At 46.5% G+C, this 114370-nt stretch overlaps 1 protein-coding gene across 6 annotated transcripts; it reads right to left on the bottom strand.

The window, feature by feature from the left end:
- Window positions 1–1272: 1272 nt before the first annotated feature.
- Window positions 1273–96321, bottom strand: KDM2A (lysine demethylase 2A). Of its 6 annotated transcripts, none has more exons than XM_074273118.1 (21): window positions 96223–96321; window positions 92905–93030; window positions 41556–41694; window positions 37956–38034; window positions 37679–37725; window positions 34568–34746; window positions 31018–31124; window positions 30110–30203; window positions 28665–28818; window positions 26676–26791; window positions 24191–24317; window positions 18936–19330; window positions 11183–11266; window positions 9557–9823; window positions 9128–9259; window positions 8006–8095; window positions 6336–7048; window positions 4850–5013; window positions 4602–4760; window positions 4062–4277; window positions 1273–3944 (listed from the first exon to the last, which is right to left on the bottom strand). In XM_074273118.1, exons 2-21 carry the CDS (start codon window positions 92944–92946, stop codon window positions 3763–3765), a joined length of 3486 nt encoding a protein of 1161 aa, XP_074129219.1. In that variant the 5' UTR covers window positions 92947–93030; window positions 96223–96321; the 3' UTR covers window positions 1273–3762. The 6 variants fall into 6 exon arrangements, with proteins under 6 accessions (XP_074129219.1, XP_074129220.1, XP_074129217.1 ...); XM_074273119.1 differs by lacking the exon at window positions 96223–96321 and adding an exon at window positions 94155–94355 and having other exon boundaries at window positions 8012–8095; XM_074273116.1 differs by lacking the exon at window positions 96223–96321 and adding an exon at window positions 94155–94354.
- Window positions 96322–114370: the final 18049 nt, after the last annotated feature.

Here is a 114370-nt window from a genome sequence, read left to right as displayed (position 1 = left end):
TGCCCGAGGGGCCTGCAGAGCCGGGAAGGGCGGCCACGGGGTGGGCTGCCTGCGGGCTCAGAGGCCCCGGCCTGCCCCTGGGCCCGGCCGCTCCCCCTCCCGAAGACAATGAGCAGGTTGTTCCTTGCTGCCCGCGCCCCCAGAGGGGCCTCCCCCCAGAAAGCTCCCTGGGGCTGTCGCAGACATGTGATGCTTGCTTGGCGCCCTCGCCCCCCTTTCCTTCTCTCTAGCTTGTGATCCCTCTCCCTCTGGGGACGGGCCGGTGCAGGGAGGGGCGGCCGGCTCTGCGGCTCTGCTGGCAGTTCTTGCTGCAGTGCGCCGAGGGGGGGCTGACGTCAGGCGGGCTTGGCCCCCTCCCTGCGGCTGGCCCGGCCTGGGCGGCACCGGAGCAGATGTTTCCTCCCTGAGGCTGGCGATTCGCTGCCTCTCCCCGCTCCCCCTCCTCCCCCTTTCCTGCTCCCGCCTTCTCCTCTCCCGCTCCCCTCGGAATCAGCCCCTAGGTGGGCCGGCCGGCTCCCCGCACCTGCTTCTCCCACCCCTCCTGGCCGGGCCCAGCAGGTTTGCCAAAGAAAACCGGCCCTTCCCGGGCAGCTCCCCTCCCTCCCCTCCCCCTGCCAGCTCGGGCTTCTGCGTCCCCTCCCCACCGTCCCTGGGGAGCACTCCCTCCCTGCTCCTCTCTAGCTGCCCCTCGGGGAGGGACCCTGGACCAGGAGGAAGAACTAGGAAGCCAAGGGCCGGGCGGCTCGGTGCCAGGCGACCGGGGGTGGCTCCATCCTTCGGCTGGCCTCCGCAGGGAGCAGGAGCCCGTCCAGAAGCCGCCGCCCCGCTCCTGGGGCCGGGGTCCTTCCCGCTCGTGGTCCCGGGCCTGGCCATCGGGCGAGGAAGGGGGAGGCCGGGGGAGCGGGAGCGGGGAGCCCCGGGCGGCTCCCCCTCCTCCCTCACCGGGCGGCCCCAAGCTCTCCGCTCCCTGACACGCAGGCACACACCAGGACAGGCAGAATTTGAAAAACTGTTCTTTTATTCAATCCCCCAAACAAACAAACAAAAGCCCCAATGCCCTCTACCCTCCAAGAAGCCTTACCTAAATAAAAATGTCCCCTTAGAGCTCCTTTCCATCTTAAAATTTATTACACAAATACCCCCCTCCCCCCAGCAGAACGGCCTCGCTGGGGTCCAGCGCCAGGGGCGGGGCCTCGCAGAGCGGCCTGGGCCTCCGTTCTCCGGCCTCCGGAAGCCCCAGGTGGTAATGGAGATGCCAAAGACGTCTCGATATCCCCTTTAATGCTTACATTTAATTTAAATTTTTAGCACAACATCGGAGATTGACTCTAAATCAGCAACAAAAAATAGATATTTACAATATTTCTCCGGGAAACAAAAAGCACAACCAAACCCTTTAAACATAGTGACTTTAGGAGTTTTATTTATGGAGCAGTTATTTTTAATCACCAAGTGATTTTATATTATATATATATATATATAATTTTTCTTCCTTTCCTCTGTGGTTTTCACCCCCGTGCTCAGAAAGGTGGAGGCGGGAGGCAGGAAGCCTCTCCCCGCTGTCCCGGGAGCCGGCGGCCGCGCCTGGGGGGCTCGCGTCTCCGAGCAGACCGCAAGTATTGCATCTGAAGCCACCTTTTCTGCTCCCTCCCCCGGCCCGAGCCGGCACCACCGGCGCTGCGGGAGCGACCCCGTCCCCTCTAAAAGCCACAGTCCCCTCCCTTCTCCTCCGAAATGAAAGCCCAGCCCAGCAGGGGGAATCCATGTCCTTCTGCTGGGGCTCGCGCGCTCCCATTTCTGTGCACGGGAAAAATGCTTCCATTTTTCCAAGCTGAAGATGAAAAATCCCCAACGGGCTTGGAAATTTCTCTTCAGGCTAAAATGTCCCAAAGTCAGAGGCACTGTCCCGGCACGATCCCTGCTGTGAAGGGGTCTCTCCACCTCCCCTTTTTACAAAAAAGGCAAAAAACAAACAAACAGTAAGTCTTCGTTTCAGTATTTTCCACAGGAGCAACCAAAAAAGGCAGGAAGCTTCCAATTATAGGTCATTAGCAATAATAATATTAATAAGAAAAGGTTTTTGCTCAATACCCAGGGTTCTTTACAGAGAAGTTCCCCTACTGAGGCACTCGGGAATCGGGTCCCTGACGTTCCGCCTGCCTGCGCGCGGCCCCGCGGAGCTGGGGGAGGGGGCCGGGCCTGGGGTCAGGGCTGGGGGAGCGCAGCCCCCACCTTCCGCCCCCTCCCTCATTCTACGTGGAGCTCGAGGCGGAGGCCGGCCGGGCCGAGGGGGAAGCCTGGGACCGGGTCGGCGAGGGAACCGAGGGGCCGGTGGGAGAGAAGCGGGGACCAGGTTGTGCTATCAACATCCTTACAGACTGGGGAGCAGAGTGCAAATTTGCGTATAACGTTTAGAAGCTCTCGCCGCAGGCGGCTGCTGGGAGCACCTCCTCTCACGTCCACACTGACCCAAAAAGAAACGCGACCTTTTCTTTCTCTTTAAAGTGCAAAAAGCTCTCTGCTGCTCTAGAGAGGATCTTTGGAGCGGCCTGCTCGATGCAAAAGAATGGGGGGCAGCAGGGAGGGAGCACACACAAGCCCAGCCCTCCCCAAAGCCTACACAAACAGGCACATGCAGCCTCCCCCCCCCCTGCCCGGGCCGGGGGCCGGGCGGAGAGCGGGCGCGGCGGCCGGCCAGGGGGAGAGCCAAAGCGGAGGATTTCTCGAAGCTGAAGAACAAGGACTGAGTCACCAGACTATACACAAAGACAAGACCCTCCGGGCCGTCGGAGGAGCGGGGACCCGGCCTGGGCCTCGTCCGCCCCCCGCCCCCCACCCCCCACCCCCCAGCGGGGGAAGCCACGCGCTCCCTCCAAGCACACACACCCAGGGAAAGCCCTCTTCGGAGAAAGAGAGAAAAAAGAATCTGGGGGGGAGAGGGGACGAGGGGAGGGGGCTTCAGCAGGGGACCTGGTGACTGGAGCTAGGCCGGGGAACCCTCTCCCCGCGCCCCCCACCGCCCCCTCCCTGGGGCCCCGGCTGTCGAGGGGGCGGCCTCGGGCCAAAGGACGGGGAGGCTGTTTGCTGCGCTCCGGGCCTTGGACAGTGTCAAGCTGCAGAGGGCGGGGACAGACATGGAGGAGGTCTCTGGAAATTCAACAGCACCAGTGTGATCGCAGGGTCCGGCCTTCCGGGCCGGAGCCGCCTTCCGCGAGAGCCGGCCACAGCCTGATGGAGGAGACGCCTGGCCGCCGAGGCCAGCGGCGGGGCCCGCCGTCTCCCTGCCCGGGGACGGGGCCGGCCCGGGAGGGGACGGGGAGGCCCTGACGGGGCGGGGGTTGTGCCGATTAAGTCGGCACGGCACCCCCAACTATGAGCTTGGTCTCCAAGTGAGCACCTCAACAGCACCTCCTGTGATTTTTTTCCTATCCCTTTTTCATCAGAGGGAGGGAAGGAACGAGGGGGGGAAGGGAGGAGAGAAGGGAGCAGGCGGGCTGTCCCGTGCCGGTCCCAGGGGGACCGTGCGGCAGGAACACCCTCTCTGCCCCTATCCTGCTGTGCCGGAAGGGGACGGGAGAGTGGAAGAGGGGGGAGGCCGGCCCCGAAGCCCGTGCCGAGTGGGGGAGCGGCTCTCCGCGGTGGGGAGGGGGAGGCCGGCCTCGGCCTCGAAGCCCGTGCAGAATGGGGGGAGCGGCTCTCCGTGGTGGGGAGTGGGAGGGGGGGGGGTTTCTGTTTCCTGTTCAGTCTGGGGCTGAGCGGGCTTTAGCTGATTTTCTGGATCAACTTCTCATCAGACAGGCAGTAGAGGCTGTTGATGGACAGGTCTGAGATGAAGTGCTCGCAGGCCTTCCGCGTGATCTGCTTGCAGCCTCGAAGGTCGATCAGGGTGACGTTGGAGATGCGCCGGAGATACAACAGGGACTGGTCTGTCAGCTTATTGCAACCTGCGGGCACGGGGAGGCTCTGAGGGCGGCCCGGCCCCCCAGGCCCCCTCCCCCACGGGCCCCCGCCCCGCTCCCGCCGCCAGGCCCCGGGCCGAGCGGACGCCGCCGCGGCCGTACCTGCCATGTTGATTTCGGTGAGGGAGTTGCGCGTGGAGGAGCCGACGGCGGTCAGCAGGTTGGACGACTGGTCTGTAAGGTGGCTGCAGTGACTGAGGTCGAGCCGAGACAGAAGCGGCATGTGGCGGATGATGAGGCGGAGGGTGGCGTCGGTGATGTCCAGGCCAGCCAGCCGGAAATCAGTCATGTTTCGGAGCTTGCTGCGATTGTCCTGACCTGTGCAAACACAAGGGGGCTCAACACGCTGGGCCGAGGGCAGCCCCGGAACCGTCCCCGGGCCCTTCCCCCCACGTCCCTAGCGAGACCCTCCACGCCGAGCCTGGTCTGTGTCCGGGCTCTCACGGGGACTCGGGTCCAGGCACCTCTGGCCAAGAGGCCCGTTTAGGAAGGGGATCCGAATCTGGGGCCCCAGAATTGCCTTCCAGAACAGCGTGCCCGCGGCTTCCCCGGGTGAGCTTACATATCTGGGGAGGGCCCAGGCTTCAGGCCGCTGCCCCCCCAGGGCCCCATGGCCAGAAGCCCGAGGAGATCAGTGCCTACCGGGCTTATCTGTCGGCGGGGTCAGCAAGTCTCGAATCTGAGGGTCCTTGATTCCCACGGCCCACCGAAGGTCCAGGGTCCTGAGAAGTGGGCAGCTGGAGGTGCTGAGAGCAGAGACCGCAGACCAGGAGCAGCCCGCCAGCAGGAGATCTTTGAGGCCTGCAAGAGATCGGGGCCATCTCAGACTCGGCTTCCTTGGGCTCAGGGGCCGGCCCAGAGACGATCCCCGACAGATCCTGGAGGCTCACCGGGAAGCCTGTTGACGAGCCAGGTCAGCTGCTTTTTGGAGATGTTGGTCCAACTGAGGTCCAGGCTGACCGGCTGCCTCTTGATGATACCGCTCAGGGCCTGGGGGACGATGGCCTTGCACCTGCTCAAATCAATCTTTGTCCAGAGTCTCTTGTCACAGCACCTGGGAAAGGTGAAGATACCCCCGATGTGCGTTAGGCTCCTGCTCCCCCAAAGACCAGGCCCTGCTGCACCTTGCCCCACCATGAAGAGCCCCCCTGTGTCACAGACTCCGGACCTGGGTTAGGGCTAAGGGCCTTGGAACCCTTTCCACAAACAGGAGCAGCAAGCTCCCTTTTCACCTGGACAGCACAAGGGCTCCGCCTTTCTAGATCACCCCTCATTTTGCTGGAGAATCCTACACGGCGGGAATGGGTGAGCAAAATCAAGTCACCCAGGTCTCAGCAGCTGCCCCCCCCCACTGCCCCCAGTTGTTTCTTGAAAGCTTTCCTCCTCTGGGGGGTGAGGGGTGCATCTGGACATTTTTCCTGGCTCCTTTTGGGGCTCTCACCCCAATCCTCTGAGACGCTCAGCACTCCTTATGCAGGACTGAGGAGGGCACCTGCCCCGAGCCCCCGAGCCCAGGCCAGCGCCCCATCACTGTGTGACCGCCACTGCAGTATGGAGGACTCCCCGCCCAATCTGGGCTTGGGCTGCGCGCTGAGCTGGGCAGGGCAAGTACGGGGGAGGGGGGGGAAGAGGAAGCTCTCCGGGGTTCCCACAGAGGGAGAACAAACCGCTTTCTCTTGTCCCCAAAGGAGCTCGGCAAAGCAGCATCTCGGGCCCGAGAGCATGTTCCTGGGGTTTGGGGGAAAGAAATCCGCACCAGTTTGCAAAGGGAGCGGATTTCACCTTGTGGGCACACGGAGGATTCTTTGAGGCCCATCATTTTGCCTTCAGCCTCATCTAATTATTACGTTAAGATCATTAAAAAAGAAGGACTTCGTTTGGATGACCCTGGTTCACGGACGGGAAGTACAAAGCTAGCACAAAGCCTCCAGAGCTCTGGTCTGGACAGAAAGACGGAAGCCCGGAGCTCACCGCAAGGCAGAGGCTTCCATGAAGGAATTACCGAGTGAGAGATGGAAGGCGTGGGGAAGACGAGGCAGCAGATTAATCGAACCTAAGCTTCTCGGGGAAGCTGGGGACTGGTGTTCTGGGAAGAGCCAAGAAACCAGGAAAATCCGAACACCGGCCAATTGAACATGGCCAAGTCGGTGCTGGGGAAGGAGCTTTCTGGCTCCGAGCAGTTCTACCAGCCCGTTCCCAACACGAGGGGGACCGGACAGAGGAAGCAGAGGGCACAGAGGCGAAAGGGCGGCCGCATCCCCGGACAGCCGAAGGCCCGACGAGCTCTACTGGGGCGGACCAAGAGCCGTGACCGGACCCCGAGAAGGGAGGAGAGGCCAAGGCGGCCGTCCCGGCAGGCCCTGCTCGCATGCTCACCATTTATACCAGGTCTTGCACACCCGCATACATTCACAAAGTTCTCTGCGGCTGAGGTAACGGAAGACAGACATCCAGACCTCCCGCTGCATCCAGCTCTCCTCCCCGTCCTGCGCCCAGCCGCCCCGGCCGTTCAGCCGGGCGGCCCCGCCCTCCTCCGCACTGTCCTCCTCGTCCTCGTCCTCCTCGTCCTCCTCCTCCTCTCCGGCCAGGCCCTCCTCCTCTCCCCGCTGGGGCGTGCGGGCCGGACAGTGCTGCACCAGCACGCGGGGAGAGTGGCGGAGGTTGGTGGAGGAGGCCGTGATGGCCTGCAGCTTGGGCACAATGGATGTCCCGTGCAGCTCTTTGGTGGGCCTCTGCAGCGTGACCGTGAGGTAGGACCCCCGGATTTTGGCCTTCTCCACTTCGGAGAGCTCTTTCTTGCCGCTGGGATTGTTCTCCTTCTCGCGCATCATCGTTCGCTCGGTGGCCTGAAGCCGCAGCAGCTGCCGCCGTTTGAAGCGCTCGTCACGGCTGGCACTGTGGTGGTCGCTTGGACCGGCCCCTGGGGAGGACCGGGTCACCACGCCTCGGGGGGACACCGGGTCATGGATGAGCTGCAGCATGGCAGTGGGAGAGTGAGGGGGTGGCGTGAGAGGCTCGTCACAGCTCCGCAGAGGCCGCAGGACTTTGGCTTGGACCACATCTTCGTCGCTGTCATCCATTTTACGTTTCTGCAAGATGGGCCCAAGGAAAGGCGGTTAGCGCCTGCTCTTTGCAAGCCTGGGTCTCGGAGGCCTTAAAGCGGCCCCGGGAAACGTCCCCCGCCCCCACGGCGTGCATCCCGACCAAGGTGCCTCACGTCCACCTCCCGCGGGCTTCGCGTGCTCCGAGAGGCCGCCGTGAGCCGCACCTACGCCCGGGAGCAAGGCTCGCTCAGGCACGCCGGGACAGATTCCGGGGGCCGAGGCTCTCCGAGCTGGCCCGTCCGGCACAGAAAAAGCCCCGCTCCTGGAGCAACGATCGCAGTCTCCTCCCAGCCCCCGGGCCTCTGTGGTCAGAGGCCGGCGTCCAGCTCAGTCACGTGCTCTTACAAAGGGTCCCAAGGCAAGATTAAATACAGTTGACCGGAACCCATCTGATGTAACAGGAACTGCCAAGTAACTGCCCTAACAGCTACTCCTTGGGCCTGAACTCCAGCGACTCCTGCTCCGGGACTCCTCTACCTTCCCTTCCGTGTTATGGGGACACTGAGACAGGCCCAGCTCTCAGGCGGGACCTTTCTGGGGGGCCCTCCTCAGGCCTGGCTGCCCAAATCTCCCGGGTCACGGCCCAGCGCCCTCTGGGACGGCGGAGCTCTCCACCCAGGCCGATGACAAAAACGGGAGCTCACTTGAGTGGAAACCCGAAGGTAGCCCACGCTGGGCCACCGGCCACCAGCAGGCCTCAGGTTTCACTCCTGGAGGCCGGGCCCCTGCTGGGTCTGACCCTTTCCCCTCTGGATTCTTCAAATAAGCAGCGCCTCCAGTCCCCGCCCCGACCCCGTGCCTTCTAATTCCAGAGCAAGTCCAGGGGCAGACAGGCGCTTGAATGAGGGCGTACAAGGGGGCGACGGCTTAAAAAAGGGGCGTGTGCGCGGAGACCAGGCTCTAGAACGCTCCGGCTGCTGGGCGAGTTCAGGGGCCTCTCACCTGTACCTTCTCCGAGGTATCCTCTTGGTAGCATTTCGGGCACTCCCAGCAATTCGGCAGCTCATCATTGAGCAGCCCCTCTCCGTCCATCTGCAAACACAGGCAGGGGTCAAAGACCATCCTTTCACCCCGTCTCTTTTCCAAGTCCCCTATTCGGCAAAGTCAGTACTCTGATAAGTGCTGCGAGCTGAGCCAAGAACACACGAGACATCGGGGAGGGGGTAGTTAAATGAGACCCTGAGCTTTTTAGAGGAGAGCTGACCACATCCAAGCACGGGCTGGTTCTTAAACCGCGCAAGGAGCCGGGGGTCCCGGTCGGGACGCCGCCAAGAGACGGCCCCCCTCCCAGGCCCGGCCTTTTCCAACGCAACTCTCCTCGCGTGGGTGTGATGGGACCAGGACCCAGAACGCCCACGTCAGTCCTGAGTGACATAATTTAGGAAGGGCATCAGCAAGCAGGACAGCACTGTCAGCTGGCCACTCCAAGGAGGACTTAGTCGGGGACAGTTACCTTGGAAGAGAAGAGAATAGAGGGATCTTATGCATTTGCAAGTTTAGTTTGAGGAAGAGGAGCGATACTTATTTTATTGGCCACAGAAGGCACAACTGGGAGCAATGGCCAGAAGGCAGCTGGCTTCCTAACCATGAAAAATTTCAAAAGGAGAATGGGTTCTCTCGGGAAGTGGAGTCTTCCTTACGGGAAGTCTTCAAGAGATGCGAACTGCCCCCTCGGAGAGATGGCTAGACAGAGAACTCCCGTTTAGGGACTGATGAGCCTAGTTCTTTGAGGGGTCCCACTTAACCCTGAGCTTCTTCTCGGCCCTGGGACTCTCAAGGCCACGGTCCCACTGGCTCCCTAGAATTCTGTTGCGATTTTAAATGGACCTCAACATTTGAGGGGGATTTCAGGGCCCCATACTCCAGGCAGGAACGTTATCTCGAGAGGGGGAACGGCTCCTTGAATCGGACCTCAATCACTGGGTACACAGCTAAAGATGCAGGTGTCTCGGGGGCCGTCACGAGGCCCCTGCTGATGGGGCCGTTCCGGATCTCCCCTGCTCCCCTCCACTTGAAAGTTGCCCCTTCCTCCTTTGTTGCTCCAAGGAGCACGGTGTCTCTCACCTGCAGGCAGCCGGGATGAACGATCTCATTGCAGATACAGCATTCCATGAGCTTCTTCTCAAAGTCTTGGGTTTCCTCATTCTGATCCACTTCTCCGCAGAGAGAACACGTGACCGAATGAGGCAGTCGGGGCTAAAACGGGGGCAAAGTCAGAAGTCAGGGGGACCGCAGGCCATCAGCTTCCTGAGGCCCTGGGCCAGCTCACAGAGAGCAGGGGAGGCCGGGGGAAGTCAAAAGGAGGCGCGAGAAAATCGCTAGACCAGGGAGGGAGCAGCAGCTCGACTTCGGAGGAGTCCAGAGACACCCTTTGTGACCTGCACGGACCCCACTCCCCAGGGTAACAAGGCTCCGTGGCACAGCCCCCGCTCCCTGGCGCACACTTGGCCGGGCCGCCCCACCGCCCTTCGCCCAGAGCACGGGCTCACTCACCGCCAAGCACTGGCGAAGGACACAAGACTGCTTCATGCGCCCGGGCCCCCCGAACTTCTTCATGTCCCTGCAGTAGTGGCACACGCCACACTCCCCCTGGACACAGGCCTTGCATTTCCGACACCGAACCCGCCGCCGCCGGGCTCCTGAGACAATGGGTGAGGCAGCGGGTCTTACTGGGGTCAGCCGAGGAGCAGGCTTCATGGTGTGAGGCTTAGTGATGGGGATGGTGGGGACCCGCACCTTGGGCCGCGTGGGGAACTTAAGCTGCAAAGAGAACACGGGGGGTCAGCGGGCTGCAGGAGCGGGCCTCCGGAGAGACCCGGACGTGCTTCTCAGAGCTTTTCTTCCCACGCCAAACCGCCTCCTCCTCAGCCTTCACAACTCCGACACTCCCCTCATCTGTCTGTTCCAGCTCCGGGCCAGGCCTGCCCGGACCCACGCCTTTGTCCCATGAGCCCCTTGAACTCCGCTCCTCCCTGGCATGGTGGCCGGCGGGATCGGCGAGACGATGCGGGTAAAGTCCACGGGCAAGCGGAGGGCCCTGGGACGCCTCGGTCCTTGCCACGCCCGGGGCGCGTCGCAGCTACGCCCTTGGCAGGACCAGGCACCTTGGGGCCCGGGGGTCGGTGGGGAGGCAGGGAAGGGGTGACGTTACAGAGTGCCAGTGATGGCACTGCCCCCACGGGCCGGTGGCAAGCCCAGTCTGGATACCCGTGCCCGTGTGCACACACCTGTATTTATTCTGTTGATAACTTTTTTTTAAGGGTAGAAACCACATCCTACTTCCTCTAACTCTCTGCTGTTCCTGAAACAGGACTGTGTATACAGCATGGACATAACCCAACAGGGTTGACCAAACTTGAGGTAGGAGGGAAATAGAACAGGCATTTATCTAGCACCTGCTGTATGCCAACACTACTGAGCACTCTTCTTCTGCCAAAAATATTTCAGTTGATCCTCCACCTGGGGAGGGCAGGTGGTACTCTAATCCCCGCTTTATAGCGAAAACTGGGGCAGACAGAATGAAGCCCAATTTGCACTCAGGTCCTTCCTGACCCGGGGCCTAGCACTCTGCCCTCTGCCAGGGGACCCTCTCCGGGAAGTCGCCAGCTTTGAGGCAGCCATCTTTGTATTCAGGTGGGCGTGTCTGAACCGGCCCGCACAGTCAGGTGAGACCGCGCTTTCTATTATTTTTAGCTTTAGGACGAGGAGCCGACGGTCACTGTGACCATTTCATGCCCCGGCTCACGGTCAGATGGGCCCAGAGGTTCAGGAAGCACTGGCGGCCTCTACCCGCCGAAGGGGTCAGTGGCTTATGGGCTTCTCAGCTCAGGAGGGGATGCTGCTTTTTCACTAAAGCAAAACATGAAGGAAAACTCTGAGAGTGACCTCACGACCACCAAACCCCCCACTTCGATGGCAGGATTTCGGCCTGTCATGCGCCTCAGCACGCCTACTCCTACCAGGTCCGACGGGCTTCCCGGGCACACCGGGGTCAGGGTTCCAACATGCCGGCATGGGAGCTTCCTTGGGGAAACACCTCGGGGAAAGGCCAGCGATCCGGGCCCCAGAGCTCCCTGCCGCCCCCCAGCAAATGCCCCGGGATCGGACAGATTCTCTTACCTTGTCCCTTTTGGGCCACTGTACTATGGGAACTCCAGTGAGGGCTAGCTTGGGATCACTATGGGCAAGGTCCTCTAGCAGGATCTGTGAGGAAAAGGAGAGAAAAGCAGAGCAGAGTGAAGCCGGGCCCAGAGGGCGAGGGGGCGCCCGGCTCCCTGGCATCGCTTCGCCCTCTCCGGGCGCTGACTGCAGAACAAGAACAGCAGAGTTCATCACATCTCAGTCTGGGGGGGGGCACGGCGACCCCGGAAGCCCGGCCGATCCCCGCGGCCTCCCAGCCCTCCCTGCCAGAGAAGCCCCAGCAGCCAATCGTGGCCTCCCTTTCGGGGGGGAGGGGGACGGAGGCTGACAATGACGACACGACACACACACACAAGCAGAAGGATTTATTGCCAACAACAGCCCCCAGACCCTTGGGGCGGGGATTGTACACTTTTTAGGGCCGCGAGAATTACTGAGGAAAGCCCGTTCGGGGAGAGCTTGCCCGTGGCTTGGATCCATTGGCTTTGACTATACTGGAACAGAAAGGCTTCAGTAATTATGAGGAGAGCCGTTCTGACCTTGGGGACCCCGGAAAGGCGGTTGGGGCCTCCCCCGACTACCCTTCAAGGGCCGCGGCTCTCAAGGTCAGAAACCAGCAGTGTTGCACAAGAACAAAGGAGCCCAAAGCAGTATTAGGGCACCCGCCCCAGCCCGAGCCCGGGTGAATGACTCAGGAGACAACAGCACCGTAGCCTCTCTCTGGCAGAGCGCCGCGTCCCGCTTCCAGGCGCTGGGAAAAATGCGGCGCCAGCCCCCCAGACGGACGAGGAGCAGGCCCAGAGGCAGCAGCTCCCTTCTTCCCCGGGCCGGGGGTCCCCACCCGGCGGCCGCTCCTGTCACCTGGCTCCAAGCGCCGCCCCCCCCCAGCCCCGGCCCTGGAAGCCCCGGCCGGCCTTCAGATGCTTCTCCCCCTCCCCCAAAGGGCTCCCATTTGCGGACGTGTTTTATTTACTTCATGTTGCTATGGCACCCCGGTCAGGAGCCTCCGTGAGCACCACCCGGTGCAGGGGTGAGGGGGCGGGCTGCGGTGCCACGTGGGCCGGGCCGGGACCAGGCTCTTCCTCTCCCGGGTGAGAAATCCAGCCCCATTCAGCCTGCGGCCTCCCCTCCCCCGCCTCCCCAGAGGCTCTGCCCATTTCCTCCCCGGAGCAGAACTGAGCCGTCCACAAACAGGGACTTTCCACCGAACAGAGCCCAGTGCGCCTGCTCCCTCCAGGGCCGCATGTAGGTTAAGGGGCCGGAGGGGAGCCGAGCAACTGTTCCCCTCCAAGGGAGGGCGTGCAGGGCGAGGCACAGGCAGACTGCCTCCCCGGCTCCGAGCCCCACACAAAGCGGCCAACACCCTCCTCGGGGAGGCCCTGAGCCTTCCCCGGACCAAAAGGGAGGGGGGCCGGCAGTGAATCAGCACGGAGCGGCCGCGGCTCCTCCCGGCCGCTCCCACCGGGCACCGTCCGTCCTCCCCCTGCCCCCGCCCCCAACCCAGGTCCGCTTCCGGCTCCCCCAAACCTGAGAGGCTTCACCGCCTGCCTTGACCTTGGGGCTCCCGTCCCTCCGGAGCCGCAGCGACTCCTGTCCAAGTTTCCCCGCCTTTGTCTGCCTGCTTGTGCTGGGACTTGTCCGGGCTACGCGGCTGCCCTGACAAAGGGCGGCTGTCCCCCGGGCCCCCGGGCCGAGGAAGCCGGGCCAGAAACCCCGGAGCCCCAGAGCCCAGAGCGGCGGCGGCGGCCAGCGGCTCCGGCCCCAGCTTCCTGCGCCCGTGAACAATGCTACTGCGTCACTCACATGCAGCTCCCAGAAATGCTTTGCAACGGAAGATGGCAGGAGAGAGAGTGGGGGAGAGAGAGAGGGAGGGGGGAGAGAGACAGAGAGAGAGGGAGGGGGGAGAGAGACAGAGAGGGGAGGAGGGAGGGGCAGAGGCAGAGAGGGGATGAGGGGGAGTGAGAGAAGGGCAAAGAGAGAAAGAGGAGAGAGGCAGGAGGAAAGGAGGGAGAGAAAGACAGAGGGGAAGGGCAGGGGAGCCGCTGCTGGCAGAGGAGCCACGCCAGGAGGGCCCGGCTCTGCAGCAGAGGAGGAGGGGGCGTGTTCTCCAGCCGCTCTCGGCGCTGCCATTGGCCGGGCTGCGGCCCCAGGAGGGGACTCCTCGGGCCGGCGGCCCCCTCCCGGCAGCGCTGCAATAGGAGAACCCGGAGCCAGCCCCCGAGGGCCCGCTGTGGCAGCCTTTCAAGGCGCCGGAGAAAGGACAAGGCTTTAACCCGTTGCGCGGCCGCTGGTGCAAGCTGCCCACATCTGTCCTTGCCTCCTCCCGCTCGGGCAGGCTCCGGCCTGTATTGTCTGGCCCGCGGCCTGCACCTCCCCCTCCCGCCGAGCAGCTCAATCCACAGCCCGACATCCTCTGCACCGGGCCTGCCGCGGCCCTTCCGGCCTGGGCCCCGGACCCCCACTGGTCCCGAAAGCCCCTCCCCGGCCCCCAGAGGCGCACCTTTGTCCTAGAAAACAATGCCGTCTCCCAGCCGTCCTGGGCTCCCTTCCTGACAGCTCGCTCTCCCCCTTTCCATCCCAGGGACGAAACTCAGTGACTCGGTCACTGGCCGCTGCGGCGGCGCCTCTGTCCCGGGGTGGGATCCAAACTCCCTTCTCCAGCTTGACCCTTTCCTGTCACGACATGACGCACTTCCTACCCTGCCCCTCAGCTGACGGCTCCCCTTTCCCACGGTCCCTTGGGGGAGCTCTGAACTTCTTCCCGGAGCATGAGCTCACTCTCCAGCCCTCAGGACGTCAGAAGGTCCCCTCCCAGCCCTCCCCGCTGCCAAGGCCCAGTCCAGTGCTGCTTCTGCCGTTAGTGCCGCCAGTGGCTCTGGGGCCCGGGCAGTGCATCGGTCCCCAAATAGGAGGAGGGGCCCCCCGTGTGCCAGGCGTCCCACTAAGCTGGTACCTTCTCGAACAACTAAATGTTTGCTTCAGAGGTACTGAATGCCCTTCTAAAGACACCGTCTAAAGGACTGCAATTTCTCGGCCGGCACCAAGGGGACCGGGCGGGGACTGTCACCGACTTCCTCCTGGCTCGCACTGTCTCGGGGTCCTAAGCTCAAGCCCCAAGACTCCCCAGTGGATTTTGTGGGGTCACCACAGAACAGAGCCCAGAGCCGCCCACAGCTCCAGGGGGATCTTGAGGAGATTCAAGTCTACGTCTAAACCGGACCCGGGGCCTCCCGCTCGCAGACCCAGAGCCCGGCCCACGGAGGCGCAGCTTCACAAAGCGGGACAAGCCTCAGCAAGCGCAGGCGCAGCCACTGGCAGAGGCAACTCTTCGGGATGAGTCACTGGCCTGCGTCCACCTGAGGCTGTGTCGCGTTCTGTTTCTTCACAGACTATAAATACACGACGCATGGAGAAGCGCAGACAAATCCGAATAGAGCGAGGGGAAAGGGCGGGTCCCAAGGACTTGGGCTCCACTGCAGCTCTGCGGCAAAGGCTCGCAGGAGGCCTCTGTGGAGAGGCCCCCAGCCCCTCCCCGGGGTCCCTCCCAACTCAGAAGCGGGTGAGTCTCGCTATTGCCGTAAGGAAGCATGACGAAGCGCGCCACATGCCGACTCCCGAGGGGACGCCGACGGCTCCAGCCCAGCGCCCAAGTCGTCCCCCGTGGCTCCCGAGTCTGAGCGAGCCGACGGTCTGGGAGGGGGCGCCTATTTTGGGTGAGCTTCGCTTCCAAGTTACTGCCCGGGACACAATGAGTCTGACTGAACTTGACCTGTCTCCTGGACAAAGAATCACCGACAATTTTCGACCATTCGCTGCCACTTGTATCAGTTCTACTTTACAGGAATGGTAGAACTCTGTTGGTGAACGTGTGTTCAGCCTTGCTTTCACCTGAACTTAGACTGAAATCTAGAAGGCCTCAGAGGCCATCTGATCCCAGCTCCCTTTTATAGACGAGGAAAATTAAGGTCCAGAGGAGGAAAGGCAGAGGGCAGCAGGTCCCACAACCAAAAGGAAGGAAGGAAGGAAGGAAACAAGCACTTATTAAGCACCTACTGTGCGCCAGGCAGTCTCTCCCTTGATCAGGCCAGGCTTGGAGGGAGCAGCCCCCCAGCACTCCCACGTATGACCTTTCAGAGGCTGTGTCTCTCCCTCCCCGGGGCTGCAGTGAAGAATTCCTAACTGTGCACTAAGTCTGTTCCAGCCGGATCCAACCGTCTTCTCGGGCGGCCTTCCATTTGTTGAACACGATTAACATGTTCATGCCCGTGTTAGATTTAAATGCTAGTGGGAACCTGACACCCACTAAGAGCCCAATCCGGAGGCTGGAGCACAACTGTTGGGTCCCAGGGAGACTGGCCCCACAGAGAGGAATCAAAAGGAGTGCCAAGGTCATGAGTGTGGCTAAGGAGCCTCGGAACACTCCCCCCCTTCAGCCTTCTCTTCCTGCCTCAGGCTTCCCTACTTCCTGTCCTGTTTTACTCCACACCATGTTTGGCCTGCTCTGCAGACAGACACCAGCCCTCGGGAGTTCTTCACCCTTCTGCCACCGAGAGTGCCGAGCACGGGGAACTGCCAAGTTCTGGGACGCCCTTCCCGGGCTCCCCTGCATGGCCTACCTGGGTCTTGCCGTGTTTCTTAGAGAAAGGAACTTGTAAGTCACGATGGAGAGCCAAAAGGGGGCTTTGAGATCAAGCGGCCCCACTCCCTCACTTTACAGGTGAGGGAACGGAGCCTCAGAAAGATTCTGTAACCACATTGGTGACCCAACCAAGGGATCTCATTATCTCTAAAATATAACAAAAAATCCAGTAAAACATGTCACGAACCTTCCTGCAGGAGATTATAAAGACTGACTTTCCTTCCCTATTTCAACAGATCCCTTTAGGGGAGATTCTAAGGGAGGACAGTGACTGTATAAAAAAAAGTCATCTTTGAATCCGCCAAATCTCAGAGTTAAAAAAACAAAAAACATCCAAATCTAATGATACCCAGGCCCAAAGGGCTGAGATGGGAACTGAGACACCAGAAGAACAGTCTCCGAGGGTTACTCGGGTAGACACAACGTATCCGTGGTCACATCCTCAAGAGCACAGTGGGAAAGCTGCCTTGTGTTTTTGCCTTCAGAGGAGGCTGACCTGCTCAGATAGAGGACCCCGTACGAGGGGCTAGGGGGCTGGCTGGGGATCCTACAGCAAGTTAATGCTGCTCTCTGGGGCTAAGTCTTCTCCTTTCTATAACCCTTCTGCCTCTCAACTACACGGACCCAACAGCTTCAGATCATACAGATAATCCACCGTAAGAAAAATAAAATACTTTTGTTTTTCTTCTATCCAAATGTACTGATTTCCTCCAGTGGAGGCCTGGCCACGCCACTCCCCTCCTCAATCAATTCTAGTGGCTCCTATGGCAATCCTCTGGCTCTGAAAGCTCTCTGCCCCGGGCCACTCCCACCCCACTGGCCTTCTTCTTCTTCCTTCTGCCCCCACCTTTTAACTGTGTCCTCTTGCCTGGGATGCTGTGTTCCTCCTCTTCACCTCCTGGGCCTTCTCACTGCCAAGGCCTTCTCTCTAAGACTGCCTCCTATTTACCCTGCAGAGATCCTCTATGCACTCGGGTGTTGACCATTATGCCCCTCACTGCAATGGGAGTTCCATCCTTTGGCTCCCCAATACCTGGCCCAGTGTCTGGCACACAGTTAGTGCTTATTAAGTGTTTGCTGACTTGTTCGCGCCCAGAAATGATGAACACAAAGAACAGTGAACTTGATAAAACATGGTTAAATTGGTGAAACCAAGAACTGACCTCAAATGAATCCTCCCAAGCACTTTTTAACCATAATTCAAGCTGTGTGGAACTCTGTAGGCTCTTTTCCCAATGTCAGGATGACATTCTGCGTTCCTAAATGCCAAAATTTACATCTCTTGAGATTTTGTTTTTCTACCAACCCCTGATACCAAGCAGAACTCGCTTATGCAGGTGACATAAGGAAGTTGGGACGGTGGACACCAGGTCCTTTCTGCTCCCCGAGCCCTTCTCTACGTCCTCCCTCCACAAATGGGGACCTGAAGCTCTCCAACACTTCTCACTCTGCTCATCCCCTCAATTTCACCCATATGGTACGCAATGAAATGAAATGACATCCTATGCTTCAATAGAGGGAGACCCAAAGCTGGGAAGTATCTTCCCTGAGACGGAAGATGACAGGAGACCTCTTGGAGGCATGCAGATGGCCAAAAAAATAACTGAAGCAGAAAGCAGACACAGAGAAGTACTAATTAAGAAAATTTAGTGCTCCTCACTTTAGTTCAACATACATGATTTCTTGTAAGTTCTCACACAGTTGCAAAGATTTAGGGGATAGAGACTTATCACACTTATTAGGAACTGTTAAGAAATTCCTAGATTTTTTCCCCCCTTTTGCACAGTTATTCATATCTTTATATTTTCTTCTGAGATTACTTCTAAAGATTTCTTTAGTCTTTGGTGTTCATATAATGAACCTATTTAGGAAAACAAAAAAGTTTCAGATTACTCATATATTCCTAGGGAAGTGGAGGTAAACGAAGAGTCCAGATATAGAATATATCAAATATACCATGTAAGGGATCCCGATACTGTACCATGACAGCTTAGAATTTGCTATGATCTTGTCGGCTGGAAATATCCAACATATACTCAAGTTTTAAGTTTTACTTAAGATTAATCAAATTAGATTTATTCTTAATGGCAACCTAAGAGAAAATGGAGACCGCTGCCACTCTATCTAGGCTGGGAGAAGGTGTCACGGGTCCTCCAGAGAATCTAGAGGCCATTAGTAGGGAAGTGAGCAGACACCACAAAGAGATGAAATAAACCTCTTCCTCAGACTGCTGGGAGATTCCTAGACAAGTTTCTCAGGCTGAAAGAGCTTGAAATACAATCTTAAATTTGAGTCTCCTAAATTCTGGTTTTTAGAAATGGCCTGAGATTCTTTCCTGAGAAGAGTTTGAGATTAATAAAGAGGGGAGAAAACTAGGCCTTTCTGGTCTTCAAGCATAACTTAAGTACTGACTGATCCCAGACTAAATGCCCCTCTAATTAGCCATGTCTTCCCCCCGTGCCCCCAGCCAGACCCTCGGGGAAGATCAGGCTCCTAGAAAGTTCAAATGGAGAGTCCTGACAGTTCCATCAACTTTGCCTACATCTCGCTGGTCACGGGAACCAGGACTGTGACTTAGGTACCTATTATAGTTCTTGGTTTCCTATAAAAATCCTCACAGTTCATTTTTCAGTAATAAACCTATCACACAGTTTCTAGGGACAGGAATAACTCTTTAACTTTAACCTGAAATTGAAACTTTTTCCAAATAGATTCTTTGAAATGAAACTTTCCCTAAAAACTTTCAAATAAAAACTCGCAATCTTTTTAGTGCCCAAGAGAGATGAGGCAGGGATAGGCAAAACCTCTCCTGCATCTCAAGCAAAGTCTGCTTGGTATTTTATATGACATCAGCAAGGTCTAAGAGCAGTTTATGAGCTGGCCAGAGTCAGGAATCCACAGAAAGATGCTACAAGAAAAACATTATCACAGAAAACCGGAGACTCTCAAAACTTGGCAAGACACAGCCACTGTGCCCAAAAGCCACGTCCCCACACGTTCCCCTCCCCCAGCCCAGAAGCCAGGCCCCACCACCGGCCCTTCCTTTGGGAGGGGCTCTGCTCATCCTGCGGTCCTTGCAGATCGGGGCCTCACCTTGACATCAGCAATGAGAGCATCTTCGTCTTCGATCCCCGTTGGGACACATTTCTTGTGTAATGGCAGTGACTCTAGCTTCTCCACAAGGCACCGGAGACCTTCCAACTCAAAATGTGTCAGGTGAACCTGCTTGTCCTTCCGGGGGCTACACTGAGGATCCCACACTTGACCATTGTGGGAGCTCCGGCTGGACTCCGAGGATGAGTCCATTGACAAGGTTCTCTTCAGCCCTGGCAGGGTCCTGCAGGTTTTGCCCAGCCCATCATAATCCACGTTGACTCCATTGGCCATGGGGCTGGTGAGGATAGAGCGTCGGCTGCTCAGGCGCCTCGGCTCCTTCTCGGAAGCCTCCTCATCCACGCTTCCAGACTCCAAACCATTTAATTCCAAATCTGCGGAGGCAGAGAAGAAAACAAAATGAGAATGTGGTAGAGAGCCCTAGCGGACGCCATGTAAAAGTTAACATGGGGGAGACACCGAGGTTATGGTGGCCAAAATGGGTTTGGTCGGTCAGCATGTGTAAAATTTGAAACAAGCGGTTCTTGGACTCCTGGGGGATGGAGACCCCCCACTCCCCACTACTTTCATGTCCCTCAATCACCCCCATGCAGGATCAGGCCTCTATAAGGGTTCCCACTTCCTTTGGTAGGAACTCAAATGTGTTGCCCTCCTAGCTGACACCTCACCCGTGCTTCTCTCCTAAAATTATTCTTCACCCTCTTCAAGATGGCCATTCCCTTCAGCCCCAGGACTTGCTCTACTTCAGTTCTGGCTTCACTTCCCTCCTTCTCCAAACGGTTTACATTGTTCTAGCTCCTCAATCTGTGTCCCAACACAAGCAGCCAGGAATGAGCCTGGAGAAGTTCCATCACGCTGGAGATGTACACTATGAATTCACATTATCCAACTTTGACTGACTCTCCCTGCAGCAAGGCAGGTAGTAAATTCTTCCCCACTTTCTGACCCCCATCAACCTCTCTGCAGCTTTGGCCCCGTTTCCTGGGCCCCGTCCTGGACACACAGGCCTTGCTGGGCCTGCCTTCGGCCTGCCTGCTGCTTCTCAGTCTCCTCTGCTACCTTATGATCTGTCCCCTTACCGTGGGAATCCGTTAAGTTTGTGCCCGGGCCCTTTCCAATTCCCTTTCTTTAATCTTTCTCGATATATGGGAATTGTGCCCTCAGACACAACTCCAGCCACCGTTTCTGAAGAGGATTCCTAGAGTGGGAGTGGGATAGCCAGCCCCAGCCTCTCCCCCAGACCTCGATCCCCCCATCCCCAATTATTTAAGGGACATTTCAAACCGGACGTCTGGGGGAGAGCTTCAACTTGAGCCATCTAAAGCTACACTCACCACCTTTCTCCCTAAACCCCCATTTCCTTCCAAGCCACCTTCCAAGCACCAGTCTCCTTCAACTGTCATCTTGGCATTGTCCTTGCCTCCTGACACTCTTTCCCGTGTGGATCCAAGCAATTGACCAGTGTCCCCATTTCTTGTCTTCACTCCTTGTTCTCCATACATACAACTAACAACCTTTTTTAGTAAAAAAAAAAAAAAAAAAAAAAAAAAGGAAAAAAAACAAACCCAACAAAGTTTATTAAGTACTTCTACGAGCCAGGGGTTGGTCATACCAACACAATAAATGAAACAATTCCTACTCTGCTAAGTGTCTGATTTCAGGTGGAGGTGTTATAGAATCATGCAACATCCTGGAGGGAAGCAATACAACCAGCAGCTTCAAGTGCAGCCCTCAGCACTTCTGCCCAGGAGAGTCCCACCCTCTTCCATTTGACCTCGAACCTGAGACTGAACTCATTTTCCTTAAGCTCACAGCTGATCATGGGACTCTACTATTTAACCAACAACTTTAGTGGTTTCCCATCGCCTCCAACACACCGTTACTCTGCTTACTTTTTTAAAACCTCTCAAACTTGCCCCCGACTTAGTCTTTCTTAGACCTTTTTCGCTCTCCTCCATTGTGCACCACAGACCAGCCTCGGCTGGGATCTCCACGCGGCTGTCCCCGTGCCTACAACGCACCTCCTCACCTCGGCCCTGGAGAGTCCCTCTCTGCCTTTAGGGGACAGCCTGGGCTCACAGGCACACGTTTATTAGCATTCAATTAATTAAAACAGTTGGGAGTTTTACTTTTTGACTTATGCATTTTATTACACACACACAGTTGACTTTATAAGTTAATTAATATATGCCTTAGCCCAAAAGTCTTAGTGCAGCCTTAAGTATCAAAGGTCTAATTTCTCACACACACACACACACACAAAACTGGTTTTAATTTATAAGAAGGGCCAAGGGACATAAATAGGCAGCCTTAAGAAGAAAACTGAGCCACCAAATGCAATTCCAAGCTATCAAGCCTTAAAATCACACTAAGGCTTCTGGGTCACTATGTAAAATATATCCATATAATATATTAAATCGTGTATGCGTACGTACACATGATAAAAAGTGTGTATAATATGGTACATGTGATATGTAAATATGTACATATTTTTAAGGGATAGTTTATTTTTTCCTAATTACATGTAAAAACAATTTTAAAATTTGATTTTAAAAACTTCTGAGTTCCAAATTGCCTCCCTCCCCTCCTCCCCTCCAGGATAAGCAGTGTGACATAGGTTGTGTAACTTTATACTGTGGATATTTTTACATAGATTAGGGGGTAAGCTTGGGAGCAGAGATTGTTTCATTCTTTGTACTCGAATTCCCAGTGCCTCACACATGGCAGCGCTTAATAAATATTTGGTGACTGGCCGAGCTCCTCTAGCAGGGAAAGAACTAAGTCTCTCTGAATTCGCCTATTCGACACCTGTCTCCCCCAGGAAATGCTTCGAAGACCTACTGAGGGGTCCCAGAGCTGCCCTCTGGGGTCAAAGCAAACTTTTCTCCCCTGCTCCACAGGACAGGCCTTTTAAGTGCCTGCAGAGAGCTCCCGTGCTCCTCCGAGTTCTTCTCCTAGATAAATATTGCTAAATCCATCAGCTACTTCTGGCAAGGTGCAGCTTCCAGATCTTAGCTCAGCACGGCTGGCCTTCAGCCTGACCAAGTCTTCAGTAAACTGCCCCCAGGAGAACGCCGTACCATGGGCTCCAAGCCTCCCCTCAGGCAGAAGGCACACTCAGGAAGTCTCCGGCGACCTTGGGGCTGCATGACCTGTACTGAGTCGTACCTGCTCAAGGTCACCACAAATGGGTATGGCTGCCTTGAGGCAGCCGGTGGTGCGGTCCAGTCAGAACACCCGACATTAGTTGATTCTGGCTAAGTCACTTATCCTCCGCTTGCCTCAGTTTCCTTAGTTGTAAAAAAGGGAGAATAAGAGCACCTGGCTCCCAGCACTGTTGTGAGGATCACAAGACATAACAATTGTAAAGCTCTCATCACAACAGCTAACATCTAGTGCTCTGCAAATGTTAGTTATTAATAAATTGGTTATTGTTATTATTACTTAACATCTTTCATCTGAGCCTGAAAATCAATTTCTTGAAACTGCGCATTTACATTAATTCCCATAACCTTTTATCTTGGACCCTTCATGAGAGAGAACTTTCCAGATCTGGAGATAAATTAACTGAAAACTGGGGTTCAGTCAATAGTCATTCAATACCATTGTCAGGTAAGCCTATATTTCAAAGGACTACAAGGAAAAACCTGTGAAAGGCCTTGTTAAAAAGCTGGGAATATTGTGTTTTCCATGTGCATCCCCTTGGATCTCCCAGTCTTATAAACCTGATCAAAAATGAAAAAATTTATCTGGAATGATTTTTTTTTTTGATTAACATATATGGGCCTTCTTTCAAAATGCTCTCAGACTTGACAGCCTAGAATTCTGTCAACAAAGTAAAGTCCTTAATTTTGCTTCTTCCATCTGAAATACAGGGATGTAGTACAGCGCACTTGGTTCAGTAATCCTTTTCTTTTTTTGTTCCTATTTTTCAAAGCTCTTGAGAGTGGCCAAAGTGGCCACCCGTCTCTGGGATGCCAACAGCGCACTGCGGACTATTAGAGCTTTATTCTCTGGCCATCGCCCCCTGTCAGTCACTTCTGTCCTAACTTTCCCAATCAGAAAACTGACTTCTACTTAGGACACTGAGGAAGCATTTCTCAAGGGAATGAAGATGCCCACCACACAGAACGTGGTCTGTTTTCCCTGCACCCTCACACGCCTGGGTCTGCTTCTTTCTGCTTAGAGCTGCCCCAACCACCCCTAACCACTGCAGAGCCTTGCCAGTGGCACTGAGTGACGCTGTTGCCTGAATACCTAGAAGCATTTATTAAGCACCAACCTTAGCCAGGTGTTGGGGATGCAAGTAAAATGAATGAGATAGTCTCTGTTCCAAAGTATGAGGCAGGAATATCCGAGGAGAGCTAACTCTTTTGGGAATCGATTATGGATCTATAGTTTTAAAAGGATGATCCAAAGACTTCAAGAAATAACACAGACTTGGTATATGGTAAGCTCTTGGAAGTGAGAAGGAAATGAAGAATTTTTGTAAGGAACGGATGTTTTGTGAGCGATCATATGTCACAGGAGACAGTGTGGCATAAGTGAGGGTGCCCCCGAGTGCAGGGCTTGCCCTGGCACAGATGGCCCTTGTGACCCTGGACAGGCCACACAAGTTCTCAGCACCCCAAGGAATGAGACTCCAGGCTACTCAGGGACCGGCAATCTGTATTCAGAGGGATTGAAACCATAGGCCTGTTCCCCAAAGGCTTAGGAAAATGCCAAGACAAAATGTCTTAGGGTGGAAATCTCAAAGGAAAAAACAAGTTCTTTGGATATTATAGCGTTGCCTTCTGTCTCCTTTGAGACACTAACTAGCCGAGTAACTTCATTCTTTAGGCAATGAGACTCCACATCCATATAAGAAAAAATTCACAGGGACCACAAGAAGCCCCACCCCCATCTTTCTAATAAGGCTGCGCCCGAGCACCGAGGCCTCCGGGATAGTGAGCCACACCACGATGCCTGGCCAGCTACTCTGGGCAGCCTGGGGGTGCTCCAGAGCCCCTGGCAGCAAGGAGCAGATGGCCTGGGGCTGGGAGACGGGGACTGCTCATCCTCCTGAGCACAGGGCATACTCTGGTACTCATGGGAATCAGACTAGAAATACAACTCCAGGAAGAAGAGTCTTCTGAAGTTTCCTAAAGATTATGACTGGGGGAAAAGGGGGAGAGAAAGGGGAGAATGATTTGGTTTCAGAGACTAGAGAAGAGAGAGTCAAGTCAAGTACTCACCCATGCTGAGGGATTCTTTCTGGAAATCCTTGGTCAGGTGGGAGCGGTTGGTGATGCAGTAGACATATCGTTCTAACACGTACCAACACATCTCATAGTAGAATGGATAACGGAACTTAGTGGGGACCTATATAGGGACAGGGTGATAAGCAGAATAAATTGATACTTCAATTCTAAGGAAACCAGTCCCTCTGAGTAATACAATTAGCCATGATTCCATCCCTTTTCTCCTCTGAAAGAAAATGAGGTTTGAACTTGGTGACCTAATTACCTTCCAGTTAAAATTGTATGCTTCCACAGAAGACCTTTCGAGGGCAGAATGCCTAGAAACTGAATTAAGTGACTTGGTCAATGTTTAACATGTACTGGACTCTTGCCATCTAGAGGAAGGGGTGGGGGAAGCGGGAGAAAAATTGGAACACAAGGTTTTACAAAGGTCCATTGCAAAATAAAAAGCTTCAATAAAGGGGGGAAAAAAGCGACTTGGTCATCCCAGGATGTCGGCCTTATTGAGGAAATAATCACCACAGAAGCCTGGAACTCAGAAAGGCAACCCAGAACTAGTAAGGGAAAATGGCTATTAATTTCTGACTTAGTAAAATGGAGAGTTATAAAAAAGAAAACTATGTATATGAAAAACTTTCTGGATTTGGGTTTTAGGATTAAATCTGTAGACAAAGTGTGATGTGCAATTCAGAAAACTCTCTGAAATCCATACCCTTAACAGAAGAGAAACCTAAGATCGAGTCTGTTCTTTGAGAAGTTGCAGGTAAGCTTCTTGAAGGAAAGGGAGCTGTTGGGATGATGTGAAAGTCCAAAACCTGGTCCACACAGTCGGGGCTGAAGGGAACTGAACTCTGAAGCAGAAAGGGCTAACAGGATGGGGCTATCTCATCATGTTAAGATGTAGATCTCTATCTGTACACAAAGACCAGAAATCTCTGGCTCTGATCATCCATGGCTTTCTCCCAGCCTGCCTAAGAAGAGTGAACAACCCAACTGCTTTCCAGAATGATGAGCAGTGAATGCCACGCTGGGAAGGGAAGCCACGAGCTGGGTCAGGCAGCAGCAGGACCTGGGCCCCTGCTGCCACATGCAATAGAGAATTCAAACACATACTTGAAAAACTATTTTGAACTTAAGACTCCCTAAGAACTTCCAAACCTCTTCCTGGGCTGAATGAAGATTTCAGTAAGTCTAGGTGCAAGCAAGGAGACATGGGGCCTTTCCAGGCAGCTGAGGTGCTCCCTGGACAAAAAGGGAATGGAGTCAGGACAATGCAGCCCTCAGGAGGGTCAGGATGTGCCGTGCTGTGTGCCTGAATGCTCGGAGGCTAAGAAAACCTGTAAAAGCTTCCAGATCTTATCCTTTCATTTTTAGATCACATGTCTTCAGCTCTGCTAAAAGGGACAGGAATGCACAGGAATCAGAGAGGGAGGCAAAGCCAAAGGCCCAGCCAAGGGCAGATTTCCTTTCTGTTTGCTTCTGTTGAGGCTCCTGTAATTTATAGCTAGAAGAATCACTTCTGCATGTGTGAGGAGCCTCCTTTGAAACTTAAAAGTTTTCAAGTATACTTTCCAATTGCCTTTGGTTATAGGTTCACAGTGTTCAAATTAGAGTTAAAAAGGAATTTAGATCATCTGGTCCAATTCCTCATTTTAAAGAAGAGGAAACTGAGGCTTGGAGAAAGGGAATTATGATCTGATTATGAAATAAACTACACGCTTTCTATTGCGAATCACTGTTCTCCACAACTTCACTATCATATTATTTTTATTTTTTAAAATTTCTTTCACCAAGACTTAACTGGATTGTTGCTACTTAACTTAAATAACATTTGTGACTTTAGTCCCACGTTTTCCATGGGACTAAACCAATTCCTACTTCTATTTGAACCCTACAGGGAACAGGATGTTCCTCAACTCCACTGATGCTTCAATAATAAAATGATTTATTTTCCACATTCACGGCAAACTCAAGAACGGCCTATTCAGTTTTAGCAATCTGTTTATTTAGGAATTTGTCTTAATGTCAGCACAAATGTGTCAGAGAAAATGATACAAATTGAGATGCTGGATTAAGAAGTATGGAACTAATAAAGTGATTAAGGAAAACAATAGGCACACAAACTCAAGCTGTCAAATCCTCCTAAGTCAAACTACTAAAACAATAAAGATAATGTTAAAAAAAATTCAAATACTGTTTACTAGCAGTTTATATAAAAATGAAAGATTCAGAGGATAAAGATGCCAAAGGAAATGAAAATGGCCCAAAAGTGACCTGCAAAATTCTCCGCTGTTCACTGCTAGTAAGGAATGAGACCCCCAGGACCTCAGGAAAAAGGCAAGGGACACGTGGGCTAAATGTATAACTCCTTTGCTTTGTCCTAGGTACCAAGATGAATATTGACATGCAGGTTTTGTTTCCAAATAAACTAAAGACCTGACAGTAAAAGGGTCACACATCTTTAGTTACTGCTACTTACCCGCGTCCGATCTTCAATATTGTAGATTTTGAGCTGCATGGGGATGTTAAAACTGTGCAAAAAGTTGCCCCCGAACACTAATGTGTCTGTGGGGGTGTATACTGCATGAATCCAGCCTAAAGAGGTAGGAGAACCAACAATGTCTCAAATTAGAGAAGGATTCTCTTGGAGAAGAAGCCCTAGCCTGCTCCTCCTCATTGAGACCCTCTGCCCTTCTTCCAGGGTGAGCCCTACTACTCTATTTTTACTAGTTCTTGGGAGGAGGAGTAGAAAAGAGACTCACCCTTCTCCCCCCCACCCCCCACCCCCCACCAGCCTGGTCCTCTCAGGAGGACTAAGGCTAATGACATGGCTCCCACACGTGGCCCAAACTCAGCCAACCCCTCTTCCCGCTCAGTAAACCTTCAATAACTCTCTGTAAGATTTTGCCCATCCTTATCCTCTCCCTCCCTCCAAAATGTCTGTCACACAACTTTCTGAACAAAAAGAATGGGTCAAGTCACTCATTTGCTCAAACAGCTTCACAGGCTCCCTCAAGCTTATCCCGAGTCCAGTGCAGACACCACTGCCTCTCACAGCCTCATCTCATCTCCCAACCCACAAAATCCAAAAACCTCCCTAAATCTCTTCAGGCAGTTTCTAATTCCCCACTCCATCTTCCCCTGAACGCCACTGTTTGTTCTTTAAAGCCCAACTAAACTAGTGCCTTCTCTAGAATGTCTTCTGAGTCCCCTGGTTTGTAGTAGGGTCCCGCTTCAAACCTCAGGGAGCTATTTGCTTTGTAATTCTCTAACACCTTTATCAAGTAATATTGTGAGTGAATAATGGGAAAATATTAAGTGCTTGCTACGTGTGAAGCACTGTGCTTTATACTCCTCTTTGCATTCTTGAAAGCCCTCAAACCTTGGCTCCTAAAATTACAGAGTAAAAGTGACGAACATTTCTGTACCTTTTGGCCCAACAGTGGACTCCTTACTGGCACTCTACCCTAAGGAGATTACTAGCAGGAAAGATAGACACAGCTGTGCAAAAATATTCCTAATAGCAAAAAGACTGGAAGCAAAGTGGATAGAACGGAGACTAGTAAACGTATCTAATGCAATATAACTGTGTTGTAAGAAATGATGATGGGCATGGTCTTGGAGAAGCTTGGGAAGACTTGTCTGATTCAATTTAGAGTAAAATGGTACAAGGAGGAGCACAATTTATACAATAACAACATCAAGACAGGCAACTCTGAAAAACTTCAGAATTACGATCGACACAATGACCAAGCCCAACCTCGGAGGATTTGTGACGAAGCAGGAGCCTGCCTCCTAACAGAGAGCTGACGGACTCGGGCTGTAGACGGAGACTTAGACTTTGGGAGCACAGCTGAGGAATGAGTTTTGCTAGATGATGAACATTTATAACAAGGGCTGTTTTGCTTTGCTTTGCTTTTTCAATGGCGGGGGTGGGTGGGCAGAGGGAGAGAAAGTGGTTTTTAAGATTAAAAAAAGAAAATGAGAACTACTTAAAAATGAATTATGATATACTAATGAAATCGAATTAATTATTGCACTACAGGAAAAACAGAATGGGAAGAATTAAAAGAAGTGTGGGGAGATTTAAAAGAAGGGATGCAGGATCAAGAAGGCAAAAGCAACTTAACATCAGATACACTGACTACTGTCAAGTAGGTAGACGAGAACAGCAGGAAGAATTCACTCTGTACACATCATAAACAAAGTCAAGAAGGCTCAGGAAAACAGGGAGGATGCATCTTTAGGGATGGAGTCAATGACAGCTACATGGCAGAGGGTATGGGCACATGTTGAATGCAGCGTTTCAATGGAAGTCAATCCATTTTCAAGTACCTCAAGTGCCTCAGGAGCTAGCAGACACTCACACTCAGTAACTACTGCTTCAGTCATCTCACTACTCACTCCATGAGCTCTATATTCTTCGGGCTCAAGGGAAGATGGTGGCGGCTCTCTCGGCCTTGCTTACCTGAAGGGATAACAAAGGTGTACCCCTGCTTGAGCTCAATGCGCTGGCATTCTGACACGCGGTCGCCCAGGAAGATATCTCCCTGTTTTCCCGACAGCAGCCAGTTCTCGTACAGTTCCAGATTTTGGGCCGTCGGTGGTATGAGCCAGAAGACCTGGGGGTTAAAGACTTTAGTCTGTGAACAGTTATTGAGAGGACCCTCGATATGCTAACTCTCTATAGGAGATGATGGCCGCCTGGGCCCAAGACCCCGGATTTTAAAACATGTAGCTTTTCACACTGTCTACACGGCAGCCTCCAGTTCATTTCTAAGGAGGACAGAGTGAAGTTCATAAACCTTTAGTCGCCTGCTTGGATGCGAGACCTTCAAGGCAAATGCTCTCATTTCACAGATGAGCAAATGGAGGCCCGGGAGGTGAAGGGGTATGGCCAACGCTCCCTCTAGAGACCCCACGATTCCTCCTGTTACTCGACTTCCCTTAGCAGCAGCGTGCTGTGTCATAGGAAGGTGCTCCGGTGTGGGGCACTGGACACCGGAGCAGCAGATCGGGTCAAATTTTAGAGGCTAAATCCACGGCATTTATCTATTGCTTTTAGTTCACAATGTAACACAAGTGTCTTTGGGCAGGGACTCTTTTATCTATCTGCTTCAGCTGCTTAAAACACTCTTTTTCTGGTGAACTTACACTTTTAAGAGAGCTGGGGCACAGGGCAGCTAGGTGCTGCAGGGAATAGAACACCCCCTGGAGTCAGTCAGGAGGCTCTGAGCTTAACTCAGCCTCAGACAGTCGCCAACTGTGTGACCCTGTCAAAATCATTTAACCCTGACTGCCAGAAAGAGAGCGAGCGAGCAAGAGACACACAGAGACAGAGACAGAACATACATGAGCAAGAGTGTGAGCGAGCTGAGGCACCGAGAGGTTAAGGGACGTGCTCAGAATGTGCAGAGGCAGGACCTGAATCCAGGCTTCCTTGAGGTGAGTTTGGCCCCTTACCGACTCTGCCACCCGGACTCTCAACATGCACAAAAGGAGTATTTCATGTTTGCTCAATTGTGTGCCTTCTGCTTCCTCATGTCTCCACCCAGAATGGTTGGGAAACTTCCTCGCAGATGTTGCTGAGGAATCTCACTGCACAAGAAAAACTTTCTCTCTCATTTGCAGTCTTTGGCCCTCTGCCTGCCCGGGCTCGGGGTGGAGAACAACCCAGCAAAGCTGGGGCTCCAGAGCCTCTCCGATGTGGGTGTCCCTATGTGTGCTGCCGCCTCAGGGGATTCCACCGTTCACCAGACTAGCCAAACACCACACAACAGCCCTCTCCCTGCCAAAGAAGCTCTGTGGGGTGTTCTTTTCTGGAATGGCTCAAGCATCCGCCACCCAGACTAAATGGTGTAATCCTTAACTTTCAATCACATCACAAAGGTCCCTCCACACACAGCACCATACCTTTCCCCCCTGGTGTATGTGGTACCACACAGAGGTGCCACCGAAGTCCACGTGAAAGTCTGTGTAGCAGCCCCGGACACTCATGAGACAGTACCTGGCCCCAAAGGAGGAGACACATCAGGACAATGAAAGACGTAACAGCTCACAAAGCCAATTTGTCATTAAACTTTGCCAAGTGTATTCTCCATCAAGCATGTAAGCTCAAGGCTCGAGACTTTCCATCTGCATAAAGGACATACACTGGAAACCTAATTTTCTAAAAAGAAGCTTGTATTCTCTATTCAACAAGCAGATATGAAAACCCCAAGCATCAGGAAAAGGCTGCTCTGGGCCAGTGACAAAAGAAAAGGAGAACACTTCAACTAGACAGGGGTCCACATATCACCAGGAAGTCCCTGGTAAACACTGAGGAAATCCTGTGATCTCAGGTCAGAGGTCCACTGTCCTGCAGACAAAGTTCCAACAGAATTAGGTCTAGAGAGCTCAAGAACATAACAGCCCCAAAGGGGACTATTTTATTTGGGTTTTATTGGGTGGAGAAGGGGGAGAATAGGAAAGCCCTTCCATATTAGAGAAGCTATTTGCGGGTGCTTCCATCCCCTCCCTCCATTATTACTGAGCCTTTATTCTGTATCCACTTGCTCACTCTCAGCCAAATGCAAGCTTTCTGAGGGGGACCATGACATTTATGTCTGCCTTTCCGGAGCCCAGCATGCAGCAGATGCTTGATAAATGCTTGTAGTTTACTGATTTCCCTTTCCTCAGCTGGGCCCGTCTTGCTGTCGGGTCTACTTGAATGGATCCCTACCATTCTGTGTTCTCAACTGCTAGCCAGAGATCTCTTCCCCATAGTGAACTTTTTTACTTTGCTTGCTCCTGTGGCCGCGGGGTTCGTGGCTTTTACTTACTTCTGCACTTTGGGATACTGCATCTCCATAATGGCATTGGTGGACTCTGTCTGGCTTTCCTTCAAGTGTCTTGGCCACATGTTGTCCACCCAATCGATAAAGTCCACCTACAAGAAGCAAGGAAAGGTGGGTTAATGCTCACACTAACTTTCATCTTTTCCTCCCAACAATTTGGGGGTGCAGGCAATAGCTGAGAGAGAGACTAAGGGAGCTGCCTGTGGCCACAAAGCTAGTGAACATCAGACCTGGTGTTAAGGCCAAGGGAAAGATGGCCTCACTAAAAATACCCATGACCCCAAAATTCCTCTTAGGAGCCAGAAACAAGTAAAAGTAAAATCTGTTTTGATTGAGTTCGATCATCAAGTACCAAAGAACTAATTATTAAATGATAACAAAGAAAAACAAATCAACTTGATCACGAACATCAAGGTCTAAAACAGACCCTTCTACAAAGGGATGGAAAAGCTCCTCTTGTATCCCGCTATCTGATACACTTTTGCTTTGAAAACACATACAAAAGCAGTTCTCTGGAGAGTGTGTGCTTGGAACAGCTGTGGAAGGGCCAAGGTCTTGGCTAAGGGAAAAAGCACAGGAAAGGCCTATCAGTCAAGGTTACGGGGAATTGTTCAGACGAGGTCAAGGTAAAACAGAGTACACAGTGGAAGTTTAATAGGGTAAATCTACGTGTAAGAAAAAAAGGCCCCAGTCCTATTTCTGTCTTCCTATTCCAGATTTCTCTAGGCTTCCATGTCTACATCTGTATGAAGCGGAGTAGAGAGACCCCAGGGCAATGGGGAGCCAGTGAGCTCCAGAGTCTGAGAGGGCTCCCAGAGTCCAGGGCCTGCCTACCACACATCCAGCTAGCTTCATCACATCATCTCTCTGTTCTAAGAAAATCCTACGCCAAAGAAATGCCAGGTCCAGTCAGATCCAGAGGGATGCTGATAATGCCGATCGATAACAACTGGGAAAACGTTTTGAAAAATATCAAGCATTGTGCAGCATGATAAATGTAGAAATACGTTTAGAAGAACTGCATCACTGGATCACTTGCTGTTTAGGGGTGGGGGGAGATGGGGAGAAAAATTTGGAACACAAGGTTTTGCAAGATAAATGATGAAAATTATGTTTGAAAAATAAAGCTATTACTATAAAAAAGGAAAAATATCAAGTATTAAATAATTGAGTTAATAATATCATTAATCTAATAGGATTCAAGCTCCACAAACCCTTTTAATTTCTTATATCTTGTGATTGTTTGGGCTTTGGGAATAATTTTGTTATAAAGAGACTTATTAGAATGGCATTTACTTTTCTAGGAATACACTTTTATCCTGGAAAATACCCAAATGTAACCACATTTCTATCGTAGCCCTTTCTAAAAAGACACAAACCTGCTAGGCAGCCAGTGTCAAGTTGTTAAGTTGGGATAGCACAGGCTGAATCTTCACCTAAGGCCTGCAAATCCAACCTATCACCTGCCTCCTTCTGAACACGCACCTGATTGTATGGAAAAAGCTCCTGATAATTAGAGCTGTCCAAAAAATGAAACAGCCGGTTCGGCAGACAGTGAGCCCTCCCATCACTTGAAGGGTCAAAAAAAAAAAAAAGCTCCCTGATCACTGACTGGATATTCGAAGGATGCTTCTCAAATTCTGTGCTTCTGTGTTTTACTGTTATGAATAAGACACTTTTTGTATCAGCAATCAAGGGCATTTCCTGAAAATCTACTATGGGGAAAGTATTAGATTATCCCCTAAATTCCTTTGTCCTCAAAACTCAGTTTCTCTTCTTTGGCAGTTCTCATTTGTGCTAAAATCCTACAACATTTTCCTCAATACTCTGTGTAATGCAACCGTGACACCCTGAAAGAGCAGTGGAGAACAGACTACTCCAAGGAAAGGACTGGACAGCTCTGTTTAATTCTCTCCACAGCAATGTACCATACCTTTCTTCTCAGGTCCCTTGATTTCCTGAAGGAGAGGGAGGTTTGCCGTGCAGGTTTATAGCCCTTTTTTGGGGGAACAAATAATCAGAAGGAACTATTTATGGAGGCTAAACTAAGCATCTCATAACAAGGTGTATGTATGAGATCAACATTCAAACAACTTATTTCAACTTGTACCTCTGACTGTTGGGGGAGGTGGTTTGATCAGTAGCGATTTCCAGCCATTAACAATTTGAAAGCTATTAGACTCTATATTCATAGAGTAAAAAAAAAGAATTTTGGGGGAGGAATCAGAAGAGAATGAGAAAAAGAATGATCTTTGTCCCAACAGCTTCACTGACATCCGTTACAAATTGAGGAGTGTTCCCATATCCTGATAAAGAAAACCCAAGGCCTAGACTGATGCGATTCCTTTAGGAACACCATCCTTGGAATCAAGTTTCTGATTTCCCATTTCTGCACGTTGGGTTTCTGGGTCATGCATTTCTAAAAGAGGGGCCACACAGGCTTTCTGCTACCAACTCTTACTCATAAGGATTCTTTCTCCTGGTTCCAGGATGACTCGATTAAAAAGTCACAAAAACTGAGTGTGTGCCATGAGTGAGTGAAAGGCCATCTTTGATGTCACTCTAGCATCACCAGTGACAAAGGACTATAGGAGATGATTCCTGCCCTTCAGAAGTCCGTAAATTGCCTTGGCAACTCTGTCTACCCCATAGAAAAGACATAGACTACATTTAAGCCCTCTATAAAGTGGAAGTCCCAGAGGATTGAAAGATACATATATGTTGACATCTCTTTAATATATTGATAATTAAATGTATAATTGTATTTTACATGATAGAAAATATGAATAACTTGAAAGGAGATGAGAGAATAATTATAATGTGGAATCAGACTTAAAGTGACAAACAGTACCACTCTGAGATGGAGTTTGTGCCTCAAATAAAGTTTTGGTTCCAGGTCTACCAAAAAAAAAAAAAAAAAAAAAAAAAGAAATTCCAGATCCAAAAATGAATTAACATAATTAACCCAATGTCCTTCTGGGAGCTGTCAGGCATTAGCTATGCTGAGGTTATGGTGAAACTAAACATGTCTCCTGCATAGCAATGGTGAAACTTCCCTTTTCTATTTATTTACTGCTTTCTTTTTAAGCGACTGGCGTTCTTAACTTAGAGTTAAAGAAGACTTCCATCATTCCTAACACATCTGAGAGGGAATTTTTTTTTTAAACTTCCTCAATTAGGGCACAAACTCAAGGATGACACTATTCTATCTCTAAGGCCTGTGGTAGCCTCGATGACTTTGAGTTCGGGAATAGCTTCTGAAGCTTTAACATTTGGGGCAGCTAGGTGGCGCAGTAGATGGAGCACCAGCCTGAAGTCAGGAGAACCTGAGTTCAAATGTGATCTCAGACACTTAACCCTTCCAAGCTGTGTGACCCTGGGTGAGTCACTTAACCCCAGCCTCAGCCCCCCAAAAAAGAAGCACTAACATTTGCAGGATAAAGCTTTCTGTCCTTTTCAGTACATTCATGAAAAAGGTATGAATTTTACAAAAATGAACTTGTTGGAAGGGAAAGAGTTCGGTTAAAAACATTACCGTGGTAGGCCTTTGCACCATGTTCTCCAGTCTGGTGTGGCTGAATTCCAGGCTGATAACATTATAGAGTTTTTCACGCTCTTCCTCTGGAGTCTCATAATAGCGGGTCCACTGGGCCATGGTCATTTCGATGCCTTTCTGAGTGTTCACATCCATGACATCCACCAGTCTCCGGCTCCCTGTCATGAAAAGCTTATTCTTAGTATGTGTGCCAGGAGCCAGCATAATTGGTCACATGATAATCCACCCAATCTCCTTCCTATTCTTTTAACCAACTCCTTTATGTGTAATCAAAGGGAAGGAGAGGCCCGATGAAAATACCGAGCTCCCCGGATATGCTAAATAAGGGACTGATCAGGTGAGAGGCCAGGCAGCTTCACAAGGAGAAACAGGAGGAATTAGTCCACTATTTCCAGCTGGCAGAACTAGAACTTAGGGTAAAATTTAAAGCAAGTACCATCTGTTCATCCTTTGATTATAATTGTTTTAAAAATAACAAACAACTCAACCAATGAAAGTTTTTAATGAAGAATTAATTCAACAAACAATATTTGTCAGGTACTCATTACATACACAGGACCTGCCTATAGATGTTTATCATCTATAAAACAGCAGTAACGGCAATTTCTAAGGCAGGATGTTGTAAGGATCAAGTGAGGTGCCTGCAATGCACTTTGCAAATCTTCAGTTATTTACTATATATAAATGGGAACTATAACTGCTCTCAGACACAAAGATGAAAAGAACAAGGAAAGTGGACTCGATGAACTTATCATCCAGTAGAGGAGAGAAAGCAAACTGTGAACTGCCACAGTCTCAGGAAAGAATGAGAAAGAAAGAGCAAGAGCGAGTGAGTTAAGGAGAGAAAGCAAGTAAGCCAGAAAGGTCAGGAACAGAACCCACCTGCCTTAAGTAATCAGGATGGATTTCCTGGCAGAAACAGCATTTAGTGGGGGATAGGGCAGGAATGGCTTTACAGAAAAAGAAGCCTGCTCATGGAGCATGGGGAAGCATGGAAAGAGACACATAAAGAAGCAAGATAATAAGCCACAGAGAGAGCAAAGGGTCTGAGGACTGGGTAGTGTTCAGCGTCAAATGGGGCAGAATGTCAAAGAACATTATGGCCTGGCCTGGACACTCAGTCTAGCCTTGAACAGGCCTTAGGAAGATTTGCAACAACATTTATGACCTAAATGTCCCATGGAACTTATAAGACAGATAAAATAAAGACAATATCCAAGGGGACTAAACAACACGGTTACAGGATGGTTGTAAGAGTAAAATACAAGTATAAATAAAACAAACTTAGATGTATTAAAAGCTTTGGTTATCTTTTGTGTTAAAGGAAAAAGTAGAATTTCCTGTATATTAGCAAAAATGAGTACCACTAAAAATCTGGAAAAACTGATTATATCCCAAGTAAATATGTTTTAAAGATCCTCAAACACTGAGATATCATAGGGTTGGCTATCGATAGTAGAGAGCACAGCTCCCGGCTTCCTAGGGAAACACCAAGCAGTCTTGGATGACAGTTGGAGGACTACCTTACGGACTGAGGGGAGAGCATGGCCGGCTGAACCTAAGTACTTGTGGTGAGAACAGAGACGATTATGGCCATGATTCCACCTCTCATTGAGCATTCTGACTGTCATTAGCAGGCCTGGCACTCTTACAGGCAGCCATTTGCTGAATTTCTCACCAGCCAGCTGTGTGAAATCTATCACTGCTATATTATATAGCATCTGTGGAGAAGCCTCACCTCTATCACAGGCCGCTATCTTACGGAATTTTCAAGGAGATACTCCTATTAACAGCAAGCAGATCTTTGAGGGGATGGCAAGGGGAACAAGGAAAAGGCAAAGGGGATGGGCACTAATGGGTTCAGAAAACTTCTGAGTGCGTCCTTGAGGGGTAGTCCCAATGGGCAAGAAAGGTAGGGAAGTGTAGTCATGTTTTAATGTTAGGGCTGTGGCTGAGTCAGGCCTGGGGACTGATTCTGATTGGAAGGTGATAGTGACCAAGGGGCAAATGTTGGAGTTAGATCAGCTGAGCCTATGGCTGTGCAGCCCTGCAGGACTGAGCATGGACGTAAGGTGGAAGCATCCCTCTGCCGTCCGCAGAAGAAACAGAGAGGTAGAGGATTGCAAAGGACTTTCTGGTGGCCGGAAGCAGGCACTGCAGCTGATCACCTCCAAAGCAAAATGGACAAGTCCATTTGGCTATAGTGTATAGAGCAGAACGGTTTAAGGAAGAATAAGTAATTCAGGCAAATTTGAGATTTCTGCTTAAATAAAGAGAAAAGAAAAAACCACTTTTAGCTTCAACTTTTTCAGAAAGCTAACTAACCTATATCCAGTCTTAGTGAATAAAATTAATTTTGCAATCCTTCTGGGTCATCTTGGATCTTAAATACAGAGTAGGCCTTAAAGTATTTGAGCACCCTCTGCAGATCTGACCAGGACAGGTTTGTTAAGATTAAAAAAACAAAAAACAATTAAAATAAATCCTTTGAAATCTGCTAATGCATTGTTAGGATTTCTCTCTTTCATAAAAGAACTAAGTAACAAATTCTGATGCAAGCTTTTCCTAAAGAAGTTTCTTGAGATACTTACACTTTTTGTGGAAAATCCCATGTTTACATGTAAGTAAATAAAAGTATGAAGTAATCTGAATGGGGCTGGGATACTGACAAGAAAGGCTTCATTTGGAATCAGCACATGAGCTAAGCTTAGAAGGAAGCTCAATATTCTAAGAGGCAGAGGTGAGAAGGGATCCCTATTCTACAGATAAGAAAATTAGAGCCTAGATTGAGGCCACAGGAGATAGTGACAGTTTCCATTTTAAAAGAAATTTGTATAAAAGTTCTAATTTTATTAGGAATAATTTCTTAGATAAAACCCAATGTCTAAAATAGTTCCTCCCCTTCTCTAGTAAGTTGTTCTGGAAGATTGGACAGATTGATATGAACAAATGGTAGCCAAGGGAAAAAATGAGTCTCCTTGCATTTGGGGCTCATCCCATCTGTTACTGTTAAGTTTTTCCAAGTGTTCACCCCAGGCTCAAACACCATACCCTTCCCTCAAAGGCTTGGAAGTCCAGAGAGGAACTTACCCACACACAATTTCACGTCATTCACAGTGAAGTCTGGATCAGGCATCCTAGGAAACAAACACCAGAGTAAGTGCAAAAGGAGTCAAAAAACCTGAGCCAGAGTGGCTGTGGGATCTACTTCCCACAGAAGACTTCTTTCTGCTTTTTGGTCACCTGTCTCACTGGATCACCTGTCTGATTCTCCATTCAGCAGAGTTATTATTAAGAGAATCAGCTGTCCCAGGAGCACAAGACTGACATTTCTCAATGTACCCATCCATTCTGCCAGCCCACTTACTTTATTCCAAGTCCATCAGAATTCTTGAAAATCAGAGGGTCTCTCAAGCCACCCCGCTGGATATACTCTACATTAAAATCTGTCACCAAAGAAAAAACAAGCATTAGAAAGATCCAAGTTTCACCTAAAAGTTCAAAACTTAATTTTCAAAATACAATTTGTGCAAAGCTTTGGTAACTTTTGGTAACTGTCCCCTGTCCTTGATATCCCACTGCCCACCAAAAAAAATTAACATTAATTCTGTTTTCTATATTAAATACTATTCCCTCCACCCACTCACCTTCCATCCCAAAAAGCAAGGCTGACTGGCACATGAAGAATCCCACAAATGAACTCTCTATGTCAGAGGGGTATAAAAGGTCTTGCATTACATTATTAACAAGGACAGGGTCCTTCAGGAAAAACTCCTTCCTCAGCTATCCGGAAAAAAGTTGGCACCTAATATCCCTTAAGATTCCTCACTGGGGAACCCAAACTACAAAAAAGCACCAAAGACAGTTCTCAGACTCACCAGTCAGGATATCTCATCAAACACTTGTTATGAACCTACTATGTGTACCAATTCTTGCTCTGCTAGGAGGTTTCCCTGAAGTGCCTTAGACATCCTTGACACCATCCTCCAATCCGTACTCCTTCATTTATGGTTCAACAATGAGCTGACTCTCCCCACCCTCAAGATCAATTCTTCAACACAACCTTGATCCCACCCTCTCTTGTTTTCTCTAGTCGATCAGCAGTCCCTCAATCATCTTGTCTCTATTTTCCAATCGTTACCTATCCATTAGTTCCTTCCTTGTTGTCTTTAAATATACCCATTCTCATTCCCTCATTTCTATCCTAAATTCCAAGAAAAAGTACTTTATTGCTGGCTTCAATTTCTCTCGTCTTACTTCTCAATCCTTTACAAGCTAGTTCCCTGGCTCATCACCAGACTGAAACTGCTCTTTCCAAGGTAAAAAAAAAAAAAAATGACCTTTTAACTGACAAATCTAACACCCTTTTCTCACTTGCTGCAATCTTCCCCATTAGAATCTATCTAACCATTCAGTAGTCAAAGTGATCTTCCTAAAGAGCAGATAATTAAATTCTTGTTGAGTGATCTTGTATTTTCTCTGATAACCCCCCTCTCAAGTCTCCTTGAGAGCCTTAGTATGCCATTCTCTGTACCCCTCAGGTCTCACATCTCTATGCAGAAAGCTCCTAGATTCCCAGCTCAGTAGCCCCAATCTCTCTTCAGAAGGCCCAGTATAGCATCACAAACTGTACATTTTACTATTCAGACTGGATGTCTCAGGAACATCTTAACCTCAACACATACAGCACTGAGCTCATTATCTTCCAAATCACATCTAGTTTCTAAATTTCCCTATTTTTTTGCCAAAGACATCATTATTTCCCCAATGTTCCTGATTAAAAAACACATTGACTATACATTACAACACACACACACACTCTCCCTCCCTCCCTCCCTCCCTCCCTCCCTCCTTCTCCCTCCCTCTCTCTCCCTCTCCCTAGGGGAGGGGTGGAGGGAAGGAAGGGAAAAATTGGGACAGAAATTTTTGCAAAGGTAAATATTGAAAAATTACCCATGCATATGTTTTGTCAATAAAAAGGCTATCATTTAAAAGATAAAACATAAAAAAAATATATGCTGAGTGAAACGAGCAGAACCAGAAGATCATTATACACTTCAACAATGATACTGTACGAGGATGTATGCTGATGGAAGTGGATTTCTTCAACATAGAGAAGAGCTAATCCAATTCCAATTGATTAATGATGGAAAGAACCAGCTACATCCAGAAAAGGAACACTGGGAAATGAATGTAAACTGTTATTTTTACCTTCTGAATCCAATTCTTCCTGTGCAACAAAAAATTCGGTTCTACACACATATATTGTATCTAAATTATACTGTAATATATTTAACATATATAAGACTGCTTGCCATCTGGGGAAGGGGTTTGGGGGAGGAAGGGAAAAAATCTGAATAGAAGTAAGTGCAAGGGATAATGTTGTAAAAAATTACCCATGCATATGTACTGTCAAAAAATGTTATAATTATAAAATAAAATAAAAATAAATAAAAAAAAAACATAAAAAAATATAAACAAATTAATCAATCAATCTGGATTTCTGGGGGAAAAAAACCCAAAAAACAAAGAGAATATAAGTTCCCGGGACAAGGATCTAATTTTTGTCTCTGTATCCCCAGTATCTAGCACAGTGCCTAGCATACCACAAGCATCTATCGACTGATTAAAGAGCATTATACCAGGGTTTAGTTAAAAGATACAAAATTTATGACTGGAAAGACTTACATAAATTGATACTGAATAAAGTGAGCAGAACTACAAGAACACTGTACACAGTACTAACAAACATGTCATGAAATGGGCTCTTCTCACTAAAGGAGATGCTTCAAGGTAATTCCAATAGATTATGGGGACTGAATGTGGATTGAAGCATAGTGTTTTCACCTTAACTTTTTGTTTGTTTTCTTCCTTGTGGGTTATTCCCTTTTGGTATGATTTTTCTTGCATAACATGACAAATATGGAAACATCTTTAAAAGGATTGCATATGGGACAGCTAGGTGGCGCAGTGGACATAGCACCAGCCCTGAATTCAGGAGGACCAGAGTTCAATTCTGTTCTCAGACACTTAACACTTCGTAGCTGTGTGACCCTGGGCAAGTCACTTAGCCCCAGCCTCAGGGAAAAAAAAAAAAAAAAAGGATTGCACATATTTAACTTGTATCAGATTGCTTGCTGTCTTGGTGAGGGGGAAGTAAGAAAGGAAGAGAGAAAAATTTGGAACATAAGTCTTATAAAAATGAATGTTGAAAACTATCTTTACATGTAATTGGAAAAATAAAATAATATTGAAAATTTTAAAAAAGAGAAAGAAAAACATGGTTCATTCCCCAATTGATCATTTTACAACTATTGTTGGCTAACATTATATATATATATATATATATATATATATATATATATATATATATATATATATATATATATAAAAAATATGTGTAATAATATAATAATAATAGACTGGCTAAAATGATAAAGGGGAGAGTGACAATTGTTGGAAATGATGTGGAAAAACTGGGACAGAAATTCATTGTTGGTGAAATTATAAAATGATCCAAGCATTTTGGAGAGCAATTTGGAATTATGCCCAAAGAGTTATTAAGCTACCTCTACTCTTTGACCCAGCAATATCACTACTTGGACTATTTCCGAAGATGATTGCAGGAAAAAAAAACAAAAACAAACAAACAAACAAACAAAAAACACCAAACCAAACCAAACCAAACCAAAACAAAACAAAAAAACTTGTGTGCTCTAAAATGTTTATAGCAGCTCTCTTTGTGGTGGCAAATAACTGGAAATTGCAGAGATAGCCATTAATTGGGGAATGGCTAAACAAGTTGTGGCATATGATTGTGATGCAGTTTCATGTACAATCACTTTTTTATTGCACTATGTTGTAGAAATATTTATTTTATTCCATAAATTAAAAAAAAAATGGAAAAAGATACAAAGATTATTTATATAGAGCTTTGATAAGTGAGGAAAGAATAAATAATACTAACCTTTTCCTTCCATAAAGGTGACAAAGCTAGCATTGTATTTGTTGGTGTGGAGTTTTTCATCCAAGTCAAAAGTCCTTTTTCCTTCAATTTCATCATCAGAAATACCATCATCTTCATAGCGTCTTCGCATGGTGCCACGCTGTAAGAAGGAGGACATGGCATTCGTTGGTAGCGGCAATTTGGGGGTTCCTCCCCAGAAGGTAACAGCATTACCCAATAGTGCTAGGGCACCATCTCATCCTTGTAAGTCACAGCAATCATGCCTTAATTCTCCTACTCACGTAGCCCTACCTAGTCCTTCCTCGAGTTAAAGAATAGCATCAAAAACAATATATGTGAATTGCGGAAATAACACAAATGAAATCTGATTCATGCCAACTTGTTGAACAAGCTGACAGGATCACAAAGTTTAGAGGAATAGCAGTTTTTACAGACCAGTCTAATAAAGGTTTCTTTGCTTTGTCTATCAGTGGCAATAGCTAAATTTATGAGCATTTTCAAGCAATAACACAATATATTTCCATTACTAATAAAAAACCAAAATCCTTTGTCAGCTTCAAGAACCACGTAACCCTGAGTACAGGCTCAAATATCTGCCAGGCAGTTTAGCAGTTGAAACATAGGCTGGCCGGCTCTCAACCATTCAAACTGGTAATCTTCAAAGAAGAAAGGGATATATAGAGGAAAAAAAATTAGAACTGAGGAGAACAGCATGGCTGATTCAGTTCATGTAAAGGCTGCCCACTTCTGTGATTCATATTCCCTTTCCTGTGCCTTGCACAGTTTGCCCTTGACCAACACCCTAAGTGGCTGATCATTCTCTGACTGATACCTCTTAGGCCCATGTCCTCCTTTACCCAGTCATTCCTGCAGCAGCAGCCAAGTTCTCCACTGTCCACCAACCCTTCTTCCCCATCTTCCTCCAGGTGCATGAGAAATATCAGGCAGGCAAAGCAGTGATAAGAATGAGAATGAACAGAAGTAGGAGCTAGCACAAGAACAAAGATGGGTACTTGGGGCTCTGATCTGCAACCAGGTATCCCCTCCCTCAACACACTGGATAATGGCGTCACAAATTAAGACATCCTTCTATCACCTGGAAGACCATGGCCTTCCAAAGCAGTTTACCACCTGTCTGGCTGCTGCCTCTCTCCTCCCCAGAGAGTACACTTCGGATCTGGAACCTGACTTCCACAGACTACCTTTATCTCCTCTCTCCCAATTTTCTTTAATTGCTTTATAAGGTGTTAAACCAAGATTAGAAAAAAAAGTATTTTCAATTGCACCATTGACTTAAAAAGTACTGAAAATGCTTAATAAGAACAAAAAAAAAGTTTTTATATTAATAATAAAAATATTTTAAATGGTTTATTTGATCTATTCTCAATGTTTTAATTTCTGCATGCTTTATTTTGTATAAAATATAATTCACACAATATTATAAATGTATATACTATACACATATGCATTGATAAGCATGTCTAAAAAAGTTGATGGAAGCTATGTTCAAAAAAGTTTTGAGCCCACCAGCAAAAGAAGCAAGTGATGTATGGTCAAGTCAACAAACATTTCTTAAGCACCTATTATGTGCCAGGTAAGTACCGAGAACATAGAGAAAGGAAAGAAACATCCTGTGCTCTCAAGGAAGTCCCATTCTAATGGGAAAGATAGCAAGCAAACAACTAGATACAACAAGAAATATACATAGAGAGAAAGTACTGCCTAGCCATTCTTGAAAATAATATGGAATTTAGCTTCCAAAGTTAACATATATGGTTCATAATCTTTGCAAAACCAATATTAGACTTCAAGGCTTCAAACTCAAAGATCAGAGAAAGAAAAAAAGGACTCACAGGTACAAAAATATTTCTAGTAGCTCTTTTTGTGGTAGCAAAGAACCAGAAACCAGCAGCTTGCCCAACAACTGGGGAATGGTTGAACGCTACTGTGCTCAAAGGGCTTTAGAGAAAACTGAGAAGATTTTTTATGAGCTAATGAAGAGTAAGGTGATTGAAGAAGGAGAAGAACTTACATGTCATCCAAAAACCTAATGGAAACAATTCACAGCTTTAGCAAGGTTGCCAAATATAAAATAAATCCACACAAATCATCAAGATTTCTATATATTACTGACAAAGCCCATCAACAAGAGAAATCCATTTAAAATTACTATAGACAAAATAAAATACTTGAGGGTCTACCTGTCAAGACAAACCCAAGAACTATATGACCACAATTACAAAATGCTTCTCACATAAATAAAATCAGATCTAAACAACTGGAAAATTATCAATTGTTCATGGCTAGGCTGCACTAATATAATAAACGACAATTCTGTTTTGTTCAGTGCCATACCAATCAAACTGCCAAAACATCATTTTATAGAACTAGAAAAAATAATAACAAAATTCATCTGGAAGAACAAAAAGTCAAGAATATCAAGGGAATTAAAACCAAACCTAAAACTATATTATAAAGAAGCAGTAATCAAAACCATTTGGTACTCGCTAAGAAATAAAGTGGTAGATCGGTGGAATAAATCAGATACACATGACATGATTAGCAAGGCCTATAGCAAACTGTTATTTGATAAACCCCTAACTCCAGCTTCTGTAATAAGAATTCACTATTTGACAAAAATTTCTGGGAAAACTGGGAAATAACATGTCAGAAACTCATCATAGACCTACATCTCACACCCCATACCTAAATAATATCAAAATCGGTACATAATTTGGGTAGAAAGAATGATACCACAAACAAGTTAGGAAGGAGCAAAGGATAATTTATCTATCAGATTTTTGGAGAAGGGAAATTTTTTACAGGCAGTATTTCTGATAAAGGACTCATTCCTAAAATCTATAAAGAACGGTGTCAAATTTATAAGAATACAAGTCATTCCTAAATTGATAGATGGTCAAAAGATATGAATATACAACTTTTAGATTCTGAAATTAAAGCCATCTATAGTTATAAGAAAAAATGCTCTAAATCACTATTGATTAGAGAAATGCAAATTAAAATAATTTTGAGGTACCACCTCATATCTCTTAGACTGGCTAAGATGACAGGAAAAGATAATGATAAATGTTGAGGGGATTTGGAAAAACTGGGACATTAATGCATTGTTGGTGGACTTGTGAAATGACACAACCATTCTGGAGAGCAATCTGGAACTATGCCCAAAGGGTTACCAAACTGTGCATATCCTTTGACTCATAAGCGCCATTACTCAATCGGTATCTCAAGAAAATCATAAAGTAGGGAAAAGAACTCACATATGTGAAAATGTCTGTAGCAGCTCTTTTTTGGTAGCAAAGAATTGGAAAAGGAGTAGATGCCCATCAATTGGGGAATGGCTGAACAAGTTGTGGGACATGAAGGTAATGGAATATTAAATGATGAACAAGCTGATTATAGAAAGGCTTGGAAAGATTTACGTGAACTGATGCTGAAACAAGCAGAACCAGGAATACATTGTACACAGTGACAGCAAGAATGTGAGATGATCAACTATGAAAGGCGGTTTTTCTCAATGGTTCAGTGATCCAAAAGCAACCCCAGTAGACTCTAGACAGAAAATGCCAGAGAAAGAACCAAGGAGACAATATAAATCAGCATATGCTATGTTCACTTTTTTTTTCTTGTTTTTTTTTTTTTTAATTTATTTCTCCCATGGTTTTTCCCTTTTGCTCTGATTTTTCTCTCCCATCATATCTCATAAAGCAATACGTATTAAAAATAAACAAACTTACTAAAATTAAAAACAACAACAAAACTTATATGTTCACAACATTTTAAAGGTAAACAACTTTGTTCTTTCTTTTCTTTTTTTTTTTTTTTAAAGGTTTCTTCTCCAATCATTTATTTTTAAATATTGCTGATAGGTAGTTCTTTCACATGTACTTAACATAAAGTTATGTTTTCTTTTTTTAAACACCCCCAAATCTTAATTTCAATATTATATATTCTATCTGGATTCTCTATTTTCAATGAAAACGCTATTTAGTGAAACTAATGCCTGGGGAATATAAGACAAATAACTCTGAAGAATTAAGAACTGATCAAGGCATTGAGCAACTACTATTTTAGAGGCCCTAATGATGAAATATAATATCCATCTCCCAACAAGGAGGTGATAAAGTAAAAATGCAGAATGAAACATATATATTTGTATGTGGATAATACAGAATATGTTCTGCTTGACCACATATATTAGAAGGGGTATTGTTTTTTTTTTTCCCTTCTCAATGTGGTGTGGAAGAGAGTTGGGGAAAGGATGTGTCACAATTTAGCATATTCAAAAGAATGTATTGTTTCAAAAAATGATTCAAAAAAGAAGAAATTCCTCCAAATGGTTTACACCTATGGCAATTATCAGTGAGATAACTAGATAGCTTTCAAAAGCAACTACTCTGAAGGAATCAACATAGTTATTATGTTAGGGAAGATCTTATATTTGATTATAAAGAAATTGAGACTTTCTTCTCACCAAAGACCTCCTTGGGGTCTAAGCCTAGTAAGACTAAAGACTATAGGCACAGTAGTCATCTTATTTGACTAATTAAAAACTACTTTCCAAAATGGGCTGTACTGATTTATAGTTCCACCAACAATACATTATCTTCCCATCATTTGTCACCTTTGTCAGTTTGCAGGGTATAAAATGTCAGAATTGTTTTAATTTGTTTTTCTTATTTGTGATTTGGAATATTCTTTTTTATTGCTGTTAATCCTTTGTAATTCTTTTTTTCAACTTTAATTTAAAAATTTTGAATCTCTAGTCATTAAGGATGTGAGGGTACAAACTTTCTATGCTTTATCCTTCCTTGATTTAGGTAATAGGCTCTGTCTCATAAAGAGTTTGGTAGAGTGTTTTCTAAGCGAATAACTTATTTAGTATTGGTAATAATTATTCTGTGATAGAATTATCCTATAAATCTATCAAGACAAGAAGTTTTTTTCCTCCTCTGGTAGTCTTTTTATAGCTACTGCCATTTCAAAATATTTACAACAGGAAAGAACTGGAAACAAAGTAGATGTCCACTGATTAAGGAGTAGCTAAATAAACTGTGGTCCACTTGTACAATAGAACATTACTAAGCTTTAAGAGACAATCTGATGAACAAAGAAACTTGGAAAGATCTACATGAATCAATGAAGAACAAAGTAGAGCCAAGAAAATATTATATACACAAAATGACTACAATAATGTAAATGGAAAGAACAATTTAAGAGTAAATGTTGCAAAATCATAAATAACAATCTAAGATATTCCCATCTCATTGTTTCTCAAAAGAAGTTCAATTTTATTATTCTATAAGAAATGACTAGCAAGATGAATACAGAGAAGCTTGGAGAGAATTACATGAACTGATGTTAAGTGAAATGAGCAGAACCAGGAGATCATTATACACTTCAACAATACTATTTGAGGATCAATTCTGATGGACGTGACCCTCTTCAACAATGAGACGAACCAAATCAGTTCCAATTGATCAGTGATGAACAGAACCAGCTACACCCAGAGAAAGAACACTGGGAAATAAGTATGGACCACAACATAACATTTCCACTCTTTCTGTTACTGTTTGCTTACATTTTAATTTTTTTCTTCTCAGGTTATTTTTATCTTCTTTCTAAATCCAATCTTTCCTGTGCAACAAGATAACTGTATAAATATGAATACATATATTGTATTTAACATATACTTTAACTTATTTAACATGTATGGGATTGTCTGCTATCTAGGGGAGGGGTGGAGAAAAGGAGGGGAAAAGTTGGAACAGAAGTTTTTGCAGGGATCAATGTTAAAAAATTACCCATGCATATGTTTTGTATATATAATATATAATATATATAATAAAAAATAAAATAAAAAAAGTTCAAGGATAGGGTACCCATATTTTCAGACTTTTTCAAAGTAATAATCAGTTTTTACTTGATTTTCCCCATATATTTTATAATAAAGGATGGTTCTGTTATGAGGTCTAGGTGGTTAATAAGGGGGAAATATTGGTCACAAAAAGTTGTTTTTTTTTTTTTTTTTAATAAACTTCTTTTTAAAATGTCTAGTCAAATTAATAGTCTCCTGAGGGTAGGGAGAGGGAGAAATATTTTGCTTTCCCCTCTAGTTTCTTACACTCTCACCAAATATGGCTCATCTTTTAGAAGCATCCTTATAGGTTGGGAACACAGAAAAGGGAGGGAAGAAAGGTGAAACCTACTCAAACCAAGTCATTCAGCCTCTTCTCTTTAATGAATCAAGAAAAAGACTTTAGCTATAAAAGAATCAGGTAGTGAAGTCCTCTTCCATCTCGGAAAATCTTCACAGAAAGTCAAACATATTTACAGAGAATTTTATGAAATGTGCTATATCACTTCATGGCTTAAATTTGGGGATCTTTAGGGAAACATGTAATCTCTATTTTACAGATAAACTCAAAGTTAAATCTGCTTCACTACTAGGGAAAGAAGTCAAACAGATTCAAGTCAACTAACAATTACCTAAAAAGCTCAGATTAGTTTAACATCTTATTGTAATATATTCTAGGTAGTTTTCAAATAAGCAGATAAAAATTCTTTTGGGGGAGGGGGAGAAGGCCAAGCAAGTAATTCTAGGGGACTCAAGTGAGTTACTGACTTCCTCAACTTTTGATTGATCCAACTTCACAGGCAACAGGAGAAAGAAAATGGACTGAGATTCCAAATGCACTAGATTTTGTTCTCAAGAGCAATCTACTTTTCCTGGTTCCCCAGTTCCTAAATGTACTGGGAAAGAGGTACGTCCTCCCATACTTCATCAAGCCCTGGTGGAGTATGTTCAAAAAAGTAAAGGAAAAAAATCAGTTAAATTCATTCCTTAAACAGTTCAAAAAAAGTCTGATTTAGGAAAAGTACATAAGGTTTCTTGTTATGGGCCAGAACTTGAAACAAAGTGCTAAGTCAGTGGAATTGATAGAGACAATAGCTAATTTAGCATGGTGCTTAACAGTTCTCTAGTTCAGTACATGTGCCTAGTACTTACTACAGTTCCACAAGATTTGCACTTATGATGAGAGAGGATATAAGCTTGGACAAACTCAGCCAGAAGGAGAACTAGGGAAGACCAGAGAAGTGGTGGCAGGCTGTCCCCCTTCGCTTCTCCACTACAACCAAGATCCGGAAGGCCTCCAGAAAACTAGCCGAGCCCCAAGTGAAGGAGACAAGACTTTGAAGGAGACAATAAAGGATTTGGACTTTAACCCCTGACTGTACACTTGTGGTGATTACTGAACTGAAACTAAGGCTGCATCCAGAGATCCCTAGGAAACCCCAACAGAGAGCATTACAGTTTCTTTTACATAGTTTCATTTCTCTGGACTACGAATAAAAAGAAATCTCAACTGCATCTTTAAATCTGCATTCCACAACCATTCAGAATGGCAACTTAGGGGATTTAATAAATAACGCAAAGAAATTTTTCCTAGAGAGTACGAGTGAGTTACCTTATTAAATCACATCAGGACCTTCCTAGCTTGGTAGCAGAAGAAGAGTGTTTAGTGATTTAACAGAAACTTCAGATTTCTTCTCTGTCAGACTAACAGTTGCATGTGTTCACTTAAACACCTCCCAAGAAGAATTTTCCCTAATGTACCATACAACCATTTGTGTAAACTGAAGGGAGTGGAAGACAAAAATTAGAGGCAAGAATTAGGAAGTGGCTGGGTAGTGCAGAGACTGGAGTGCTGGCCTGCTGTCTGGAAGACCTGAGTTCAAATACTGTCTCAGACGATACTGTTTTAGTTCCTAGCTGTGTGACGCTAGCCAAATCACTGAACTGCTCAGCCCCCATTTTTACATTTATAAGTGAGGATAAAAGGCACAATACGTAAAGCAACTCGCCAACATTAAGGTGCTTTATACATGTCACTTATTATTATTACTTGATAAGACTGGCAAAAACTACATGGCTTTATTACCCACGGGAAATTTACTTTCATATAAGGCTGGAATAGCATTTTTAAAAAATTACTATTAACTTCAAAAAGCTTGTTTTGTGTGGGCTATATCTATCAATACAGATCACATTAGCACTAAAAGTGGTAAATATCTAAAATTTGCATTTATTCATTTAAAAGTAATGACAGCAAACTTATTAAATTTTAATACAAATAACATGTTTATGACAAATAACTAAGATTTAAATATTTTTGCAAATCTCTTTAGCATTTGGCTTCACAGAAGATAACTGGATTCTATCAGCTTCTGTATTTGATCTGTTGCAATATATTATTATGGTTGCATTATATGAAGAAAAAAAATTGGCCTTACACAGATGTGTAGATGTAAAAAGGAAGAGTAATAGGCAAATAATGTCTTGATATTATAATGAATATAGTTTCGACTTCTGAAAGGAGCCACAGATCACACGTATTTTTGAGAAACTCTGGATTAGAAAAATGTAAAGTTTATGCTCTAATCACCAAGATTAATACAATTTTATGCACAATAATAAAGTATGACAGTATATGCTAATATGACGAGCAAAAAAGTTTCTTTGGGGGGGTGTGGTAAGTCTTCATAGATATTTAAAATTATAACTGTGCATATTTCATATATATTTTTAAAAGGTAGCATAGTCACTAGTGACTATAGAAATCAAATTAGCATCCAAACCTTTGGAGCTCCCACTGTGTCCTTGGTGTGGCTATGGTAAGTATTACAGAGTGGAAGGGGTAGATGTGGGGTGTGTGCAAGAGGAAGAGAGCACGTCAATTAGAACCTTGCCCAGAAGGATTTTACAATCCAGTCGAGAAGTTGAGTGGGAGCCAAGAGATTGGGATTTAAGCCTTGGATCTTAAATTTTCTGTGTGTGCGTACCTTTCTCTCTATATATATATAGGTCCAAGTCCCACAGAGAGAGAGAGTGAGAGATGAGAGAGAGAGAGAGAGAGAGAGAGAGAGAGAGAGAAAGAGAGAGAGAGAGAGAGTGAGTGTGTGTGTGTGTGTGTCTAAACCAGAGATACAGGAAGAAAATGCTTATCCACACAAGATAAAGTTGAAAGGAAAGGCAGCAAACAAGTTATTAACTTGGATCAAAAGGGATCAAGATCAAGATTAAAGGTCATAGATAATTACAAGGCACTATACTAAACAACCAGGTTACAATGAAAAAAAAAAAAAAAAAAAAACCAAAACCCGATAATAGTTCCTCCCCTCAAGGAGTTCATACCCTTCTGCAGGTACACCCTATAAACAGGTAAGTAACCATAAGATTAGGAGCAGCTAAGTAGCACCAGGGAGGGAGCCTTGGGTCGGGAGCCAGAAAGATTTGAGTTCAAATCAGGCTTGTGTGTCCCTGTGACTTGGGCAAGTCAATTCATCCAGATTGTCTCAGTTTCCTCATCTGTCAAATGAGTTGGAGAAGGAAAAGGCTTTTAGGATCTTTTCAAGAAAAACCCCATGGGGTCAAGGAGGGTTAGCTATTACTGAAAGGATAACACCAACCACTTGATCACCTGAGGAAGGAAAGGGCACTCAGTAATTAGGATTATGTCTGAGATAAGCTCTAAAAGTGAAGGCAAGGCAGGAGATGCAAGTGAGAAGAGGTGCCGAATGTGGAGAACAGCAAGGGGCTTGGAGGGTAAAGTGTGGGGAAAGAACTGAGCAGAAAGTCAGGCCTCCTGCTCTGTGGGGCAGGGCTCTGGGGGCTGGTCACTGGAGGCAGAGAGAGCATGCAGCGCTGTCTTCAAGGGAAGGGAGTGATGAATATAAAAAGCCCCTTATTTGGTGCTTGGAAAACCAGCTGTTTACTATGCAAAATGATACCTGTAGTCCAAAGTCTCAGGGAAGGTCATTAACAACCAGGACACTTCTGGGAAAATCAGCATCAGAGCTGCTGTGGAGAGTGATGATACTATAAGGAAGGAGAACAGCCAGAGCAAATCCCAGGTAACCATTACTGACTAAGGCTTCCCCTGGGCCTTTAGAGCCAGAGGCAGAGCCCACGTGGCTGGGGTGGGACGGAGGAGGGGGACAATGGTCCAGTTTCTATCTGGAGGGTGGTGCCAAGCAGAGGCGCCCTGAACACTGGGCCAAGGACAGGACCTGCAGTAAGGTAGCCCTGGGGAGAAGCTGGGCTGGCCCACCTCTTCTCTCAGCCTTTTAAAGCTTCAATAACCTACCTTCGCTGCTGAGGACCTGGATGCCACAGACACTTGCCAGTGGGAGCATGGCTCCCGACACCCAAGCACGCATTCTTCCTTCTGGTGTCCATAGCGCCTCTGATGAAGAAATGGTCCCGTCTGTCTATCACGCAGCCTAGATCCCACCCATCCAGCAAATTGTTCTCTACAATGATTCTGTCTAAATCTTTCATTCACTGGCTATACATGAATCCAAGTCTCCTTAAACTAAAAAACCAAAATCTTTTAAGACACTCTGATTCAGTAACATCAGTTTCTTGGCTATTCCCAGAACTGTGACTCCATCTTTGGTTCTAAGCATTTTTTCTGCCTCCCAAACTTGGAAGGTTTTTCCTCTTTATCTCCATCTACAGTTTTCCTAGCTTCCTTTAAAGTTCTCATGAAAATTTCAGCTTCTACAGGAAGCCTTCCTCATCCTCTCAATTCTAGCACTTTCCCTTTTTAATTATTCCCTATTAATCCAACACATAACTTGATTTATATATATGTTTCCTTGTTGTCTCCTCCATTAAACTGTAAGTTCTCTGAGGACAGAAACAGCCTTTTTGTATTTTTAGAACTTAGCCCAGTGCCTGGCACATGGTAGGACCTTAATAAGTGCTTACTGATTGACTAAAACACTGAGGACTTTTTATGATGAAGCTCCTAGAGGAAAAACAAAAATCCAACTCATTTCCTCTAGTTCCTTTCTTCTCACTTCCAAAACTCTGCAATCTGGCTTCTGAACTATCAAGAGAAGTGAAAATTACAATTATTAATGATCTCTAATCATCAAATCTGAGGGGCTTAAAAAACAACTCCTCAACTCACTTGAGCTCTCTGCCACATTTAACACTGCTGAGCACCTTGTCAGAGGACAGATACTCTGCTGCCTCGAGCTTTCTTCTTGCCTGTCTGGCCACCCATCAGTTTCTTTCTCTGGCTCAGCAGCTGTATCACTCCTTCTAACTAGGAATGAACCCCAAGGCTTTGTCCTGGGTCACTTCATAACCTCATCAGCTCCCACAGGCTGAATTATAATTTCTAGGTGCACAAGCCCCGTATTTACAAACCGACATGACCCCCAGTCCCACATTAATGTCTCCAGGACTTCTGAGTGAATGTCTCACAGGTATCTCAAACTCAATATATCCAAAAAACCCTCTTGTTTTCCTTCAAACCCACGCCTCATCTAAAGTTCTTTACACACCAATCTCATCCCAATCTCCTAGGTTTAGAGTCACTCTTTCTCTATTTCAAATCACTGGACTCTAATTCACAAGAGATCACGCTAAAGCACAAGATGGACTATGTCACTCTTGACTCAATTCATCCCACTCACCTTCCCCTTTATCATTGATTCCAACCTCACCACATCCACCCAAAAAGGCCTTCTTGTCTCTCCTCCTGTGGGTGGCGGCATTCTATCATTCATCTCTTGGTCTTTGGGCGCTAGCTCCCTTTATTCCCTGAATACATTCTACATTTTAAAATCCTCTTTCCTTCAAAGTTCAGCCCCAAATGTTATTATCTAAAGGACACTTTTCCTGATCTGCTCCCATTTTCCCATCTCCAGCCCCCCATACTCCTAATTCCTTTCCCTCCAAAATTATTTCATATTTGTCTAGTGTATATATAATTTTATATGTATATTTAATTATCTGGGTACATATTATCTCACCAATTATGTGTAAGCTTCTTGGGGGAGGGGGGAAGGAATTTGTTTTTATTTGACATTAAGTAAATACTGGGTTGGTTGACTTGGACAAGGAGCCACTGAAGAGTTTAAGAGTAGGAGCGACCAGACCATTTCATATATTATGATACATGAAATCCCTTGTTATTCTGGCAGAAGCATGAAGGATGACTTGGAGAAGAGATGCAAAGATGGGAAGACAAAGTAGGAGACTCCTGCAATAATTCCGAAATACATACCAAAAAGAAGAACAAGGAGAATAAGAATGTCAGTAATGGTCATGCAGGCAAGAAGAGACAAGAGGTGAGGTGACAGATTTCACTGGGTTAATAAGCAGGCCCCAGGAACTTTATAAAGGGAAGATGAAGAAGATTTCAGGTTAACGCCAAAGTTAAAACCCTGGGAAACCATGAAAGTACATATTTAAACTTGGGGATAAAAAGACTCCATCAGGGACAATAGTTGCCTTCAAATATCTGAAAGAAGGAACAGAATTAGTCTATCTGGGGGAAAAAAAAAAACCCAAAAAAACAACAGAATAAGGAGGAATGAGTGAAAGTTAAAAAGTAAACTTAAGCCTGATATTTCGAGATCATTGCTGCAGAGCTATCCCCAGGTAGAATAGCCTGCCTCAGGAGATGGAAGAGTCCCCAAGGAAGGCTGGATGACCACTTGTTGGGTACATGATACTGGAGACTCTTTTTCAGGTGACCTTTTCAGGACTAAAGGGCTTTTTCAATTCCTGAAATTCATGAATCTGTGAGTAAAGGCACAGGCAAGAGGCAAAAAACATCAGAATTAAGCGGAGATTCTTGGAGGGGCAGAGAAGATAAATTCAAGAGATGGCAGAAAAATAGACTTTAGAGAGCCCCAATAACAGTGAAATGAGAAAGAGTATACGAGGTCAAAAGATAACATCAAGGGAAACCAAGGAAGGGCAGGTTTAAGGAAAGATAGTGTATCAGGTTTAACTATTATTTCAGGACACCTTTTCTTAGCATGTGGCACATAGTAAGTGCTTAAGAAATGCTTCCTTCCTTCCTTTCAGGCAGAAATGTCCTATATAGGCAACTGGAGATGAGGTTTAGAGTTGCATATTTAGGAGTCATTTATATCAAAGAAGGTTTTGGTTGTGAGGTTAAATGAGTTTATGAAGAATAAATGGGGAGAGAGAGGTCTTCTTCCAAAATGCGGGAGGTGAGGGTTATATTGTATTCTGCCCTGGTCAGACTAGGGCTCTTTGGGAGTTCTTCCTGAGGACCTTCAGAAATTACAGTGTATCCAAGGGAGAACAAAAATGATAAGAAGAGGACAGGAAACCTTGCCATTTGAGAAGCAGTTGAGAAAGAAAATTGGGATTGTTTAGCCTACAGAAAAGAAAACTCAGGAGGAGGAGACCAGGCAGCACTCTGAGTAAGTCTAGGGATGTGCTTTGTTATTTGTTTTGTCTAGCTCCAGATGGCTTAGCAAAAAGCAACAAGCAAAAATTAAAGAAAGGAAGATGCTGTCAAAGTCCTACAAGTTGGAGTTTCCTGAGAAGGATGGCACTGGAAGTCAGGAAGATCTCACTTCAAATCTGGCCTCAGACACTTCCTACCTGTGTGACCCTGGGCAAGTCACTTCACCCTGTCTATCTCAGTCTCCTCATCTGTAAAATGAGCTGCGGATGGAAATGGCAAAGCACTTCAGGATCTCTGCCAAGAGAACCCCAAATGGGATCATGAAGGGGTGGACAAAACTGAAAAATGACTGAGCAACTTCCTATACCAATGAAACTGTAAGATCCTCCATGCCCAGCGTAGTTCCTGAGGCACAGGATACACTAAAGACATTGTTACTGAGTGAATGAGAGGAAACATTTCTGTTTAACTTCACTTAGCTCCAATTCTGCTGCTGTTCTGTCGAGACTTAGCAGTTACTAGAATTTGGCTTCTATTGATTTGTATTTGTTTCTAAATTGCTCTCTGAGTGTTCATCATTCTCAACAATGGGACTGGAATCTACCTGAACAGCTTATTCTTCCTTGCCCCCCAGAGCTGTGGAAGAATACTTGGGCACACAGGGGTCCCCCAGGCTTCTGTCCTAGATCCTCTTCTCTCCTCCCTCTATATGACTCCATAGGTGAAGCTCGTCAGTTCCTGTGGATCTAACCATTTCTATTCTGTAGATTCTAAAATCTACTATCTTGCCCCAATCTCTGCTGATCTCCTCTCCTATCTCAAGCCGAATGCTCAGTAAACATTTCAAACTCAACCTGTCCAAACAAACTCATACTCTTTTCTCATAAACCCTCCTGACTGGTGAGTAAAGTCTCTCCCCATTCCGATCCACCCTCCATTCAGCCACTAGAGTTCTGTCTGGCATTCAAAGCCCTTTGTAATTTCACCCTCTCCCTTTTCAATGTTCTTATACCTTCCTCCCTGACCTGCATTCTTCACTCCTTGACAGTGGACTTCTACCTATTTCACGAACAAGATTTTTTGATCTCTTCCCCTCAGCTTTGGGCACCTTCATGCCTGGAAGGCTCTCCTTTCTCTGATTCAACTACTAACCCCACCTCCACCTTCTACAGAAATCCCTTCTAACTCTTCTTCATTCCAGTATCTTCCTTCTTGTTAATTATTTTCTATTTATCTTGTCTATGTCTTATTTGTACTTATTTGCTTGCATATGATTTCCCTCTCTAGATATAGGAGGGACTGTCTTTTGCCTCTTTTTGTGTCCCCAGCACATAACAAACACATAATATATGCTGACTGACAGTGAGCAGTGACACTTTATTACCAATCTTATAGCCTTTTGCATTTATAATTTTTTCCAAGGACCACATAAGAAGCTGTACTCCAAATTCTTTCCAATCTCCTAAATCTTGCCCGATTTTTTACTCTCCTTTGAATCAGCCGAGGAATCTTCCTATCCAAAACTCTTTAATTGGGAAATGGGATAAAACTCAGATTCAAAAAAGTAAATATAACTGGTGATCAGTCCTATCTTTCAAAGTCACCCTTAAAAAACTTACATGATTCTGACAAAGAACACTGTTTAAGCTTCTGGGGAGAGACGACAGACCATTTAGTTCAGAGTCAAGATCAAAGTGCTTTGGGACTTGTGGCTCTGTGATGTGGACACCGCTACTGCCAAGTTAGGAGGACATGATGCACCCCTGGAGTAAGTGAGGTCAACTGATTAGATGAGATTCCAAATATAGAAATGCAATAGGAGAGGGAGCGTGCTTGTACAGTCTCACTGGGCTACTTGTGTTTCCCAAACGGAGACTTTAAATCCAAGAAAGAATTCGCTGAGTGGCTTGACTGACATTCTACTTAACGGCAATTCTCAAGGTGGACGGGTGGCAGCGTGTGCCACAATGCAAGCTGGGCAAAAAACACATACTTCTAGATTCTGATCTCAACACTGACACTTGTCAGCTGCAGCCTCCTGAACAAGTAGTTCACTCCTCTAACCCTCAGTTTCCCGATCTGTGAAGAAGATGGCAATATTTGCACTGTCCACCTCCCAGGGCTGTTACCAAAAAATAAATAAATAAATAAAAATCCTCTTTCTCACAAAACTTCTGTTCTTAGTAGGAAATTTGGGAGACTAGCTGATTTGTAGAAAAGCCCTGCACTGTTGGAAAATTACTAAATTAGTTCTCCTATATAATCCCCCAGGTGAATACATTGAGTGAAATTATTAGTATTTTTGTCCTATACGTAAACTGCTATGAGTTCTGAATGCTCTTCTCCATTCATGATTTATAAGTATATGAACTGAATCTGAGGAGAATCTAAGCCAAAAACCTTACAGGATTTTTTGGTTTTGTTTTGTTTAAAGAGTCTCAAAGAAGACTGAAAGTTCTAATTTCTTTAAGATTTTCACAAGAAAGTTGTTTCTTGCAGCTCTGTGTTCTGTATTGGAAAATTTTAAAACTTAAAAAAAAAAAAAGGCAAACACTGGAAATTGGGAATGATCTTTGTTGACAATCATGTTCTAATCAATGACTTACAACCATGCCAATAAATGTGGAGCATGAGCAGTATTATCTTATGAAGATTCATTCCAAAATTCCAGATTTCATAATCCACGAAGCACTTACAGTGTACTAGAACTTGCCTTATTTAGTAACTGGTCAATGTGTTTCATTACCAGATAGTCTAAGCCAGTTATTTTTCATGATCTATCTTTTTAAACAACATTTAAACAAGCTTGGGCACTATTATAGATTATCTCTCTCTTGGCTACAAAGTGAATGATTTCCTCATTGATTTCCATTACAATTTTGGAACAGCATCATGATCTGCAGCAGTAACAGAGAAAAGCTCCATAGAAAGCAAACTGATCCTGATATCTTCAATAGTGCCTTGTAAAAAGACTGCTAAGAATAAAACTATGGATTTTTCAGTTCTACAACTTAGATTTTGAAGTAGTTTCTTTTAAAGAGGGTATATACGGGCTGCCACAAAACTGACTTCAATGTCCAGGGAAGCGGATGATTGCCACCAGCCACTCACATCAGCAAGCAGTTCTCAGGGTTGGTACACATCTTTTCAAACAAGGAATCTTAAAGAAGGTAGGGTTTGGACATTGCTCTTGGGCTCAAACCCTGGCAGATCAAGAATCAGGACCAAGTTGATCAATGTTGACTCCAATGTTGGCAAAGTAAATAAGAGCAGACAAACACTACAAGCGCACCCTCTGATAGAATATTAATTGGAGGAGAAGAAATTTCTCTCATTTCACTGACTAGGTAGATGTGTATATTGGGGGCAGAGGTGGTAAATGTAGAGGTGGTAAAGGGATGGAGGAGAATCTAATCATGGATATGGAATATCATGGATATGGAATGCTGTCCAAACAATCTGATAGGGTTAAATTGTTTGTTTTTCTTTCCTTTTCTTTCTAAAATTATGTTGGCTCGATCTACCTATAAGCAACAAATGTTTTTTGGTTTTTTCCCCAACTGTTCAGATCTGTCTTTATTTGTATGAAATGTGTTTTGTATTTGTGTTTATATAATTCCTTGGTTTGTCTTGGCAGGTAGAGTCCCAGATATTTTATACTACTGTCTACAATTATTTTTATCTTTCTATCTCTTGCTGCTGGACTTTGTTGGTAATACAAAGAAATGCTGATGATTTATGTGGGTTTATTTTATATCCTTTAACTTTGCTAAAACTGTTAATTTCAAATAGTTTTTCAATTGATTCTCTTAAATTTTCTAAGTACATGATATACATTGTATTGTTTGCAATTGTGATAGTTTTAAACCGGGCATTTTTCAGTGTTTGGAAGGAACTTTGTTAAAGTTATTTTTCTAGTTCTATAAAAAAAATTTTTTTGACAGTTTGGTATGGCACTGAATAAATAATTTAGGTAAGATATAAGAAAAATAAATTTTAAAAATTAAACTGGAAGAACAAAAGATCAATAATATATATGGAATCAAAGGGGAAAAAATGTGAAGTGGTCTAGCAGTACCAGGTATCAAACGGTATTGTTTGCAATCCTATTATAATTTGTTATGATTTGGTAGCAAAAATGTTTAAAATCCCTATCCTATTTTGCAACCTAGTTCATGCAATTCACAATCAATAACATATGCTTTTAAAAATAAGCAAATATATCAAAAATTTAAAGAATAATTCTAATTTAAAAATAGAGAAGGAATCCTCCAAAATTCTTTTTATGACACAAATATAGTCTTGATAGGGAAAGGTAAGGAAAAACAAAAAAGAGAAAGATATTAATTATAGACTCATTTCCCTAATAAATATTAATACAAAAATTTTCAATAAAATATTAGCAAGGAGACTACTCCAATAAATCACAAAGATCATCAATTGTGAGGTCAGGTTTACACTAGGAACACAGAGCTGATTCAACATTAGGGAAACTATAAATATAAATGACCATAACCAAAAACTATTTCATAATTATTTTGATAGATGCAGAAAAAAGGCTTTTGACAAAAATACACTATCTATTCCTCTTTAAAAACACCAGAAAGCATAGGATTTAAGGAATTAAGAAAATTATATACAGCATTTAAATAAAACTAAGAGCAATGGGGAAAAGTAACAAGCCTTACTAATAGGATCAGGTATAAAATAAGGATATTCACTATCATCACTACTATTGAATATCATATGGGCTGTCAGATGATGCTATGGATAGCTAGAATCAGGAAAACATGTTCCTGAGTTCAAATTTATCCTCAGACATTTACTAGCTAGCTGTGTGACCTTGGTACATCCCTTAACAGTATTTGCCTCAATTTCTTCATCTGTAAAATAAGCTAGAGAAGGAAATGATAAACCAGTCCAGTATTTCTGCCAAAGGGGGTTGTAAAGTATGCTAGAAAAATAAGTTATAGGAATACAAGAAGAAAAAGAAATTGAGGAAATAAACATAAGCAAAAAGAAAAAAACTTGCAGATGGCATGGTTTATTCAAAGAACCCTAGAAGGTCTTTTAAAAAGCCAAATGAAACAATTCATAATTGCAGCAAAGTTGAAAATATAAAAGAAGTCAATGTAAATCATCAGCATTTTTCCATATAACTAACAAAATTCAGCAGGAAGAGATAGGAAGAAAAATTTCACTGAAAGTCAGATGATATAAAATTTTCGAGAATCTACCTGCCAAGACCCCCATTGGAACTATGTGAATGAATACAAGTACAAAACATTCTTTATACAAAACAAACCAAAGTAATTAGAGAAATATTAATACCATCTAAATTAATTTATTTATTCAGTACAATTACTTTGTAGAGCTGGGGGAAAAAAATTGATTTGCAGGAACAAAAGGCCAAGAATGTTAAGGTAATCACAAAAAAAATTTTTTTTTTATGATAAGGGAGCCTAGAAGTACCAAATCCCCACCTATTCTATAAAGCTGTAATGAAAACAATTTGGTACTGTGCAAGAAATAGAGGTTGGTCATTGGAAGAGGTTAGGTACACAATACACAGAAATCTAGTATTTACTAAGTTCAAAGACAAAAGCTTTTGGGGCAAGAACTCATTAACTGACGATAACTGTTGGGAAAATTGAAAAATGGTCTGGCAGAAACTAAGTGTACATTAAGAAGCTCCAAATGGATACATGATTTAGACATAAAAGGTGACATCATAAACAAATTATTGTGGAAGAAGTTGCCTGTCATGTATTGATGGATATATAGAAGAGGGTTCATGAATAAATGAGATAGGTTCAAAGAAAGCAAAATTGATACTTTTGATTACATAAAATGTTTTTGCATAAACAAATGCATGGCAGGAAATGGGATGGGAGAATCTTTTAGCAAATTTCTCTGATAAAGGCATTACTTCTTGTGACACCCAAGTCAAATTTACAAGAAACAAAACTATTCTCCAATTAATAAATGATCAAAGGATATGAAGAGCCAGTTTTCAGAGAAAGAAATCTAAGCTATCAATAGCCATATGAAAAAAATGCTTTATTCATAAATAAAGAAATGCAAATAACTCTGATGTACTGTTTTGCACTTATCAAATTGGTTAATCTCCTCCTCCCCAAAATAAGGAAAATGACAAATGTCCCCCCCCAGCTGGGGTTAAGTGACTTGCCCAGGGTCACACAGCTAGGACGTGTTAAGTGTCTGAGACCAGATTTGAACTCTGGTCCTCCTGTATTCAAGTCTGGTGCTCTATCCACTGTGCCACCTAGCTGCCCCCTGAAAAATGACAAATGTTAATGGGGATATGGAAAAACACATATAATGCATTGTTGGTAAAACTGTGAAATGGATCAATCCTTCTGGAAAGCAATTTAGAGCTATGCCCCAAAAGCTATTAAACTGAACTGTGCATACACTATAATCCAGCAATACTATCACAAGATTTAAATACCAAAAGATTCCTTCTTTTCATAGTGGCAAAGAACTAGAGATCGAGAATTGGGGAATGACCAAAGAAGCTATGGCATATGATTAAGATGAAATATTGTTGCACTATAAGAAATGATGAAAGGGCATGCTTTCAGAAAAACCCAGAAGATATGCATGAGCTGATTCAGAGGATAGTCAGCAGAATCTGAAAAGAATTTTGTAAAGATCACTAGCTTTGAATGACTTACTAATATTGATTAATAAATACTGATCAATACAGGGACCAACTGTAATTCAAAGTACGCATGACAGAACATATTAACCATCTATAGAAAGAAATATGAGGGACTCAGAGGACATACTGAAACATATTCTCTGGAAAAGGCTAATGCAGGACTTTGTTTTAAATGACTGTACATACTTGTGATGTGTTTTGTTTTCTTGCCTTCTCGATGGGTAAGGAATGGGGGAGATGTGGAGAAAGAATAACCTAGAACTGATAATAATATTGAATAAAAAAACTTTTTAAATAGATGATGAAACTGAGATGGGAGACTGAGCACAGAAGACACCGCCCTTTTATTACAAGGCTTTGCTTTATTAGCTTGCTTTCTTTCATCTCCTACCCAGTTGCCCTTCTCCAGACTTCTCCACTTTGCCCTAGGAAGCTCTTCAGCTTGTAAAATCACCCAGCCCAGGAACGCCCTGGGAGTGTCTTCTGTCCCTGAGCCTCTCCCTCTGACTGGAGGTAATATTTCTCCAGACTTCTCCATCCTGTCCCGGAACCTGGAGATCATTCCCACCTCTTTACCTTTTGTTATGAGCTGTCTCCTCTATTAGATTGGGAGCTCCTGGAAGGCAGGGGCTGTCTTTGCCTTTCTCTTTGTATCCCCAGGATGTTCCAGGCACATAGTAGAAGAGGAATAAATATTTACTGATTGATTCTTATTCTTGAATTTATTAAAAAGGGAATGCAGAAAATTAAGGCAACTCTGAAGAGGGACCACCTCATTTTTATCAGATTGGCTAAGATGACAGGAAAAGAAAAAATTAAGAGACTTTTCCTTATAACTTACAGGGGACCAGGAAACATCATGTAGCTTTTCAAACCTTCTTTTCAATGTTCCCTTTCCAACCTTAAGTACCAGCATTCATGTGGGGCATAAAGAGAATGCACCTGCAGGCCAAGAGCCAAAGGAAGCTTAGCTTTCAGGCATACATCACCATGGCAACGATGAGATCTTTCCCAGTGGCCATGACAGCTGGAACCTCAAGCTAACCAATTGGCTGGTCCCCAAAGGTGGGGAAAACCTCTCTAGTTTGACCATTACTGTGCTGGACACATTTAACGTGTGCTCTGTACTTGTATAGGGAGTGGTCACAGAGAGCGAGTCTCAGGGAATGACAAAAAGGACAAGCCACTGAATCGCCATCTTTTTCTGTACAATTAGCTCTAAAACAAAAGTGGAAAATGACAGGAAAACAACTGCTACTAGAGTTTCCAGTTGAGAACTCCTAAAACAGCTGCAGAATTTGGAGTACTCTCCTTCAGGTCCTTCCGAAGTCCCACCTTCCACAGCAAGCCTTTCCCTCAAGTTATTATTTCCTATTGAGCCTGTCCAGACCTTGTCTATTTGCCTGTTATCTCCCCATTAGAGAAAAAGCTCCTTGAGGGCAGGAACTATCTCTGGTTTCATTTTGTGTCCACAGTGCTTACCAAGGTAGGTACATAATAAGGTTGACTGATTGATACAGTCCCATTCTATCACTGATGCAGCAACTGAGGCCCAAAGAAGATAAAACACACCTATGGTCCGATTGCAGACAAATCTGGACTGTACGAAACTTCTTAGGCGTCTTGCTCTTCCCCATGTGGGCCATGTTCTGAGTTTTGCGCTTCCTTTCACAAGGCCTGTAGACCTAAACCCTGTGACCCTGGGGACCTGTGACTGGCACCCAAGTGGGAGGAAGGCAGAAAATGCTATTCTTCCCATTTGTAAACCAAGGGTCATCCAAGGCCTATCCTGACTTTGCAGGCAGAAAACTGAGGCAGCCAGCTTTTTAGTCTCTTAGAGGGGACTGCTGTTGCCCCCTAGGCCAGTGTTCTTTCTGATGCAAAACCAGGCCTGCATTTCAGTTTTTCCTTTGCTATTCAAGAGACACCTGTATTTTTACTAGCACTTCTGTTTTCTCAATCCTTTAACACGGGGAATTCAATAAATTCCAGGATTTCAGATTTGAAAAGAAAGTCACTGGGCATCTAAACTAATTTATACTAGAGAAGGAATTCCCTCATCAGTAATGGTGCCAAACTCACATGGAAATGGATCCCTGCTAAGTACATACTGACTTAGAAAATTAATTGATCATTTATCAAAATTATCATCATCGAGGTTGCACTGTACTTCTCTATACTTTGTTAAACATTTTCCAAGAAATGTTAAATCTGGTTGGGTCACACTGGTGAGCTTTGCCAATACCTCTGCTCTACAATATCCCTTAAAATATCAGTTTTCAGTGATGGATGCCTTCTACTTCTACCAACAGTCCCTTTTGAGAGTTATAATTATTGTGAATTTTCCCTTATGAGTCAAGACTCTACTTCCTTTCAAGTATTCTACACAAATATCTTTTGTTTCAGTGATTCGGTTATGTCAAAGATGGAAAAACCAATTTTTCAACAAAGCCTTCAAACTTCACTATATGTTTTTAAAAAAAATTGTCTTTCTGCCTTTCTTACTTCATCTACAGAACTTCTGCATCTTTTAAGTTCTAATTTCTCAGCCAAAATTTGATTTCTCAATCTATTTTCTTCCCCTCACATTTAGATACCTTATCTGTTGAGGCATGAAAATAAAGATGGACAGCTCAGAGCATTACAAAACTAAGATTCAGAAGCAATACTTTAAAGTAGAAGTACCATGGGACAAAGGTCTCTCTTTTGCACTCCCTGTTAAGAGTAACAATTAAACTTTCTTACTGAAGATTTATTTAAGGGCTTCAACATTTTCCAACTAATTAGGAACAATGTATCTCACCCCAACCTCAAAAACCACCCACAGGCATCATTATCCACCATCTTACAGATAAGGAAACTGAGGCTCAAAGGTATAAAGTGTTCTTCCTGGGTCCCATCATACCTGCCTACTGTGTCTTTCAAACAGAAGGAAGCAGGGATAATCAAGATAGCTTTAAGAGTTACAGGCTAAAAATGTTTGTGGCAGCCCTTGTTATAGTGGCTAGAACCTGGAAACTGAATGGATACCCATCAATTGGAGGATGGTTGGGTAAATTATGGTATATGAAGGTTATGGAATATTATTGCTCTGTAAGAAATGACCAGCAGGATGAATTCAGAAAGGCCTGGAGAGACTTACACAAACTGATGCTGAGTGAAATGATCAGGACCAGATCATTGTACACTTCCACAACAATACTGTATGAGGATGTATTCTGATGGAAATGGATATCTTCGACATAGAGAAGATCTAATTCATTTCCAATTGATCAATGATGAACAGGATCAACTACACCCAGAGAAGGAACACTGGGAAAGGAGTGTAAACTGTTTGTACTTCTATTTTTCTTCCCAGATTATTTTTATCTTCTGAATCCAATTCTTCCTGTGCAACAAGAGAACTGTTCAGTTCTGCACACATATATTGTATCTAGGATATACTAAAACATATTTAACATGTATAAGACTACCTGCCATCTAGGGGAGAAGGTGGAAGGAAGGAAGTGAGTGCAATAAAAACAAATAATTATAAAATTAAGAAAAATTAAATTTAAAAAGTGAGTTCAAAGGATAATGTTGTAAAAAAATTACCCATGCATATGTACTGTCAATAAAAGAACCCCCCCAAAAAAAGTTACAAGCTAAATTTAGAATACTAAATAGGAAAACAAAATAGACGTAAGTACAGTTTTATGTGCCATCCTCTCTTTCTAATCTATTTTCTATATGTCCATTTCATTTGGCTTTTAAATTAAGAATATATATATATATATATATATATATATATATATATATATATATATATTTTTTTTTTACTTAAAAAAAAATTCAACCTACATATAGCACCATGGGGTAATTTATTGCTCTAAGTAAGAAAGTCAATGTTATAGGCTTTTATTATGTTAAGTATCAATTCCAAGTTGATTAGTGATGTTCTTTTTGTCAGCTTAAAATGGACGTAATGGATAAAACAATGGTTGGATTTAACTTAAACACTCTCTTCCTCAGATTTCCCAGGATAACAAAACTTTTCTAAAACTTGTCATTACTTCCAAGACTAGTTTTCTAGGTAGGTTTTTCAAATTAATGAGTTCTAACTCTTAGGGATATATCTAACAGACTTAGGCTTAGAGGGGAAATCAAGTTTTGGGGAGTAGAGGTTAAAAAAGCCCAAATAACATGAAAACTACAAAGATACCTAGGCTGGGTGCCAGCAGTGGGCACTGGCACAACCTGAATAAATTAGCTCCATCGAAGAGTCTTACAATCCTAGTCCCTTCTTTACAACAATAACAAAATCGTTTCTAACAAAAACTGGTAAAGGAGCTCAGTAAGTGTTGGAAGAACCACCATTTATGTTTTAGGATCTTAACATTCCCCCAAAGAAGAACTGATTGCTGTCAATGAAAGTGAAATCAGGGTCAAGCTGAAAACAGAGTCCTTTTAGGGTCTCTCTAGGGAAGGCACCTCATCATTTCTTAAGCTAGAACTGTTCAAAATAAAATGGACCATGATTCAGGAAACAGAAAAGGCTGAGATCAGTACCACCAGCTAACATTTTTGTAGCACTTTAAAATTAACCAAATGTTTTACATAAATTACCTTTTTTTGATCTTTCCAACGACAGATGCTATTATCACTACCCCCACTTTACCTACAGGGAACCTGAGCCTCAAGTGACTTACCTAGGATCACACATCTAGTCAGGAAATATCAGAGCTGAGATAGATTCTACCTCAGGTTTTCTGGACTCCAGCTCCAGTACGCTCCTCCCTAGGCCCCCCAGCTATCTCAGGTACCATCAACAGAGCAGTCCGTTTTCCTTAGAACTTTCAAAGCATTTTGTGTTCTAAACATGGAACAGCGAAGAGAGTGCCCAGGTCCACAGTCTCAGGAAGTCAATCTTTCTGAGTTCAAATACAATTTCAAGACACTGATTAGCTGGGAGACCCTGAGCAAGTCACTTAATCCTATTTACCACAGTTCCCTCTTGACAAAATGAATTGGAGAAGCCAATAGCAAGCAGTCCAGTATCTCTGCCAAGAAAGCCTCAAATGGGGTCAGAGAAAGTCACACACGACTGAACACCACCAACTCTAACTGCACCTATTGCACCATCTCTTTTGAACTGCTCACTTTGTCAGTCTGTCAATGAACTTCTATGGGGCTTTGACTCTGGATGTGCCAGGCACTGGCCCAGGTGTTGGGAACACAAAGCAAATGACAACATGAATATGGCAAATAAATCCTGGACAATTTAGGGAGGGAAGACCCCCTAAGCAGCTGGGAGACAGGGAGAAATCAAGAATGGTTCTGGGCAAAGACAAGGGCTGAGCTGCATCTTACAAGATGTGAGGGATTCTATGGCAGGTGAAAGAGAGGAGAAAGTATATTCACAGCCCAAGAAGACAGCCAGCACACAAGAAGAGGCAGAAGGGAGGGAATGTTGTTTTGGAAGAATAAGACCACCAGTTTGATCAAAGGTCTCCTAATTAATCTAAGAAAATTGTATTATAATTTTGATACCTTCATGGTGAACAAAGCCTGTTCAATTCTAAGTCTCTAAAGATAAAGATGGCTAAGTATGCTCTTGTTCTTAAGAAAGGGAGATGGTGGTTAAGTTATTCTAAAAAGCAATTTGGAATCTTGCCTCAAAGGCACGGAGGCTGGTCATCTCTTCTGATCTAGCAAAACTAAGCCTGCGGCCCAAAGATAACCTGATAAAGAGGAGTAAGTACTTATAAGATACTTCAGAGCACGTTTATTTTTAGTAGCAAAGAACTGAAATGAAGAGGTACACCACCAATTTGGGAATGCCTGAAACAATTCGGTTATACCGATGTAATGGAAGACCGTAGGAAATGACAAAAGGGCAATTTCAGAAAAATACTGAAAGCCTTGTCTGAACCGATCCAGGGTGAAGTGAAAACCCGAAGAATGATTCATCCAGTGACAACACTGCAAGGAACAACTTTGAAAGAAGTAAGAAATCTGGATCAATGCAACAGCCAACCATGACTGCAAAAATCCAACAACAAGGCCGGCTCTTCGTCTCCTGACTGAGGGGTGATGCACTCAAAGTGCATAATGACATATTGCTTTGGAAGATAGATCTGCTTGCTAGACTGCGGCTTATCTGTTAAGATAATTTTTTTTTTCTCACTGATGATGAAGAATTTGCCAAAGGGAAGGGGAGTTAGTGCTACTCTGCCCCCCCACCTCGAAAAAAAAAAGGCACTGAAGTTTTTTTCTGAAAAATGTGGATAGAATACATTAGTTCACAAGAAAATACAGAGAAGCAGGGCAGCTTTGAAAGCAACCCGTCTAATACACTTTGAGAGAAGAGCGATCCAACACACAATCCTCCTTCTGCTCCACTTTGTGCATGAAGAGATGTTCATTGGGGGAGATGCTCATTAAGCTCGTAATTCAACTCAGTCTTTGCCCAGACCTCTGTCAATACTGATTTGAAACCAGTTGCTCCGGCAGAATGACTATTTTTCTCAAGGAGGAAGAAAATATTTATGCTAGACACAAAATATCTTTGGCATAGGCCTTCTACAAAACCAACTAGTTTCTGAAGGGTTTCTGAGAACTGGATCTCCACTTTTAATCTATTTTCTCTGCATTCCCATGAAATCCATGGAACTGGCAAGCTGCTACTCCATCCCTTACCTTGCTTTTTGTTTTATAGTGAAGGAAAAACCTACAGCTAAAACTTTGGATAAGAACCTGCAGTTCTACCATTGTCCTGACCAAGAGTAAACTACTTTTAAATGCTATATCCACAGCACTCCCTTCTATTATAGTATTTCTTTTTTTCTAATCAGTCAAGTCCAGCACTGGGCTCAAGGTCCTTGGATAAAAACAATGGCTTGAAAACGATGCCATCTTTGTCTTGAGGACCTTCTATTCCAAAGGGCTGCAGTGGAGCCTATTCCGGATATGCTAAAGAGGGCATTATAGGTAAAGGAAAGCTACAACATACCCTATGACAATCTGAGTGGGAACAAGGGAAGTGAGACAAAGAAAAGGCTTTATGGACTAGGTGGTGCCCCCTGATCCGTTAGGCGCAAGGGAGGAATCCCAGGCAGGAGAGAGACAGCAGCACTAACTTGCAGTTCTAGGAAAGCAATCCTTAGCACCTGGGTGGAAGGGAGGTGTTTCCATTTTCTTGCCTAACAGGAACCATAACTCTATTTTAAAGTTTGCAAAGCACTTTTCTCACAACTTTCTATCATCCCCCTTTACAACTGAGACTGAGAGGTTAAGATTTCCCTAGGTTCTCACTGCTACCAAGTTTCTGATGCAGGATTCAAGCCTAGTTTTCACATTTCACATTTCAAGTCTTAAAATTCTTTCTATTAAGTCAATATATGTAGAGAAACTGAAAGCAAGCATGAGGCAAGATGTGGCAGTGACCTCAAGAAAAAAAAAAGCCAGCTACTGTATAGGCTCTGTTTTTGAGTGAAAGGAAAATCATTGAGTCCTTCATCTATGTTCTATTACAGCATATGATAAGACTTTTCTGCAGTATCTAAAAAGATATTGAGATTTAAAAATAAGGTTACGAGTTATTCTAAATCAAGGATGTAAACAGCAAAATGGTGATTTCTTCCTATTCCCTAGGTCACACAGCTAGTGCCTTGAGGCTGAATCTGAACTCAGGCCTGAACCTCCATCCAGTGGGTCACCTAGCTGTCCCTTCCAAAAATGTTTAGTGCTGGATACACATTAGGCACTCAGCAAATACTTGAGGATTGTCTGACAGGCTTGAGACACCTTATCTCTGCCAAGGGCCCATTTGGCTATTTATCACATCATTCGCAGGCCACACAAAATTATGAACTGATAGAACCCAAGCAGTGGAAGACTGCTGTACATAGCTTTTAGCACATCATCACTCACAGTTGCCTTAGTAAATTACTTCCAAGGTAATGGCCCGAGGTGCTGGATGTTCCCCATCATTGCTCTCGAAGAAAAAAAAAAAAAAAAAAAGAACCTCTACTCCAAGAGAGTAACCTTTCATTTTATCCAACAATAGAAAATGTAAAAAAAAAAAAAACTAAGGACGGCACCTTTGGGGAAACTGAGTTCATCTGAAAAATATCAAATTAGACAAGTAGCCCATATAACTAGGAAACATGCCATACATTCTTCCCTTTGATCTTTTGGTGACTTTAGGGAGAGTGAAGCAGTCTTTTGAAAGAAACCATTTCCAACTCTGTTCCATCTTCTTCTCTCCCAACTTTAAGACTATATTTTATATACCTTCATAGCTTTCATTCAAATTATTTTCTGGAAAATATCAAAAACCAGAGCTTAGAGAGGACATATTTTTGCACAGAACTTTAGAGTCTGTACTTTGTCAGGCCCAAGAAGATGGGGTTTGAGATGACACAGAACCATGATCAAGGTGTGATCATTTAAACTTTCTCCAGCATTGACTCTCAACACCTCTCCCCCTGAAGTTTCAGGAATACTTCAATCAACTCAATGACAAGAAAAGTGGGGGAAGGTATTTCTACCTTTGTCTAAATACTTATGGGCACATAAAGATAATTCATCAATTTCATTCATAACTCATGAATTTCATTCAGATTAATTTATTAATAAGGCAAAGGGCAAGAGGTATGTTTTTCATAAGGCAGTCAAACTTAAAACTCTCTGGGGGAAAAAAATGGAAAATGTAAGTGAATTTAAGTGACATTTTCTGCTAAGTTCCCTTGTGATTTAGGACTTGGATTAGATATGGTTGGTCATTAATTACTTTACACAGGGCTTTGCACATAATAATTACTCAATAAATGTGCATTCATTTATTCCTTCATCCATTCAGCACTAAGCTAGAAAATTAACCCATCTCCTCCAAAAGAAATAAGTTCTTCTTTCAGAAAATGTCTGATTTTTGTACTACTTGGTGGTCCCTAGCATAGTCCACTGCCCTAGGAGATACCTCATACGTTTTTCCCTCCAAAGCTGACTCACAACAAAGTCAAAGACATAACACTAATCCCCTTCAACTGCTACTGTTGAATGTCAATATGTCAGAAGAAGAAGATTTCAGGCAGGCTCTGGCCTGAGTGAAAGGAGGTCAGAATCCGACTATGGCTGTTTGAAGAGAGGACCATGTTATTAGCAGGGGCAGAAAGAGACCCAGGAAAGGAACATGGTTGGTAAATTCAGAAGGGCCAGACTCAGGTGTCAATGGAAAAACAGGCAACATGCTCCTCTAGGTTATGAGAACACAATGGCTTTTTTTCCATTTAGTCAGATCTTCTCTACCTTTCCTATATCGTGAGAGTACCCATTTAAAAAACAAAAACAGAACAAAACAAAAACAAACCAAGTGAGACAGAAAAGGTATAGAATCAAAGAACTCAATAAAACTAAACAATTCCAAGAGTCTGGGTCAGGAGTCGACCCATGTCAACAGCACATGTCAGGGACTCAAGAAGTCTTTTTTGCCCTCTTGGTTTTTTTGATAAGGATCTCAAGCCTGCCCCCACCCACTGTCTAGTTCACTAGCTCCATCAGCTGTTTGCTGCTTGGGCCTCCACCCTCTAGACTCCTCTTCAGTAACTGGCCTACTTGTCTAAGCCCCTGCAGGACATTCTCTCTTCTGATCTTGTAACAGTGTCCTGTCATGACAGCCAGGAGGCCCAGTGAAGACAGAGCTTGGCCTGGAGTCAGGAAGATTGAAATCAGAACTCGGACATTTAGCAGCCATGTGACCCTGGCTAAGTCACGAATGCTCCGTGGGTCTCAGCTTCCTCATCTGTAAAAAGGAGAGGATAACATTTCCAAAGTTTACAAAACAAAGCTCCTAGTGGACAATGGCTCTTCCTAAATCAACATTTGCAGGGTCTGGACACGATCACAATAGACATTCAGTCCGTAAGGGATGCTTGCTACATAGCTTTTAACCCAAACACCAATTTCCAAGTCTCCCAATAGACACCTACCTACAGTATGTGTGCCACACATACCTCCAGAGTCACAGCAATCCGTAAACCATTTGTAGTCAAGTCCAAGGAGATGACCATTGTAAAAGTTAATTTTGCCATCTTATTTTGTCACTAGGAATCACGTCAATGTCATGAAATCAAGTTAGCCAAGTATTCAATTCAACAGGATTAATTTTGTTTCTACTGGAATTCAAGGATCCCACAGGACAGGATGGAGGAAAGCTATGAAAGGAACACAAGACCCAGTGCTGACTTTAAGGGACTGCACTCTGACTGCGGTAATCTAATAAAACGGAAATTTTCTGCGGCGGGGGGGTGAGGGGTGGGGGGGTGGGGATCCCCACACCTTTTTGATTTATAGCAAACACCCCATTTTACAGATGAGGAATGCAAGGTTCATAAGTATTATCTACATAAAACAGTCCAAAAAACCAAAAAAGAAGCCATACATTGGAGGTGAAGTGAGAAAAAAAAAAAAAGAGGCAAGACCTGATTGGGGAAGATCCTTAAAATCAAGCTCAGTAATTTGACCTTGATCTGATAGGCAAAAACAATGGATAGCACTCCCAGAGGTTTCTGATCAAAGGACAGACTAGAAACAATATTTCTGGACAGGCCGCCTGACCGAGAGGTGCAGAATGGATTTGTAGGAGGTAGTCTGAAAAGCACTCAAGAGTTCAGGAATCCAGCTCCTTGGGCCGAATATCCCTAACTTAGTTACCTAGCACATCCAGGAAGGTCTATCTTACAGCCAGCTGCTAGCTTAGTGCCCACAGGCATTTCACTAGGAGGCCAGCATTTAGGAAACGAAAAACAATGGAAGGCGTGAATACACATAAATACCTGCATGCATGCATACAGGATTTCCTAGATTAGGGATAGCAAAGCTATCAGGAGGAAGGAGGGGCAGCAACAGGAATGGAAAGGGCTTAAATGCAGGTGAAAGTGTGAGAAAGAATCAGTCTAGATAGCCACAGAGAAGATAAAAGATAATGGAGGAGGAGCAGCTCAAGATTACTTCTCACCCAGATCCTAAGTACCCGGTGGACAAGAAAAAGCTCACACAGCAGGGTTCTCCTCTTATCTAGCAGACCAATAAACACAGAGAAGCCCAATAATAAATGTTAAGCTACAGAAGAAAGTGCAAAATAATACAGCACAAAGGGGGAAGAATTAAAACTTGCATCCCTTTCTCCTATGCAAAAGTGTGCCGGAGGGTAACAAAAGCACAACCTCTCTGCCCACAGAGCTTGTATTTGAATAGCTTATATCAAGCTTTGTTTGAATAAATATTCCAAGGAATATTTTATTAATGAATTTTTAAATGAATATTTTACTTTTTAAACTGCTACAATTCACAGAGGGAATAGCAAAATATATTCCGCAAAGAAATTATGTCTTGTGAAAATCAATGCAAACCAGAGAAGAAAGCAAATTAACACTGTTCTGAATAGCAAAGTATAATAACAAGGCCACCATTACCTCTCCCACCTCCCCAAATTAATGTTTGGACGAAGCTCACTGACAAAGAAGGTTCCTCCATCCTAGATAGGAATATGACCAGTAACTTAAAGTCTCAGAGTTGCTGAGGTATAACCTCAAGCCTCTCAGATTAGTTAAGATACAGGAAAAGATAATGATAAGTGTTGGAGAAGATGTGGAAAAACTTGGTGGAGTTGTGAAATGATCCAACCATTTTAGAGAGCAATTTGGAACTATGCCCAAAAGGCAAAAGTGTGCATACCCCTTGATCCAGCAGTGCCATTCTCGGGTCTGTCTCCCAACAAAATCATAAAAGAGGGAAAAGGATCCACATGTTGCAAAAATGTAGCTGCTCTTTTTGTGGTGGCAAAGAATTAGAAAATGAGTGGATGCCCATCAATTGGGGAATGGCTGAACAAGCTGTGGTATACGAAGGTGATAGAATATTATTGTTCTACAAAAAATGATGAACAAGCTGATTTTTGAAAGGCCTGGAAAAATTTACATGAACTGATGCTGAGAGAAACAAGCAGAACCCGCTAAATACGTTGTACACAATGACAGCAGGAACGTGCCATGATCAACTATGAAAGGCTTGATTCTTCTCAGTGGTTCAGTGAGCCAAGGCCATCTCAATAGACTTTGGACAGAAAATGCCATCTGCATGCAGAGAAAGAGCTGAGAATGAATGCAAACCAAAACATCCTCTGCTCATTTCTTTTTTCTTTTTTTAATCTCTCTCGTGGTTTTTCCCTTTTTCTCAGATTTTTCTCTCCTAACATGATTCATAAAGCAATGCATGTTAAAAATAAATAAACTTACAAAAAAAAAAAAAAGTCTCAGAGTTGCCTGGGGCAAGTAGAAGTTAAAAGGCTTGTCCAAGGGCCCAGGATATAAATTAGAACAACTAAACTCAGGTCTCCTGGCCTTGCCAGGCAGTATAACTGTTAGCCCTCAAATTCTGACAGATCAGAAGGCTTTGGAGAGAGCCTTTCTAAATGAATTTCTGCTAAATTCGGACCCAAAAGCAAATGGGGCAGAAGGAAAGACTCCCATCACTGCAAGTGGACTATGAAGCCCTGGGGCCACCCAGCTCCCTGCTCGGAACAGAGACCAGCAGTTCTCCAGCAACCAGTCCATTTCTAAGCCTCGATCAGCTACACACTTCCCTACACCAGCTTGTTATTGCTCTTTATTTTAGTTGTGTCCAACTCTGTGACCCCATTGGGCTTTTCTGGACCAAAAACACTGGACTGATTTGCATTTCCTTCTCCAGCTCCTTTTACAGATAAGGAACTGAGGTAGATGACTTGTCTAGGGTCACACAGCTAGGAAGTGTCTGAGGCTGGATCTACATCTTCCTGCCTCCAGGCAGGTATTTTAACGACAAAAGCTTTTATGTTTATTTTAAACATAATACCCCTGAGCTGCTCTCTATATCAACTAAAGATTTACAAAGGTTTCCTCCAACTCTTCCCATTCTGGTAGCCAAAGCGCTCCAATTTTGCAAGTATTAGTTAGGCTTCAAGGGGAAGGGACTTGGGCAGGATGCTGCACTACATGCCACACCTGGTACTCTTTTCACTACACTTTAGGGAAGACAATGACAAGAAAGGAGAGCTTCTAGGACTCTGAGGGGCAAAAGGCAATTTTTTTTTTATCATTCTAACTGGCAGACTATCATAAATTTCTAAACATTAGAATTTTGTGCCAAACAATTTTTATTCGCCAGATTTCAATTCCATTTGAAAGCCTCCATCAACATCAACTCCTACAATGTGCCTATCACCGATGACACACAATAAGCAAAGCTGTCGCCGCTTACAGTCTAGCTCCATGGTCCTTGCTGGAAGACAGGAACACAGACATCACTGAGAGTGCTTTGAGGGCCAAACAAAAAGAAAAGGACCTCTTATCAGCTGGATAACCTTTGGTTCCATCATTTATAAAATGAGATAACACTGGTCCACAACAGATCCACCTTAGCACTACTGAGAGATAACAGGCAGAAAATACTTTGTTCCTCTGTTTCGGGGCTGAAACTCTTCAAGGATTGCTCAGAAAGTCCTATACCACTTTGGCCAGCTCCCTTCCCCTCTTGCTGGGCTGGTGTAAGACTCACAGTCTGATGGAAGCGCTCAGTGGGCAGGTTCTTGGGTTTTACCTTTGCATCCCATGTGTCTAGTCACATTAAGGGATAAATTTCACTGCTGGTAGAAACAGTGAACTTGGCATACTGCAAAAGCCAGGCACTCTGGCATGTACCACAATTAGAAGTGCCTCCATTTCGAACTTCTTAGAAAGAGTCATACTCTTCTCCATCCCATTACCTTCTTTATGCTCAGTTTCTAGCACAGTGCCTTGCACAGAACAAACCCTCTATTCAAATACCCACAGAACTGAATTTCTAAAACTCAACAAGAGAGATACAAAAGATTAAGGAGCTCGGGGATGATATAAAGCAGTAGTATGAAATGCAAATGGAAATGGAAACCACTACACCATACTGATTACATAGGGATCCCTACAGGTGGCAAAACTGGCTTAGATTTTAAATGTAGAGTTAACCATGTTTTATTGTTTTGGGGGTAAAATTTTTCCTGATACATTTTAATCTGGCACCATACTTTGTAGTGTAGTGGGCGTTACATTTGATACACCGCTGATATAAACATAGAGGAGGTCAAATCAATTTGTACTTTCCTCAGTGTGGCACAGTGGTGAGATGCTTGGGAGTCAAAAGAATGGGGTCCAAATCCCACCATGATCTCTGATTATGTCATCTTGGGCAAGCTGATTAACTTTGTAGGCTTCGGTTTATACATTGGGAAAATAGAGGGAATTGGCCTAGGGGTGGCCTGTTAGGTTTCTTGGGTTTAAACCTAGATTTGGATTCTAGGATCTGAGGAAGAAGAGCCTTGGAAGAAAGGGCAACCCTTTTGAATGTTCTCGAGAGTCCATCATTTTCAATAATTTCTTTTCTTTTTCCTTAATTTTCAGCCTCTCTCAATAGGAGGAGGAACTGATTTCTTCCAGGCTTTCCCATTCTTAAAATTACCTTATTTAATGATCCCTTTCAAATAATCATGCTCTCTAACTCACAACCAAACTCCTAGAAAAAGCTTAAAAACTACCTGCAGTCTGGGTTCAACCTCAACTTTTAACTAAAACTGCTTTCTTTAAAGTTAATGAATAACACTTAAAAAAAAATCTGACAGCTTTTGTTTTTATTTAATCTACATTTACCAAGGCACCCCTTCCAGAGAACAACTCCTTATAACAGAGAAGGAAAAAGCAATTCAATAAACCTAATCAATACATCAAAAACTCTGACAACATATGCGCTGTTCTTCATCCAGGGCCTCTAAGCACCTCTATAGAGGGAAGAAGGAAATGCTTTCTCCGTTTTTTTCTTTAGGGATACTCGCTTGCTCATCAGAATTTGGCAGCCTTTAGTTCCCCCTGTCCTTTATCTCCCTCACCAAATCCAAGGGCCTTTTCTTAATCCCTGTCCTTTCTGACCTTTTGTCAACATCTGCCACTGATGCCATCCTCTTCCCCATCAGAATTTCCATGACACTACTCTCCAGATTGTGCTATTCTCTACAATCCGACACCCAATTTGTGAGTGGATTCCCCACTCTAGTCCAAAGCCTTCTTCTCTAATTACTTCTCCCATTCTCTCTCCCTCCCTTCCTCTAGCTCATTCCTTCTTTGCACTTGCACTCTCTCTTTCCTTCTCCCTGTTTCTCTCCTCAGAAGCTTCTCATGAAATCTAGTGGCATGAAAAGTGTTTGTGGCAGCCCTTTTTGCAGGCAAGAAACTGGAAACTGAGGTGGGGAATGGTTGAATAAGTTAGAGTATATGAACGATATGGAATATTAATGTTTTGTAAGAAATGACCAGCAAGATGATTTCAGAGAGACCTGGAAAAACTTACAGGAACTGATAATGAGTGAAATGAGCAGAATCAGGAGATCATGGTACATGACAACATCAATATTATATGACAATCAATTGTGTTGAATGTGACTACTTACAACAATGAGATGATTGATGCCAGTTCCAATGATCTTGTGACGAATAGAATCATCTATACCCAGAGAGAGGATTGTGGGTACTGAGTGTGGAGCACAACATAGCATTCTCACTCTTTTTTTGTTGTTTGCTTACATTTTGTTTTCTTACTTTATTTTTTTTATCTAATTTCTCTTGTGTAGCAAGAAAATTGTATAAATATGTTTATATATATTGGATCTAACATATATTTTACATGTTAACATATGTTGAATTCCTTGCCATCTAGGGGAGGTGGTAGGGGGAAGGAGGAGAAAACCTGAAGCACAAGGCTATGCAAGAGTCAATGTTGTCAAATTATCCGTGCATATGGTTTGAAAATAAAAAGCTTTATTTAAAAAAAAAAAATCTAGTTGCATGTCACTGTTGGATTTGGATACCAGCTCTGGCTGTCACCTCAGTCACCTCACTTTGATGGGTCTCCGTTCCCGCTGTAAAACGTGGAAGGGGTACTGGGTGACATTAAGATGCCTTCCGGCTTTAAAGCTGTGATGCCGACAGGTCCAACGTGTTTACCACAGAGAAGATATCTTCATCGTCCCGCTGAAGCTCAGCATTCTCCCAGCTCCCCTATTTGGTGAGGATACCACCTCATCAGCTGGATTGGACCAGGAGTCACCCCTGATTTTTCCTTCTTCCTCACTCCTAATATATTCAATCAATTGAAAATTCTTCTGTGTTGCAGCTCCATAATTTCACATCCATCTTCTCCTCTCCATTCCCACTTGCACCTCCTCTCTGCTTGCTCCAATCCTCTCTCTCTTCTTCAAAGAACTGACCTTGTCACTGCCTTGCTTGGCTTTGGTAAAAAGCCAAGCTCTTGTGTCTGGCACTTGAAGTCTTTCACACTCTGCTTCCCCTCCTTCCGATTTGTCAGCCCTCACTCTTCTTTCCACGCTGCAAGATCCAGCCCCACTGGTCTCCTTGCTTGGCCTAGGCTTCCCATGTGTCTCATCCCCTCCACCTCCCCACAGCCTTGTTTTATTTGGGAATTAGCCTCCAGAAAGCTGCTGCTGACCTGTCTGGTCACTAGTTGCTTAGATTACCTCCCACCTGTTCTGTATCTGCTTATCCAAGTACATGCTATTTCTTCCCCAAAGATTATATGTTCTGTATAACCTAGAGCACACTGCTTGCTGTCTTGAGGAGGGAGAAATATTTAGAACTCAAAATCTTACAAAAATGAATGTTGAAAACTATCTTTACATGTAATTGAAAAAATAAAATACTGTTCAATTTTTTTTTTAATTGACTCTAGAGCCGAATAACCACAATAAAAAAATTAAAAAAAAAAAAAAAAAAAAGATTACATGTTTCCTTCAAAGGTAGAAATTTGTTCCATAAATCCCCCATCACCCAGCAGAGGTCTTGGCACACGCAGGTGCTTAATAAATGCTTGTTGCTAGGTTCTTACAAATTTGGATTCTCAAAGAAATGCCTGTACAGCCTATAAAAGAACATTTTAATCCCAGAGAAAAACAGCCTATAAGTGACATGTTTTAAGACTTCCATGATTCAATAACTCTGCATATCTTACTTCTATATTCTAAAGGCTGCCTGCCACAGTGGATGAAGCACTGGATTTCCTATCAGAAAGACCCGGCTTCAAATGTGGCTTCAGGAACTTACTGCTCTACTGATCCTGGGCAAGTCATGTTACCTCTGTCTCTGTTTTCTCAAATATAAAATGGGGATAACACTTACCTACCAAAGTAGCTGGGAGGACTAAGATAGCACTACAATTATAATTTATAATTATAAAATTAATAAAAAAATAAGTGTATAGAGCAAGGAAAAAAAAAAAAAAAAGATTATTTAGCATTCCCAGTCTAACAGCTAGAACTCAGTCCCTGCCCAGCAGAGTGGGGTTGCTCCCGTTAAATGCTCCACATTACAGAAGGTTTGAGAACATCCATCCAATGCTACCTATGTCCATTAACGGTTAAGTATCCCATGGCCCTCCATGATCTCATGTTGCATATCTTCCCAAAGGTTCAATTATCATCTCTATACAGATGATTCCCAGAATTAGCTAGCCAGCTTTAGTCTTGCTCCTGAACTCCAGTCCCACAATGTTGTTATTGAGTCATTTTAGTCATATTAGAATTTTCATGACCTCATTTGGGGTTTTCTTGGCAAAGATACTGGAGCAGTTTGCCATTCTCTTCTGCAGCTCATTTTACAGATAAGGAAACTGAGACCCACAGTTAAGTGACTCGCCCAGGTTGCACAGTTAGTAAATGTCAGATGCCAGATTTGAATTCAGAGGGATGAGTGTTCCTGTCTCCAGGCCCAGCGCTCTTATCCATTTCATGCACCTAGCTGCCTACTCCTATAAAACCAACTCCCTTTTGAGCATAATAAAGTGGAGGTGCAGTAGTCATGTCAAATTCAATATTTATTCATCTTCCCCCCCAAACGCTCCACTCCTTGGAACGCCACCATTACTGTCAAGGGCACTTGACCCAGTGTCTCTAAGTCACTCATGCTTCAACCTCAGTGTCCAATCGGAGTCCTCGCTCTCACTTACGCCATGCAACTAATCATTTGGCCAACACTGTTTTTAACTTCCCAACATCCTTTGTGTCCACTCCATTCTCTCTACTCACAAGTGCTACCACCTTAGTTCGGACCCTCAGCTCTGAACTACCCACCTTCCATCCTCCCCCTTGCCTACTGCAATAACATCCTTCTTCTAATTGGCTTCTTGACTCCCTTTCTTGCCACTCCAATCTTCACTCAACTGGCCAAGTTGTTTCTGGAGCCCAAGTCTGACAATGTCTTTCCCCAATTCAATAAACTGCAGTGGCTCCTTAAATACCTCTATATCAAACACAGAGCCTTCTGCCATTTAAGTTCCTTCACAAGGCGGCCTGTGCCTACAATTCATACTCTCTATGATTCTGCTATGGCTGGCCTATTTGTACAAGATGCTCCTCCTCCTAGTTCTATGCCCTTGGAATGACTGTGCCAGATCTGGAATGCTTTCCCCTCTCATCTGTTCCCTGGCCTCCTTCAGGACTCAGCTCAAATTCTGTCTTCAGAAAAAGGCCCTTCCAGGCCTCCAAGCAGCTAGAGTTTTCTCCTCTGAGATTAGCTCACCACACTGGACAGATCTGTTATTGCCCCCAGTTGTTGTGAGCTCCTTAAGGGCTGGGATTATTTTTGCCTTCCTTTGCATCCCCATTCCGGGAACATAGGAAACACTTAAAAACATATGGTTGTTACCTGATTGCAAAGAGCTTCGATCTCCTGATTGAAAGCATAAAGAAAAGGTCTTAGAGGTACACGGGAAAGCATCAGATTGTATGTAAAGCATAACCATCTGAAGCAAAGAAATGTAATTGATATATGCCCTTAGGCTTGTATGCCATGTTTCTAGCCGTTAGTAAATCTCTTAATCTGAGTCTTAAAAATGACTGGCAAACACTTGGAGCTATGCCCACAAAGTTCTAAACTAGGCTTGCTCTTTGACCTAGAGATACTAGGCCCATAGAACCCCAAACCCAAAGAGATCCAAAAAGGAATAAAAAGAAAAGAAAAGGTTGGATATATAAAAAAATATTTAAGGTAGCTCTTTTTTGCGAAGGCAAACCAAGAAGATAGTCACAGATTGGTGAATGGTTAAACAAGTTATGGCACATGGATGAATGGAATATTATGTTGTAGGAAATTAAAAAAAAAAAAAAAAAAAAAAGAGATGGTTTCAGAGAAATCTGATGACAAGACTATGCGTACCAGGGATTTCCCACAACACAGATTTGTTCTATGTTCCCCCCAACTGATTAATTTTCCCACCTGCCATAAGAAACTAATTAGGCCCTTGGCCCCCACCTCCCTTGAAAGAACTTCCTGAGAGCCCCTGGCTAGAACCTTGCCTCACATTTTATAAGAACATTTGCAGCCATTCCCCATGAGTTTCCTCTTTCTCATCTCCCATTACCCAGATGCTTTCTGCCCCTCTCTTGCTTTACTCCTGTGTCTCACAATGAAGTAGCCTGACTCCTGGCCAAGCCCTCCACCTGCCCAAGTGACTCCATAGTATCCTACCCCCTCTAGCAGCTTATCCTCTCTGTCATTCCCATGTCTATTTTGTTTCTGTCTACTGAATCCTTCCCTGCTACCTCCAAATATGCCTGTGTTTCCAACAAACCTCAAAAAAAGTCATTGATCTGTCCATCCCTGTTCTCCTTTACTGCCCTTGGCAGGCTGTCACAGGTGCCTCAATTTCCTTTCTTATCACTCCCTTCTAAATCCCTGACAACTTCATCATTCCAATGGCCTTGCTCCTTTCCAAAAATTCCGAAACTCTCTCGTTGGCCTCTCTGCAGCTTTAGACACCATCGAGAACTCTCTCCTCTATGGGTTTTCACCTCCAGTCTGCCTCAGTTCTCCTTCTACTCTCTGACAACTCCTCTGTCTCCGTCTCGTTTGCTGGATCTTCATGCAACCGTACCTTTAGACAACCCTCTGGATTGTTCACAGTCCTCTTCTCTACTCCCTCTAGACTATTTCACTCAGGGACCTGGTGATTTGCATCAGCTCCTATCGAGTTCATGACCAGCTCTATATGGATAATAGTCAAATGGACCTTTTCTGCCTTCCAATCTCCTTCACACACCTTAAATTCAACATGTCCAAAACAGAACTCATTATTCCCCCCTTAAATTGCCCCCTTCCTTCCCTATTGAAAACAACACCTTCTTCTCAGACCTTCAAGCTCACCCCCAGCAGTCACCCTGACTTTTCATTTTCTCCTTCCCCATTTTCATCATAGAGCCAAGGCCTGCTGATGTCACTTCTGAGCCATCTCTTGAATACATGCCCTTCTCTGCCCTGACACTACCTGCCCCTGTTGCAGGCCCTCATCATCTCAGGCCTGGACTTACACAGAAGTCTTCTCTGCTGGATCTGCCTGCCTCAAGTATCTCTGCATTTCAATTTCAGCCTCTACTTAGCAACCAAAACAATGTTCTTATAAAATAGCTCTGATCATGTCACATCCCGCTTCCCCAAACAAACTCCAGTGGCTCCCCATTGCCTCTAGGACCAAATACCAAATGCTCTGTTTGAGTACTGCCCCCTTCTACCTCTACATTCTTACACTTTGCAGTAGTTTCTTTTACGAAATGATACTAGCTTCCTGATTGTCCCATGAACAAGAAACTTCCATCTTCTTGCTCCTAACATTTTCCCTAGTTTGCCCAAGGTCACACAACTAGGAAGTGTTAAGTGTCTGAGGCCAGATTTGAACTCAGTTCCTTCTGATTTCAGAGCTGGTGCTCTATCCACTGTTCCACTTAGCTGCCCTAGGAAGCTTTTCCCAACCCCTCTTAATTCCAGCACCTTCTTTCTGTTAATTATTTCCTACTTAACTTGTATATAACTTATTTGCACATTATTTAAATGCACATCGTCTTCCCCATTAGATTATAAACTCTTTATAGAAGATAGAGACTGTCTTTTGTCTCTCTTGTCCCAGGTGCTTAGCACAGTTTCTGCATAGTAGGTGCTTATTGACTGACAAGCCTCCTGGTCACTTAAGGGCATTAACAAATCCTGCTCATATGGAGTCAAGTTGGCTCCTTCATTTTAGATGTCTGAAGACCAGAATAATCACCAATCCAACTCTGTTGACTGAGTGAGTTTCCAGATAGAAATGTGGGGGTCCACATCTTCAGAAGCTAAATCCCCTAGTTACATTGCTAGAGAAAATCTAGCTTTCCTGTGGTAGTTTTACTAACTACTCAATGATAAATAAGTGCTTGTTTCGGCCTAACTTCAATTAACAGAGTACTAGCATGAAGCCAGACTCCAACATCTGGGAAGACTTATATGAAGTGATAAGAGGAGAACCAGGAAAATAAGGCATACTATAATATCAACACTGTAAAAACAAACACTTTTGAGAAACTTAGAATTCTAATTAAAGCAATGATCAACTATGAGTACACAGGACTGGTGAAGAATGCTATTTACCTTCTAATAAAAAGTAATGAATTAATACACAGAAAGAGACTCATTCTTGGACATGGTCAATGTGGGAATTTGTTTTTGGTGACTATCTATACTTGTTACTAGGGTCTGGTTTGGGTTTTTGGCAGGGGTGGGTAGAAAAGAGGAGCAGCAGGAAGAAAAAATAAATGCTTGAAACTGAACATCTTTTTTTGTTTGTTTGTTTTAATCATTAATAGCCTAAAAAATAGACTAGTTGATCAGTGGAATAGGTTAGGTTCACAGGACAAGATAGTGAATAAAAATAGCAATCTAGTGTTTGACAAACTCAAAGATCCCAACTTTTGGGATAAGAATTCATTATTTGACAAAAACTGCTGGGAAAACTGGAAATCATTAATAGCCTATTTCTTCATGTACCAATATCCCTATCTTCGGATACCATCAAGTTTTCTTGAAGAGAGAACAAAGGCTTTTACAAACTATATTCTACAATAGAGCATAGCTTTATGATCCAAACAGTTGGCTAAAAGTACAAACACTATCATGATGTATTGATAATAAATTAGACTTAAAAGATGCAGTGGCCAGAGAATGGGCCTCCAAGTCAGGAGATGTGGGTTCAGCCCATATGAAGGTGGTGTGACTCTGGTCAAGTCCCTTCACCTCTCACTACTTTCAACAACTAATTTTTCTCTCTGCAATCCATGTTCCACACAACCACCAAATTGTTATCTCTAAAGCACATCTAAATTGTAGAAGCATTTCCATTTCTGGGAGCTTTTTATAACAATGAAATCACAAGTCCAGGATTTCTCCCTTTCTCTAGAATCAACAGAGCTTTTCCTCCAACAAGTTATCCTTTCATGCAAAATCTTTTAAAATTCCTTTTAACAAAGATAACAGGTGACCTTTTTATTATTACTATCAAGTAAGGAATAAAATAGAGAGAAAGACACTTGACAAAAAGATTTGCCACACAATCATGGAGGCTGATCATGAAGTTAATCAAGTAGTCAATAAACATTCATTAAGTTCCTACTACGTGCCAGGCAGTACACTAAGTTCTGGAGATACAAATATGAAGAGAAAGAAAAAAAAAGATAGACCCTGCCCTCACTTTTACAATTGAATGGGGGAAGAAATACATAAAAGGAAACTGAAAAAGGAGAGGAGGAAGTCTCTGACAGCTAGGAATATGGTGAAAAAGTTAAGAGATATTTCAAACTAGTGAAACTATTAAGAAATGAAGAGATGATATGCTCTTGGCTGCCTTCTTAAACTTTTGGGTCCAAATCAAAGAGAAAATCATAGTGGCAAGTAATATAATAAAGGTTGCATCAAACTCCCAACATTGCCATGCCTACCATATAGGTTCCAAGATCACTCAGAAGAACTTAGTATAACTATCCACACAGGAAAAACTGAATGGATGAAGAACGCCTGTCATCCAGACTGTAACATGTAACAGGAAGAAATGGACAACCTAAGATTGAGGATGCTTAAGTCATCAAGCTGACCTTTTCTCTCAGTGATCAGCTAATTTTTCCCTGAAGACTTCAAGTTCAAAGCAACAAGCATTTATTTAGAAACCACTCATCATTAGGCACTGTTAGGTGCTTCTTGACTTAAATTCTCTGTTCGGAAAGAGCTTACTTTCTACTAGAGGGGAAACACATACAAAGACAAAGAAATACAAAATACACAAACCAGATACAAAGTAATTGGAGTGGGTGTGTGTGAGGGGGTGTGAGTGTGGGGGAAAAGCGCTAAGAATTAATAGATTAGCCAGGATGTAGATGTAGATGTATCTGGGGTCAATGAGGTTTGTTTTTCTTAAAAATAATTTGATAATTCCAAAAGGCTTGCAATGGAAAATGCCTTCTGCATTCAGAGAAGGAATTATGGAGAATGAGTGAGGATCGAAGCAGAGCATTTTCGCCTTTTTTCTTGTTTGCTTTTCTCGTGGTTTTCCCCATTTGTTCCGACTTTTCTCTCACAAAATGACTATTGTGGAAACATGTTCAAAATGATTGTACATGTATAACCTACTGCAGATTACTTGTCTTGGGGAGAGGGGGGGTTAGGGAGGGAGAAAAAAAATTGGAACTCAAAACCTATTATAAAAATAAATGTTGTAAACTACCCTTACATGTTATTGGAAAAATTAAATACCATTAAAAAGAATCTGATAAACATTCCAGTATATTTGATTATAGTTGTTTTTTGATACAGTTATAATCTTTTATAATTCTATGTCCTTAAAAATATTATGCTAAAAAGGGTCCATAGGCTTCAGACTGTCAAGGGATTTAAGAGTCTTGCTGTACAAGGAAGAATCTGAACAAGACCTTGAATTGAGACAGGGATTCCAAAGGTGATAAAAGAAAATGCTTCAAACTTGGGGGACAGCTTGAGAAAAAGCATGGGAAATGGAGATGAAATGTCATTTACAGGGAATGACAAGTAGGTCAATATGGCTGGACCAGGAATGTGTAAGAAGTAATATCTAGATTGATGAAGTAATGAAATCATTCAGGCAAAATAAGACTGGAGCCTTATACAGCCCTATACAGTCTTTAATGCTAAAGAAGTTTATTTTATCCCAGATCCAAAAAGGCATCACTGAAGCTCCCCTTGCCCAGGGAGTGATCTCCTTAGTCCTGTGCTTTTAGAGACCCCAATTTGGTGGTTGTTTGGAACATGGATTGCGGAGAGAAAAATTAGCAGGCTACTCCAGCAAGCCAGGGGTCAAAGTTAAATGTTGGAGGTAGAATGCAATCGGGATTAGGCAAATACATGGGGATGTATTAGGGGATGAAGAAAGAACAACTGCCTACAATGTTGGAAGGAAGGTGGTATCTCCTGAGAAGCAGAGAAGTTACAAAAAGGTATAGATTTCAAGGTAAAGACAAATGAATTCCATTGTGAACACGGGGAGAATTCTATGGCTATCCAGATGGGGATAAGAAGCAATAAGTGAATGTTGCAGAACTGATTTGGAGTAGAAAATTCATGATGTTGATTTGGGAGACACCTTGGCAGAGATAATACACCCATGAGGTGAATGAGCTCATAATGAGACTCAAATGAGACTTTAAGAGAGGGCAGAGCAAAGATGCCCTGGGACAAAGCCAAGTTAATGGGAGGGTTGGGGCATGATGACTCAGCAAAGAGAATTGAGAATGAGAATTTTTTCATGAAAGTCAAGGCGGGGGCAGCTAGGCGGCACAGTGGATAGAGCACCAGCCTTGGAAGTCAAGAGGACCTGAGTTCAAATCTGGTCTCAGACACTTAGTACTTCATAGCTGTTTGATCCTGGGCAAGTCACTTAACCCCAATTGCCTCAGCACAAAAAAAAAGTCAAGGCAAAAGAAAGTATAAAAGAATACAAAGTAATAGGTCAAAATAAAATGAAAGATAAATAAAATGTGGGGCAATAAGAAACACCAGGTAACCATGGAAAAATGGTCTCAAGTGAGTTCTAAGAATCCATTTCACTTTTATAAAAGCTAAGTAATTAAGAAGTTTTCCCTTCTATCTGTAATTCCACTTACTAGTAGTGTTGGTTCTGCCTTCTTGGGCCACAAAAAACCAATTTCAGCCCTCATCCTCCCAAAGCTTTTCTTCAGACTAAAACTCACACAGCAAGGTGCTGGTTGCCTTCCTGTATACATGCTCCAATTCCTCAAGGATCTCCCTTAAATGTAATGTGAAGAGCTCAGTCCAATGTTCCGATGGGGTAGAACCCGGACAGAAGTAGAGTGAGGCAATTATACAACCTTCCTCTAGTTCTATTTGAATAGATCACATTAGCTGTCTCTCCGTGACATGTCATACTGACTACTCATATTGACCTTCTAGGTCCCCTAATGTCTTTTTCATATGAACCATTGATTCACATGACCTTTCCTACCCTGTATTTATACACCTGGATTTTCCCCCCCCTTTAACTCAAAGATAAATCTTTACAGTTATCCTTGCACATTTAAATTTAATCTTATTGTCCACCCAAAACTGTTCAAGCTTGCCAAGACCTTTTTGGATCTTGATTCCATTTTGAACAAAATTTTTTCTTCTTGTATGGTGTCGCCTGCAAAATTGAATGGCAAGCTATGAACCAAGCATATTGGTCCAAGTCACTGGCAAAAATTTCAAATCCAACAATGCCAGAAGTCTAGATAAGTCCTTCGCTAAAGAATTTCTCCCATCCAAGGGTTCTGGGCAGGATCAAACAAGATGGCACAAGTAAAATATTGATATGAGCTGCTCAGTATTATCAGTTATTTCTAAGACATTAAATACTAACTTCAATCAAACCCTGTCAATTAGTGTTGAGTGACTCTTCTTATTCGTGATGAGGATGGATGTTTTACATGCTGTTGCTGGAAGAATGAATTTTTCTAATATGCAGATCAAATCCAGGGCAAATAAGATCAATAAATATTTTTTAAGTCTCTTTTATGTGCAAGGTACTGTGAAAGATACAAAGAAATCAAAAGGCTCAAAATGCCAGCTTTAAGCAGATAATTTATGGTCTAACCGAAAGGGCCCAGATACAATAAATGACATATGTCAAATGTCCCTAAGTTCTCTACCTAATGAATTATGAGAGAGGCTGAGCCCCAGCTTGGCACTGCCCATCTCACAGAGTGACAGTGAGAAAAGCATCATTAACATGGAAGCAATCAAGTTCCCCAGAAGCAGCCTGTTCCACTATCAAGCCCTAGCAACAATGCTCTTTCCCACCAGCAACTAACAAACATGGATGCAGGCATCCACTCTGTGCCAGGCACTGGAGCAGGACGAGGAAAAAAAAAAAAAAAAAAAAAAAAAGAAATCAAAATGCTTCCTGGCCCCAAGGAGCTTTTATTCTACCGGGAGAGACAAGGAAACAAATTCATGTTTCTTGAAAAGGAAAAGCTTGCTGATAATGAGGATGGTGGGGACAGGCTGGAATGAAATCCAGAGCTGGAGCAGTCATTTAATCTTAGGGCTTGAAGGAAGCCGGACATTCTAAGAGGGAATATAATCCAGACAAGGGGTCCATTTGAACAAAGGCAGGGAGGTTAGACCTAGAATGTCACAAAGTAGGAAACTGTAGGTCAGTCTGGCTGGAAAAAAGTATCTATAGGAGTAATAAAGAAATTGGACTGGAAGGTAGGTAGAAGCCACTGTGAAGCGCTTTTTAAATGCCTGGCTGTACAATTTGTATTCTTCCTAAAAGCAATAGGGAGCCATTGTAAATGTTACTCAGCAGTTACTATCAACTCAGCAGTGAGATCCTTGAAGACAAAGGCTGGCTCAGTTCTGTCTGAATCCTCCAGACCGGCCAGTTCTTTGCACATGGGCAATGCTTAAGGAATGCTTATTAAATGGAGAAAATAAAAGGCCTCCTGCCTAGGTGGACCAACCTGCTGATTAACCAGCACTCATTGGACCACTTGGGTCCATACTACTTTTCAGTCCTCATGCCTCCATCTTGTTCATGCAGATTTTGAAAGAGACTTTTTCAGGCCCTTTGCTGAATGAAGTCTATGCGTACCAGATTTAAATCATTTCCCTAAACTACCAGCTAAGGAAGCAGTAGAGTTACAGTTGTCCCAACCTGTTTTTAAGGAGCTCATCACCTCGATATGACAGCTCCAGGTAGCATCAGGACCACTGCTTTCTTTCACTAGCCAAAGACTACTTCAACAATGGTCTAGAATTCTGCCAGGAATTGACGGCACATTTGTCAGCTCATCTTAGAAAGAATCCATCTTCTTTTCCTTTTGGAAATTGAAGGCATTTCCCTAACTCCAGCACATGAGTTTCTCTGCCCTTATTCTTGATCCCTCTGAGATCACCAGAGCTTGCTTTCCTCCCATGAGCCCATGGCAAGGAGCTAGGCCACAGCCAGGTTCCCCTTGCTTGCTCACCGACCATTTCTTCACTTATTCTGCTAATTCTCAATTCCCCAATAAACATTTCTGTCTCCCCCTCCCCTTTTTGGGTCTTTCTCCTTGGTTGAGAAAACAGAGGTAAAACAATAAAGGGACATGTCTGTGTTCTCCAGTTACTATTTCATCCACTGCAAACATTGTTCCTTTTCTTGTTCCTCTTCTTGTCAATAATAAAGCGCATAAAATATATGACTATGTCCCTCCCGGTCCCTCCATTGTTGCCTTGAGCACCTATCCTAAAGCTCAGCTAAGGGCTCTGGGCTGGCTCATGCCCTTCTCTTATCTTCATCTTTAGTTACCTCTTTGCTTTCATCTTTCAAATTTGTCTCTTTATAATCTCAGCTTCATCAGTTCCTTCTATGACCACAGTTTCTTGAAATACCTTCTCCCTTTTCTTCCTCAATACAATCATTTAGAGCATTAGAATTTTGTTCCTGAGAAGCTTCCATTACTCTTGAGCAGAGTTCCCTTGTAGAATCTCAGGCTGTGGAATCCTGCCTATGCTTTAGCTGAACTCTGAGAGCCATTCTCCCTCAAACCCGAGGAGGGATGCTGCCCAGCATTCAATCCCTCCTTAGCCAATTTCATCAGGGCATTCACCAATCACTTCCTCCAAAGATCCCTATAAATATAAAATCTATTTTCTATTACAGGGCTCCTTAAATGCAGAACAAACCATCCCCACTAAGATCCCAAAGTAGATTACTTGGCCAGATGTTTTATTGAAAGAATATACAAGGAAATCATTCCATTTCAAAAAATAAATAAATAAAAAGGATACTTTTCTTGCTTAAGGAAAGACAACCATTGTTCATTGGTGTCTATTTCTTTGCTGGTCAATTTGCCTCTGGCATCCGAAAAGAGGCACTGGAAAGTGTAATATTCACAAATATACTGCATCCACAACCTATCTGAGTAAAGAACATCTGTCACAATCCACAGCAATAATAAAATTCAACCAAAAGACCACCAAACTATTCTCTCTTCTCCCAAGAGCTAAAGAGACAAGTCAAAATGTGCTTTGCCAAGCAGTCTGTGCTCTTTGGACAGCTGTAGTAGTCCGTAAACAGCATCAGTAATAATAGCTGACATTTACATGGGACTTTCAAGTCCTGATATTCATAGTCTCTCACTTGGTCCTTACAGCAACCTTGTAATGTTACAGGTATTTGCTCCATTTTACAGAGGGAAAAACTGAGGCTTGGAGTCTTGCTTTCCCTGGACTCACAGCAGAGCTAAGAAGTCACACAGAAGGATCTGGTTCTGGATTTTTTCCTATCCAGTTTTCCCTCTTTCCAGTACCCTGTCCCCTCCTAAGTCCTGCTACCAAGTTCTTAGGATTGTGGTTTTTGATTTTTACTAGAAAGTTTTCAACAGTAAAAAGAAAAGCCAGTAAAAGAACTCTTCAAAACACTACAAATAAGGCTACGGGCCAGAGAGGTAGTTCTGATATTGAAGAGCAAGAGAGGGCTAACCTCTCAAGCAAAATTCCTTTCTAAATTAAGATGTTAAATATCTGTTATAGAAGTAAGTCCTTGATTCCTGAAATTATTTTTTCCAAGATTAACAGGAAAATGTTGATGAACATATTAATTACAGCCCCTTCCCTCCCCCACCCCCCTCTCACATGGTGATCCTCTGACTACAAAAATGTGAATAGTATATAATTATATAGGATGAAGCTTGGTCTGCTGAAAGAAATGAGAAAGCACACCTGCCTCCCTTGCACACTAATCCTTCACTTCTGAGGAACCGGGTGTAGAACACTGTCAGAGTCAGCTGATGCCGTGGCTAGTCTGCCTCTTTGATCTTTCCTTTTATTTATTTTTTGTGACAAGGGATGGCTCAGTGGATGGGGAAAAGGGATGCACTTGGAAAGGAGAGTAATACAAAAATGAAGCAAAAAACCCCAAATCACTAGAATGAAAAACTTTTTTAGAAAAGTCACATCACCTAGTGACCGCACAAAAGCTTTACTCTCACTAGTCAAATCAAGCAAAACTATCAGACCGACTTTCTTCATCTCATATTCCATAATCAGCAACCACAAAATAAGGAATTCTCTAATTTGATCAACTTTTAAAATCAGATTGGTCAAAAGATGCCCAAAGTTCCACTTTTTCCAAAGACTTCCCCTTTTAAATCAGAGAAGGGTGGAAGAACTTCTTATAACTTTTATCACCCAAGTTTAAAATTCATCTCCTGTCTCAAGCTCGTTCACAGCCATTCCCTCACGCCTTCCGGCCCCTGCACTCCCCTTTTCCGCCTCCCAAGCCTTCCCTCCAGGACCTCTAGGAGACGACCCTCTTGATTCCTCCCAGTTGTGAAAGAAGTCATTTCCCTCCCAATTCATTTGGCATTTACTGATCTGTACATCCCTACAAGCAAACCCCCCATCAAGGTAACGACTGCTTTTCATTCTGTATTTGTATCCTAAGTCTAACACTGTGGTTCCCACATGGGATGCACGTAAAAAATGTTTCCATAGTTCTAGATTTGATCTAGAATTCATGCATCTAAATACTTTGCATATTCCATTTGTATCAGGCTAATACCATTCTACATGGAAATAAATGTCTACCAACCAATATGAGTTTCTTGACTACGGTTGAATTTGCGCGGGTTATAATCTCTGGGGAGAGAGCTTCACATTGGACCAAGCGGATCCTTACCCTCCCTAAAAAGATTTGTGGCATTTATTTATTCAGATACATCCATTTTCAACAGCAAAAATCATATAACATGTATCTTCTACAAAGTCGCCTCGCTTTAACAGTCCCGCCTCTCAAGAACAGATGGTAAAAGTAATTCATGAACTTGTATGAACTGATATAGAGTGAAACAAGCAAAGCAATTTATACAATAGCAACACTGAAAAGGACAAACAACCTTGGAAGACCTGAGAACTCTGATCAACTCAATAAGAAGCCACAATTCTGGAGAGCTGTTGCCCAGCTCTGCACAGAAAGATAATGGATTTATCGTGCAGAATGAGATCTAGAGTTGTTAAGACACCAGCAATTTGGGAACATGTTTTGCTTAACTATATACATTTGTCAAAAAGGGTTGTGTTTTTCTTTTTCTTTTTTTTCCTCCAAGGGGAGTGAGTGGAGAAGAACAAATTTGTTAGAAGTAGTTCAAAGTATCTTCTATCCCTTAGTAAAGTTGAAAGTTCCTTGTAGAATATATTTTCCTCTCAAACACAGAAAGACTGCATGAGATTTAAGGAGGTTCCTTCCTAAATGTTGCTAGAACAACCCAAACAAGTGCTGGAGGCAGAGCCATAATTGTAGCAGCAGAGAGAAACCTCCCACTAAAACCAAGACTCTTAGCAGAGCAAAGTCACATCTTGCCCTATGATTTGAATGGTAAGCTTCTGCCCAGCAGGGTCTGTGTGTCCTAACTACTCCTGCCTGTCCCGGCCTAGCACAGAATCTTGACCAGAGAAGGTTCTAGATAAATGCCTTTTAAATTGACTTGTACTTACCAAACGACCATTCTCAATTGAATAATGAATGTTCCACAGTAGTTTTCGTGTGTGCGTCTTAACTAGTGTAAACATTTATTCAAGGCCACAGAGGAGACAACTTTTAAGAGAATGGATGCAGAAGTAAGTGCCCCCCTCCCACCCCATCCTCGATTTCCCAAGTGCTCCTAAATTTACACGTAAGACGTTTTGTGGCAACCTTTCCAGCTGTCCCGGTGGCATATTGCTAATCCCCCACAAGTCCAGCCATTGATCATGATTTTCCTAAGGAAAAAAGGCCCGAGTTCCACTTTACACAGAACTCTCCTTGTCAGAAAGAGCATCTCCTCAAGCCCTGCCTGTTTAGGCTTCACACCAAACAGCCTTAATACACCTTTTTTTTTCCCCACAGAGAAGCCACCTAAGAGTCTGGACCTGCTGTCCAGTCACCGAGGCCGGGAACAAAGAGGGGCTATTTTGCTGTGTTAGAGAAGGAGGGCACTGACCAGTCTCTGGCTATAACGGATTCTTTCTTCCTCGGGTTCCATCTCTCAGAGCTCTTCTGTTGAGATGACTGTCAAGAAAACCTCTCCTGAGCTGTCTTCTTTCTCTTCAGGAAGCAGAAGGCAACACTAAAGAAGGATAACAACGTAAGCCGGGATCAGAATCCGTCCTTAAACTCTCTCACACCCTACAGCCTAGCCAGGGACACGGAGGCCCCCAAAAGCCCACAAAAAGCGGGCTCTCCCACAGACTTGGGACTCCGGTGCTTCGTGCCCCAGGGGTTCCAGGCAGGGAGCACAATTAGTGATAGCACAGAGTTATCTACGGCCCGGGCAAGAGAGTGGTTTCACTTCCTCCCGGAGATGGAACAGCCCTTGCCTCTCCCCAGAGGGCAATCCACACGAGCAGGGAGTTCGATGTCCGCATCAGCAGAAAATCTCGGGAGTGAAGGAGACTTTCCACTCCACTTTCAGCTCCGGAGGCTCCACGGGTGGAGCGGACACCGAACTAATCCTTATTCCAACAGGGGGTTTAAGTGGTTTCTTCTAAGGAGCCTAAAAGACACCAACACACACACACTAACTTCACATCAAAGGCCGGGAAGTTAGGGTAGGGGGTGGGGGCGGGGCGGATGGGGGTAATCACTCGCTCCCTGCTCAGCCTTCCTAAATCATCTGTCCCCTCGACATACAACAAAAGCCTCAAGGTGAGAAGCAGCACAGAGAAGCCAGGACGCAAAGTGGACACAGAGCTCGAACCAGAGTCTACACAAGAGCTGTTAACAAAGTACAGCGCGCCCTCGGGCTACATCGCAGCCGGCGCCCCCAGCCGAGCCGGGCCGGACCGGCCGGTCCCGCAGAACCCCAAGTGTCTCTCGGTGCAGTACACTTGTGGATCGGCTCGGAACGCGGCTCCCTCCTCCTGCTCCTCCTGCTGCTTCTTCTTCTTCGGCGTCTTCCTCTGGGCCGCCGGCCCCCGCGGGGCAGCTCCGTGTCCCGGGCCGGGTCCGGCAGGCCGGGGCTCGGCTTTGGGGGAGGCCGGACCGGAGAGGAGCAGCAGCCGCCGCCGCCGCCGCCGCCGCCTCCCTCCGAGGGCTCCTAGGGGAGAAGCGACCCAAGGATCCCCGGTGGGAGAGGGAAGAGGCACCTTCGGCTCGGGGGCCCGGCTCAGCCTGGCCGCCAACTTCCCGGGGCCGGCTGCACGGACGGACGCGCGGACGGGACGGGCCGTAGAGGCCGGGGAGGGGGCTCACCGGGGGTCTCGCCGCTCACTCCGGCTCCGAGCGATCGGGGCTCCGGCGTCTTCGGCCGCTGCCCGACGATGGCCAGCCGGGCCCCGGGCCCGCGACAGGGGGCGGCGGCCCCGGGAGGGCTCGGCCCGCGAGCGGAGGGGGCCGTCAGGCGGCGGGGCAGGAGCCCGAGCCGGGGCCCATCCGCCGGGCGCGAGCAGGCGGGCGAGCGGGCGGGCCCTTGCCGGCCTCCGGCCTCCCTGCCTGCCGCCGCCCGAGCCGGGGGACCCGGGCGGGCCGGGCCGCGCCGCGGGGCCGAGCGACTGCCGGGGCGGCGGGCGGGCCGGACGGAGACGGGAGGGGCCGGGGGTGGGGGGGGAAGGGACGCGGCCCGGCCCCGGCCCGGCCTCGGCCCGGCCCGGCGGCTCCGCGGAGCGGCGGCGGCGGCGGGGGCCCGGCCCGGCTCGCGCTCCGGCTGCGCGGCGTCCGCGGCAGCGGCGGCGTCCCGCGGAGAGACTCGGCTCGGCGCGGGCTCGGCTCGGCTCGGCTCGGCTCGGCACGGCACGGCCGGGCTCGGGCTGGCGCCGCCGCCCGGGAGGGGTGTTGTTTCCCCTCACACAGGAGAGAGCCGCTGGAGCAGCCCGCCGCCATTTTGAACCCGTCAGAACTCTCACATACACACAGCGCCTCGGAGGCCCAGCGCGCACGCGCGGCCTCCCCCCCCCTCACCGTCAGCGACAGCCCCCTCCCCCAACTCCTTCCCCCGCCGCTCCCCCCGCGGTGAGCGCGCACGCGCCACAAGCCGGCCTCAGCGCAGAAGCCCCCCGCCGGCGCGCGCAGGCGCAGACGTGTCGCCTCCACCTCTCCCTCCCACCCTCGGCAGCCCCCCCCCATCACCCCGCGACCCACCTCCCCTCCCCTCTGCGCCCCGCGACTGACGCAGATCCCCCCTCACCTCTTCTGCGCCAGCTCCTCCTTCCTCCTCCTCCTCCTCCTCCTCCTCCTCCTCCTCCTCCTCCTCCTCCTCCTCTTTTTCCCCCCCTTCACGGCGCTCGAGCCAGCCTCGCTCTTTCGCGCCTGCGCACGGGGCAGGATTCCTCCTTCGAGAGCGCGCGCGCGCCCTTCCCCCCCGCCCCCCTCTCCACCACCCCCCCCTCAAGAAAGGGGAAAAAGAGAGGGAGAAAAAAAAAAAAAAAAGCCCCGCGCACAGCCAGACACACTCCTCCAAGCAGACGCATTGCGCGCGCCCGGCCCCGCCCCTCCCCGCGCGCCCGCCCGCCAGCGCGCCCCTCCCCTGCGGGCCGCGGAGCCGCGCTCCGGGGGAGAAAAAGCGCCCCCCGCCCCCCCTGCGGGGCACGAGGCGCCCCCCCCCCACCCCGGGTCCGACCCCCGGCCCGGCCCCGGCCCCCGGCCCGGCCAGGTCAACCGCCGAGGGGCCGAGCGGGGCCGACCCCCGGCCGCCTCATCACTCGGTCAGTGCCGCAGCCCCGCCGCAGCCTCCACCGCAGAGGGCTGGGCCAGACGGAGCGGGAGGGCGGGCGGCGAGCGGAGCCGCGGATGCTGCAGCGGCGGGCGGCGGCCGGAGCAGCCGGGCAGGGGCCGGCCAGAGCAGAGCGGAGCTGCGCAGGCAGGGCTTGGGCCGGGCAGGGGTCGGTACGGGACCGGGACCCGGACCGCTATTCCGCAGACCGGCCGTTGGGGGCCCGGGCCGCCCCTCCTCTCCTGCCGGCCGCGGCTGCAGGGGTGGGGGGGGCGGGGAGGCAGGCTGGCACGACCCCGCTGTGGGGCTCGGAGCTGCTGCAGGGACCACCCGGTCCAGGTCCCAGGTCCCAGTCCAGGTCCCCACCCCACCCCCGTGCCAGGCGTCCAGGCCGCCGGCTTTGCCGCAGTGCGGGCTGGGCAGCGCTAGGTGCGCAATGGGGCCGTGCCGCAGTGCGGCATGCCCACCCTGCCCAGGGCACCGGGGCCACCTCCGCCGGGGGGGGGAGGGGCACTGCCCTCTGCCAACCGGTGGCCCCCCTCCCCCAGGTCGGGCGGGACCGCCGGCTCCCGGTGTGCGGCAGGCAGGGGTCCGCAGACAGCTGACCCCGACCTTGCCTCGCCTCGCCGGCCCGGCCAGCGGTTCAGCCGCTGCGGCGCTGCCGCATCGGCCTCCCGTGCTCATCCTGGTCCTCTTGGTCCTCGTCCGTCCCTCCCTCGGGCTGTCCAGGCAGGTGGCCGGCGGCCGGCGGGCAGCCCCGAGCCGTGTCCGGGGGAGCCATGGCGGATGCTATATCGCCGCCGAGCGCCGCGCCTGCCTGCGGCACTGCGGCATCGTGGTGATGCGGAGCGGGGGGCACTGCGGCAAAGCGCGTCCACACCCCATTCGAATTAGCCCGGGAAGCCGGCTCGGGCGGCCCTTTCCTCCTCAGCTATGTTCATGTTTCCGATAGAGCCGACGCCTCCGCTGCGGTCCCGGCGCGATGGATGGAGCGGCGCCGCCGATGTCAGCGAGCGGCGCGGAGCCGAGCCCTGCCAGCCGTCCCCGCTGCCTCCAGAAAAGGGTGTGCATCGCAGGGTGAGTTTACACACGCGCGGTCCAGCCGGGCGGGTTTACACACGCGCCGCAGCCAGTGTGACCTTAACGTAAGTGACAGACTAGCCCAATACCAGGGTCAGATTTCCTGCCGTCTGTGCCGTAAGCCCCGGCCTATCCCATTCTTCCACCCAAATAGGGTACGGTGGAAGATCCCTGAGGATCCGCCTACCCGCTTTCCCCTCCTCCTTCGCCATCACACTCGAAGGTGGGGGGGCTCGGGAGAACCCGGACCCGCTACCGCATTGGTGGCTGCGGCTGCGGCGGTGCGGCGGCGGCGGCGAGCTAGTCAGGGACAGACATTGTTACCATTCAGGCTTCCTCTTTGTTAGCGGGCAGACGCCTCCCTCCGCGCCGGAGCCTCGAGCCCGCAGCCGCCGGTCGGGTGCGCGGTGGGCGCCGCGGTGGGGTCCGCAGCCCCGCCGGTAGCTACGGGTCCGCCGGGGCACAGGGCGGCCGGCCCGCGCTCCCCGGGGCCCGAGCGGAGGCTGCGGATCTGCGGCCGGCCCGGCCCGCGCTCCCCATTCTCCCGCTAGGTCTCCGTCCCCGCTCTTTTTCACTGGCACCTCCGGGGCCAGGCCGCCACCCAGCCGGCCCTCAGAAAGCCCTCGGGGCGGATGTGGAGGGAGGCCAGGGCGGAGGACCCGGTCCCCACCGTCCTGGAAGGCGCAGATGAAATGGAGGGGTATGATAATCGGTCACGTGAGGGGTTCCTGCAGGCGCTCCCGAGGTGGGAAGCAGCATCCCTGGGCGGGGGCCAGCCCCGAGCTGCGGGAGTGCCGGGGAAAATTGAGGAAACCGAGTCCCAGCTAGTGCCGGGAAGAATAAAGCTGTTCCAGTCCAGGGGTCTGCCGTGCTCGCCTGCAACAGCAGATTTTCCCTAATCTTTTTATTTTCTCCAAGAAAGGCCCCTTGGGAAGTGACTGGAGAGCAGGGGGGCCAGTGGCCGCCCCGCCCCAGACAAAGTGCCAGGGACTCGGGCCCCCTCCCCACGGTGGCCGCCCCGCCCCAGACAAAGTGCCAGGGACTCCTGGCCTGCCTCTAAGGAACCCTCAGAAGTCCCTAAGGAACTCAGACCCTTAAGGTGCAGATTCACAATGGAGAGGGGCTTCTTTTTTCCAGAGGAACACCTCATGGCTATTTATAAGATTTATAAGATTTTGTGGTTACAGGCTTTATAGAACTTAGCATTGGGATCTCCTTTGTTAGAAGCTGGGGAGCAGAAGCTTAAGTACCTGAAACTTGTGAACAACAAAAATGTTGTCAGGCCTCCCGTGGTCTTTCAGTGAAGCTTCTCTTTGGGCCAAAGACCTGTAAAACAGAATTTGAAATGTGTCTTTACTGCTGACCTGTCAGGCTGGCTCCCTGTAAGCTGATTTTATCCTTATCGCTGGACCACTGCTACCCCAAACCCCTCATCCTTGGGATTGGACTCATTTTAAATTTTTTTACCAAATTAAAATCTTTCAAAAACCCCAATTCTATGACATCTTCGCCCACAATCCTCTTTGTCTCTCTCTGAGATGGCTGCATTCCCCCCCCCCCAATATGGCAGCTTAAAAACAATTAATGGAGAAGAGATTTCATTGCTAGCAGGCTGAATTTGAAATTCTGGGGCCTTTGCCGGTTAGATACCTTCGCGGCCTGTCTATTACAGCTCCCGGATTCTGCCTTTCTTTAGCATTTTCTCCCCTGCATAGTGAAGCCATCGGCTGCTCTAAAGAAAGAAGTGGGGGAAGGGAATGGTTCCGTTCTCCAGGCGAGAGGACGCCAATAGAGTGTGGTGTGAAAACAGAATCTAGGGAATGCAGGCTATCTGTGAGACTCCCAAATCTCAGGTTTGAAGGGAGTTCAGAGGTCATCAGATAGCCCCGCTATCTGATTTTCCAGATAAAGAAGCAGACTCAATACATCGGGATTTGCCCAACGTCACACAGTTGGCCTTGGAGGGGGGTTTGGACACCGTGCCTAGCCTTCTTTTTGTTTCTTGCTACACTGGTGCTTGAAAAGCTGATGTATTCTGTGACTGGGACTGCACTTGAACCCTGAGCAGCACAATAGGACTGTCAGAGCCTAGGTTCTTCCCTTGGGCCAGCGGTAGAAAGGCATGCTGAGCAGGATTGTGGAATATTTATCAGCCTTATGGGAAGATAGAGACAAAAGGCACCCCCCCTCCCCACGGTCAGGCCTCGGGATGAGCTGCAGCCCCTGACCCTGAGATCCCTTTGGAGTATTTGGATTGGGCCTCGGAGGAAAATGTGTTTTTACAGATGGATGTGGACCCATTTCTCCCCAAAAGGCTTAGTCTCGTTAGCTGCAATTTCTTTCTTTCTTTCTTTATTTGCAAATTATAGAATCCGAGAGGAGAAGTTGCTAACAGTGGGCTAAGGAAAGAAACAGCAGCTTCAGAGACATTCAGAAAGGAGGTTTGGATCTGGCCTCTGCTGCAGCTGGTTTTGCGGCTGTTGGCAAGTCTTCCAAGCTGGCCAGGCCTCAGTTGATCGTATTTGTAAATAGAGGCTAAGGAGACCCGTTTTATTTACATTGCAGAGTTGTTGTGAAAAAGCAAATGAGAATGTCCCTAAGGACCTGGCCATGTCAACATAACATAGCCCTGGGACCTTCAGAGAGCACGTGGCAAAGCTAGTTATTAAGCCAAAGATGAATATTGGTAATCAAGGAACTACATTCGTACCGTGTTTATTATTCGAGTCGTCTCCTGTCAACTGCGAAAACATGTTTAATTTGGCCTCCTTGGTTTGTTATTACTAACTGCTTCCAGTCAGGGTTTGGGGACTTGATTTTCATCTCTTAGTAGCCTTTGGGTCCCCTCCTAAAGTGATCAGGGGTGGGAATCCACGGACCCCCAGTGTCTGGTGAAACAGAATTGCCGACCCAGTCCCTGCCCTGACAATGAGCCCCTTATGTTCTTAGGAGGAAGATGAGCTCCAGGGGCCCAAGGGGAAGAGTCCTGACCCCAGGCAGGAAGCCAACCTTCAAAGCTGGCTTTCTCCCTTCTGCCTTTGCCTTTGCCCCCTCCCCCTCCCGGTGGGGCCCCAGAGATGGTTGAAGTGCCCGGCTCCATGCATCCTGTGGCCGCAGCAGACGGGGTTCCAGGGCCAGGCTCTGCCCTTCCATCTCCAGAGGAGATCAGTGGCCATCCACCCACCACAGTAATGGAAGGAGCATTGACTTTAGACTAAAGAGGCCCGAGTTCAAGTTCCCACTCTCTGAGTTGCTGTCTGTGTGACCTCCGGGCCTCTCTTGCTGGCCCATGTAAGGCTGCCCTGGGTAAGACTCCCCCCCTGCTTGAGGCAGATTTCTTTGGTAGATATGGCCCCCCTTGATTTATATGGCCTGGGTCCATATAAAGTCGTTTGCCCAGTGTCAGCCAGCCAGGAAGTGGGTCAGACACAGGAACTGAATGCAGGTCTCCCCGGCTCTGAGGCCGACTCTCTGGGCACCGTGCCTTTGGCTGCCTGAGACTCAGCCCATGTTCCAGAAAAGAGAGGAAACTAGATGTGTTCCATGGGATCAAAGCTTTAGGAGAGAGGGGACACTGCAGGGCCCTGTGGGCCTCTCCTTCCTGGGGCTGCCTCCTCTGGGGCACTGCTTAGCCCCATCTCGGGTGGGAGCTGGCCTTTGTCTCGCATCTCCTCAGGCCTGGCCCCCAAAGTAGCACCTGCAGGGCCTCTTGGAGTCTGGGAAGGAAGGCTTCTTGCACAAGGGACCTGCTGGGTCAGGCCTGGGGAAAGGATTGGGGATGACAGGTCATGACTGGCATGGGGGAGAGTTGATAGGAACCCTGGGGGTCTGGTTCCCCAGCAGTGGCTCTGGGCCTGATTCTGGGGGCAAAAAAGGAGCTTCACAAAATGCTCTGGGAGGGCCAGGTCTGAGTCTTAGGGTGATTGTTCTCCTAGTGAAGAACAGGGAGCTGAGGGCCAGTGGGGAGCTATTCTTCGAGGGAGGGGAGTGCTGAGTGGCTCTGCCTGGGGAGGTGGCAACTGCTCTGACCTGAAGCTTCCAGGGGGGTCATTGCCCCCCAGACCTGCTTCCCCGCCCCCTGCCTGGCCTGAAGCCAAGGGCTCAGCCCCGGTTTCAGGCTGGCCCCACCTCACCTTCCCTTTTGTCAGTTTGGAGATCAAGGTCAGCTCTGCTTGCAGCAGCTTCCCCATGGATGTGGAGTGCTGATGCCAGCCGGCCTCAAAGCTTGGCTGGGGCAGCCTCTCTGGAGGCTGTGTGACCCAGGGCCTCAGTTTCTCTAACCGTCCAGTGGAGAGGCTGGACCGCATGACCTCTGGATTCCAGGTTTCTCTCTGGAGGGGAGTCATTCTTTTTTTCAGTCTTCCACTGATGTGGATGGAAGGCCCCCCTTAGCCTCAGATGCCCTGGCTTGGTAGCATGCACTGAAGCCCTCCTCTAGCTGGGGACAAATCCTAAACACTCAGGGAATTCAGAGGCCATTTAGGATGGGCATGTGAAACTGTTGGGAACAAGCCTCCTGGAGGCTAGAAATGGAGATTTGGCTCTAGATGGGAGCTCAGGTGGATCTGGGGTCCAGGAGTGTGTGGTGACCAGCTGCCAGATGGGGCCTGGGGGGAGTCCTCCCTCCCTCCCTCCCCATTCTGACACTCTGTGCCCAGGAGACTGGCAACCTTGGGGTCCCCCGTGGATAGCCCGCCTTGGGCTCACTTAATATGTCTCCTCAGACTCCGAGCCTCCCGAACAGGCCGAGCTTTGTCTGTGCTGTCTCTCATTTCCAAGTGTCCTCTTTGAAACCGGGCTTTTTTCCATCACATCAGGCCATTTTGATGGAAGAGTACGAGCTGCATTTGGTCTCCCTAGCCCCTCGTTTGTCCAAATGTCTTTTTCATTGTGCGTTCTATTAGAAGTGTGTGATTCAAAACCAGTGTCGTCTTTGTTTTCTCTGATTGTTTTTTAAATATTTAAACTCTGAAATGCATTTGGTCTTTGCTTTGGCGGGGTCTGTTTTCACCTCCTGATGGGGTTGGGGGGAAATGCCGACTGGCATCCGGGGAAGCGTTTCCCCTTACATCTCCTCCCGATGAGATTTGTATTTGCCACAGTTGGTTGTTCCATTTTGATTTGGCAATAATTACTCAGGCCGCGGATTGAATCGCTTTGTTGTCTGCCAGTGGGCCGCGAGGCCCGACCTTGCCTTTGCAGCCCTGCTCGGTTGTGTCAGTGACTAAGATGGGAATGAGGCTCCAGCCCTGCCCCCCTCCTTTGTTGAAATGGGTTCTGCCATGTGGTCGTTGGTGTGTTTCATGAGATGTCTGGGGCACTGGAGAAAGGCCGGTGTACCATCCAGGGCCAGGAAGAGTCCGGCTTTTTTTTTTCCTTTTCCTATTGTTTGTCTTGGTACAAAGGATTCTGTGCTTTTTTTCATAATCTGTGAGTAACAGAAAATTGGGGAAGCTAAACGTTCTCTGATGTGCGCAGGGGAATAAAGGCCCTTGGGAGCTTTTTCTTTTGGGGGCTGTTGTTTTTCTTAATTTCCCAAGGGACTGTGGTTTCCAGAATCAGGGGATTTGACAGCTCAGGGAGAAGTTGGATGTCATCTGTGTTAATTCTGTGTCTTGAGGTTCAGGGGGAATGATTGTCGCAAGGTCGCCGAGCCAGGCCGTGGCGTGTTCTCGGTGGGGCGTCTGGCCCTCGAGCTGCACGGGTCCCTGGCAGCCTGGCACAGCACCCGGCTGGGGCTCGGTTTGCCAGCCTTGTTGGCCTCGTGGGCTCTGAGTGCTAATCCCCCCTTCTCATCCTGCGCTGAAGGCTGGAAGGCTGTTGCTGAGGCAACCGTATTTTTGAGCATCCACTAGGGAGAAACCCATTAGGCTGTAATGGACTAAGAAGAGGCTGGGATCCAAGAGCTCCAGTCTAAGGGCTCCAGGTTTCCACGTGGAACCAGGGATTGCATGCCCCGAGTGCCCGCTGTCCGGCCCGGCGGAGGAGCTACAGGAGTGGGGAGGAGGGGGAGAGGGGGTTACCTTCATTTTACGAAGGGCCACACTGATTCTCCGAGTTGGGTTTACTCCCATTGGATCCTTGCCAGCATCTGTTTGGTGCCAGACGCTGCCAGGGATCCAAAGGCCCTCCCGAAGCTCCCAGTCCAATGGAGACCTGAACATGCAAACAAATGGTCAGAAACAGAGATGGGGTCAGTGGGGGGACTCGTGGCAGAAGGAGACCGGCAGGAAAGGCTCCTGCAAAGCCCTGAAGGAAGCCCCCTGCTAACGGGGGGAAGGAGAGCAGGCCTGGGAGCCGGCACCCGTGGGCGAGGTGCTGGGCAGGTGCCTTCCAGGGCTCTGTCTAGTCCATCACAAGCTCTGCAGCGAGCCAGCCCTAACGTCTCCCTCTGGAGGCAGGAGCTGCCAATTCCCGCTTGCTCTCAGATCACATGGCAGCCATTATTGGTTTAGCATTTCAGGCAGGACTCAGCCCGCGCTCCCGCTCCCAGAATGGGTTTCCATGGCCCGGTGGAGTCTTCCGCTCGGGTTTTTGTGCTTCCCAGGCAACGTGGCACAGCAGGAGAGCTGGACCTGAAGCCCAGAGAGAGCCAAGTTTGAATCCCCCGCTGGCTCTCCCTGGCTGGGGGTAGGAGGGGAATAAAGAAAGTCCTCATTTTTCTGACCCTCAGTTTCCCTGTTAGTGAGATGAGGATAATGATACCCTGTGGCACCCACCTCACAGGGCTGTTGGGAAGAGCCAGTGACATAATGTCTGGAGCCCATGTTTATCTGGTGCTTCCAGGGTTGTGACGTGCCCCAGACACGACAACGAGCTGCTCCTCACAAGGATCCTGCTGGGGGGGGAGGGGAGATGAGAAAACTGGCCCTGGGAGAAAGTGAATGATCTTCACAGGGCTCCACAGCCAGGAAGTAGCAAGATTCGAACTCTTCTCCAGCACCCTGGTTCCATCTAGAAAGGAAATCTGAGAGGAGGCTGCCTTCCAGACTGGGGGAGGGGAGTGCTCGCTGCCAAGGCCGGGCCGCAGTGGGGTGCGATCAGCTGGGAAGGGAGGCTGAAGAGGAGTTTCTGGCAAAGCCCAGAGGTCCCAGGTGACCCAAGACTATGGGAGGCCTGTGGGAGAGGTAGCGACCCTTTCCTTCCCAGCCTAGGAAAGGCCTTCCCTCTTAGGCTCCTGGGAGGCCCCGCCCTCCTCCCCTCAGTCTCTGGAGTCCAGGCCTGGCTCTTCACTGCCTCTGGGTGGGAGAGCTCCCTGAGGGCAGGGCCTTGAGGGTGGGAGAAGGGATGGGAGTAAGGGGATAGAGCCCAGGCCCTCCCGGGCCTCAGTGGGCCAGTCCCAGCCTGGCAGATTCAGAACAGATTGGAGCCAGAAAAGCCCCCCTCACACTGGCTGTGTGCACGCAGGCCCGGCAGCTCGACGTGGGCAGGGACCCTGGAGTAGACGCAGACATCCACGTATCCACACATACTCACGGAGAAGGATGTCCTTGGCTCCGGCTGCCTCGAGGCATAGACTTGGTTGGTGTGAGAGAGGATGAAGAAATAATTTGTGCCAGAAGGAAAAGGTTTGGAGGGATCTGTGTGCCCTGGCAGACGGGCACCGCCCACTGTGTGCCCCTCCTCCCCACGTTTCTCCTCTCCCCCCCAGGTTCTGTTTGAGAGGGTTCACACGGATGGTCCTTCAGCCCCGGACCTAAAGGGAAAGGGGGCCTTCATGACCTTGTAGCTAAGGGCCCTAGAACCAGAATGTGCTCGAGTTAGGAGGAGTCTCTCGGCCAAGAGGTGGCGGGGAGCTGGCTGCTCAGCCGTGCAGGGGTGGGCAGGAGCTGCCGATGGCGAGGAGAAGGGAATTCTTGGGGAAGGAAGCTTTGTCTGAGGCGGCAGATGGAGTCGTCCCGGCCAGGGAGTCGGCTGTTGACTTTTCCCAGAATGGAATCTCATCTGGAATAATGAGGAAAAGTCATTTTGGACAGCAGGTGATTGTAAACAATTCATAAATTATGTTTTCAAAAACCCTCCTTCCGGTAGAGAAGGTTTTAGGAGCCATCCTCCTGAAGTAGCCAGTGGGTCATGAAAACAAATGCCATTAGGGAGGGAGAAAGAGAAAGAAAGGAGAGAAGGGAGAAAGGGAGGAGAAATAAAGGGGGAAGAGGGAATGAGGGAGGAAGAAAGGCAGCAAAGGATGAACCCCTCCAGTGTGCCACATGGCACGGTGCTAAGCACTGCATGGCCTCCCCGAGTCTCAGTTTCCCCATCTGTGGAATAAGGGGGCTGGCTGAGGTGGCCCGGGTCTGCAATCAGCCTGAATCCCCAAAGCACAGAGTACATGTAGACTCGCCCGTCAGGCCGGCCAGCTGTCATGGCACCAGCTGCTGGGTGCCAGGGAGGGCTCCTGCCCAAGGTGCCACTTAAGCTGAGCCTTATTTTTTTTTTAAAGAAGTCATTTCAGTGAGATCTTTTGGTCTTTACATCCCTTAAATTTCCCCCTGTATTCCTCCTCTTCTTCATTGGCTCAGAGATACGTGACAGTAACTGCCCTCCCTGCCTCAGCCCTGTGACCCCTGACCTCTGCAAAGGAGCAAGAGGGAACTGCCTCCGGCGTGCCTCCAGTTTGCCCCTTTCCTGGGCATCTGCTGGTGCGAGGGTGCTTCCCATGATGCTGTGGTGCTGGCGTACGTGGCTTTCTTGGGGCTGCTGATTTCATTTTGCTTAGTTCAGCTCCATCCGTGTTTCTCACTATTCCTCACCCTCCCTCCTTCCAGGGCATTCATGTCACGGAGCCATTTTTCACTTGTTTCTGACTCTTCACAAGCCCATCTGGGGCCTGGATGGCATTTCATAAATCATGACCTGAGGCAGGCAGGCAGGCTCCCGCAGCTAGCAAGGGGCTTAGGGCAGATTGGAACTCTGGACCAGATTCTGGGCCAGGGCTCCCTCCACTGAGCCACCTAGTGGCCTTTGTCATTATGTCGTTCAGTCATCCTCCAGGTGATGGTCATCTCCTTTGTTCCCAGTTCTTTGTTGCTACCCATAATGCTGCTAAAAACCATTGTGGGCAGAAGGGCTGTTCGGTTGATGGGAGACCTCCTTGGGATGCAGGCCGGCTCTGGGACCCTGGGGACAGGTGTGGACACTTAGCTCCTTTATTTGCCTCGGAACGGATCCCTGTCCAAAGTGCTCCTATTAGTCGCTACCCCACCAGCCCCGGGCTCGCCAGCCTTGCCCACCTTTTGCCATCTCTGGTAGATCTGAGTGTGACATAAAACCTCAAGGCTGTTTTGGAAAGGTCGGAGGGAGCCAACTTGGCCTTTCACTGCCGAGCAGATGGCAGGAGGGAACCCCCAGGACAAAGGAATGGCGCGGTCAGACCCGCTGTGTTCCAGGCACAAGTAAAGAAAGGCTTGAAGTGAGGAGACCATTATTAAGCACCGACTGTGTGCCAAGCTCTGTGCTGGTGGTGGAGATACAAAGAAAGGCACCGGACAGTACCTGCCCTCAAGGAGTTGACACCCTGATGAGGCAGCGGATCACAGGATGTGAAGATCAAGAGCCCTCAGAGACCTTGGCCAGAGGAGGGCCAGACTGCCTCAGGCAGCAAGGAGAGAGGTGGGGATGGTGCTGGCAGTCAGAGGAGGAGGAAGAGGAAGAGGATGGTCTCAGTGGTCTCAAGTTTCTCTAAGTGTGAAGCAGGATCTTTAGCTGAGAGGGGGAAGGGACAGTCCTGGGAGGGGCTTGAGGCAAGGTGAGAAGGGTGGAGAAGTGACCGGGACCCTGAGGTCCAGGGAGCCCACTCGGGTGCCCTGGACAAGCCCTTGCAGCTCTCCAGCTACTTCTGCTTCAGGGTGTCATGAGAGGCTTCTAGGAGTGAGGAAACTGGACCCAGAAAGAAGCCCCATCCCCAGAACCCTGCTCTGTGATTCTGTGCTGGACTCTGGCTTTCTAAAAGAGAACCAGAAAGTACAAGAGGGAGAGAATGACGGCTAGGAGGGACAGCTGGTTCCCAGTCACCTCGGATCAGGAGAAAGTCCCAGCTGGCCAAATCCTCTGCGGAGCCGTTCCTCAGCTGCTTCAAACAGCTGCAAACCCAGTCAGCACGCCACCCCCCTACCCCTGACCGCCTCTGAGCCAGGCGGGCTCATCGATTTGGGAGCCGCGTGGTCCCACGTCCCTTGGCCCATTTTCCTGGCTGAGCCAGCTCTGTGTCTGTCTGCTACAAGATGAAGCCGGCCTCGAGCTTAGAATGTTAGCTGTAGGAGAGACCCACAAGGGTCCTGCAAAAAATGGAGGCCCCAAAGGGCCCGACAACTCCAGGCCTCCCTCTGACCTATGACACCTTTCATCCATGTGATGGCTGCCTGTCCCCCGTGATCCCCTGCTCTGGGCACCTCATCCTGAGCAGCTCCATGCCCTCCTGCCTCTCCCCCAAGGTGATGCTGCTTTGGAGGCTCGGACACAGGAAGCATTTGCTTGAGAGCAGTGAGCATACAGTTGACCCCTTTCTTGCCCACCCACCTCAGCTAGTCTTTTCCTGAACCTCTGTAGTTCCCTTGGCCGATGCTCAAATATCATGCCTGGAAAGCCTCTCTGTCCAGCTTGTCAGAGTGCGTCCTATCTTGGATCAAGAGAGACCACAGATGAGGGAGGCGGCCATCGGGGCTCTGACTCCCTCGGCCTAAACAGTAGGCTCTCGGGTGTGTTTGAGTGGCTGTCTCCTAGCTACTTAGTGAAGGGTTGTTGGATTGTTAAATTCCAAATTGGCTTTATTTGTACGTGACCTATCAGAGAAAATGTATTTGGTAACCGGGTGCCAGGACGGATGGGAGACATTTTCTGCACTTTCCGGCTTATACGTATCAGCTGTGGGGAAGATGACAGTTTACCCATGTTAACTGGCAAATCATTGGATAGTAAGGTAAAAGTTAGTGGGTCAGTAATCAAGGAACAAAAATGGAAGTTTGCCGGCGTCACGGTGATGCTTCTGTGGTGGCCTGAAAGGAAATGTTGGATTTCTGGCCGGTGGCTTATTGCAGCCATGATAGGAGGAAGAGGCCTGAGTTCCCATCCTGGCTCGGCCTCCTTGTAACCTGGGTGGTCCTGAGCAGGTCATTCCACTCCGCGCCTCAGTGGGATGAGCCCTTAGGCCCCACTCTTAACCCATGAGCCCGTGTGGCGTTCCTCTGTAACCAGTAACCTGTCGGGAGATAGTGCCCTATGCAGCTCAGGCTTTTTTGGGCTGTTGAGACTTATTCGGGTGAGAGGAGTCAGGGGAACGGGAGATCCCAGGGATACCTGAGAGCAGAATGGCTGTCGCTCTCTGAGTCCTAATCAATGAAGGCAGAAGCTGTAAGGATGCAGAGAAGAGCTGGCCAGAAGCACTAACAACATAGGAGAGCCAGGCTCGGGGTCCAAGGGGGCTGCTGGGAGAAATTTCATTTCAGCGGACGTCAAGGAGGGCTTATTTGGCTGAGACACTGCTGTCCTAAGGAAACGTACGTTCTCCTGACGGAATACACCACCAGGTAGCTGGAAACAAAGAAATCCAGTATTATTGTTCTTAAAGAATCGAACGGCAGGATGATTTCAGAGAGGCCTGGAGAGACTTCCATGAACTGATGCCAAGGGGAGTGAGCAGGACCAGGAGATCTTCTACATGGCACCAGCAAGATGATATGGTGCTCAGCTCTGAGGGACGTGGCTGTCTTCAGCAGTGAGGTGATTCAGGCCCGTTCCGATGGTCTTGTGCTGGAGAGAGTCATCTACACCCAGAGAGAGGACTGTGGGAGCTGAATGTGGTTCACAACAGCGTTTTCACTCTTTTTGGTGGTGTTTGCTTGCATTTTGGTTTCTTTCTCAGGTTTTTTTTTCCTTTTTGATCGGACTTTTCTTCTGCAGCACAATAATTGTAGAGATAGATATAGAAGAATTGCACGTGTTTGTCACATATTGGATAGCTTGCCATCGAAGGGGAAGGGAGGAGGCAGGGGGAGAAATTTTGAAACACAAGGTTTTGCAGGGTCCGTGTTGAAAAATTACCCATGTGTATGTTTTGAAAATAAAAAGCTTTAATAAAAAAAAAAAAAGAAAGAAATTCAAAGTAACATCAAGAGGATGAGAACACGAAGTAAATGAATAAAGCTAGAATTAGGGGGAAAACATGAGAGTAGGAAAAATATTTGCATTAAATAGCAACATCTGAGGGAATTGGCAGCTAAAACGAGACCAAGAACCGGGTCCCGGTAGAGAAGTAGCTAATGGATTTGAACAAATGGTTCTAAAGCTAATTGCAACTCCCTAATGAGAGAAATGTCAATGAGAGGGACTCTGAGCTCAGATGACCAGTGTTGGAGGATGGAGGTGAAGCTGGGAAGGGGTGCAGCCATTCTGGGGCCGCCTCAGAATCACCCATGTGGTCCGTGCCCTTTGTCCAAGAAGGGGAAGAGAACGACGCGGCCCAGCTGTGCTTGGGCGCCTTCACAGGCCCGCCTTTGGCCCATCCACAGCACACCCTTGCTCCTTGGCAGGAGCAAAAAGCCAAAAGCAGAGCGTGTGCCCATCGGCGCACGAGTGGCTGGAAAGACTCTGCGACGTGTCTGTGGTGGAATATCATTAGACAGAGAAAAAGGACAAAGAGGAATGTAGAGGAGAAATACGGGAAAATCTGTGTGAACAGCGAGAGAAGAGAATAAGACGGTGACTCCGGAGCGTCCTTAGTAGGGTGAACAAAGGAACCCCAAAGCTGTGAGTGTCCATCCCTAGGAAGAAGCCCCAAGGCCTTTCCTCGTGAGCACAAAGGCTGTCAGGAGCTATTTTCTGTCATGTCATTTACGTTGCTTTTCTCATCTCAAGGGAGCCTGGCGTCCGGAGGGGGCCCAGTCTGTCTGGTGGAAGGACAAAAGCCGTCAGTGACGGGTGGCTCGGGCACAGACTGGCTTGTGTAGGAGGAGGAGGGTTCTAAGAGGGAGGGGGAGGAGAACCGAGGGGACCGCCCAGGCAAAGGTGTGGAGGTGAGAGATGGGATGTCACAAGGAGACACTTTCTTCAGGAACAGAAGGGAAATGAAAGAAGCTGGGAGGAAGCTGCTCATGGAGGCCTTGCCGGGCTTCCCTCAGGAGCTGGTGTTGGATGCCAGGAGCCCTTAGGAGTGCCCTGATTAGATCTGGGGTTGTGGGATACCAGTGTGGGAGCTGGTTGGGGGATGGATGGGGGAGGGGATGTAACCCTAAGGCCCTTAGGAGGCTCCTGGAATGGTTTCGATGAAAGGTGAGGGCCTGCCAGCAAAGGATTGTTGTAGGAGATCGCAGAGCCTGACAGGATCGGGCCGCTGAACCCAGGTAACGTCAGCTGTGTAAAAACTGAGGTTTGGGTGGAGATGGGAACCGAGACTGGGGACAGCTGGCATCCGGGACCCTGCAGTCTCTGCCCAAGCCGCAGCTGCAGGAGCCGATAGGTCTCTTCGTTTTGCTTCCTTGGTTTAGGTATTAGAACTATAATTTGTCCATGGAAATATGTTTGGAAGGATTGTACATGGCTAGCCCAGGGTGGATTGCGTGATGTCTTAGAGGAGGGGGAGAAAGGGAGAGGGGATTTGCAACACAGAGTCTTGCAGAAGTGGGTGTTGAGGTCTGGCTTTGCATGTATTGGGGAAACTCCCCACCCCCTAGCCAGCAGCAGTGCCACCTTGTCCCAGCCGGGCAGGCTGTGCCCGCTGACCTCCCGTGGCCCTCCGGCCTCTCTCACTTACTGTGTGGGGCACGGTCAGTGAGAAGTTATTAAGCTGCACTGCAGGAGCCGGGGCCCCAATGGAGGCTTGGACCAGACTGTTCCTTGTGGCCGCCCATCCCTCACCTCCACACCTTTGCCCAGGCGGCCCCCCTCGTTTCTCTTGCCCCTCCCTCTCAGAATCCTCGGCCCCACGTGTAATTTCTCCCACTGTCCCCTATGCTCGGATTCAGCACAAAGAGGAGAATCCCTCCCCTCAGGGAGCCGGGTGATGCAGCTGAGTTTAGAGCCTGCTTCAGCTGTGTGACCCTGGACAAGCCACTTCACCTCTGCCTCAGTTTCTTAGTTCCCTCATCTGTCAGATGGGCCCAGCACCTAGGTCCTGGGGCTGTTGTGAGACCAGATGAGGTATCAGTAAGGCGGCTAGCACAGTGCCTGACCCTAATAGATGCTGAGTGAGCGCTCGCTCCCTTCCCATCCCCCATAAAACCAGAGAGTGGCAGGATGGCCTCTGAGAGCTCCACAAAGCCTCCTGTTCTCCAGCTCTGCTGCCCAGCCTCAGGCCTTCCCGGGCCGTCTCCCCAGCCTTATTTGGTGTTGCTTGCCCTCTGTGATACTCCACTGATAGCCCCCCACCTTGGAATATGCTCCCCCCTCCTCCCCGTGCCGGCCGCTTGCCGTCCCCAGAGCCGTTCTGGGCCAGCACCTGTGTCACCAAGCACGGCTTTGGGGCTGGTATGCCCGGAATATCCTGTCCTTGCCACAGCTCCCAGCAGCCCCCACACCAGGCCTTCACCTGTTGAAATCCTAGCCCTCCCCAAGGGCCCCCTCAAATGCCACTTGTCCGGAAGGGACTCCCCCCCCCACCTGCTTGCCCCCAGCCAGGAGGGCCTTCTCCCCCCCACGCTGTGGCTGGGCCCTGGACTCTCTGCCTGGGGGGGGAGGGGGTTTGCTGCATCTCATCTATCTTTGTATAGGGCTGCCTACGGGCTTGGGCAATACACTTACACACACACACACACACACACACACACACACACACACACTCACAGCCACCCAGAATGCAAACCTGCAGCGGCTGAAACCTTTCGCCAGGCAGGCAGATGGAGGCAGGGTGGCGCCCATTGCCGAGAGCTTTGTTTCTTGGTTACCATGGCGTGCTTTTCCACAGTCTCTGATAACCCAGATACTCTCAGAATGCACTAAAAGCAGATCCCGATTTGAACATTGGGACTTTGGGCTCAGGTCTGGGTTCCCAGACAGCAGAATCTGGGGGCTCCGCTCCATGGGGGTCCAGGTGTTAAATCACCTCTTTAATGAGAGCCCTGCCTGATTCATTCTTTAAGGATCCCACTGGAAATTCATTTTGAAACTGGCTCCGGTCCGGGGGAATCGGGGGGCAGCCAGGCCCATGTGTCCCAGACTAAAATTGGAATTGCCAGCCAGCAGCTCTGTCCTGCCCTGCTCCCTGCTGCTATCAGCTGAGCTGGCTCAGGTTCGGCCCAGGAATAAGGGTCCTAGGGGAGGGGACCTGGGGGCCATGGCCCAAAGGCTGCCAGGGTCAGTGCTGGGCCTGGAGATCTCTGGGCTCGTTCGATCCCACAACTTGTAAGCCTCTGACCTGGTAGGGAAGTCTGAATGGGATGTCTGGGGCAGGGGGAAGGGGCTTCCTTTGTCAGTCCCCTGTCCTTGGGGGGACAGTGCTGACCCACAGCCTGCAGCAAGTTGGGGAAGGGGGTGCTGCCTTCTTCACCATCCCTCAGAGCCTCCGGTGCAGGCCCCCTGGTCCGAGGAGAGCAGGAGCTTGCTGAAGCTTTGGGCGTGGGCCGGGTGCCATTCATAGGCTGTTTCCAGCCCATTGGGCCAGGGCAGGGAGAGGTTCTTCCCGACATTCTGGGACTAGTCATGTGCTCCCGATTCCTCTTTGAGGAATGGAAAATGAATGAAAATGTACTTAGAAGCACAGACTGTGTGCCAGGGCCGGGGAGACAAATACAAAAGCAGACAGCCCTGGCACTCTCCCCTTCCATCCCGCCCTTCCCTTCTTTCTGGCTGTTACAGTTCAAGTTCTTGAGCTAGCACAAATGAACTGTACTGGTTTTCTTGCCCCGGCTCATATGGCATGTACTGTGTGCCATCTCAGTGTAAATGAGGACTAGTATTAGTGAACCCATTTTACAGATGAAGAAATGAAGAATTGATTTTCTCCTCATCAGGCCTCCATTATGCTGGGCTATGGGGCTACAAAGACAGAGGGACCGGTTTTTATCTTCAGAGCTTCTGTTTTCCTGGGGTTGGGGGCCAGGAACAAGAAAAATAAATACAAAGCACCAAGACTTGGGGGAATAGGGAAGGGCAAAGCTGGTTTTAAGCACTAAGACTTGTGGGCTAGTGATTCTGAGGAGGCCACGAGGAGGAGGAGACCGGGGAAGTAGGGTCTGGGGTCCCCCAGCAGGAGGTGGGTTTGGAATCCAATCCTCCCGCAAGGTTGGAAGCCTTCCTGCTTGGGGAACCACAGTTCTCTGGGAGTTCTTGTTCATGTTCTACTACAGACTGTCCCCAGCGGTTTCCTGCTCACCTATAAGATGGTCAGGTCCACAGGGTCAGTGCTTTGCTTCCCAACAATCTTACAAAGAGCACATGCTTGTTGGATGGATGAATGAGCAAGAGGGTTCTCAGGGTAGTAACTTCTGTTTTCCTCATTATGGACTTTTAATGTCCAGGTCGCAGCGGGAGCTCCTTGTGGCAGATCCGCCCTTCCTTGCCGCCACACTGCTTCCCGCTTTTCCATGCAGTGCTTGTCTGTCTGGAAAGCCTTTCCCAAGTAGGTTGTGTTCTTCTGTTGATGGAACACCACGTCATTGAGTTTTCTTATTCCCGATGCTTTGTTCCATGGATAGGATTTTCTGTTTGTAACCGGTACCAAAGAGTTTTGATGAATGCTGCTTTACAGTATTATTTGGAGGTCCAGAAGAGCAAGTCTCTCTGTACTCTTACTTTTGAAAATCATTTCCCTTGAGTTTATAGACCTTTTTGTTCCTTCAAATGAATTTTGTTATTATTTGGCCTAGCTTCATAAAGTATCAGCTTAGTAGTTTGATTGGTATGACACCGAATCTGTAACTAATTAGGTAATATTTATATTACGCTGGCACGGCCTAGCTATGAGCACTGAATATCTTTCCGATTAAGTTGGTCTTTCTTTCTTTAAAAATTGGTTTGTAATTGTATCTGTGTAATGCTTGGGTGTACCTTGGTAAATTGACTCAAATATTAAGCATTTTGTGGTTATTCTGAATGAGCCGTCCTTTCTGTTATTTCCTCTTAGATTTTGTTACTATATAAAAATGCCATGGCAGAAGGTTATTTTGTATCCAACACCTTTATTGAAAGTGTTGACTATAGTTTTCTGAAATTTGCAAAATAAATCATCATGTCATCAGCAAATGAGAAGAGTTGTATCTCCTTTTTTTCTGGTTACACATTTAATTTCTCCTCTTATTGGCTATCATTGGCATTTAAAAAAAAAACCAAAAAACTATCAGTTAACAGTGGGTAAAGGAGATATCCTTTCTTTATTCTATTTATTGTAAAGTTTTAAATTATGCTAGTTTGAGGTTTTAGATACTTTCTTTTTATCATGTTTATCTATGTCTTTGTAGGATTTCTAGCATGATTATGTTTTGTATTTTAGCCAAGACTTTTTTTTTCTGCATCTATTGCTATCAGGTGGTTTTGTTTCTTATATTTTTATGTGATTTTTTTCAACTATCATTGTATCACTAATATGAATTCCACATGATCATAGTGAGTAATTGCAAAAATGTTTTACTATATCATTGTGCTTAAGATAAGTCCTTCTTTATTTACTTGTGGTATTTTCGATAGGTCTCTTTGTTTTTTGTTTCTTTGGTTTAGGTATTAGAACTATAATTTGTCTATGGAAATATGCTTGGAA

The sequence above is a fragment of the Sminthopsis crassicaudata genome, chromosome 6 (genome assembly GCF_048593235.1).
Source record: "Sminthopsis crassicaudata isolate SCR6 chromosome 6, ASM4859323v1, whole genome shotgun sequence".
Lineage (NCBI taxonomy): Eukaryota > Metazoa > Chordata > Mammalia > Dasyuromorphia > Dasyuridae > Sminthopsis > Sminthopsis crassicaudata.
This window is presented reverse-complemented; position numbering and strand designations above follow the sequence as displayed.

Coding starts and splice junctions, on each gene's coding strand:
- KDM2A (XM_074273118.1), bottom strand. CDS start 92,946: ATGGAACCCGAGGAAGAAAGAATCCGTTATAGCCAGAGACTG. Junction 31,125..34,567: donor TGGTGCAAAGGCCTACCACG/GTAATGTTTTTA, acceptor TGCTTCTTGTAG/GTGGACTTTATCGATTGGGT. Junction 3,945..4,061: donor CACCGAAATCAACATGGCAG/GTACGGCCGCGG, acceptor CCGTGCCCGCAG/GTTGCAATAAGCTGACAGAC.